General features: G+C 37.2%; 3 protein-coding genes and 1 long non-coding RNA gene across 7 annotated transcripts in view; all 4 read right to left on the bottom strand.

Annotated features, from left to right (window-relative positions):
• The window catches only part of LOC113062410 (C-type lectin domain family 4 member E-like), a 6,048-nt gene extending 3,618 nt beyond the window's left edge, over positions 1-2,430 (bottom strand). The window contains exons 1-2 of the mRNA XM_026232241.1: positions 2,264-2,430; positions 181-306 (exon numbers count right to left, since the gene is read on the bottom strand). Of these exons, the coding sequence (XP_026088026.1) occupies positions 181-306; positions 2,264-2,348 (211 nt within the window). The 5' untranslated portion in view covers positions 2,349-2,430. The remainder of the gene's footprint in view (positions 1-180; positions 307-2,263) is intronic.
• Positions 2,431-38,048: 35,618 nt separating this feature from the next.
• On the bottom strand, positions 38,049-50,610 carry LOC113062407 (carcinoembryonic antigen-related cell adhesion molecule 1-like). Of its 3 annotated transcripts, none has more exons than XM_026232238.1 (10): positions 50,486-50,610; positions 50,239-50,292; positions 49,513-49,797; positions 48,661-48,942; positions 46,681-46,950; positions 44,201-44,479; positions 43,371-43,625; positions 42,376-42,490; positions 38,905-38,963; positions 38,049-38,406 (listed from the first exon to the last, which is right to left on the bottom strand). In XM_026232238.1, the coding sequence occupies exons 1-9, from the start codon at positions 50,532-50,534 to the stop codon at positions 38,951-38,953; spliced, it is 1,602 nt and encodes a 533-aa protein (XP_026088023.1). In that variant the 5' UTR covers positions 50,535-50,610; the 3' UTR covers positions 38,049-38,406; positions 38,905-38,950. The 3 variants fall into 3 exon arrangements, with proteins under 3 accessions (XP_026088023.1, XP_026088024.1, XP_026088022.1); XM_026232239.1 differs by having other exon boundaries at positions 38,905-38,960; XM_026232237.1 differs by having other exon boundaries at positions 38,905-38,950.
• Positions 50,611-55,458: 4,848 nt separating this feature from the next.
• On the bottom strand, positions 55,459-133,159 carry LOC113062406 (glutamate receptor ionotropic, kainate 5-like). 2 transcript variants are annotated; one of them, XM_026232236.1, is made up of 21 exons: positions 132,874-133,159; positions 131,917-132,456; positions 94,368-94,541; positions 93,304-93,468; positions 90,775-90,872; positions 90,111-90,276; positions 87,899-88,077; positions 86,453-86,506; positions 83,416-83,577; positions 82,614-82,766; positions 80,453-80,557; positions 79,974-80,081; positions 78,323-78,526; positions 75,427-75,540; positions 74,395-74,504; positions 74,121-74,294; positions 70,838-71,003; positions 66,081-66,306; positions 60,115-60,243; positions 58,499-58,620; positions 55,459-57,651 (listed from the first exon to the last, which is right to left on the bottom strand). In XM_026232236.1, exons 3-21 carry the CDS (start codon positions 94,489-94,491, stop codon positions 57,040-57,042), a joined length of 3,171 nt encoding a protein of 1,056 aa, XP_026088021.1. In that variant the 5' UTR covers positions 94,492-94,541; positions 131,917-132,456; positions 132,874-133,159; the 3' UTR covers positions 55,459-57,039. The 2 variants fall into 2 exon arrangements, with proteins under 2 accessions (XP_026088021.1, XP_026088020.1); XM_026232235.1 differs by lacking the exons at positions 131,917-132,456; positions 132,874-133,159 and adding an exon at positions 104,800-104,804 and having other exon boundaries at positions 58,454-58,620.
• A 155-nt stretch (positions 133,160-133,314) lies between these two features.
• LOC113061996 (uncharacterized) lies at positions 133,315-136,304 on the bottom strand. Its single transcript, XR_003278483.1, has 3 exons — positions 135,965-136,304; positions 135,591-135,636; positions 133,315-133,437 (listed from the first exon to the last, which is right to left on the bottom strand). It is a non-coding gene; the product is annotated as an uncharacterized LOC113061996 (long non-coding RNA).
• Between the last annotated feature and the right edge of the window lie 7,875 nt (positions 136,305-144,179).

Genomic DNA, 144,179 nt, shown 5'->3' with positions numbered 1-144,179 from the left:
CTGAATATACTGAATCAAATCTAAACTGTCAACCAGAATTTTATTAAATCGAAATTTTTATTTCTGTCAACCAGAATTGAATCAAATCAAATGGAATCTGGAAATGTGTTTTAATATGCAGATCTACTTGTTAATAAACACATTCACACCAAAATCATGTAAGTGAGAAAGGAGCTGTACCCCTGTGAACATTTGTGAGCAGCAGGATCGTGAGTAAGACGAGGCAGAAGGCAGTCAGGCATGCTGTGGCCACCTTGAAAGGATCCTGGCAAAACTGCTTGCTTCGTTTATCTGGGTTCTGAAGTACTGTGAAGAAACAAATAATCAACTGGATTTACTATGTAACAACTGTATAAAAACTGCAAAAGTCTAACAATATTTTACATAATGTTAAATGAATAAAGTAGGCTATGCTCACCTAACATTTTGTGACAAGAAATATAGACTTTTCTATATGCTTTCTGGAATACATGTGGCAGGTTTCAGGGAATCATTTACTGTATTTTGTCAGGTTAACTCAGACTCTGAGAGCATTGAATCAGTATGTTTTCCTTTAATGGTGGACGGTTGTCAAGCTGGAGTTTCTAGCTTAAAACTTTTTAATATAAGCAGCTGTCCAAAAAGATAATGGAAGTTCACATTGAGGAATGCAATCATTAAAGCATCAACTCTATTCATTTAATAACTGCTTGTTTTCTTTTCTTAAAAAAAGAAAAGAAAGAAAAAAATAGCTTCTCTAATCTTTACTTTATCTGTTTTCTTTTTATTCATTATACTAAGCAAAAAAGGCCTCTAACACTAGCGTATTTCTGTTATTTTTCTATTCTATTTGTTTTCATTTTATTATATTATTTAACAAAAAAATAAATAAACTTGCTGCATGTACTGCATGAAGCTAACTGAGACATGTTATAACACTTGCATATCTTTGCTCTTTTGTTGATTTTGATTGCTTCTATTGTCCTCATTTGTAAGTCGCTTTGGATAAAAGTGTCTTCTAAATTACCACATTTAATGTAATGTAACCATTGAAAAACACATACTGAATATCAGAGAGCATGTTTCTTTTCATGTTTAGGTGGTTAAAGTCTGGAAAAAACTAACAAACAAGCTGTTGGAATTATGTGTGGCCAACAATTATATATCTGATCCAAATTAGTATGCAACCAAACATTTCAGATTTTTAGAAATTATACATTTATTTTTATTTTTTTACTGAATCAGCAATAGCTTTTTTTTTTTTCAAAGCATTTGCCAACATGTCTATAATTTATATGTATTTTTCTATATATTAGGGGTGGAACTGTTCAATTTTTTTTTTTTTTTTTAGGTAGGTCGCTTACATTGGGTTTTAAGGTACAGAAGTGATGAAATGCAAAATAGCATTGCATATTTGACTGTATAAATTAAAGGTTAATCTTTATTAAAGTTACAAAAGCTATTCAATGAAGAGCAGTGAGTGATTTCTTTGTTATTGTTGTTTGGTTAACATTAAGAAAGTGCTGTCACTTTTAAAGAATGCATTGATGCAGTGCGGCTATGTCTGCTATAGAATACTTCCCAAGAGGGCATTTTGACATAATTTTTGTGTGGATTTGACAATACTTCACAGAGAGCTTAATTTTTGCGCGCTTCGGATGAGCTTGCGCGTGCATTGGGACGATTCAAGCTCTTTGTGAAGTATTGTTTTAAAATGGACAAATTCACACAAAAACGCTTCCTCTGGGTCTTAAATGTTTGAACTTGAAAATCTTAATTGAGTTTAACTTAAACATATTTACCCGGGTGATGTCGGAATAAATGCTCATGTTCCAGCAAAGGGCATTTGCACTGAACAAGAGTCTAAGGTGTTTTTTTTTTTTTTTGTCCATGGCTGTTGTTGTAATGTATTAGAGAGCCAGATTGCGCATCCATCAACAGAAACATATATTAGCCGAACCCTGATTTTTTTTAACGCGTTATTTATACCAAACCATATTACAGATGCGTTAGAAAGTTAGTTCCCGGTGCTTGCAGAACCGTGTTTGGGGAACCATTCTATCCCTATACATTATATATATATATATATATATATATATATATATATATATATATATATATATATATATATATATATATATATATATATATATATATATATATATATATATATATATATATATATATATATATGTATATATATAGTTTACTGCAAGGATTGGAGAGAGGTAGATGGGTCTCCTGTAAACACCAGGCTAGAGAGACAGCGCATGCTGTGATTTACCTGAATATCGCACCTCTGGACTGCTGCAGTCATCGTCAGGTTCGTCGATGAGATTGGCGTGTATTTCTTCTCTGTTTGCAGACATTGCTCACGTTTGCACACTTACACATGAAAGGCACTGGGGTATATCTGTCCGATGCAGTGCTTGCTCAACAGCAGGCGTGGTTTAAAACGATGTGAATTGAACGATGTGGATTGGTTGACATTTGTAGTTCTTTGTATCGTGACTTAATCCAGATGTTTGCTCAGTCAGGGAACATGTCACAACTCACCGTTTCCCGAAAGCGCTTTGAGCTGTGCAGTTTTCATTAAACCAGCAGCTTATGACTCACCCTTGATCTTTTCTCACGGTCATTCCTTGATAGCCACTTTTTTTTTTTTTTTTACATTCTGAAAGTTCTGTTTATGTGTAGGGTAAGATGGGGGACAATGCCCCCTTTAAAGGCATAGTTCAACCAAAATACAAATTCTGTCAACATTTCTTCACCTATGTCGTTTCTCATGTCACATCTACATACTCTCTGCTGTGAAACACATGGTGGTAAACAATCGTTACCATTCGGTAAAAATGCTATGGAATGGAACCAGAAATTGTTTGATTTGCAGTAAGGTTGCCAACAGTATCGTCCAGTATAAGGCATCAAAGAAGCGTTCCGTATGAAAGCCATTTTTTTCAAGTAGCCCTATTCGCAGGCATGTGAAGTATGACCACCTTTAACCCTACGAATAAAAACTCTTAACGGAGTTTGCGCGAGAACCGTTCGAGGAAGACTTTAAGACCAAGCAGAATCTCCTGCCGGCTCTTGAGCGGGACTCGCACTTGGGGGTCATTTTTGATGAATGCAAACTGAATTGTTCATGAATCCAACATCTAGCCACGCAAGAAAACATGAGGGAAGAAGTGATCAAAAAGCAAGTCGTCTTTAGTTAATTTTGTTTGACAGACGGGGAAAACATAAGAAGAATTAGAATGAGCTTTATAACAATTACTCTTAAACAACCATTAATAATTATTAACCTTGGACCTAGATCATTATTAAAACATAAAAAAATTAATAATAATAAAAAAATTATTTATTCATACAGTAGCCTACATGTTGCAACAAAATTTTGTTTAAAAAAATGCTTTATTGACAGACGTTTCATTCAGTTTTTTTTTTTTTTTCAAATGTTATGCCATATGTGTGTATCTGTCTGTATCTTATGATGCGAATTAAAATTTTCCTTTCTCTTTGAAGTGTTAAGCTCTTGTTTCATAAATAAGATCTGTAAAGTTGCAAAGACTAAAGTATCAAATCCACAGATATATTCTTTTTAAAAAATTAAGAGTCAACCACACCCTCCTAAAATGGCTTGTTGTAACATGCTCCCACACAGGTCCGGTTTGATAATCGGGAGGGCCGGTCTGTTTTTGGGCCACGAGGACCTGACTGCCTGCACTCACAGAACCACTAGTGGTGTAGTCCTAAAGAAAAAAGTTGTTTACTGTAGTATATGCAGTGAGTGGTTCTGTCCACTAAAATTTACCACAGGAACAGACGTCACCTCAGGCCTGAAAGGTCAATCAAATGTGACTCACTGTTCCATGGACACTGACAATGACAATGACTTGAGCACGGACTATGTTCCAAATTTTGCTCCAATTGAGCATCCTCAAGATGTGAAAAGGAATGTGCAACTTCCGGAATACACAAGAGCTGGACGTATCGTCAGACAATCAGGACAGTTTAAGGATTATGTGGTTACTTAAGTATGCTAGATTAGTGTTACTATTTATTGTTCATAACAAATGTTTATTTTATACACTGGTGATATTTTCAGCATACTTTCCTTGCTTTATGTATGATTAATATTTTGTTTATAGCTTAAGAAGGGGGATGTAGTCTATGCAGTGAGTGGTTCTGTCAAGTATGCCCCCATACAATTCCTGTAGTTGGTATGATCCACTGTTGTATGCTGGTTCTGAATAGAGTGTGAACAAACTTGCTAGTAAAGAAGCTCAGCGTGATAACTCCTGTGTGTACTTGTCTTAATGCCAATTAAGGCTTAACAGAGACCACAACATTTACTATTACCCGGAGGTAAGAAGTGGATTATCCTTCATCTGAAATGTTTGTCTTTTCATCCTGAAAAGTAAGTCAAATGTTGGATCACAGTAATTAGGAACCAGTTTCCCCAAATCCTTTCACTTGATTGGGATGTTCTCTTTTATTCTGGACGGGAAGGGCAGGGACTGTAACATTGAGTGTATTTTGCAGTATTAAACACATTTATACGGATTTAATTAGGCTCCAAAAATTCTTCAAAAAAAACCCCCCACAAATGGCCTTCGCAGCTGCCATAGATGCAACTCTTGCATCAACACAACAGGGTGTTCAATGCACCACCATTTCTGTTTCAAAAACGTTTTGCACCATTTTGTTGTGGCTGAACGCAGCCCTGAGTGCCACTGTCCTGCAGAGTTTAGCTCTAACCCTAATCAAACACACCTGAACAGGCTAATCAAAGTCGTCAGGATTGAGACCTATACTTGTCAGGACTACTGAGGCTACGGACAAGTGAGGTTTTTATTTCAGGGTTGGAGCTAAACACTTCAGGACATTGGCACTCCATTACCAACACCTACCTCTGGCACATAAAGCATGCAAAGAGAGCTGACTAAAAACCTGTCACCCGTCTTAGTTGATCGCAATCTCGCAAAGTTCTGTTGTAATCAGTGAATCCCTCTGTACTGCACAATTAATCTTTTATTTACATCATTATAATAAGATGGATCTCAAGCTTGCAGAACTGAGAACTGGACAAAAACTCTGGGCTTTTAAGCGTTAAATAGATTCTAACTTTAACTGCTCTGACTGTGGTCATTGCATTCAGTAAATCAACAGATATTTATGCCATTGCTACTTTGCTGAACGCTGTAAAAAATGTAAATAGAAACCAGTTATGCTCTCCGTAGAAGAAAAACAAATGCGCACTAGATAGCTTTGACTATCATCTCCTTAAAACCAGGCCTGAACTAAGGGCAGGGCCGGACTCGGACACAATTTCAGGCTGAGCGATCTCTCACACATCCAGGCCATCCTTTACACCCACAACAAATTCTTAAAAAAAAAAAAAAAAACCAGGCTATTATTTGTATGGCCATCACAATTGTCTAAACCCTTAGGCTGGAGCCGTGCAAAATAATAAAATGTTCTTGAACTGCACTTTCACTTCCATTTTCCTTTTCTTCATTTGCCCCAATAGCGCTGTCCAACCCTTGCGTATAATATGTATGCATATGTGTTTTTTTTCTTGTACCTGTCACCTATTGACCAGTATACTGTTATGAACAGAACTGTGTCCACCTAGTTGCAGAAAACATTGTATGGTAATTTGTTTGCACAGAATGTTGTTATTTATCTTAAAATTACTTTGGTAACCACAATTTTACAAACCTATATTTAATATAAATATATTAAAAACATTTGTATTTAAAGTGAATATTTAAATTAGTACAATAATAACTTTATTGAATAATACATTACATATTTTTGTGTTGCTGTCTGCTCTCCCTCCCTACCTTAACTATAAATCCATGTGAATATCTGTCTGCTAAATGTAGCCTATTAATGTAACTTTACAGTAAATGGTGCACTTTAGCGTACAGTATTCTGACTTAATTTTGGGGATCCGTGTCATTAATTGTTGGACAGTTTGGTGTGTCTCTTATACAAACAAAGAATTCATCAATAAAATATTTTTGGGAAAGCCAGTCAAATGTGAGTAATTGACATTGACACGCACTTGGTCCATAATGGGCAGGAAAAGGTAGAATGACAGAAGTGATAATGCACCAATTACAAAGAATCTCAAATTTCATTCAACAGTATGGGACACCATTAAAGTGGAAGCCACATGACAGTAGATTATGGACTTAAGTTTCTAAGCAACAAAATAAGCAGTTATAGGGTATAGACGTACACCAAATATAGGTCCCCAAATATCCACAAAAATATAATATAATTTTTAATTCAACTGGAATTTTATCAGCAGAAGCAGGAAAGACAAAATTTGTTTCATAGGCCAAACCTAAAAAAATTTTAGTATTAGGTTTCAGTTTTGCCAACAGAATGAAAGCATATTAACAAAGAATGCATGATTTGATGCTTAAATGGCACTTATTTTGCCCTTTATAGGTCCTGCTTGTAACTTTTTTCTGCTTGGTGTAAAATGTATGCTGTTTGCATTAACACTAACAGAATGGTTTAAGAAAAAAAAAGAGCTTGCACATTTAAAGTGGCAGATGACAAAACTGCAGCACAGACTTATAAACAGAACATTACTGTGCATTGGTGCGTATGCCAATAGTTGTCATTCTTGATATGAACTGGTTTTAAGTGTTCTTAGCGGTTTTGTTTGTGTGCATGAATATTGTAGTGGTTTCATTTCATTCCATATTTTTCAGATGATATTTATCAAAATAGGATTTTCCTGTCACTGATTTAATCCTGGTTCTTTTAATCACTCAGATGTGTACATCTTTGTATAAAGCATTGGGCGTGTTACTACTGTTGACCTTTAGTTTAATTAACGGTTAGAAAATCATGTGCTGAGGTGATTGTTGTCTTGAAGGTCACATTTTTACCTGGCTCAATGAGTTAAAGAGAAATCTAGATTAAAACACCTGTATTAATTCTTGCCATTATCATGGTTGAATTTTTTCCCCAAATATATTGATTCAACGTGCACCTTAACATAACAACCGGTTTTCTTTTCACATGTTTTTGTTATGCCACACTGACTCTGATTTGACAGACATTTTAAAATAAGAAATAAATTAATGAATTTAAACTGCTTTTAAAAAATAGGAAAAATAAATAAATAAAATGGTGCCAAACTCCCAAATTACTGTCAACACTTCTTTTTTTTCAGTATATTAGGATTGTTTTTAAATTCGAAAATGAAAACGCACAGAACCATGGAAAGGCCTAAACCAGTGGTTCATTGCCAGTTCATTCTAGGGCTCTGTGATTTATAGAAATAGTTATAAAATCACGATTTGAGCGTGTGCGATTTTCTAAATTTATAGCACGATTTTCTGGCCCTGACCTCCCGCAGTATGCTTTGTGATCGAATCAGAATGCAGCGCGCCTAGCGCAAGAACAGAACAGACCAGGCATGTGTCTACTCCAGGTTTACACACTGTCTGTGCTGCGCCTTTTTTCCGAGCCCATGTTAACGGATCAGAGCGTTCACACTGCACACGGTAAAAGGCTAGAAATAAAAACGTGCAAAAACGATTAATATCTAGCACATGAACATAGAGAGAGCTGATAGTGTACATGACGCAGTTTGAGTGAGAGGAGACACGTTTTAAGTGCGCACAGTCTCTCCGCGCGAGAGCAGCATGTATCTGAGCAAACCCATCTGGTTTGGTGACAGAGCAAAGGAAATCTGCTTGGGAGCGGAGAGATTCATGCTGGCACATTATTTTAATGTGCTTTCGCATTACATTAATGCGCTCTCACTGCTGCTTCTGCACTGCTCACACATAATGTATACTCACTGCATAACAAATCTATTTTAAAACAAGGCACCACTACAATTAATGAGCTCTATGAACAATGCATGGCAAAAAGAAAAAAAGTCCCTGGACACCGGATTTTTTTTTTTTTTTGCCATAAGTCTAGAAATTTTGTTACACCTTTACTACAGGTCCTTCTCAAAAAATTAGCATATTGTGATAAAAGTTCATTATTTTCCATAATGTAATGCTAAAAATGTAACTTTCATATATTTTAGATTCATTGCACACCAACTGAAATATTTCAGGTCTTTTATTGTTTTAATACTGATGATTTTGACATAGTGTTTTTAATACAAAAAAAGTCAACCTTCAAATAATTATTTTCAGTTATGCACTCAATACTTGGTCGGGAATCCTTTTGCAGAAATGACGGTGTTATGGAGGCCCAGGATGCTTCGATAGCGGCCTTAAGCTCATCTAGAGTGTTGGGTCTTGCGTCTCTCAACTTTCTCTTCACAATATCCCACAGATTCTCTATGGGGTTCAGGTCAGGAGAGTTGGCAGGCCAATTGAGCACAGTAATACCATGGTCAGTAAACCATTTACCAGTGGTTTGGTCACTGTGAGCAGGTGCCAGGTCGTGCTGAAACACGAAATCTTCATCTCCATAAAGCTTTTCAGCAGATGGAAGCATGAAGTGCTCCAAAATCTCCTGATAACTAGCTGCATTGACCCTGCCCTTGATAAAACACAGTGGACCAACACCAGCAGCTGACATGGCACCCCAGACCATCACTGACTGTGGGTACTTGACACTGGACTTCAGGCATTTTGGCATTTCCTTCTCCCGAGTCTTCCTCCAGGCTCTGACACCTTGATTTCCAAATGACATGCAAAATTTGCTTTCATCTGAAAAAACTACTTTGGACAACTGAGCAACAGTCCAGTGGTGCTTCTCTGTAGCCCATTTCCTGCACACGCCTGTGCACGGTGGCTCTGGATGTTTCTACTCCAGACTCAGTCCACTGCTTCCGCAGGTCCCCCAAGGTCTGGAATCGGTCCTTCTCCACAATCTTCCTCAGGGTCCGGTCACCTCTTCACGTTGTGCAGCGTTTTTTGCCACACTTTTTCCTTCCCACAGACTTCCCACTGAGGTGCCTTGATACAGCACTCTGGGAACAGCCTATTCGTTCAGAAATTTCTTTCTGTGTCTTACCCTCTCGCTTGAGGGTGTCAATGATGGCCTTCTGGACAGCAGTCAGGAAGGCAGTCTTACCCATGATTGTGGTTTTGAGTAATGAACCAGGCTGGGAGTTTTTAAAAGCCTCAGGAATCTTTTCCAGGTGTTTAGTGTTAATTAGTTGATTCAGATGATTAGGTTAATAGCTCGTTTAGAGAACCTTTTCATGATATGCAAATTTTTTGAGATAGGAATTTGGGGTTTTCATGATCTGTATGCCAAAATCATCAGTATTAAAACAATAAAAGACCTGAAATATTTCAGTTGGTGTGCAATGAATCTAAAATATATTAAAGTTTAATTTTTATCATTACATTATGGAAAATAATGAACTGTTATCACAATATGCTATTTTTTTGAGAAGGACCTGTGTAGACCCATTCCACATAGGCTAATAATATTCATTAAAACTGTATGTTAACACGTAGGAGCTTGCTGCATGAATCAGTGAGTTGGCTACAGTTTACAAATCCATGGGAACAGATTGTGAAAGTGTGCACGCAGATTATGAATTTGTGGGTACAGACTTAAAAACCGAGGGTACGGTTTACAAAATCTGAGCGCACTGATTGGAAATTCGTGGGCTAGGATAGGACATTCGAACCAGAAAGACACAGCTTACATTTGACAAAGGTTTTTGTCTTTATGCTCAACTAAAGTGAAATAATGAGCATATTTCCACTTTGAGAAACTCGTCTTGCTCTCGCCTTGACTCGCCATGACCGCCGCACATAGCTACTTGCATAAAAGGGAAACAAGCCCACAGTGCGTCTTCGTGTTTACAGTGGTTGGCATCCACCAATCCTAATGTCGCTGCTGCAAACAGGTTAGGCTGCACTTCAGTCAAAATGTATTAATTTAAAAAAAAAAGTAACGGACAATGCACCATATATAGTAACCAGGAGTTAATTTATTTAAAAAGTAATGCGTTACAGTATTAGTTATTGTCAAAAGTAACTGCATTACTAATAATGCGTTACTGCCCAACACTGGACAACACTCTTAGAAAAAAAGGGTTCATTGGGGTTCTATATAGAACCATAGGGTTCTTTACTCAACTCCAAAGAACCTTTTATGCTAAAAAGGTTATATAATGACAAGAAAGAACCCTTTTGGCACAAAAGTTCTTTAGCTATTATTCATTCATATATTACATTATTCTGCAACATTTTGTATTTGTAATTAAATTATTGTTTGTAGTAACTTAATATCACATTTTAATCATGCTGATTTTTGGAGAAAACTGAAATGGCACTCTTCCTGTGATATTGATTAACTACATAAAATGATATAAATTTTCTAACCCCCATATCTTGAATTTTGTGATCATTCACACGCATTCATAAATGCATTTGAATACACCGAATAATGCAGTGAAAGAACACACTCAAAATGCACAAGTGCACTAGTATGACTTGATCATGTAACTTTACATTAGCCTAGATGTGTGCACTTTTTAGGCACGATTTGTTTAGTTTTTGAATATACTTGATCCTGTTAAAAGGCACATCTTTAAAACAAAAAAACACAAGTTCACATATCACACCTAAACACGATTTAATGATTTAATAAAATGATTCGCGAACCCGCTTTGAACTCCCGAAATGACTCAAATGATTTGCGATCCCGCTACGAACTCCCGAACTGATTCAAATGATTCGCGATCCCCAACTGACTCAAATGATTCGCGATCCCGCTACGAACTCCCGAACTGACTCAAATGATTCGCGATCCCCAAACTGACTCAAATGATTCGCGATCCCGCATCGGACTCCCGAACTGACGCAAATGATTCGCGATCCCCAAACTGACTCAAATAATTCGGGAACCCGCTTTGAACCATCCAAATTAAATGACATGGCCAGCGCTATTGGCTTAGTTCTCTAATTTCATAACATTTACTGAAATTAAGGTACGAAAAGTATGTTGTTAACAAATAAAATATCAATATTTCCATTACGAACTGCTTACCACGTTGAAACATCCACGAACATAACCAGGTGAGTAGATCACTCTCTCACTATTTGATAGCTCTAGCTTTTATCCACTCATCATCATCATCATCATCATCATCCACCAATCAGAACACAGGAGAACTCTTTGACCACAGCTGCTGTGCTTCAAAAGCTCTTGCAGCAGCTCAACACTGGTTTTCTCTGAGGTGGTCGGATCACATCAGATTGTGGTTAATCTTGCAGATCATGACTTATATCTACTCTTCCTCTCCCTGCAGTTTGGTATAATATAAAGATTCCTCCAACGAAAACCGGAAACGAACGATATTTTGACAGGAACAGAACCGGAAACAGAAACGAAATTTATTTTTTTAGTTCTGAACAGAATCTAAAATTTGAAATGGACATAAACCGGTTAATAACGTTATTTTATCGTTCCGTTTAATATTTGACATTTGCTGTCAATTTGCTGTTCCGCTGGTTGCGGGAAAATAAAGTTATTTGCAGGACGCCCGCAAAGTGGAAATATCTAGCAAAATAAAATTACTAAAAACAGATAAACCTTTATTTATAATAGACTAAAATAAAAGAAAATAGACTTTGCAGAATTGGAGGATGCTGATGAAACCATGGACAGCGACGTGTAATTCCATTCCGAAATAGCGAGAGATCCAGTGGTGGAAAAGGCGATGTCAAGAGTTTCCGAGATTAAGCAAAGTAACACGCCATGTAGGTTACTTTTCTCCCAGTGCACCATTGGAGAGGGCTTTCAGTATTTGCGGTCGCATAAGTGGGCAGAGACGGATTAATATGAAGCCCCCCCCTCCTCATCAATGAATGACATGCTATTCCTGCACAGACTACATTAGTAGTAGTAGTCTACAATCTTTTTTTTATTTCGTTTATTTTTAATTAATTTATTTTATTTTGCTAAATATTTAAAATTGGTCTATTTTGTTATTGAGGAATTTATTTTATTTTTTTCGTTTAATGTTTGAAGAAAAGAAGGCATTCTTAAGCAGTATAGGCTAATTTTCCTTTGAACATGAAATAAATGCAGATTTATTATTATTATATTATTCATTATACTATAGCCTAATAGGTATATTTTTTATTTACAATTCTTACTTTTTTACTGTATTTCTATGTTCTAAGTTCCTTGTTCGTTCCTTTCATCCATTTAATTAAACGTAAATAAAACGAAATATTTGTTTGTTTCTTTTTAAAATGTATATTCAACAGGGGAGCAATTGAAAAAATAAGAGTAGCAGGCAGAATATGTAATGGATTAAAAAAAAACGTATACTTTACCCACTGGATTTTGCAGGCGGTAGCGGGACGAAACTTGGTTGTTTGCGCGCGGGAGCAGGAGAAAATAACATATATTTTTGCGGGAGCGGGACAAGAAAATCCATCCCGCGCAGGTCTCTACAAGCGCCAGCATGCTTAGCCTTTCCTGCCCAACGAGGACCGCAGCTCTCCTTTGATTATTCCCAACTTTGAGAAGTTCAGCTCGCCAGAGTCATTGGACATCATATATACACGTTTCTCTCTCTAGAGAGAGAGAAACGTGTATATAACTTTTTTTAGAGAAAAAAAAAATTCATTCAGAAATAGACAATGCAGACACAAAATGTTTACAAACATTAGGCTATTTTTTTAATAATCATTTGTTATTCAAATACATTGTGAATAAGGAAACTTTGATTTTGTGTTGAATGAGAAACCCAACCTTGGTTTCAGTTTCGTTTTAGTCTAAATTAATTCGTTTTGGTTGGTCGTTAATATTGCTATAGCTTCTTATATTTGTAATTCTTGTTCTTTTCTAAATACTGTTAATTGGAATTTTTTTTATTGTGGAGTGAGGGGAACTAAAATAGCCTAGCTTCACAAATTTCCCAGAAGCTGAACAGTTTTCATTTGCTATTAACCTCAAAATAATTATTTAATGAAATTTGGAGTCCGACTGTCAGACTCATATACAGTGTTACTTATTATTTACTATTATGAAATATTCTTCATATTAAATAACATTTTAGCATCCAGATACATCGGGAACATGGAAACATTTGGATTCGTGCTGAATGAGAGAGGTAGGCGTCAGCTTCAGCTTACATTAATATGTTTTTGGATTGAGGTTTTTATAGGCTAAACTTTAGAGGATTTGATTTGAATAGAAACTAATAACTGTTTTAAAATGTTTATAAACATTTTGCTTTAGACTACAGGTATTTTAGCCTTCATTATTTCGGAAAGTAATAGGGCTAATAAAATGCAATGAGCCTGGACTTAGGATTTTTTTTTTTTACTCTCAAAACGCAATCTTATACAAGTTTTTTTAATTATTTTTTTATTTTTTTTTATTTATTTTTTTTACAATGCCAGCAAACATTTGTAAATATCTGTTTAAATATCTGCATATCGATTCTGCTGGGAGTGAACCAATTGTTTTTTGTTTTTTTTTCGTTTTCAAGCCCTGCCTTTTATGCTAAAAAGTTTATATAATGACAAGAAAGAACCCTTTTGGCACAAAGGTTCTTTAGGCTATTATTCATTGATATATTACATTATTCTGCAACATTTTGTATTTGTAATTAAATTATTGTTTGTAGTGACTTAATATCACATTTTAATCATTCTGATTTTTGGAAAAAAACTGAAATGGCACTCTTCCTGTGATATTGATTAACTACATAAAATGATATAAATATCTACATTTTCTAACCCCCATATCTTGAATTTTGTGATCATTCACACGCATTCATAAATGCATTTGAATACACCGAATAATGCAGTGAAAGAACATACTCAAAATGCACAAGTGCACTATGACTTGATCATGTAACTTTACATTAGCCTAGATGCATGCACTTTTTAGGCACGATTTGTTTAGATTTTGAATATACTTGATAGCCTACTATTAAAAGGCACATCTTTAAAACAAAAAACACCAGTTCACATATCACACCTAAACACTATTATCTAATTTAGAACTAGTTCTAAATTAGTTAAAAATGCCTATCCATATACAGCTATGATTCGCGAACCCCAAACTGACTCAAATGATTCGTGAACCGGCTTTGAACTCCCGAACTGACTCAAATGATTCGCTATCCCACTACGAACTCCCGAACTGACTCAAATGATTTGCGATCCCCAAACTGACTCAAATGATTCGCGAACCCTCTTTGAACTCCCGAGCTGACTCAAATGATTCGCGATCCCGCCCCGAACTCCCGAACTGACTCAAATGATTCGCGATCCCAAACTGACTCAAATGATTCGCGAACCCTCTTTGAACTCCCGAGCTGACTCAAATGATTCGCTATCCCACTACGAACTCCCGAACTGACTCAAATGATTCGCGATCCCCAAACTGACTCAAATGATTCGCGAACCCGCTTTGAACTCCCGAAATGACTCAAATGATTCGCGAACCTGCTACGAACTCCCGAACTGACTCAAATGATTCACAATCCGAAGTTCCCATCCGAATCAAATGACATGGCCAGCGCTATTGGCTTAGTTCTCTAATTTCATAACATTTACTGAAATTAAGGTACGAAAAGTATGTTTTTAACAAATAAAATATCAACATTTCCATTCCAAACTGCTTTCCACTTTCGAAACATCCACGAACATAACCAGGTGAGTAGATCACTCTCTCACTATTTGATAGCTCTAGCTTTTATGCACTCATCATCATCATCATCATCATCCAACAATCAGAACACACAAGAACTTTTTGACCACAGCTGCTGTGCTTCAAAAGCTCTTGCAGCTGCTCAACATTGGTTTTCTCTGAGGTGGTCGGATCACATCAGATTGTGGTTAATCTTGCAGATCATGACTTATATCTACTCTTCCTCTCCCTGCAGTTTGGTATAATATAAAGATTCCTCCAACGAAAACCGGAAACGAACGATATTTTGACAGGAACAGAACCGGAAACAGAAACGAAATTTATTTTTTTAGTTCTGAACAGAATCGAAAATTTGAAATGGACATAAACCGGTTAATAACGTTATTTTATCGTTCCGTTTAATATTTGAAATTTGCTGTCAACCAATCACGAATTCCAGCAGTACAGCTTACGCAAATGTGACTTTGAAGCCGGCAAGTGAAATGTCCGCTCAGCTGTGAACTCAGTCAAGTCTCAATGGCAATGCGCCGCTTTCAGGGCCGGATTAAGACCAAATTGGTCCTGATGACGCAGGGCAAAAGGGGCCTATTTTTTTCTAGGCGTTGGTGCATGTGCATTCGACACTCAAGTAGAGACCTGGGAGTACTGCGGGACCCAGCGCAACCGAGTGCGTCGCGGGACAATATTTGATTGGTGAATGCGGGATATTATTGTGTGCAGGTTGCGGGAAAATTAATTTATTTCCGGGACTCAAGAGTTTCCGAGATTAAGCAAAGTAACACGCCATGTAGGTTATTTTGCTCCCAGCGCACCATTGGAGAGGGCTTTCTGTATTTGTGGTCGCATAAGTGGGCAGAGACGGATTATTATGAAGCCCCCCCCTCCTCATCAATGAATGACATGCTATTCCTGCACAGACTACATTAGTAGTAGTAGTCTACAATATATTTTTTAATGCCGTTTATTTTTAATTATTTATTTTATTTTGCTAAATATTTAAAATTGGTCTATTTTGTTATTGAGGAATTTATTTTATTTTATTTTATTTTTTCGTTTAATGTTTGAAGAAAAGAAGGCACTCTTAAGCAGTATAGGCTAATTTTCCTTTGAACATGAAATAAATCCAGAGCATTCAGAATGACTTTCTGAAAAGTAAATGCTTCAGCTTACATTAATTTGTTTTTCGATTGAGGTTTTTATAGGCTAAACTTTAGAGGATTTGATTTGAATAGAAACTAATAACTGTTTTAAAATGTTTATAAACATTTTGCTTTAGACTACAGGTATTATAACCTTCATTTTTTTAGCCCTCACATATCACACCTAAACAAGCTTGGAAAACATAATTAGAACTAGCTACTAAATTAGTCAAATATGCCTATCCATATACAGCTATGATTCGCGAACCCCAAACTGACTCAAATGATTCGCAAACCCGCTTTGAACTCCCGAACTGACTCAAATGATTCGCGATCCCGCTACGAACTGCCGAACTGATTCAAATGATTCGCGATCCCCAAACTGACTCAAATGATTCGCGAACCCGCTTTGAACTCCCGAAATGACTCAAATGATTCGCGAACCCGCTTTGAACTCGCGAAATGACTCAAATGATTCGCGAACCCGCTACCAACTCCCGAACTGATTCAGATGATTTGCGATCCCCAACTAACTCAAATGATTCGCGAACACGCTTTGAACTCCCGAACTGACTCAAATGATTCGCGATCCCGCTACGAACTCCCGAACTGACTCAAATGATTCTCGAACCCGCTACGAACTCCCGCACTGACTCAAATGATTCACAATCCGAAGTTCCCATCCGAATCAAATGACATGGCCAGCGCTATTGGCTTAGTTCTTAGGTGGTCGGATCACATTAGATTGTGGTTAATCTTGCAGATCATGACTTAGCCTATATCTTCTCTTCCTCTCCCTGCAGTTTGGTAATATAAAGATTCCTCCTTTGAACTCCCACCTCTTCTGTGGGTTTTATTGCTCTGGGTCTGAATTTGGGCTCCTGGGGTCTCAAAAAAGAAACATTTTCAATCTCCAAGGTGAATGTTATGACAACACCAGTATTGTGCTAGTTACTAAGACATATTAACTAGCTACAGTTACTAGTTACTTAATTCAAAAAGTAACTCAAATAATTTGTTGATTACTTACACCAAAAAGTAATGCATTACTGTTAAAAGTAACTTTTTAGTTACTTTTTTAAAGAACTTTCTTTAATGTTCCCATTAATGCACTTTTATGTGTTATGGTCTATACAAACACACAGTAAAACAAAAAGTAATTTTTAAACACTATTTTTATTAAGTCAGACCAGCACAAACTTAATATTGTATATCATAAGGGTTTCTGAAATAAATAACAAAACACCTGAATAATATATTCAGAATCAAAAACTAAAGTGGCTTCTGCATCATAAAAGCTGTTCTGTTGAGCCCTTAAAATGTTCCTTTCACAGCTTAAGTATGAAAACTATAAACAATGGACAACATAACACAGAACTTTTTGAAATAAATAAATGAAAGCAATCTGAATTTTTCAGAATCAATTTCGGGAAACATACATACATACACACACACACACACACACATATACATATATGCATGTCCTGATTTTGCCAAGTCCGATATGTTCCTAGGTCAACATATTTTGTTGACCCTGGAACAACATTTTACTCCAAAAATATATTCTTAACCATATCCCTACACCTAAACCTAACCTTAACCATGAGTAATCCCTAAAATCAGAGGAAATGATAGATGAATGACACTGATGTACAAGCACCAAACACTGATTTTAAGCATAAACTTCACAAAATCTATAAACTGGTTCTTCAAATCTGATTGGTTAATCACAATGTTGTTCCAGGGTCAACAACGATGTTGTCCCAGGAACGTGTCTCACTTGGTAAAATCAGGTTAGGCTACACACACACACACACACATATATATATATATATATATATATATATATATATATATATATATATATATATATATATACACATATACATATATACATATATACATACACATATACATATATACATACACATATATGACATGGAGTAAACGATGATATTATTTTATTTTTGGGTGAGCTTCTGCTTTAATACGTTATCAACATAGATGTTTGAAACATTTTATAAGGAAGGAACCATTCCGAACCACTAAAACCAAAGTGCCATCACGCATATAGAAAATATCTACTTTCACCATTAGATGGAGGCATAATCATGCTCCAGAACAGTCAGAGCTCAGCCTTTCAATCTTATCAAGGAACGCTCCACATCAGTTAGGAACCAATTTGTAGGGCCAAGAAATGTCTGACACAAACTTAGGAGAAAACACACCCAAACAGACTAGTTTTTGGTCACTTTTTTTAATATGCAAAAAATTACATTTGATTTTTTCCCCCCAAAGGCTTTAAAATGTCAAACACGTATTTTAAATACATATATCCGAAGTACTAGCCTTCCCTAAATATAACTTATATTGTACTAAATGTAGCATTTATATTTTAGCCTTCATATACAGCTCATGTAGTAGATGTCGTCCTGGTTGTTTTGCTGAAATATGGAAGACTGAGTGTATTTCAGGATCATAAGAGGAGGTGATATCTCCAGAATTTATAAACGCTCACATTGCTTTTAGTCTTTATATCAGAGCCGTTCTGAAGGACAGATCAACGGTTTAAAGAATACAACCATTACATCATTATGACAGAGTTTCTGTGTTTGTTTTCATTACGGGAACACAAGGACGAACCAAAGTGTTCTCATATGATAGCCAGTGAAGATCCTGGCATCCAGCAGGTCTACAAAATAACTGGAAAAACGTCATAACCCCCCAAAAAAGAGGTTTAGATAAAATATAATTAAGATAATGTGTTCACAAATTCAGGATAATTCATGTTTATATATTCAAAACATACTAAATATCAATTCTAAAGGGAACATAGTCATGCATCACTATTACTTTTGCTGACACTAAAGGGTTAATTAAGCTCAACTGACATAAAAATATAGTCTTGAAATCTTGATTTTGAAAATCATGTCGTCATATTTTAATCAAGGTTTTAAAACGATCAATCAAATGTCAACTAGCATGATTATTAGTTCTTTAAAATAATTTCTTAAGGCCCATAAAATGATGACCATAACTTTGTTGTATTAATGTTTCGCACCGAAGAATGATATAGTTGGAATCACTCTCAGAATGATTTTTCCAGCTTATAAACTATAAAAACATATACAGCCATCCGAATTGAACCCTTCTGTGTCAATTTAAGAAAAGTTGCAAAGGGGTTCAAAGCTTCAATTATAATAATTATTATAACTTTTATATAATTATGCTTTCCATACTAAATAATAATCAGAATGTATTTTGGTTTAATCCCTAACATTAAGGTATGAGCAATAATAAAAGTGTATTTACCTTATCAAGCAGAGTCTATTCGCCCCTGCAGGAGGTGCTGTAATATCCTTGGTTTCATCAGGCTCTCATTCATACATGCTAAAACCAACAGACAAATGCATACTGTAGCTACCTTTACAGTATAAAGTTTATGAATTAATCTAGCTTTTGTGCCTCATAAATAATTATCATGAATGCTTACAGAAAAACAACACATTTCATCAATCTGACAACAACCAACCTCAACAGTGAAATAAGTGATTGCTAAGCGCATAACTTTAATGCAAAGCTTCAAACTATAATGGACACTATCACAATCTATTACCATATTCACTATAGAAATAAATGAAGCTGTTTCATTCTAATGGAGGCTAACATTTATTTCCTCGTGAAACATTGATTTAATCTCTCAAGGATGGCCAAACAAATCGAAAGTTGTCTGGAGTGTGGGCAGCATAACCTTTTGAAACTCGACTTATCTAAGACCATATTTACCAAAAGGGGATTTTCCTCTAGCTGTTTTCACGCACTTTTGATATATTTTTGTATGTAAAACACTGTTACTGTCAGGGTTCTGATCGCTGACCTAAAATTTAAACTGTGCCAAATCAAACTTTCAGTACTATATACAGTGTTCTGCTTCTCACCAGTAAACCACACGGTGTCTGCAGAGATGAAGGCTGTTTGCATGGCAGCAACATCAGACCAAGGCGTGTGAGAAACGGTTTTGTGGGTAGAGGTGGAGGAAGTTACAATTTTGTGCAACCGATTTATATACATATGCTACTCTTTACACATTAAGATCATAAAATACCAAAGATGCACTTTATAAAATAACAAAAAAATTTCTATAAATCAGTGTGAGGTTAAACAATTGGGGAATCATGTCTGAATCTTTTTGTGTGGTTAAATGGTATGCAAATCTGGAACCATATTTGTCAGGGCGTTATTAGTGATTTGTATTTATTTGTTTAATAACTTTGACTGATGCAAAATTGTACAGCTCTAGATTGACAAGAGTTAACTCTCTATTTCTTAACCCTATAACTGTCAACGATAGTAATCATCATAAATCATATATCATTTGAAAGCTTAGAAGCCCAAGATTCATCCTGTGAAAACAATTTAGAAATCGGACACTGCCTTACCATAGAAATGGTACTTTAAAATCCAGTGGCGGTCTCCTCCCCCTATTACAAATTGTATTACGGTCTTTTAGAATCAAAACTTTTTATAATCTTTGCAACAAACATATCATTGGAAAGGTCTGAGTCTCAGGGTTTCATATTTGGTGGTTATTTTGAGATAGAGGTAAAATTAAAAGAAACATCTAGAGAAAAATTCATTAAGCAAAATTAAAAAGTAGTTTTATTGACTCCCAGAGGCTGTGTGTGGTATGACGCTCTAAATAAAATCTCACAGGATCCACAATTTTTCTTTCAACTTCAAATTTGTAATATAACTTATTTAGACACAAGACTTTGATGTTATACCAATTTTAAAGTAAAACCTGTTATGTAAAATATTTATAATAAATAAAATATAATTAACATAGCACATTTTATTTACAGTACATTTAAACTTCTATAACTTCTTGATAAATTCCACTTTTGCCAAAATTTGCTAATTTTCTTCTAAGGTTTATATTCCAAAGTGTTCATAAATTACAGCTATTTAAGTTTGGATAGTGCACTTTAATGCCTTTTTAAAAAATGGGGGGTGACAGTTAAGGGGTTAAAGTGTTTTTCTATAATACAGTCCCACTTATAATACAACAATATAAAAATGGATCATTTAAGATGAATAAAAACAAATATATTGCATGCTATATATTATAATGATAAATTAACTTATTAGCGGAAGCTAGAGATTAAGGTTTATAAAGTTTTAAATATGGATATTGTTCGTACACAAATGCATTGATTCAATTCAGAAAGCCTTTCCCCAAATAACTGACAAATTAAATAAGTGTATACATTTTTTTCCATGCTGCATACTATATATTGGTGCTTAAATCAACTTTTATATATTTTTTCAATGTTTTTTTTGTTTATTTACATTTCTGAAATGTTTGAATGTTTGAAAAATTCATTGCAAACCTATGAGGATATAAGTCACTAGACATCTCATTTCAACATATTTCCTTTAAACAGAAGTCTAACAACTCCTCATTGACTCAGCATTGATTCAATTTCTATTTTTGTGGATGAGAAATGCATAGACATCAGTTCATGACCTGCTCTCTAACATCACCTTCTTTATTTACCACATTATTCATCTTACAATATAGGTCAAAAGGTGACTGTGGTGATGTTCAGTTTCAGCTGAAAAATGACTGGTGTCAGTTTCTTGTGACGCAAAATACACAACTGCAGTCCAGTCTGAAGTAACACAACACAAACAACACATACCAACTAAAATACAGCACAGACGAAAGAGGAGTGTGCTGTCATTAGTGTGTGAGTCACGGCTGTGCTAAGAAGCATTACACAATGGTATTGAGAACCAGTGATGGCATTTACCTTTCAAAGACTGGGTTATACCTGCTATTTACATGACTGTGCAGTCGCCATCTAGAACATATGATCAGGATTGCGCGGTTTCACAAACAGTATTTATTTCTTTAGAATCCTTCACATTACAGCGCATCCTGTCAGACTTATGACGATTTAAAACAATCTGACCACAAGATCAAGACTTTGATAATTCCACATTGATGAATAACATTCATTCCACGCACGGCCTTCCGAAGAAAAGCGTGTCCTTTCAGTACCTGTTCGCATAGTTGATGCATGACGGTTGTTTTGTGTTGCACTCTTGTGCTGTTGGCATGGTGGTCAAAAAAATAAATAAACAAACAAACAAACAAACAAAAAATATTTAATTTATTTCAATTAAATGCATGTACTATTTTTTTGTTCATTTTTTATTTAATATATTGTATTTTTAGAGGATCCTATAGTGCTAAATTATATTTATGCCTGTTAGAATTTTGCCTTATATTTATACCTGTTTTTTAGCTCCACTTTTGAGAGTTGAAATGAAAATGAAAATTCCAATCTCAAGTAACAAGTAAATAAAGTGAAACTGAATAGTTATGGAAATGTATTAAATTGCATATGAAATATATATTTTCCAAAACATGTTTTACTCTAAACTCTTAGAAATTAGTTTTCAGTGCGGTAATTTTTTACCACAAGGAGTAGAAGCATGACTATTTTTTTCCAGACAATTTAACCTTTTCTAATCTGTGTGTGTGTGTGTTTGTGTGTGTTCACATAGAAAGTGCAAACAACTTTAAACAAGCTTTGTACAATTCTGAAGTAAAACAATTCTAGAAAACAACAGCTACAAAAAATTTCAGTCAAAAATGACCAAAGAGGGTTAAACTACTGTACATATAAAAGCCAAAGTAGCTTCGACTTAAGAGCAGCACTTAAACTACTACATGTGTGGAAGGAAACAACAGGCCCACAGGGAGTCTGTGAATCATGCTGTCTTGTTTAATGAGCTAATGGGTTAAAGAGTAAAGGAGTGATCAATAATTGGGAGTATGCTTTCAGTTCTGAGAAAAAAAGCTGTGTGCTTCTCTGTCCATTGTAACAGGCACAAACACCAAAGAAGCAGAAGAACATTAAACAGATTTTGTGTGGTTTTAAGTGTATTTCCCGCAAATTGACGAAACACCGGAAACTCTAGTATGTTGAGCAATGAGCATACAAGTCATACATGATGTGCTCACTGCATTGACATGTAATTGTCACACACACACGCACACTGAAGTGCTGTCTCTGTGCTGTATATCTCATTTTGTTTATTGTTAGTGTAAAAGAGCTGCTTGCTCTCTACTGTAGCATTCCTCTGTAATTACCTACAGCGTGTCCCGTCCTGCTGCCGACTGTGTAACACACCGATCATCTTATGGAAAAGATGCTCACATTAAGCTTTTAGGCAGCATCTTCTATTACCGCTTCAGGTCAGGGATCGGCGTGAGGTTTATTAAATTGGTCTTAAAAGCAGACATTGGTCACAAACAATAACATACCTTGGATACACCAACACTCAAATACTCATAATCTTGAGATGCTTTGGGATGAATTTTGGTTCTGCAAATCAACTACGCCTAATTAAGCAGTTGAGAGTGTCTCTTTAAAAGTCACTAAGCAGTGTTGTATAAGAGCTTTCATTACTTGAGTTCACCACAGTCTCACTGTTTGAATAGTGGCTTCAGAGCGCTACAACACAACAGGCACATCATCACAAGGCTTATGGATGTTTTCATAGAGATGATTATTTGGCATGATCCATCAGACTCCCACCTAAAGCTTGATTTTTGGATGTTTCTCAGGGATGTATATTCCAGTTCAGAGTATCCACAAAAATATCAACCAAATTAAGGGCAGACGCAATGTTATTTTAATGCAAAAAGTAAAAAAAAAATAATAGTTCTAGAATTTTGCTTTTTTTAAAATATTGTTTCTTTTGCATAATTCAACAATGTTAACACAGGACAGGATGACCCCTAAAACTGAATTCCCAATAAAAGACATGCTGCATTTTCATGAAGAGTTGACCAAGATGTTTTATGGAATAAAGGATGGGTAAACCATTTCCAGTAAATCTGCTGATCTACTCAATCCAGTAATCTTTAAGATCATTACACAACGACTAGCAGAAAAATGAATCGGCTTCCTTTTGTGAAATTGACAGTAAAGAGAGCTGTTCAGTCATGACACCAATTTAGGTGAATCCGAAATGCATTGGCTTCATAACAAAGAGCATTTTTGGATTTTTTTAAATAGTAAAACTAGTCAAGCTACTGCTAGCTACAAAACTACTGCTATCAAGTTGATAAATAAGGACTACAATTTCCATATGTAAGTTTACTGTAGATGCTTAATGAATTTGACAACCATTGCAGTCCTTATATAGCATTAAATGTTTTCAAAGCACACAACTGTTTACAAAGTTCACATTTGATGACTGACTGTGTCTAATTTATGTTGTAGAACAAAATGAAGTATCAGAGTAATTTTAACCACAAACCTTGTTTTACTCATAAATCTTAAAATCACATTCCTGAGGGAATCCATAGCTTGAAAATGCTATTTCACTTCCATTCATACGGCCAAAAAATAAAAACAATAATAATAATAAGTAATATGTTTACTTGGTTTCAAATTTCATGTACAAAAATGTATTTCAGGGGTGAGAATTTCCAGTAGCCTTCATTTTGGCTTTACTCATTATTTATTCTTATTAAAATTCACTTCTGTAACAAACAACAAAGAAAGTCTTCAAATGTGGCCCTTTTTAAAAAACAAAAAACAATGTGGCCCTTTTTAAAAAACAAAATATATCTTAATAAATTAAGTACATTGTCAAAAATATTAAAATATATTGATGATATTTATATAGTGGTAGACAATTTATTTTGAAACCTATTTTAGGATATATATATATATATATATATATATATATATATATATATATACAGTAAAGACCAAAAGTTTGGACACACCTTCTCATTCAAAGAGTTTTCTTTATTTTCATGACTTTGAAAATTGTAGATTCACACTGAAGGCATCAAAACTATGAATTAACACATGTGGAATTATACATGGAATTATATACATAACAAAAAAGTGTGAAGCTGAAAATATGTCATATTGTAGGTTCTTCAAAGTAGCCACCTTTTGCTTTGATTACTGCTTTGCACACTCTTGGCATTCTCTTGATGAGCTTCAAGAGGTAGTCTCCTGAAATGGTCTTCTAACAGTCTTGAAGGAGTTCCCCGAGAGATGCTTAGCACTTGTTGACCCTTTTGCCTTCTGTCTGTGGTCCAGCTCACCCCTAAACCATCTGGATTGGGTTCAGGTCCGGTGACTGTGGAGGCCAGGTCATCTGGCGCAGCACCCCATCACTCTCCTTCTTGCTCAAATAGCCCTTGATGCCTTCAGCGTGACTCTACAATTTTCATAGTCATGAAAATAAAGAAAACTCTTTGAATGAGAAGGTGTGTCCAAACTTTTGGTCTGTACTGTGTGTGTGTATGTGTATATGTGTATATATATATATATATATATATATATATATATATATATATATATATATATATATATATATATATATATATATGTGTGTGTGTATGTATATATGTATATATATATATATATATATATATATATATATATATATATATATATATACACACACATATACATACACACACATATACATACAGTACAGAATTTAGCTCCATTTTGCCTCAACACCTGCCAGGAAGTTTCTATTGTGCCTAAAAGAGCTTGATTAGCCAGTTCCGCTGTGTTTATTTGGGTTTGAAGCTGAACTCTAGAAAGTAGGATTGGACACCCCTGGTTTATATGAACATCACAGCAACAGCGGCTCTATTAATAGAAGTGGATGAGTGTGTGGGTGGGGATATCTTTTTCAAATCATACATCCACACAAACACGGTTTCCGGTAGATTTCCAAATAGAATCACATAAGATATTTAGATATCTTTAGTAGATATTTTTTGATAACAAACTAAATATGTTTGCTGCGCAAATCAGGTGGACTTAATGAAAATGCAAATTCAATCTTCGCCAGCAGGCGATGCTTTAAAGTGCGAGAAATAGAGGTTTCCCCAGTAGGCCTAACAGCTGTAAAAGCAAAGCTATGCTCACAAACGCTGCTTTATCAGTCTTCCTTCAGAAATACAGTGATATAAAAACACCTGTGTCTCGTTTTGATATTTAAACAAATAAATGTAAGGAATTTTTATTATTACTATTAAATGTGCAGTACGTGCTCATGTTTATTCAACGAAGCCTTTTGGAAAATCGATCAGTTTTAAAATCGTGGCGAGTCTCCACAAATAAATAAATGTATGGGAAACACATCCCACATCACAACCACCTGAGCCCAACTTCAGTCTACACATCACCTTGACTTTAACTGCGTTGGTAGACGGCACCCTAGCCATACTGATATACCCAACACAGACCGGAAGTTAACTTAGGTCCAGGCGCATGCGTCCGATGAAACCGTCTATATATACTGTACGCAAGAAAATACCTATGTCTTGTGCTGCCATCAATTGATCACTCTAGTCTGGTGATCTATTAACTGAAAGTGTTGTCAAAGTGGAGTCTATGTTCCCAAAAAAACGAGTTTACCACACTCTCCTTCATGACAGGAAGTCAATACATTTTCAGACAAATATATCATACACTGAACAAACATAAGTAGTGCCTATACTCGTACAAACCGCCTGAGGTATTAAAAGCTGGAAATATGTCGTCACCACTGTTGAATGAGCAAAACTGAAACCAAGATAAGTTATTCTGACAATTCTAACACAATAGATTTATTATTTTTCCAGTTGCCACATCTAATCATTAATTAACTGTTTTTATGTGTAATTTTAAAAATTGAGTCATTTTCTGTAAATTACCATGTGTTTGGAGAGTTGTGTAGGCTACAAACTAGACGTTTACGTGTCCTTAAAGGGATAGTTCACTGTACTTGACAAGCAAAGTGAAGATTTGAAGTCTTGTTTTCTGAGAAACGTAACAAAATTAAGTGAATTTATGTGTAAAAATAGAACAAATATGTACCAATAGGGTTAAAAATAATCTTGTTTTCCTTTTGCACAGGTAATCTTGTTGACCCCATTGGCAGACACTTCTTATTTCTTATCTTACATTTCTTATTTTAAGTCTTTTTTTCTTTTTTTTTGTCACCGATTTGGTTTTGGTTCCTTGTCGCCTCTGGCTTGCCTAGTTGGATACGTTTGACTGATTGCACACACACTACTGGAAGAGAGCTGAACAGGATGATGTCATCACTGAGTCATCAATGAACTGACTTTAACTTGAAAAATGACTCTTTGTTATTGCATTATTGGCCAGCTAATTTTCCTATTTGCCACTGTAAAGCTACTTTGACACAATGTGTATTGTATAAAGTGCTATAAAAATAAAGCTGACTTGATTATTATTTTAATTGTCTTACCTCCCATTTATTCCTTAAAATGCCTTTATTAAAAAAATTAAATTTACCTTCACAAAGGTGCTTCTGTCCATGAAAGTCAGTGGGATTCAAAACAATATTGGACCCCATAGCTTTTCATTATATGGACAAAATCGCTTCAATATTTTTCTAAATATATTATTTTGTGTTCCACATAAGAAATTGCAAGAATGACATTAAGTTGATCTTTTTAATGCTTTCTTTTAATCAGAAAAATCTTACCATTCAAATCAACTGTAATATACATTATTTAGACTTAAGTGGCTAAAGGTTTACCAATCATGCATTTAATAGATGCTTAATACAACAATACATTTGGATGAAACTAATGCAGTTATGTGCTAAGAAAACTAACCCTTGGAATCCACCAAAGGTAATGATGATCTTTGGGACTTGCACGAGCAAGCTGGTGGAATGTTTTTACAGTAGAATTCACAAAACACACAACTCTGTCATGCACTACCTCCTTCTTTCTGTTTCTCACACATGCATGCGTTGGAGCCACTACAGCTGAATTACTGGTTCACATAGAATACTGCAGACAAACAGGTTTGTAACACAGTGGAAGGAAATCTCCTCCCCTAAAAGCTTGACTGAGAAAAGGCAGCGACTGATGCGACAGACACAATGAGAGCGTGTCAGAAAAGGGGAGGCAGGCATATTGTAAGAAGCCCAGGACAAGAGACAGGTGAGAAGACAAAAACCTGAAAGACTTCATTCTGAAGCCTCAGGTTGTTTACTGAACCATGAGTGACCACACATAAACTGAAACACACTGTACATTCAGGGCCAAGACCATTCGTATTGGTGGATCTGGGCCTAATGAGCAGACTACAACATAAAGGACCTGAGTGAGACCCTTTCATTGTACCCGGCTGTCACTTTGCTGACTGTATCACAGGAAGAGATTTGTGTTTTCATTTTAATGGATCAGTAAGCACCTCTAAACTCATTGGTGGACAGTGTTGTGGTGATAACTGCATTATTTAAAGTAAAAAAGAAAATCAGGAGTTATCTTGTGGTGCTCATAATATTCGGTAGCCTAGGCTACCCGGGCTGGGTAGATGCAAATTTTGATTAATAATATGTTCTGTAATAATAAATAAATAAAACAGCATGTGGAATAGCCTATTGCTAACTGTCTTTCCTGTTATTGTTATCCTGCAGTGTTAATTTAGTCGGATGACTGACGTTATTCATTGTCGGAAGTCACGACTTCTGCATTTAAAGGGGCCGGGGGCTGTGTCTGTCATGTGTGAGCCACTGCAAACGGCTTTTCATTTTTGGTAACGCGTGAGTACTCTAACGCGTTACTTTTATGAATAGGTAACACTGTATCATAACTGATTACTTTTAATTGATGGTAACGTTGTAACCTAACTAACTACTTTCCAAAGTAACTATACCCAACATTGTTGGTGGACACCCATGACTTAAGTTTACCAGGGCAAGCTAATACAGTTAGTAAAGTCAAAATCACTACTGCAAATAAAAAAGTGCTCTGAAAAAAATTTATATGCTCTAAAAATAATTTAGGTTGTAAATAAAACTAATATTATTGGAGAACATCCAATAACTAAAAAAAAGTAGAAACAATCTCTTACTCAGAAATTATTAGTAAACTTCACATTTACTTACAAATGAACCCCTTTGGGGTTGCCACGATGCCTATCTGAAACCGCTCTCTTTGGAAAAAACATGCTGCAGCTGCCACTACAGTCCATACAGTTGGGCTACATGCAAGAAAAGACCAGGTTGGTTCTCGAGCTGAGGGGGTCCACAGATGAGTGACGGAAACCGAGGTAGATCAAGCTATCGGCCGGCTACAACACCGGGAGATCATGTGCAGAGTTCAGGCAGGAAGAGCAGGGCTAGAATGGGGAGAGACGCCATGCTTTTGCTCCAAGGCCAATCGCAAGCAAAGGAAGGAGATGGTGGTAGCAGAGGTGATGAGGATGGAGGAAGATCGCTACAAAATCAAGGCTGTGTCGCAGGGTCGACAAGGAAGCTGGACAACCTGGGAGGGAATCATGAACCAGAACATCAGGAACACAGGCAAGACTTAGCTTCCTCATTCATTCAACTTACGACACGCTTCCCTGCCCTCGGAACCTCCACCAGTGGTTTGGGAATGAAGAGTCCCGAGTACTCTGCAATGCCCCCAACGCAAGTCTCCAGCACATCTTGTCAGGCTGTAAGATCACTCTCTCACAGGGATGCTACAGATGGCACCACGATCAGGTCCTGAGAAAGCTAGCCGAAGTACAAGAGGAGTGTCGACAGGGTAGCAAACAACCACCATCAGCAGAGGACCCCACCATCTTTGTGACGGAAGGAGGGATAAGGAGAAGCACCAGATTGAGAGAAACAGTAAGTCCCTTGTCCCCCAACCAGGAGTGGAACATGAGGGTTGACCTAGACAGGCAGCTCCAGTTTCCCACGGAGATAACCACCACATCTCTCCGGCCAGACATAGTGGTGTGGTCAACCAAGGCAAGATCGATACACCTCATTGAGCTTACTGTACCACTGGAGGAGGGAATCGAGGCCGCCTTCGAACGGAAGAAGGCCAGGTACTCAGAACTCGCTGCTGAGTGCCGGGAGGCTGGCTGGAAGACGACCATCTACCCAGTGGAGGTCGGATGCCGAGGTTTCCTTGGGTTGTCAACCATACGCCTCTTGAGGGAAGCAGGAGTGACTGGAGGGAGGCTAAGGAGGGCAACAAAGGATCTGGCAGAGGAGGCAGAGAAAGGTAGCTTTTGGATCTGGCTGAGGAGGAAAGATAGGTGTTGGGGGAAGAACACCTAACTCCAGACAACAGCTGCAGGGAGAACAGCGATCAGCAGCAGGGGGTGACAGGGAGACGTCCCTGTCACTGCTCTGCCACCAGGAGACGTTCCAGAATTAAAGGCGCGAAACGTTGGTGAATGGTGGTTTCTGGCTGATGACCCAGCAGCTGACCCATGGGCACTGGAGGAGGTGCGACAGGCAGCAATGCCCAGCAGGTGGTAACATCTTCCTGTGCAATTACTGAAGTTCTGGCGAACCCAGTGACTACTGTGAATAGGGCAGTTGGAGTCCAGGGAAGACTGGAGGACAGCCAGGAAAGACTGGATGGCAGCAGGGAAAGACCGCACCGGTAGTGGGTGGCTAGTTACCTAACCCACTAGTCTTTTGTGAGAGAGACACCCAAATGCTAACTACAACGAAACATAATGAGAAACAACCCATGGGCCCTCCGAGAGGTGGGATGAAAGATGGGCCCAACAGGACAGACCACACGGTGGCGACGGCAATGACCATGGATAACGAGAAAACCAGAACTTCAGTAAATGAGGAGAAGATCCTCCGAAAGTGTGCATGTGGATGGGAGAAAGTGACCACGTTTAGAGGCTTACGGATCCACCAGGGGAAAGCAAAGTGTGGACAGAAAGGCCAACAGCAACCTTGCACTGCTTCAGCAGGTGAGACAAGAAGGACCAAAAGCCAGGGAAAAAAAACACAGAGCCGAAGGACCTAACATCAGAATCAGAATCAGAATGAGCTTTATTGCCAGGTATGTTTACACATACAAGGAATTTGTTTTCGTGACAGAAGCTCCACAGTACAACAGAATGACAGCGACAGAACATAAAACACATAATAAAAGAATAAAAAATACAAATAAGTAGATAGTGAATGACAATATACAAATTGACAATTTTAGGCAGGTATATTACAAAATGCAGTTATGTATGTACATGTGTATTATGTGCAAAATTGAAGTTTATACTAAGTATGTGTGTTAGATAAATAAGTGTATGTGTATATAAATATAAAGTGTAGTGTGTTCCACAGTTATTGTCAGCTGTTAATTAGATGGATTGCCTGAGGGAAGAAACTGGTCCTGTGTCTGGTCGTTCTAGTGCTCAGTGCTCTGTAGCGTCGACCAGATGGCAACAGTTCAAAGAGGGAGTGTGCTGGATGTGAGGGGTCCAGAGTGATTTTGACAGCCCTTTTTCTCACTCTGGATAAGTACAGTTCTTGAATAGAAGGGAGGGTTGTACCGATGATTCGCTCAGCAGTCCAGACTACCCTCTGTAGTCTTCTGAGGTCCGATTTAGACAGGTTTGGCGAAATTGTCCCCAAACAGAGGACAGCCAGGAGAGAGAAGGGAAGGAGGGAAAGGGAAATCCTCCAACTTGTGCAAAGGCATCGGCAACTCCGTAAGAACTGGAGGAAGGCAACCCACGCAGAGAGAGAGGGTCTGAAAGTCCTGTGGGAGGAGGTCCGGAAAAGGCTAGCCAGACTTCGCAGAGCAGAACGCATCTGCAAGCGCAGTCAGCGGAGGCAGAAAGAGCGTGCCAATTTCTTCAAGGATCCCTTCAAGCATGCCAGACAGATGCTGGAGGAAAAGAAGAGCGGCAAGCTTGAAACCACCAGGGAGGAATTGGAACAGGATGTCAAAGAGCAGTACAGTGATCCACAAAGGAGCATCCCTTTAGGAACTCCAGGATACGTACCCCGGCCGGCAAAGCCGACAGTTGAGTTCAACATCATGCCCCTCAAGCTCAGCGAAGTCAGGCAAGTCCTGGAGAAGGCAAGGTCCTATTCCGCACCTGGGCCCAATGGGGTCCCCTACAAGCTCTATAAGAACTGTCCCAAGGTACTAGAGCTGCTATGGTATCCGATGAGAACTGCCTGGAAAAAGCAAATCATTCCATTGGAGTGGCAAAGAGCGGTAGCTGTCTTCATCCCGAAGGAAACGAACTCCAAAGACATTAGCCAATTCCGAAACAATGCTGTACTGAATGTAGAAGGGAAAATCTTCTTCTCAGTGCTAGCCAGGAGGATGACCAACTATCTGATCGAGAACGGCTATGTTGACACCAACTGCCAGAAGGCAGGAGTTCCAGGTTTCCCAGGATGTGTAAATCACTCCACTATGATCTGGGACCAGATCCAGAAGACCAAGCGGGAGAAGACAGACCTGCATGTCATCTGGCTTGACGTTGCCAATGCGTACGGATCAGTCCCGCATCAGCTGGTCAGCTATGCCATGGAATTTTTCCACATGCACACCTGTGTCAAGAACCTGGTATCTCAGTATTTTAGCAACTTGCAGATGTGTTTCTCCCTCCAGGACTTCACCACCGGGTGGCAGCGGCTCGAAGTAGGAATCGCAATGGGGTGCACTATATCTCCAATACTGTTTGTAGCAGTCTTTGAGATAATCCTCATCGGGGGAAGGCAAATGGTTGGGGGGATCAAACTCCCAACTGGTAAGAGGCTTCCTCCACTGAGGAGTTACATAGATGATGTCACCAGCCTCCTTCAGACAGCAGCATGCACATCAAGACTGCTGAAGAGGATGGACGAATTGATATCATTGGCAAGAATGAAGATCAAGCCCTCCAAGTCCCGTTGCTTGTCCCTCAGAAGAGGAGTCAGAAATGACAATACCATCTTCGTCGTTGGAGGGGAAAAATCCCACTCCTATCAGAGCAACCCATCAAAAGCCTGGGGAGGCAGTACACTGCAGACCTATCTGACAAACAGATGGGGAAAACCGTCATGAAACAGCTCTCTGACGGACTGGCAAGGATTGATCAAAGCCAACTCCCTGGGAAGTATAAGGTCTGGTGCTACCAGTTTACACTCTACAGGAGGGTAATGTGGCCCCTGAAAATGAATGAGATTCCCTCATCAACCGTAAGATGGATGGAAAAGCCAACTCATTCATCCGAAAGTGGTTGGGGTTGCCACGGTGCCTATCTGAAACCTGTCTCTTTAGAAAAAACATGCTGCAGCTGCCACTACAGTCCATACAGTTGGGCTACATGCAAGAAAAGACCAGGTTGGTTCTCGAGCTGAGGGAGTCCACAGACGAGTCAGTGAGGAACGCAAATGTCAAGGTCCCTACCGGCCGCAAGTGGAATGCCCAAACAGAGGTCGATCAAGCTATCGGCCGGCTACAACACCGGGAGATCATGGGCAGAGTTCAGGCAGGAAGAGCAGGGCTAGAATGGGGAGAGACACCATGCTTTTGGTCCAAGACCAATCGCAAGCAAAGGAAGGAGATGGTGGTAGCAGAGGTGACGAGGATGGAGGAAGATCACTACAAAATCAAGGCCGTGTTGCAGGGTCGACAAGGAAGCTGGACAACCTGGGAGGGAATCATGAACCGGAACATCAGCTGGTCAGACGTGTTGAAGATCCCACAGGCAAGACTTAGCTTCCTCATTCGTTCAACCTACGACACGCTTCCCTGCCCTAGGAACCTCCACCAGTGGTTTGGGAATGAAGAGTCTTGTACTCTGCAATGCCCCCAACGCAAGTCTCCAGCACATCTTGTCAGGCTGTAAGAACGCTCTCTCACAGGGATGCTACAGATGGCGCCACGATCAGGTCCTGAGAAAGCTAGCCGAAGTACTGGAGGAGTGTCGACAGGGTAGCAAACAACCACCATCAGCAGAGGACCCCACCATCTTTGTGTCTGAAGGTGGGGTAAGGAGAAGCACCAGATTAAGAGAAACTGTAAGGCCCTTCTCCCCCAACCAGGAGTGGAACATAAGGGTTGACCTGGACAGGCAGCTCCGGTTCCCCACGGAGATAACCACCACATCTCTCTGGCCAGACATAGTGGTGTGGTCAACCAAGGCAAGATCGATACACCTCACTGAGCTTACTGTACCACTGGAGGAGGGAATCGAGGCCGCCTTCAAACGGAAGAAGGCCAGGTACTCAAAACTCGCTGCTGAGTGCCGGGAGGCTGGCTGGAAGACGACCATCTACCCAGTGGAGGTCGAATGCCAAGGTTTCCTTGGGTTGTCAACCATACGCCTTTTGAGGGAAGCAGGAGTGACTGGAGGGAGGCTAAGGAGGGCATCAAAGGATCTGGCAGAGGAGGCAGAGAAAGGTAGCTTTTGGATCTGGCTGAGGAGGAAAGATAGATGTTGGGGGAAGAACACCTAACTCCAGACAACAGCTGCAGGGAGAACAGCGATCAGCTGCAGGGGGTGACAGGGAGACGTCTCTGTCACTGCTCCGCCACCAGGAGACGTTCCAGAATTAAAGGAGCGAAAAGTTGGTGAATGGTGGTTTCTGGTTGATGACCCTGCAGCTGACCCATGAGCACTGGAGGAGGTGCGACAGGCAGCAATGCTCAGCAGGTGGTAACATCTTCCTGTGCAATTACTGAATAGCAAAGTAACACACTGAATTAAATGTGAAATTTTGAAGTAGAGTAACTGAAATAGTATTTTCTTGCAAACCATACTCCAATAATCTTTGTATTATTTACAACTAAAAATATTACAGTGCAACCATTGATTACATCAAAATACAGGTTATCACTGTTAAATTCACCACTGTAAAAAAACAACTGTTGTTAACAAAAAAAACTTTTTAAAAATAAATATATAATACTATTTCACCCATGATGACCATACTATTACCATTAAACTGTCATTATTTGTGAAATATACCAACGTTTTGTCTACCAATTTTGTGTAGGGTTTTTTTTTTTGTCACATAAATAATTTCATAATTTTTTTTCTTTTACAACTTGGAAAAATCTTTCCGTTTTAAATCTAAATGAAACTTTTTAAAGCTATTTACTTGCTATTCAAAAGTTTTTTCTAGTGCCATGTCTATTGTTTTCTGGAATAAACTGTGGTTACCATGGTAATTTTTTCACTAGTCAGAATGAAAAAGAAACCTGTTCAAGCAACATACTGTACAAACATGTGTACAGTAACTGGATTATCTTCCTGAGGAGGTGCTAAATTGTGCTTCGTGGACAGTGGGGAAGCAGTCATGCACGCATTGTGTATGAGGGAGTGTTGGAGAAACACCAACAGCCTCAACAGAACGACAGGCGTGCCACTCGCAATTCACAACGGCTCTTGACAGTTACTAATCACACATTTGTTTCTTTTTTGACATGTACATGTATTGAATGGGTGCACACATTCAAGTCAAGCCTCTCACAGTGAAGGTATTGACTGTGAGAGGCTGTACACCTGGCAGCTCTCGGCTTTAAGGATTTTTTTGTTGTTGACTCTAGGCCAATGAAGCCACTCAACTGGTCACATATGAAAGGAGACCTGTCTAATTCAACACAGCTGCTTCACACCTACCCAAGAATAGTTATATTAATAACCATAAAGAATGGTCTTCAAAGAAAAAAAATTAAAATAAAAAATGTGCAAAGCTTCATGGCAAACACCATAAAGCTCACAAAATTAAAACTGGTTATGCACTTTTACACATTTTAAATTTACAGTCTAAATGGACCAAAAACATGCACACAGATTTTTGCCCAATCATATGCTCTCATTCATAAATCTATATATATAAAATATTCACACACACATATATTATATATATATACACTGTATATTTAAAGATGAGATATCTCCCTTTTTCCAAGAGCACAAGTAAATATGCAAATATTTGTACTCAAAAACTCTTTCAAGTTCAGTCATCATTTATTTCTTGAGACCTCTAAAATATCTTACTAAAATGGGTTTTGAAAACTAAAAAAAGCTTTCTACCAGAGGATAAAAAGTGCTAATTGTGAGGGGAGAAAAAAAAAAGTCAGCTCTCACAATGCTGACTTTTTTTTTATCTATATAAATTCAGAACTGCAAGATGTAAACAGAATTGTAAGATATGAATGCAGAATTGCTAGATATAAACTTGCATTTTTGAGAAATTCGCTCGCAATTCTGAGATTGAGATATAAACTCATAATTGCAAAATAGTCAGAATTGTGAAAAGTCGCAATTACCTTTTTTTCTTTTATTCCACGTCAAAAACAAAAAAAACTGAATTGAGATGTAAACTCAATTTGCGAGAATAAAAGGGTCACAATTATAATTTTTATTTTTGTATTTTTCCATGGTAAAGCAAGCCTCTGTAAAAAAAAATATAAAAAATTTAATTCAAGTCTTACAATGATTATTTTTCTTTTTAATCAATAAATGACAAAAAGTTGGGCAGTTCAAACATCCCTTTTTAGACACAAAATATACAACAGTTACAAAAAAGCAAAACATTTGAAAATAAATTATAGTAAAAGCAACATTGAGTATATAAAACATGACTGCATAGCACTCTGAGAGAATATAAACACCCTGTAATACAACCTGAGAATATTTCACAAATTATAGATGTTGTCTGGTGACTTTTCAAATAAATTTAATTCACTAAACAAAATCTGTGTACAACAATAATAATAAAAAAAATTAAATTTTTTATTTCAAATTTGACATTATTCAATTCAAATTTAAATTCTATCTATACTATACAAAAAACATTTCACATTCAATTCAACACCTTGTATAAGCCATTACATCTAAACCTTGACAAACGATGACTCAAGCATGTCTGTCTCCACAGTGTGTACAGTACAAACTAACTGTTCATTCAGAGTATCTGTGGCCAGACCCGTATAATTACTGGTCTCTCCATGCAAACAGCCCAGACCACAAAACACACACACACACACACACACACACACACACACACACACACACACACACACACACACACAGGCTGCTGGAGATAAAGCTGTCTGCAGGTTTGCAAGAAGTTATAAAGCTTAGCATTATTTGATATTTGTGTTTCTTAATGCTTAATGGGACTACAAATATATTAAATAAATGTGTTAGTGCGTGATTTGTACATGCATACATATGTGTGTATGTATGTATAGACGGTAGATTAGCATATAAAAATGATATTATTTACCCAGTCGTCGTTGTTTAAGTGGGCGTGAAACATTTCTATTGGGATGTTTGTTCAGTTAGCCCATGTGGCAATTTTTTTTATAAATTATATATACGTATATAGTGGCCAATATATATTTCAAATATATGCTAAATATATATTGTAAATAGTGAAGCTTAATGAAATATATTCAAATAAAAAGTCAATTGTTTAAACCATCAAAGAGGATAGTTTTTTTTTGGACAATATATAATATATATCAGAAAACATATTTGCGCATATATATATATATATATATATATATATATATATATATATATATATATATATATATATATATATATATATGCACAAATATATGTTTTCTGATATATATTATATATTGTCCAAAAAAAACTTTGCAATCTCTAAAAATGCAAGGGAGATACCAGGGATGATGGCTGCTTCGCCCCTCTATAATAACAAACCTATGAAGACACGTTCAGATTTTTTACAGATGCAGAGATCTAGAGCTAGAGAGATCTATGCAACATCAAACAGATCACTACAAGATCTTCAAGATCGCTGCTGTGATTGAAGAGAAATACTAAACAAACAAAGGAAAGAATAAGGATTGGGTATCAATTGAGAATAAGAAAAAAAAAATTCTGACCTACTGGAACACAATAATCAACTTAAAGATACATATATAACACAAATAATGTACCGTTTTAAACTTCAGATCTGTTTGTGTCAACTCATGGTGATTTTGAAAACAGGCCTGTTTTAGAACCCGAATCTGTTGGAATACTGATTACAGCAGGACGAACTGTTGTGGGGACAGAGAAGCAATTTCACTGCAAAACTGTGGTATGGGGCTGTCCACAGAAATGCATTTTTCTCTTTTTGCTTCTCAGTTCAAGCATGTTGGAGCTTGCCTTACTCTTAAACGACAATATGTATGACTCACTAAGAGACACGTGAAGAGACAAGGGGTTACAAAAAAAATGTAGAAAAACATTGCAAAGGTGTAAGAAGCTTTAGGCTCTGCATCTGGGCACGCTTTGCCACGAATGACTTTCCAACGACAACTCAGCAGTGCCTTCGGCTTTGAGTTAAGTTGGCCAAATGTCATCTTCATTGCCTTGGGACTTCAAAGCATGTTGAACAGGTCTTAAAATCTGGATGTTTCAGTGCCTTGTGGGTGCGTTTAGTTCTCGAACACGTGACGGTCTCGTCACCCTTTAGTGCTTTTGATGCTGGATTTTTTTTTAGAAGTCTTTACAACTGTCGACTTAAGGTCAGGTGAAGGATTGAGAGGGTGATGGAGACTGTTTCGTGTTTCTTGAGGAACAAAAGAAGCTGTCCACCTCATCCAAGGGAAGGAAGAGACACAGGTGAAGGTAAACAGTCTCGCTGTTGACCTTTATCGTGTCCTTAAGATTGGGGCACATTTGCACAGGGTATAACAGAAAAACAATGGACATTTAAAAAGACGTTGAGCTCCTGAAAGGGCCAAACCTGCAGGTTTAAGTCACTTGTGAGGGCTGTTTTTCCAGTTGCCTTGATGGAAGGTTTTTGCAGATAAAAAGGGCTGATAAATGGCTGAAGGGTTGGTCTTGTTTGGTACGTTCTGGGGAAGAGATAAACATATCTGGTTATCCTTGTAATAGATGTGTGCGTGCAAAAATATGTAGACAGACTAAGAATATGTTCAGCACATCCGAACACCACATATATTCCCCATTTACTATTAAAATTACAATGCCAAGAGTAAAACAGGCTTCCACTGCAGAACGCTTCCCAAAACCAACAAACAGACATGAAAACCAGTTGTCTTGCAAAAGCAGAGACAATCCTTTGTTAGTCCTTCAGATCGAACCATATCCCTCCTGTCTTTTCAAGCATATCTTTGCGAAAGTGTACAGAGTGAAGTCAGGCACTTAATCAACATGTGCTGCCAAGACCGATACTGATATGCGATAAGTCTTTAAATGCCCGGAAGCATCATGCAGGTTACAGGAAAGTCAACAGCCTGAGGTCCTAAAGCTAGCATGGAAAACAACAATAGATCAAGCTAAATAAATAATGTTAGCCTGCTGTACCGAAACAAAAGATGCTATGCACTTACCAGGTCAATTCACCGCCAGGTCTCGCTTTAATACGGAGGTGGAATACTAAAGAACACTAATAAAAAGGGAAAAATGAGGTTATTGATAGAAGGAAGTAATTACATGATGAGCAAATTTTATTATTGCATACATGGAAGAATAAATGAATGAAATAAACTATCAATATTATGAAAGAATGGGGTGTAGTCACCAAACACAAAAACAATGGCTCTGTAGAACTCCAATCCATAAGTGACTGAAGAATCTTCTACTATTAAGCCAACATTTTGATATGCCAAATAGCATTAAGATACATACACACAAACTTTGCGTACAAGTTTATTTTGAATGAGCTTTTTAACTATTGTTATTGAATCATGTCAGTTGCAGCATACAATGAAATATAACTAGACTACGATTCAAAAATTTGGTGGGGTTTTTTTATATTGTTTTTGAATAACTTTTATAAAAACAGTAATATTGTGAAATATTATTACAATTTAAAATAAGAGCTTTAACAATTTTAATACATTTTAAAATGCAATTCATTCCTGTGATGGAAAAGCTGATTTTTCAGCAGCCATTATAGTAGAAATCGAGAATTATTTCAGGATTTTTTTATTTTTGCCGTTTTATTTTTCTCCAAAAAATAACATTTATTAGAAATATAAATCTCTTGTAAAACTATACATGTTTTTAATGTCACTTATGATCAGTTAAAAGCATCTTTGCTGAATAAAAGTGAAAAAAAAAATCGTACTAACTCCACACAAATGTACATTTGTATATATTCCTGCAAAATAAATTTCTGTTCCAGTGACAATAAATAGTTGACAAATTTGTGCTATGACAAATAGGTCAAATGCTCAAGGTGTTTGTGAGACTTCATTGACATGCACGACAGATAGCAAAGCGAAATAATCGAGCAGCAAGACAGACAGCTGTGCACGGCTCACAAGGTTAAGACCGAGAGACAGAGACAGACCTGTGTGGACATGACTGACATTCCTAAATAATCTGCTTTTAATTCTCCTTCTGATTCTTTCCAGATTCACCAGAGATTTGGATTAAAGGAATTATATAGAAGATAAATGTCATTTCATCATTATTCCTATTCACCTGAATATAAAAATTTGCCAAAGAGACTAACAGTTAGTCAAAACAAAATGAATGGTAAGAATATATAAAAAAAAACAAAAAACAGAATCGATCTTCACAAATGTCTTATTTTTTATATGTTGTGAAAAACATACAAAGAAAAACTAACCTATTACCGAAAATATCTAATAAAGACAAAACATTTGCTGGTGGTCTAAGAGGAAATGAACTAAGGATGTATGTTATCTATGACAGACATCAGAAAACAAATGAAGGGAAGCTGGGCTTCGCTCCCTCCCAGGATGCATTTGTCATAGATGGAAAACTTGAGTTGTAACTTCCAGTTAATGATCAGATACATTTAGCTAGCAAAACTCTTCAGATCTTTTCACAAAATGTGCATTTCAAAAATGTAAGCTTATCTAAAAAATGCAATGCACTGTGGATGATAAATGAGGTCAGTAATGTGAGACACCTATACCTGGGCGGTTTTGCATGCAGTTTCTGTGTATGTGTTTGTATTTCTGTGAGTGTGAGTCATGCTAGTGTCTTATCAAAAAAGCATCTGTTAGACTAATCAGTTGCATTTACATATGAGATCTCTCAACGCTTAGTTTTGGCATTTCCAGTATTTCCTGTCTTTCCATTTGCAACATATCCTATTAAAGTCAATTGAGCCTTCCATGAAATGATCAGTATTAAAGCTCTTCTTGTAGCGATTAGACAAATGTCTAAACAAGACAGACTTAATGTGTACTATCATCTACCTGATAAAACCAATGTCAAACTTTTTCCAGACTAAATAAAAAAACATTGTCCTCTAGTTTCTTTGTCTTTTAGCACAAGATAGAAATGCATGCTGTCGTCTGCGTTCAGAGTCAAGTGTAGAAGGACTAAGTGTGGAATGCTTGGGAAACAGACCTCAGCACTTGGAGTATTTGGTGATAAAAAGTTTGAAGAAGGGAAGAGAATGGAGAAGAGAAGACACAGCCATTTGTTTTTAGAACACAAAGGGAATATAAATGTCCTCAGTAATGGCCCAAATAGAAATAGTAAACCCCGAAATGAAAATTCCAGTGTTAATCCAAACATTCCGAAAATGATGTAGCAGAACACAAAATATCAAACATAGAAGAAATTTAGATGTGGAATGTATATGTGTGTGAATCATACAAATCAACTACTTTTTTGGTGTTTCCTGTTTCCTGGTTTGAAACAGGTTTTTGGAGCAACATTATTTTCATTTTCACACAAGCTATTCCAATAACAGCACATACTACAGTTTAAAAGATTTGGGTCAGGTTTTTTTTTTTCTTTTGTGACACTGAAGACTGGAGTAATTATTCACAAATTCAGCTTTGTATCACAGGAATATATTCACATAGAAACCTGCTATTTTAAATTGCAACAGTATTTCACAATTTTTATTGTTTTTACTGTCATTTTTTATCTAATAAAAGCATCCTTGGTAAAAAAATAAATAAATAAAACTACTACAGGAAAGACTGAACAATAATTACTGAAAAGACGATGTAGCAATAATCTAGTGTTTCCTGAATAACTGACTTCAATTGGTTGTAAACAGTGCCTTTGGCAAATCTAAGTGACTGGAATGGAATCTGGAAGTGGCAGAACATGACTCATCCTCTCTGACAAACATATCTCGAAGACATCACGGGGAAGTCGTGGCCTAGTGGTTAGAGAATTTGACTGTAACTGCCTTAAACTGCCGTTAACTATCATTTTGCATTATTGACACACTGTTTTCCTAATGAATGTTGTTCAGTTGCTTTGACACAATGTATTTTGTTTTAAGCGCTATATAAATAAAGGTGACTTGACTTGACTCCTAACCCTAGGGTTGTGGGTTCGAATCTCGGGCCAGCTAACCACGACTTCGGTGCCCTTGAGCAAGGCATCAACCCCCAGCTGCTCCCCGGGCACCACAGTATACGTGGCTGCCCACTGCTCCGGGTGTGTGTTCATGGTGTGTATGTGTTTTAACTGCTCTGTGTGTGTGCACTTTGGATGGGTTAAATGCAGAGCACGAATTCTGAGTATGCGTCACCATACTTGGCTGAATGTCACGTCACTTTCTTTCTTTTCTCACTTTCTTACTGAAACCACCCCTGTATCCTGTGAGGTCAAAATGTTAAGTACTGAAGTCATTTGCATGTACAACCCAGAACCGTCACTGCCTAATAATTAGGTTTAAACATCTGAGGGTACAAAAAATGAGAAGAACAGGACATGGGCGACATGAAGAGTAAAGATCTACAGGCCATCTAACAGCTTTTAAAGCTTCTTATTTTATTAGAATTCAAAATCAAACCTATGTTTATATGGATTTGCTGAATGGGACGAGAGGGAAGAGAAATGAATTTTAGACGTACCCTGTTTTTTTCTTGTTCTTTATAATGCAAGCAATGATGAGCACGACCACAAGCACACCAATTACAATCCCAGCGATCGCTCCTCCAGACAGGGCCTTGTCTACCTCACCAACCTCTGCAAAACAGGAGGTGTTTAGATTATTATAGACAATTTCATTTAATTAGAAAACAGTCACATATCTAATTGCAGTTTTTATTATTTTTATAATAATGTATAAATTAAAAGAAATCAATAAAAATAATCACTTTATTATTACTATTTTGCATAACTGTACAATTTGGCACAAATTTTGGCACAAAACCAGTCTTAAGTCGCTGGGGTATATTTATAGCAATAGCCAAAAATACATTGTTTGGGTCAAAAATACAGATTTTTCTTTTATGCAAAAAATCATTAGGACATTAAATAAAGATCAGGTTCCGTTAAGATATTTTGTACATTTCCTACCATAAATATATCAAAACTTCATTTTTGATTAGTATTAGCATTGCTAAGAACTTCATTTGGAAAACGTAACGTTGCATCTCGGCCATATATTGTCATATATCCTAATAATCCATACTTTAAAGGAAAGATTATTTTATTTAGCTTTCAGATGATGCATTAATCTCAATTTCGAAAAATTTACCCTTATGAATGGTTTTGTAGTACAGGGTCATATATAATGTAAAATAGCTAATATTAATGACTTATAAGTTTTAACTTGGCCAGAAAGCAGGATGTTTGATCACTGATTTAATATACCCTTTAATAACATAATTTTTAATTTTTGATTAAGTAGCATTACTTAATGTAAAACATAAATATGAACTTATTATTTAACAAATCTGTCTTGCCAGTAAATCAGTATATGATTTATCAGTATTTGAATTACAACTCAAAATTGGCATTAATCGGCATAACGGCCTTAACCGATAATCTTAAAATGCCTAGATGTGGGTTTTAGGTTTTGTTAGCTGAGAATGGGAATGAATCCATGAACTGCCACATTTACCTGTGACTGCAAGTGTGTGAATCTTTGACGTAATCATTTTCGTGAAGGGGTTGAGTGCGTCGCAGGTGTACAGGCCACTGTTCGTGATCTTAGCCTTGTTAATTGTAATGACAGCATTGCTGGAGTTCATCGATGTACCGTTGTGTTTCCATGAGTATGTACTGGGAGGAAAAGACTCTGCAGAGCAGGTTAATTTTACAAGTTCTTCAAACTTCACATTTCTCTTCCCATCAACCTTCACGTTCTCTGGACCATCTGTGGGACATCGGAGAGATTGGCTCAGTCACATTTACATCACAGTCGGTAACAACACAAGCAGAAAGAAAACATGATAGGCTAATGTTTAGACAAGAGAACAAAAGAAAAGTGATACAGGAATCACACATGTCTCTGTCCCCCAAAGTGAAACACTTCCCAAAGTGATGGAATCTCAGCCAATCAGAATGCTTCATTTTCAGCAATGAATATAACAGGTGGGTTTATGATCAATGAGATTTCAGTGATACAATCTGAGAAAACATAATATTATACAAATTTTGTAATAATAAATATCTAAAATTAAAATAAATTATATTATTTTATATCTTAAATTTAATTTAATTTAAATAAAAAAATAAAATAAAATAATATATATAAACAATGTATTAATAAAATTAAATGCATTAATTAATTATAAAATCTAATGTATACAATACAATATGTATAAATTGAAACCTTTTAAAATCATGTCTGGTTGAGTCATGAATAGATGTACTGTATGAGCGATCACAGTGAAGAGCCGATCACATATACTGTATTACAACTGAAACTATCCTCTCTTGGATACTTACAGATGATGTCCATCTTATAGGTGCTTTCGTCTAGGTTGACTTTGTTCTTCAGCTGGCACTTGTAGTCGCCCGCATCCTCTCTAACAACTTTAACGATGGTCAGAGTTTTCTTGTCGGCTGAGAGAATGACACGGTCACCAGGAACCAGAGGTTTGTTGTCCTTCAGCCATTCCACGCTTTCGGCTTTTCCAGTGGCTGCCGAGCAGGAGATGTTGACCGCGCTGACGCCAGCGATGAGACGTGATGAGGAGCTGGAGATATTTGTACCAGACAAGGCCTCTAGCAGAACAGAACAGACGAGAAGACAAAAAAATAAGTGACGCTGTCAGATTATGGATCCTCAACGACAGACATAATGTGAGTTAGCAGGACAGAATAAAGTTTGATAAGTTATTTCGCTCACCAAAGCTGCATTTATTTGATTAAAAACAAATGTTTGCTATTTGAAAATATTCAAAAAAAAATATAAAAATATATATATAAAAAAAAAACAATCCTTGTCGGGATTTCAAAATTAACTTTGTTTGCCCATTATTACCTGAAGTTAATTAATTACTGACAAGTAAACTGACCGATAGCAGGGCTTGCGAGAAGGTGGGATCTACAGAGAATGGTTAAAGCAATAAAAATAAAATACATATCATGTACAAGGACTATAGAGAGCACATCAATTAGAGAACAAAGCCAAGCCTGGACATTTTAGGCAATTAAGACATCCGGCCACCCATAGACATATCCTATGATCTGGCTGAGTGAGATAACCTCTCAACAGCTTCATTCACCAAAGCATTTACAGTACTTTTTAACCATGGACTTTGTTCTGGCACTATCCTCTTGTTTGTTCAGACATCATTACTGTGGAATGTACCAGTCTGATTCAGACACATTGCATTCAGCGAATACCTGCAAAATTACCGTTCAGCACACATTGTCTTCCTCCTTTACCGCCTGTGTTTTTAGTTTCGGGTGAGACGCATGCAAACAGCTGCGAATTAACTCTCTCAATTCATCTATAGAAACGCTTTCGAGAAATTAATTTGTAACCCAAGAGAATTCTTCAAATAAGATCTTGTGAAATCTGATTTGCACGAACGGTCTGCATTTAAATTTTAAACAAAATCAATGAAACAAAAACACATTGCAGTTAGAAATTTAAGATGAGCCTTGCACAGACAGATCACTTCAGTATTTTGGAAGTGAAACCTTAGCCGAGCGGTACCTGCCTTAAAACGTATGTGACTTCAGACGGTTTGTACTCTGCTTTCTTTAGACTGTGGTTTTCACACATGTGGAAACACCTCAGGGGAAGACAGTTCTTTACAAAAACCACAGCGCCTGAGACCACAGGTTCAGACGCCTTGTAAAATCAATCTGCCCTCAATCACAGAAAGCAGAACATTCCTGAAACCTCCACCCACTAATGTGAGCGGATGCAGACCTCAGAGTGAAGCAGTTAAACATCTTCATCTTTTAAAAGCACTTGTAAACCAGGAAGCCATTCTTGATGATATTAAAAGTATAGTTCACCCACAAATTAAAATTCGATCAAATGTCATTCCAACCTTGTATGACGGTTTTTTTTTTCAGCGTAACATCAAAAAACTAATTCTGAAAAGCAACCAGCTGATTTTTTTTTCATGCAATTACAATTAATGAGGACCTCATTAATTCAAATGATGAAAATGCATCTTGATCTTGATTGATTAATAAATTGTAAAGGACTATTGAACATTTAAAGAAGAGCTAAGCAATGTGTCAAGATTTTTGGGAGTCTCAGCTTAAATTTCTATCTGCTCCTCATTTCGAATCTTCCCACTCGTTGTACAGTAATTGCATTGGAGAAATGCAACCATGCAACCAGCAGCAATTCAACTTTTGTGTTCCAGGGAAGAATGACACGAGTACTTAATAACTTAGAATTATGTAAACTAACCCTTCATTATTTAACAGAGATCTCAAATCTCATTTCAGTCTTGTTTCCATCATCCTTTCAAGGCAAATATACTTGTTCCTCTTCCAGAGTACTCACATTTTTTTATATTTTTTAATCCTTATCTCACTTCTTGGCAATGAAGACACCGTGGTAAAGCATGTCTATCTCTGTTCTGCCCCACTGCTAATCAAAAGATTTCAACGGGTGTCTTTACTAACTTATACTCTTAAAAACAATGGAGGTTCTATGCAGACTCTTAACAATTCCATTTTTTTTCTTTGCAGAATAAATAAAGTTATATTTTAAGTAAATATGAAAAAAAAAAGTTGATCATCATCAACTTATTGTCAACCTGATTTGAGAATTGTTTTTGTTTTTTTTTACTCTCATTGCTTCTTATTGGAACCTATTTTTTATAGTGAAATGTATGCATTTGCATTTACTCAAATAGCAGTAGTAACAGAAGCACTAGAGAAACAATGCATGGTTGATGCAACTTCCGTTTGTATACAAAGCATCTGTACATGCATTTAGACTTCTGACTTACCCATAACAGACACCACAGCAACCGGCGATGAAATGTAGCGGTTGGTCTTCGCATTGTAGGCCACACAGCTATAGTTTCCACTGTTTGTCTCATCTAGATTGGTGAGGGTAATGCTGGAGGTGGTCTTCAGAGGCATCTCCCCCCCATTAAACATCCACTTGAGCTGAGCGGGAGGGTCAGACTGGGCAGAGCACGCCAGTGTTAAGTTAGAGCCTTTCTTAAGAAACGAATCTGTTGGCGTTTGTGTCATGATGATTTTCTCTGGGCCATCTAGACAAAGGAAAAAAGAAGAAAGAAAAATGCTGATTGAAAAAAAAGAGGCACAAGTAAAGGTTCATAAAAGTACTCGCTTTAGAGATTTTTGATAATTTTAAGATTTTAGCAAATACAATTTCAGTTTTTGAAAACAAAGGCTTAACAACAATTTAAGTTTTTACTAGAAGAAAAACAAATGTTGTGTCATGTCACACCATTTCACATCCTCCATTTTATCAGGAGAGTGTAAATGTTATCTTTAAATCAGGAGGATGTATTTTGACTATCAGGATGTGGTTAGAGTTCAAATTTTGGCCATTGAATCTTTCTGCAGCTCAGAAATGTTTTTAGAAAGCGTTTATAGTCTAAGACTCCAGATTCTGCTGCACTGCATTTACTTCATGACCAAACCATGCACGTCAAAGAGATTTAATCTGGATCCGTTTAGAATCTAAATGCACACATCCATAATCAAACACTATTCTAAAACATTCATCCTCTTCCTGCGGTTCACAAGCTCATTCACAAACATATTTTATCTAAGTTCAGCCTGCATATTTTCCTCCACCTGCAACAGAACTTGTCTGAACTAGAAAGTATTTTCTGATCTCTAGTGTTGTGTGCTTTCTAGTGCACACCATCTGCAGAGACAAAGATCGTAGACAGTAAAACAAAAGACAACCTTAACTTATCTGCATCAGTAAGTGTATCAGTAAGTTTCTCTGCAAGTGTTTGTTTGTGCAGACATGTGTGAATTTGTGTGAAGACACATAATCAGCTTCATTGTACAATCAGGTTAATTATATAACATTTCCATCATTGTCTTAATACAATAGTTCAGCCCAAAAATGTAAGTTGTGGCATTATTTACACAATAACACGAAGAACTCGCCTTCGCCTTCGGAAGAGAGTGAAATGTAAGTCCTGTTTAATTGTTAATCTTCCCCTCTGCTTAATCCTACATTTATCCCATATTCACAGAGCCGATCCTCCCTATGCGCTAAATATGCAAGCTGTGTAGGGCCCCCGAAACACCAGGGGGCCCCCGTTGCTCTAAAAGATGCTTTCATTTTTGTTTCGTTTTTGAATTTGGCCAGTGGTTATGAAAACATGAATGATCATTTCTTCAACAACCAACGATCCATTCTACATAAAAATCAGTCCAATCATGTAACGTGAATGTCGTACAGTTCTGTGCGAGATTTAAAAAAACGAGGTTGAAGAGTTTCTCAAGCACTTTTCGCGAGTGCGATTCGAGACGGAGTGAAACAGACAAATGCGTTTCATCCATTCGTTCACAACCAATCATAACCCATGAAAAAAACCACCCCGCCCCGTTCTGCCAACACAGTTTTGCGTAGGGCCCCAGAAGTCCACGATATTGCATATTCGTGCTAAAAAAATGGTATGTTGTGTAACCTGGACAAAAACTAGGTACAAACAAGAGTATTTTGAGTTAAAAACAACTAAAATTGTAAACTGTTCATGACACAATGCAATAGAATGGCTTCTAAATGCTTGTAATATATTGCAGAAGTTGTATGCACCACTTACGGTGCTTATTTTTCTTTAGACCTTTTTGTGTCATTGCTTGGAAAGTATTGCATAAACATAAAAGATTACATCATATGGGATTTGAATGACAACTTTTTGGCTGGACTGTTCCTAAAGGCATTTGTGTATTTGTCTCAGACTAAGCATGTGTGGGTGTGATCAGGTACGTACAGATCACAGTGAGATTGAAGGGAGCGCTCGTCCCTGACTCCAGTGCGTTCTCTGCAATGCAGAAGATGGGTCCTCGCAGATCTGTACGGCGAACTTCAGCAATATTTAGCACATTGCCAGCTGCGTTTAGCTGTATACGTGTGCCATCCACCACCAAAGGGTCGGAACCGTTCTTCCACTTGTATGTGAAGGAGCCTTTGGCAGAGCAGGTAAGAACCACGGTGCTGTTGAACTCTACTGCTTCAGGTACATTCGATGAAATCTTAACGTCAGTTACGGGTTCTGGAGAAAAGAGAAGAAAACCATGGATTGTGTTCAATCAGAAAAATCTTTGTTCTTGCTTAGACTTTCCCAAGGAATGAAACCGTAGAGGAACCTGAGGTTAAGTGCCTTGGCATAATAGTGACAGGTCATGACTTGCTTTTTGGACAATCCAACCAACATCCTTTGGATAACCAACCCTGAGATTTGACTACATACATCAAGAGAGCTCTCTAGACTGATCTAAAATCTCTGTCAACGTTTGATCTTCACTCACTGAATGAATGTCTTTAAAATGAATCATGTTACAATCATAAGTTAAAATCAAGTCATAAAATGAGTCATCACTACCATCCACCAGGGCTGATTCAATCATATCATTCATTGTTCTCAAGGACCAAATACAAACCGTTTTTGTTGTTCTGTGAAACTCTTTTGAGAACTACTGTGGAGTTCACTTTTAGTCTTTAATTAATGCTCTTAACAAATTTGTGTGGGACTTGAACCTTCCTCATTCACCTGCTCTAACATTAACCACCGCAGAGTCTAGTTTCTCACTGTAGACTTTTGATTGCACTGGACAGTACTTACCAAGAACCACAAGATCAATCCGTCCAATCAGTTGCTTTCCTTTGAGAGTGACTGCAGTGAGAGTATATTCCCCTTCATCCTCCTTCACCAGCGGCCCGAGCTGAAGCTCACATGTCGTCTTATTGTAGATGACTCTGCCAGTGTATTTCTCATCAATGTCTTCGGTGTTTGTTGATAGAACGTTTGAGATTATTGGTGTAATTCCTTCAACTTTGTTGAAATTCCATGTTATGGTTACAAAATCCTGTGTTGAGGTGATTGTTGTCTTGAAGGTCACATATTTACCTGGTCAGTGAAGTAAAGAGAAATCTAAACACCTTTGCTAAGTTTTTAATGAATAGGTTTATTTAATTTTTTATAATTTTTAAATAATATTTTGATTTAATGAACCAATGGTGATGCAACCATCTATTGAAAGTATGCTCGAATACTATCCTTGCACCTTGAATACACACATGAGTACACAACAGGTTTTCTTGTCACATAACAACAAAATGGCTTGGTTATACCACACTGAATTTGATTTGGCAGACTTTTTTTTTTTTCAAATAATTTCCTAAAATAAATAATAGGCTATAAAAAAATAATTGTGGCAAACTTCTAAACTACAAAATTACTGAAAGCATTATTTTTTCCCCCCAGTTTTACAGACTATTTAATGATTAGCAAAATTATTTTAAAATAAATAAAAACACACCACAGACCATAAACCATAGATCGACTCACCGACAACGGCGTTCATTTTGTCGGTGACCAGCAGACTTCCCTCGGAGCAGCATCCTATAAAAGGAAGCATTTTCAGTCAGGACACGAATAAAACTACACCTTACACATCAAGTCCTGGTGTAGGCTACAGTTTAATATCTTTAAATGAAATTTAGACAGAAAAATGTTAATTTTGGAAATGTACAAATAAATGTCTAAAAGTGCTAAGTGACATTTTTCTCTTTGTTAATTAGGGTTTTTAGCTTACCGAGAGCGGCCAAAATGAGCAAAGGCAGCCAAAAGTTAGAGAAATCCATATGGAGAGATGCGAGTCCCTGGAGAGACAGACAGGAATGTGAGACGGTGTGAACTCTCTGTAAGAATTTGAGAAAGCTACCACTACACGCCCAACCAGTTGATCAGAAAATCCCGCCCAGTTCAACCTGTAGTGGGCTACTCTTCTGGTGTCATCTTTTACTGTGCTTCATTAACATTGGGAAACATTGCCCTCTAGTAGGCTACTCATTTGTCATTGGCATTTTGTTTCTGACCACAAACAAGCGCACAGCATGTGCCTATTTGCATAAAATACTGAATCAGTGAATGTAAACAAACTGTCAGTAGCCTATAAATAATAAGCATTAAATACGAAAGCACGCACAAGATCAAGAACATTGAAATATGTGCACGTAAGAAAAAGCATGTAAAAATAAATAAATCAAATGTATAGCAATATAGGCCTGCAAATATAAATACAATTAATAATATATCAATTCTATATAAAATATGTAAAATATACAAATAAATGTGAAGTATATATATATATATATATATATATATATATATATAACCTGCTTCATACCCCTTGTTAGGAATCATTGCATTAGACAACTTAAAACATTTAACTCCTACAGTATGTAATTTGGGGATGAGGATTTGTATTTCTGGTTTCTACTGACTCCTAGTGTCAAAATGAGACTCTTCATGCTTGCACATAGGAGTGGCAGAAAAAAAGCAAAGCCAAAATTCGGTCCTAAGTTAATAACTGGCAATAGTGATCTGATTGTTAAAAGCTTAAAGGAGCTCAAAAAACAGTGATTACATTTCTTTTTCTCCATCACATGCAGCATCTTACATCAACACATTTATATCTGTTTTCTATTAATCTACCACCATGGCATCATGAGATACAGTGACAGACTTGTCTTTTACCTAGTTGTCTCTTTGGACATGCACTCAGAGATATTGATAAATAGTGTTTTGGGACTTCAAATTTCTTATTTTTTGATAAGAAAATGTGATGATTCATCTGTGAATTCTATATTGCATTCGCCCACCTGCCACATGCTGCAGTTCTTCCTCATCCATCTCTCAGTCAAAGGACACGCAGCTGTGCTTGTGTGGCTCTGCAAGAACACCTTACAGACACAGATGCCTGTGAAATACACGACCGTCTAGGAAGCGTTACAGGTGTTCACACTTCTTCCAGGATCCCCTGGAGAGATGAATGACATGGAATAACACTGCTGGCAGTCGGTCTGCTCAAGAGTGAGCTGAAACTGAAAACCATCATCTGAAGATAACATATTTTTGTACCATTTTCTGATTTAAGTATACCTCATACTAATAACTGCCCTGGGGTAGTTATTAGTTGCGAACTAAGCAAATTGACTTGCAATCACATGGTTTCTTATCTAGCACAGGGCCATAAATTAAACATTTGTTACCCTTCAGGAGGGAAAAAAATCAAGTTATTACATATTGAAATGGCTGTCAGTATAGTCTAATAATGATTGTGTCTCGGGGTAAATTCTTGGCCAGCTTTATTTCTATGTGTGTGTGTGTGTGGGGGGGGTGTATATATACAGTTTCAAAAGTTCAAATAAGTTTGTAACCTCAGAATTTAAGAGTCAGCTGGTTTAAGGGCAGTGTTGGGTAGATACTTAGCCTACAAACTGTAGTTCATTACTAATTAGATTATGTGAAAAAATAATTGTAGTTAATAACAAAATCTGGATTTAGACTTATCACATATATTGTAGAATGTGATTATTGTGTACCATATTGATTAAAACAACAACAATTTATATACTTCAATCTTTGTTATCAATGTCATGAAATGCATTAAACATTACATACAGCGAGTTTTCCCAAACTGGGGTTCATGAAAAATTACAGATGAATGAAATCATAAAAAATGTCAAAACCTTGAATCCCTACATTACATGAACAAGCGGTAATCTACATGAAAACATGACATTACATGGCCAAAGTCATTCAGGTTTGAAATATGTTTGACCTAAAGTAGTAGATATGGGTGATGAGTTTAGACACTCCACCTGCGTATATGAAAGTGTTTAACTTGCATAATTATTTGTCTCATGTGTATATGTGGTAGATTAATTTAGAAAGGAAATTTTAAAAGACAAAAAAAAAAACTGGTCAGTTTCATCACTATTGTGAAGTACATCAGGGACAGCACATTTCTATGTTTGGAGAGGGGACTAGGGACAGTCCTGGCTTATTTAGTGTCCAAAACAAGATACAACATGTCTAAACGGGGAAACTCTCTTTAATGACTTAGTTTTTAAAGCAATTGTAAGATTTCAAGTAGTGCAGTGGGATAATATACCAGAGTCAAACTCCACCTTGAGCTTATTGTTCTTGTAATTAAAAAGAGACTGAAATCGCCCACAACTCACTCACTCACACTCTCTCTCTCTCTCTCTCTCTCTCTCTCTCTCTCTCTCTCTCTCTCTCTCTCTCTCTCTCTCTCTCTCTCTCTCTCTCTCTCTCTCTCTCTCTCTCTCTCTCTCTCTCTCTCTCTCTCTCTCTCTCTCTCTCTCTCTCTCTCTCTCTCTATATATATATATATATATATATATATATATATATATATTTTTTTTTTTATTATTATTTTTTTTGATTCCAAAAGAGAAGTTTTGACTTACTGTCCCATAAAAAAAAGCACAAACATTTCTGTGAAAGACGCAAACTCAATTAGACTGACCAAATTGAGACATCACATGCAAATTAATGATTTTTACCTAAAAATTGCGCATTTATTTTACTTAGGATATTGATTAAAAATCCACTTGACTGTAATGTCAGGGAGCACACAAGGGGAACAACACATTTGAGGTCAAGTATTTTAAATGCATAGTTACAGCATCTCTCTCTCTGTAACGTTCTGACCCTTTCACTAGGACTAGGTGACATTGTTTAAAAATAGATTTTCATTTTGTCCTTTTCTGTAATTTCCTTTAAACCAATCTTGCTCTTTTCACTTGAAATAACAGTCTGTGCTTCTTCCCATCTTCTCTCATTGTGCTGCCCTAACTTCACCCCAGACACCCAGAAAATCATATAAAACACTGCACTAGCCTGAGAATATCTCAATGAAGCCACTATCCGTGGGTAATGCTTCTGTCAACCACTGGAAGGCAGTTTTGTTCAAATTATTTCACTCTGTTGCAAAGATGTTTAGTCATCTTCAAGGGTGGACTTAACCATTAGGCAAAGGTTGGCGACCGCCGTGGGCCCTGAAAAGCCAAGTGCCCCCTTAAATGTTTTTCATACACGAGATACACATTAAGCTCAGACACACAAACAGTTGTGTTTATTACCACGACAAAAATATGCGTATATGCATTGAACCTGCTGCTTGTGTATCACCAATTTTGTATTATACTGTATGTTTGTTGTTTTAAATGCTGCTTACTCATTTATGAAAAGGACCCAAATTATTTTTTTGGTTGAAAAGCCTATAATCCTTAGGTGTGTAAATGCATACTTTCCTTTTCACATTTTTTTTTTGTTTCATTTAAATTTTAAAATGAAATTAAATGTATTTTATATAAATTTGATATTTTTCCACACTTTTCTCATTCTCACTAATTCATGTTTTTATATGAATTAATCTGAACGGAACCGACTGTCTTCAGAAAGGTTTTCATGGTATTTATATTTTATCTGATAACGTAGCTTTTGAGCGCAGAACTGCTTTGTTTACTGCTATATTTCTGATGTTCCAGAGGCGCCTCCTACTGGCTGAGAATGAATGTGCATTTTCAATAATCCCATCTGCAATTTTCGAAGAAAAAAAAAGGTTTAAAGGCTCAAATGTGAGGTTAATCAATTTATAATTTACTTTGTTTTTGTGAAAACCTACATTTCAACTGTAAATCAATTGCTATTTCTTCGTCTACAACATGAAAGAAAGCCATTGATAAAGGAACATGAAAACTGTCAAAACACTGGACTCAACTTTGGGGCACCATTGAGCATCACAACAACAACAAAAACACCTCAGGTTGATCCAGGTAAATATGTGCAAAAGTATAGGGCCTCATTTCTATATTTTGCCTGGGGCCCCCATATTTACTAAATCCACCCCTGGTCATCTTATCATTTCCCTTTAGCTGCCCTTATTTAATTCATAACCAAATGTCAGGTATACTTGAGAATATGAGTGGGAATGATTTAACATCATTAAATAAAAATAAAAGTCATGTTTGCATGCCAACTCTCAGGAGCAAATAAAATAATTACTTTAATATTGTACAATTAAATATTTTTGGTTTATGCTATATACAGTATTGGTTATGTGGAGTGTGCTTTTGGACCAATAAGATTTCACTATGGGCGGTGCTCCATGGCAGGACTTCTTAAGGATTGGTTGTTGGAAAGGATAAAAGGATAGAATATAATTTTACAGGAGAACGTAAAAAAAAAAAAAATTTAAATACTGTCTTAATTTCTAGATGCAGCATAGAAATTAAAATGATCAATGAAATTCATTGCATGTCATGGTTACAGGTTAGTATACAAATCCATAACTTACATTGCAAAATTGTTCCAAAGTATAACAGAATAAGATAGAGAGAGAGAGAGAGAGAGAGAGAGAGAGAGAGAGAGAGAGAGAAAACCTAAGCAGTTTATAAGCTAACAGAAATAAACAAGGGTAAAAGTCACAGTTTGAATCACTGTTTTATTCCAAACATGTGTCTATATAGTTAACGAAAGAGGGCAACAGTCCTCCTACATAACCCCACAGTTTTATTGGAATATGAATAACAATATAATCTGTATCATTTGCCTTATTTTTTTTTAAACTGTGGGTGTGATTCTTCAAGCACTGGTATAGAAATCTTTGAAAATTAATGAGAAATAAAAAAATCACCTTTAATTAAAAGGAAAAAAAAGATTTTCACATTTGTGTCTCTCTTTGACACACACACACTCATTCTCACACACAATCATAAAGCACCAAAATATGAATGATATAGTGCTGCAGATTCTACACAGGGCTGCTATGTTTACACTTTGGACATACAGTAAATGGATAACTGCGTCTCACAAGCACCCAGACAGCAACTTCCAGTGCACTTCAACAAACCATTCATGATACAGGCTCATTTTGTTCGGTCATGAAAAGCATCATTAACCGTCTTCTCACATAAACCGAAAAATGTCCCTTCAGATGCAAAAAGGCTTTTCTGTCTCATCTTATTGTTGTTGTCACTGTTTCTCCGTGTTCTTGAGAATTGCAAAATACTGAGGGGAAAGCTGGTTAAAGTCAACATGAAATCGAAACAGATCCTATTTAGTTTCTTTACACACATTCCTGGTCTTACTGTGAACAATTCCCCAGTGCATGTTAGGGAAAATGCTAAAAATTGTAACTTTCTTGTTTAGTTGACATCTTCGAGGTTAATAATAACCAACTGCCAATTTGGCATTAATATAGAGTACTGTATTAAGTACAGTAATGCAGCCTTTTTAAAATCTTGCCAATAATGAGCTCAGTAATTCAATGATGGTTAACAATAATAGAATGGAGGTTATGGCAAAAATAGCAAACAAGTGTTGATTTGGAAAGCAGTGTTACCAATGGGATTTGCTGAGACGGTCTAAAGGGTGAATCTTACTGTACACTCCATAATCCAATGACATTCAGGTCTGGAACACACACTTTTGGAGTTTTTCATCCCGTCCTACATTCCCCTGCTTGAATATCCTGTTTTGACTGGAAAGGTGTCACGTTATGGAAGTAATCTGGGTTTTTAATGCCTTTCATGTTTATTTTAACCTTTAACAGTTGGTGTTTAAAATGAGAGACAGAAACCAAGTGAGTAATCTTAGAGGTTGAAGAAGAGGAAAACCAATTCCTGACCACAAAACCTCCCCAAAAAATCTATATACTTTCTCCTCCGAGAAATTAACAATAGGGAAAAACAGGTATAGTCTTTTTTTAAACTGAAAGAATTAAATCAAAGAAAAGCTAGAAAGGAAAACAAGCAAGAGACATTCAGGCATAAAAATGAATAGTAACCCCAAAAAGAACGAAGAAATAAAATAAAATGAATTTGCGTTTCAGTTCAATGTGCACATTTTAGGTGCAGACTCCTCCGGACTCTCACAGAAGCGTAGTCCCCCATTAAAAAGCATGAAGAAGATCCACACTTCTATGCAAAACGAATAGCTGCCCTCATAGTTTTCCTCCACCTTTCCCTTCATGACATGTTGCATAGCGTACTCTCACAGGATATGCATTACATAGTCTCAACAGCATGCCAAATCTCACTGGCCTTCTGAGCACTTCCGCAAGATGTGGTGTTAAAACCAGACACTTGTACAACAAGCGGTTGGCTGAATCATCTCGCTCTCACTCAGTGTAATTTTGCATCCAAAAATGGCCTTTATTTGCAGTATCCCACAGGTCACTTTGACTGAAGGCGTGGGCAGAGTGTTTCCGTCTGTCCTCCAGCACTCATTTACATTACATTTTCGTCCCGACAAAAAGTTTCCTTACTCTTGTTCTCAGTCCTGCTGGCAGAGGAGATCAGTGGAGGGAGTTTTAGTGGGCGGCAGCGGCCTTGGAGGGGGTGTGGGTTTGGCCCTGCGTGGGCTGTCTGAGCCTCCTCCCTCGCTGTCAGTGTTTGTATTAGAGGCGGAGGTGGGCGGCGGTGGCAAACGAGGGAGAGAGGACGTGGCGGAGGCCAGTGGTGAGATGCGTGAGCAAGACGACGTAGAGCGGAGGCTCTGGATCCGTCGGCACTCCTGGCACACCCTCACGTGTGTGCAGCCGCGAGGCACCGCCGTGGAGACCAGAGCGGGTGTGCTACCGGGGACACTGGCGCCGAGAGGGTCCTCCAGCAATCGCTGGGGGCCAGGGCCCATTTCCGCAGCGCCCCCACCAAGTCCCGGCCCTGCTGCGGTGCCAGTTAACGTTCCTGTCCCGCTGTAGAGTTTGCCGTTGCTGAGACGCATCTCCCGCACGAGGCGCATTTGACGAGGAGCTCCTAAAGGGAGACGGGCCGGGTGCCGGAGGATGCCCTGGGACGAGAGGGGTCGCCGGCGGCGCAACCGTGAGTTCTTTTTACAGGAGATAACGTCTCTGAATTCAGTCATCATTTCCTGACATACCGACACCTTAGCGAGGATCAAAGAGGAACAGAGCGGAAAGAGTCAGGAAGGACATATATAAGCAGAAAAGACAAAAAGTGAAAGCAGAACATCATTTTCTGTGTGCATCACTATTCGCATCTCATACGGAACCCTTCATTGCGCCCAACAATATTTGAAGGCCCAATAACAGCTGCTCGTTATTTACTTGATAATATAATAAAATATATTAAAATGCCCATGGAATTATAAGGTTAATAATTTACATGTCTTCCAGTTCTATATTAAAATTAGCTGACATCATATTTCCTGGTATTTCAATAAAAATGAATTCTGGTTCTTCAAAGAGGGGTTGAGTTTAGTTGTTTCAGCTTATTTTAATGATTTATTTTATGTCTTATAAATCATTTTGAGTCATCTTGAGGCCCCCTTGGAAGTTTTCTGAGGCCCCATAGTGATTTGGTAGAAAGCGACTTACAATGCATTCAAGATACATATTATATCAGTAAAGTGTTTGCTGTTGCTAATGGCATGCTTTACCACTTGATCTTTCTCAACTTCAGTCTTAAAAAAATACAATTTTCTATTTAATTGAATTAACATACTAAAAATGGTTTATACTGTAATAGCATTCATACATACTCCAAACAACTTTTCCCCCTTTTCCCATCCAAAGCAACTTATATGCATTTCGGGGAATCAAACCCATGACCTTGCTGCTGCTAAAGCCATGTTCACTGTTTGACCTGCAGAAATATGACTGACTGAGAGCTATGGAAAAGTTACATCACAAACACAGATGGCGTAACTGGGTGGTGTTGTGACCTACTCGTGAGTGTCTGTGGTTTCGGACGGGGCAGGAATGAGGGCGTACCTCATCTGTCTCGGCCGAGCGGCGCGTGGACCACACAAACTCCATAATGGCTACAAAAACAGCTATTATGAGTCCACATATCAGCACAACAAATATCCCGCCGATATTCTCCATACCTAGACCTGAAGGAAAAACAAAGAAATGTGAGCAACACACAGAAACGTCCTTCCATCCATACACACACACACACACACACACACACACAATGGATCTGATTAGAGATCTGCATTCCCGCAGGATTCCAGAGGGATCCTATTAAACTATAATTCAGAGATGAAGGTGTGTGCAGGCGCTATTCCTTAGAGTTATCAGTGGAAGCATGACGCCAGGTGGTTAGAGAAGTGCAATTTTTTATTTAGCTTTAAAAATAAATAAATAAATGCCTGAAATGATATTTTTCCAATGAATTGGTTAAAATAATAAAAAAAATAATAATAATGAGGGAACGAGACCTAAAATGTGCAGGACTATGTGGAATGTCAGTAGCCACTGGGAGTATAAAAGAAAGGAGAAATGTCTTTAAAGAAGAAGAAGAAATTAATTTGTATTTGATCTTGCACAATAATCAACTTTCATTCTGTGTTGGGTCACTGTTAAAATTTTTATCTTGAAGCAACAACAGCTGAGAACAGATTGGGATAGTCAGCGTCTCTTAACCAGGATACAATTAATTAATTCACTTACAAAGCAACACTCATTTAAAAAACTGTGTGAGAAAAAATAAGTGGAAACCCAGAATAACTCTGGGTTTAGCAGTACTGAATCACAAAAAACGAAGCTCATATTATTTGACATTTTCTTGCAGACCTGTAAATAACCCTGAGAGACTGTAAATGTCACTTTCTGGTGAATCTACAAGCTTTGCGAACCACTCTAGAGAAATTACAATGACACGCATGTGTTTTCATGCCTGTGCACCAAATAGCTACCATTTCCCTCCAAACCACATGATTCTACAACAAACAGAATGCAAATGTCACCAGACCACATAAATAAACACTCACAGTATTAGCAGAACTAAATAAAAAAAATAATTTATGCATTTAGCAGACGCTTTTATCCAAAGTGACTTACAGTGCATTCAGGCTATCAATTTTTACCTATCATGTGTTCCCGGGGGAATCAAACCCCAAACCTTGCGCTTGATAAGCGCAATGCTTACCAATTGAGCTACATGAACACTGAGAAGCAACTGTTATTTGAATCAGATTGATGTAGTATATCTTATATACATCATTAATTACATCATTTATTACATCATTATAAAAATATAGAGAGTGACAGGAAATCAAATCCACACTGCCAATATTTGTGTGTTTTGAGTAAAACTTCTTTTTTTATATATATTTAAAAAAAAAATAGATGTTCATTTGAAGAGCAGGATATATTTAGGCTAGGGAAGGCTGCTGCAGGTAAACAGACACTACATGGAGAATTCCCACACTTTATGACCAATGGATTTCTATTATCCATGTTTGTTTCTAAAAATCATTTTGACATTGCACTCACAAATAGTCATTTATAACCAAATGGAAACTTCGGAAATGACCGTATCCTTGACATTTTAAGGCTTAAATTATTTCCAAGAGGAATCCAGGACCGTTTATCTCACTCACCTTTGGCTCGGTGGTCTTCTTCTTTAGGACACTTTCCACCCTCCCACCATCGACGCTTTAGGATTTCTAATCTGTTGTTCTCTTGCAGCTGCAGTATGCCTAATGTAATCTCATCTCTGAATGGTGAACCTGCAAGAGAGAGAATGAAATTGGCTAGTTTAGCTGGTCAATCAACTGGACTCCCAGGGTTAACAGCTGACAAGTGTCCAAAACCTATCTATAACCTTATGATTCGAGTTACAGAGAGGTTAGATTAGCACTGATACACAAAAAGTAAACAGTTTAGCAAATAACACATGCATAACACGTTTATAAGAAATGAGCCAAACCAGTGTTGCCCTCTTAGCATTCTGGTTTAATGTGTCAGATTACATATGCTAACTGCTAAGACATGATAAGTATGTCTTAAGTCAACTAATGTTGTGCAAATGAGTTAAATTAGCCAGTGTCAGAATCAAAATGAATGTTATGATAGGTTAATCCAAATTATTTAACTTGTTAGAATAACATCAGCCTTCATTAAACATTACTGTATCACAGCTAATCATGTCACGCTAATGACGATGTGATGTGGAAGGATGTGTTCATCAAATTAAAAGATGTTAATTCAAATTAAGCACTGCAGATATGCACTGGAATGGATCCGCTGTCACTGAATATTACTTTATTTTTCATTCAAAGGCTGGGAAAATGAAGTACCTTACAGATGCACATCTTCGGACCCTAGCATAGTACTCTAAATACATTTATTAAATGAGTCAATATCACTTACATTAAGCCCTGTGTTTAAAATTGCAATTTTCTCATGTCATGTAAACTTAGAAATATGCAAGCTTTTAAAAAACTTTTGCTTTCGTACCAACCCCTTTAGAAAAAACCTGCCTGTGGCATTGCTTCTTGCATGTTTCACACTACTTTCAAAAGTGAGCTGTCCAGTGAGTGGTGCTGAAAGCATGTTCAGTTTTATCCTAAATGTTTGCTGAAGCAACCATGCCATTTTAGCATGCTTCTGCAAGTCTTTGAGCTGTTTTACTGTGTCGTGTATCACAGGACTCGTACCCATAATCAGGTGAGCTAGCAAGCAAGTTTACATCAGAAAAACAATAAGGAGCTAATTAAGTTAGGCAAACCTACAAATCATGCAATATGGTAATATGGTAAATCATGCAAAAAAATATATTGGCTTACAAATCTATGCAATATAGTAAACGTGTTTTGAGGTCAAAACAATTTTGTGCAAGGCTATTTTTAATTGATAATCTGCCCCTGTAATAATAATTTGTGAGAAAAGAATACAAATTGTTGGTGTTTTCCGCCACTAGTGATAATTTCAGATGTAATCGGCAGTGGATTGTTATTTATAGTTACGTTTTTTTAGTTAGTAGAGGCACATTTTTCCAACAAGATTATGTCATTGCTAACCTTATTGTTTTATATCTTATATAATTAGTTGGAAATACGTATGTTTGTTAACAAGAAAAAAGCTGGAATTTAAAACAGCATGGTTTTGAAAGGTCACCAACTGGATATTGCATTGCTTGGTTGTAATTACATTCTAAGCTTGTCATCTCAGGTTATAAGGAATTTCTTTCACCTTCCAGTACTGACATTTTTTGAGAAGTTTAAATATTTGTTGTTTTATTTGAAAATGATCCCACTGAACTTCACTATTGAACCTGACTATTCATCACAAAAGCATATCCAGGACATTAAACATGAAAAGGTATTCACAAACAACTTTACTACAATAATGCTATGAACTTTTTGACTGAAATAGAATAATAATCTAAATAGAATATCTATCTATCTATCTATCTATCTATCTATCTATCTATCTATCTATCTATCTCTCTATCTATCTATCTATCCATCCATCCATTCACCCACCCACCCACCTAGATTTAATATCTAATATGAACTAAAATAAATGAATTTACCAATATATTCAAATTAATATTATACAACATTAATAAATACTTAACTTAATTTTTTTTCATAGTTTATATAGCTAATCTTTAACAAATTGATCCTAATTGTGAGGCGTTATAGAAGGAAGACGTACTGTACGGGTGTGAAATAATAATCAACTAGTCACTTTCATGTTTTACAGTCTGACCCAGTCTGAGGACACTGTGGTGACACCGTCTGCACTCCAGGTTGCTATGGAAGCAGATGGGGGGTGTCCATGGTGACCAGCTTCTTCATGAATGAGAGGATGAGAGGGTTTTATCACTTGGCAGCAGAACTTTGGACGGCGACCTGAAGAGATGAGTTCATACGGGGAGGAGGGAATGAATGTTTGAGCTCCTGGAAGACATTCTATGACCTGGAGGTAGTCTTTGAAGACGGATGCTGCTCCTGGGACTCATTTCAAATCTAGATACGGGATCATGCGATTACAAGTGTATGGTGATATTTTGGAGGAGGGTTTAGGCTAGTGGTCATGAGTTTGTTGGACTGATCTTCCTGGAAGGCAGAAGATCAAAAACAGCAAGCAGCACTTCCAGTTTGCTCACCACATCTATTCACCAAGTTTGTGAATAGATGTGGTTTGTGAGTATTCATAAGCATTCCTGCTTCATACTTATACTCTCATAATCTTCTCTGCTAAAACAAGATTATCCTCATTACTACTTCTCAACATTTTGGAGCCATCATTTCGTTTAAAGGGATCAAAAACCAAAGTTTTTTTTTTTCATGCATAATGGGAGTCAGTGAAAAAAAACGAAAATTAGAAATGTTGCCTTTGCAACCACCTGAGTTTAACTAAGTTTAATTTGAAGTACTTTAATTGCTTAAACTGAAATGAATATAAATTAAACTAAAAAGATATACAGAAATATAATATAATATAATATATTAAACATAAAATCACATAACATTTTTTAAAACTTAAAAATGAAATTTAAATAAAAACTGAAAATATAAAAAGAAAAGTTCATTCAAAATAATTCTATAAAATATATAAATAATGCTAAAATAACAGTGTTGGTTGTGCACTGCTCATGTATTTTATTGCTTTATTGCTCGCAGTGTTTTCAATTTCTGTCCAATTAGATTTTCCACCATTTTAAATCCTTCTACAGGTTTCATCAGATTTCATCAGAAAAGCCACAGAGCATGTCAGTAAAGAGCTATTAAAAGGTTTCTGATATACACTGTTCAAGTGTAACACGTCAAAGACATGAAACAATTCGTGACAAATCTTAAAGAGACATGAAACTTGATGTGTTACTGGCAAGAGCATTTGGTGACTTGTCAAATGCCAAACATGAACAGGGGCTCTCTTTAGGCAAAACTTTTGCATGCTGTCATGAGGTTAAAAAAGCATAAACAAAAAAACTATTTTACTAATGATAGATTCAATTTTTTATAATCTAGATTATAAATCTTGGACACATATTTTAAGCACTTCTCTCTTTTCTTACAAATGCCAAATGTAGCAGGTGGGGATCCAATACAGGATAAAAAGCAATACAAGTAACTGATTAACTGTACAGACAACAGTAGAAACAAAGACATTTTGCATTTAAGAAATTTGCTGATCAGATTTTAAAAGAATGCTAAAAAAAAAATAAAAAAAATAAAATCTAACAGATTAGCTTGGGGAATTGGAGCAGCAGGCCTGCTGTGTGAAATCACCACATGATGCCAATAACACTTTTTCGGCCTATTTCACGTTCACAGCTGGATGGAAGCTTCTTAAATTTTGACTTGACAAGCCCCTTTGCACTCAAGCCCTTCAACATTTCCAGTGCATACAGTGGCTCAATAGAGTCCATTTACTCACCCTGCCCAATTATTTGAGATTAAGACCCCACGTTTTCTCTTTTCCAGGCTTTTCTTTCTGTAACACCCACTAGCAAGTATTAAAGTGCTCAATGCAAAACACATACGCCATAAATTGTTCCTCTTCTCTCCCTCATATCTCTGTCTGTCAAAGAATAATTGCTGAAAATGTCAAATGTCAAAGACAAAGTCAGAATTGCTATTTATCAAGGGTGGTGGAAAGTGGCAAGCCATCTATCCAGGAGAAGAATTAGAGAGAAATGTGCAAAATCAGAGCGTGAAGAGATGCTATCATTGTCACAGCGGCTTTCTTGTCTGCGTGATGTTCTCTGAGCCATTATAATGTTTATTTCTGTCAGAACTAAAACACTATTTGACTTTTGGACTTTTTATGCAGAGGGATAATGGAGAGAGAACAAAAGATATTGTTGAATATAAGAAAAAAACTAAGAAGAAACAACAAAATAATCATCAAAGTGTCACACAGTAAATTCTGGGAATGTCAATTTATGTTTTTCTCACTCTAAATTAAACAATGGGTCTCATTCATGAAACACGAGCAGAACTAATTTTTGTGTAAATCGCGTGTAAAGTGGTTCTGGCGTAAATTTTCAGATTCATTAAAACGTTTGTATTTTCCAAATGTTAGTTGGTACGAAAGAAATCTACACCTGCTCCCAGCCATGCGTAAATAGTGTGTTTAACGTCTGAACGTTTTGCTCATTAATAGGGCTGCATTTTAATTCATGATCGGGTACATATTTATACAGCATTTTGAAAAAAATATTATATATAGTAATTACATATGGTTTTTATTTACACCTCTGGAACTGTTCGATTAACAGATGAAACTCCATTAACAGCATCTGTAATATGCTGCCAAGCTTCCTTTTTTTAGGACCTGATACACCACTATATACGCTTGAAAATAAAACGTGGCGTTTTGAATTAACTTCTGATAATAAAACTTCAATTTCTGCAGCTGAGAATTTTTTTCTTTTTCAGTCGCTTTTGAGAAGACATGTTGAAATCATTAGTTTGGTTCGATTACATTTATTCACCATATAGTAAGGAAAATTACTTTTAACCAATGGACAGGTTTTTACAGTAGCATTTTTACAGTAGTTTTAAAAGTTGCCAGCCACCGCCAGCATTTTTTATGATTTTCACTAAAATTAAATGGTCCCAAGAATATTTATGTTTATGTTTCATTCTAGCTTCAAGCTTATTTTTTTTCATTGACACTTTAATAAAGGTAAGTTTTCTAAAAAAAAAAAAAAAAAAAAAAAACATTTTTAGCAAAAAGAAAGAGAAAATCTAAATTTTATCAAATGCCACATCTGGATCATATATTATAGGATGGTCAAAGCAAAGATGCAGTATATCGACTCCATCAACACCCATCAACAACACCCAAACAAGCCATTTCACTCGGTAACATTAGGCAGTTTTCCATTCTATGCTGTTTATTGTTTATGATCGCATTGTTTTTCATATGCATATGCATACATACGAGATCGCTCACTTCTGCATCTTCCTCGCATGTTTTTGATTCAGATGCACATTCTGGACTCACTACCACACGTATAACAGCATGTTCAAGATCATGTCATTTTTAAACCGTTTAATTAAGTTTTTTCATTTTCCCTGACCAAGCAAACCCCTTTTCATTTACATTTATGCATTTTAGCAGACACTTTAATCCAAAGTAACTTACAGTGCATTCAGGCTGTGATGTTTTTTTACCAGTATGTGTGTTCCCTGGGAATTGAACCCATGACCTTTTGCGCTGCTAACGCAATGCTCTACCACTGAGCCACAGGAACTCCTTTACAAAAACACCTTTCTCCATTGAGGCCTATTCAATAGAATCATTTATTCAAAGAACCTCAGAGTTTCTTCTTCTTTCTGAGATAAAGTTCAAAATAAGAAATCAAAAGATTTAAGTCAAAAATAATTCCACCATTTATTTTCCGCTTTTACAGCTTAGGTTAATGATGACTGGCTTTCTTCAGATACTGCATTAAAGACCTCATGCTCATGCTGGACACTCAACAGTATTTCTACTTCTATAAGAAGCTTCAAATCAGGCTTCAGTTTCTCTTAAACCTTTCCATCCCACCTGAAGCCTTTCTCTCCCTTTATTTCTTTGTCACTTCCCATTCCTCTCTACTCACCCAGAGGCATGCCGATGCCGTAGCCCTTGGTGTCCAACAGGCCTCCAATCTGTGTGAGGTTGCAGTTGAGGCGTCGGTGGTACTCGTTCATGGTGCTTTCCAGAAGAAAGGCGTACCTGGAGTTTAAAACCCGTGCTATGCCCTCCTCCGTGCTCTTGACGAACACGCTGGGCTGCTTGGAGTACATGTAATTCCACATGCGCTGGTACGTCTGGTAGCGCGAGTTCTGAGTAGGTTTGTCATCAGCGATGACAAAGAGGCGAAAAATCAAAGATGAAATCATATTTGCAGTGACACAGTGAAAGGTGAATGAATAAAGAGACATTTTATTGACAGACATTGAGATTGAACTAGATTAAGGTAACAGATTGAAAGAAAGTGAACGTGTAAGGCAAAGAAAGATGAATAATGCATAATTAATGCAATAGGGGAAGTGAACTTGGCCACCAGTGTGAATATAGATGTGGCTGTGAGTCACTAGGCCAGTTGCTTACTGCCATAAACAGGACATGATGCATTAACATCAGTCCAATCACATGCACAGACTAGTCTATTAGTTTTACCTCAATTAAAGGATTTGTTTTGACTATTTGTGCATCACATGACTTTATCTGTGCTTGTTTTATATGTGGTGCATATGGAGCATTTCGGTTTGGCTTTTGAATTTTCAGCCCATATTTTATATTAATAACATGAGGTCAACACTGACCCGCAGACTAGTTAACTACTTTTCTAGGCAAATAAATACAATTAGTAGTTGAGAAAGCTGTATTGTGAACGGATTTATGAGCATGTAAATATTACTTATATTATATATTATTCATAATAAATATTATTAAATAAAATGGATATTATTATTATTATTATTATTATTATTATAAGCATTGGTATTTATTAGTAGCAACAAATTAGTAATAAAAATGTTAAAACATTTTAATATTTAAACTACCATTCAAAGGTTTGGGGACAGTAATTTTTTTTTTTTTTTTTTAATTAAGAAATGAAATCTTTTATTCAGCAAGGACCAGGGGCGGATTTAGCCACCCCACTTGGCAGCAACGAATTAAAGGTTATGGGAAAATTTACGAGTGCGAATCTTCTGTGATTCGTGATCCTGCTCCGAACTCCCGAACTGACTCAAATGATTCGCGATCCCGTTCTGAACTCCCAAACTGGCTCAAATGATTCGCGATCCCCTTAATTGACTCAAATTATTCGCGATACCGCTCCGAACTCCCGAACTGATTCAAATTATTTGCGATCGCCAAACTGACTCAAATGATTCGCGAACCCGCTTTGAACTCCCTAACTGACTCAAATGATTCTCGATCCGCCCGAACTCCCGAACTGATTCAAATGATTCGCGTTCCCGCGAACTCCCGAACTGACTCAAATGATTCGCGATCCCATAACTGACTCAAATGATTCGCGATCCCGCTCCGAACTCCCGAACTGACTCAAATGATTCGCGATCCCATAACTGACTCAAATGATTCGCGATCCCGCTCCGAACTCCCAAACTGACCCAATCTGCCTTGGGCACCAACTCCCAGAGGGGGCACCATCCCAGTTGCTCCAAAAAAAAAAAAAAAAAAAAATTCCTCCATTCACATCCGCGCTCGGGACCGCCGGCACCTCATGTTTGCGGCTGAATTTTCATAATTGATGGATGAATCCAATCCAACGAAGAGAAAGGAAAACTACACATTAAAAAAAAAAAAAAAGACAAAGTTGGCTTGACATTGGACGAGTCTCAAATTTAGGGACCTTCTCTAAAGTTACATGCGTTATTGGTTTACACTTTTCTAACATCAGTAGCATTTGAGGAGAATGACTTATAGTCATAAAAACAACTGTAATTGTTCATGTAGGTGTCAGCTATAATGCACAATGGAATTAAATGTTTGATATTTATTAAAATAATCTGTAAATCATATGTAAATTATGCTACTCTTTCACATGGGCTCATATGCAAATTTAAAGCTGAATAGCATTTGAAGAGAAAGACTTGCAGTGATAAAACAATTGTAATGTGTTCATTTAGGTGTCAGCTACAATGCACACATTATACATTTTTAATATATATTAAAATAAAGTATAAATCATTTAGGTAAAAATGAGGCCTGTTTATCATTTTCAGGCACAATCCTGTGAAAGTTTTTTTTCGTTCCCTTACGAAAATTACCCATGGATTTAACAATAACACCCCAAATCATTGTTTTTGTAGCCATGGTAACTGCAAATTAACCATGGTTTTGTTGCTTCAAATAATAATTGACAAAGTATTAATATACTGTAATATTTTTTTGTTGTTGTTGTTGCTATAAAAATAGACCTAAACCATCAATAGCCTTTAAAATGACTTAAAATGCATTATATAAAAAATAATGAGGCAATAATGATTGGTCAATAATAACACTGTTAAAATACATAATGTAGGCAAATACAAAATAAACAATTTATGTACATGTTATTACAAATGCCATGTGATTGCTGCTGTTACACTTACAGGACAATCAAATGCTTGTTTAGGCTACTGACCAAACATTAAATTTAAATATTCACTAAATCTTTCATTTTTGGACACCTTTTTGCTATAGATGACAGTGTCTTTATAATTTCTTCAACAAAAAACATGCACATCACAACCCTTACAAAAATAAACTATGGTTTTATCATAGTAAAACTACTTAATTTCCTTTTGCATGATTTCTGAATCCTTGAGACTATAAAATAAATTAGAGTCATAATAAAGTTATAGCCACAGGTAAATGTCGAGAGCTACAATTGTGGTTTGTAAATAATACAATTTATTCATTAAGTTTTTTATTTGATTAAAGTTCTTTTTTCACCCCTACAGTACGTGTTTTTTTCATCATCTTATTTGAGGAAGGGGGGCACAACAATACAATCCTGCTCATGGGCACGGCCAGCAGCGGCCCTGAACGTGTTGTTATACACGTCTCTGGGAATGTGTGCTACACACACACACACACACACACACTGAAGCATGCGTGGTGTTTTCAGCTCTTCACTATTAACACATGATGTAGGCTACACATGTGCACGTCAGCGCGCTATGAAAGGATTTCACAATTTCATTTGATAAAACTATCGTCATTCATTCGTATCGTATACACAGACTGACAGAAACGGCAATGTCTTTATGACAACCTGTCAAAATAAAATCTCGGTATAACTTGAAGACATTCAAACAGAACTATAGTACTATTGCACAGTAGAGTATGCTATACGTCAAGTAGGCCTAAAAGCTAATAATAATAGTTTATTAATAAACACACAGAAACTCTGTCTAGAACTCACCAAAATAAAAGTTTGGTCTAACTCGAAGAAATTATGTAAGAAATTGCACAGTAAAATATAGCCTACTTTAAAAAAGATATACTAAAACATTATTTTAAAGGAATATCACACAAGTTTTCATAGAAGTTTTAATTTAAGCTTGCCAAAACAATTACACCATATTTTTCAAAAACAATTTCTAAAAGTACATTTGTATTTGTGTCTATAATGTTTATTTATTTATTATTATTGTCAGCTAATAAAACCTATGCTTCAGGGACCATATTCATATAACATCTAAGGCTAAATGTAGCTCTTGACTGGTTGAGTTAGATGATGATTAACACTAAACAGTAGAAAATCAGTTGAGTCTCCCCAGCTGGAAATGTCATTGGCTGTTAAAATCTTGTGTTTCTTATAATAAACTGACATATTGCTAACACTGAATCTTTTATAATGCTCTTAATGACATGTCGATGCATACTGTATGCATTAGTGAGTGTGGTGGTGCTTATGGGGTATGGTCACTTATTCCTTATATGAACTGTTTCAAATGCAAGACATTGATTGCATGAGATTAAGTTTGTAAATGACAGCCTGTGCACTTTTGTAGTGTGCACATATATTTATCATCAAACTGTGATAACTGTGACTAAATTCAGTATATGTACGTCTGCCATATGTTGCCACCCCTCAAAAATTCCTGCCCCCTTCTCGCCACCCCATCAATATTTTTGTAGATCCGCCCCTGGCAAGGACGCATTAAATCAATCAAAAAGATCAACAAAAGATTTCTATTTCAAACAAAGGTTGTTCTGTTTAGCTTTCTATTGATAAAGTAATCTAGAAAAAGTTCTCATGGCTTCCAAAAATATTAAGTAGCACAACTGTTTTAAGCATTGATATTAATACGAAATGTCATAGATGTCCAGATCAGCATATTAGAAAGATTTCTGAAGGATCATGTGACCCTGAAGACTGGAGTAATGATGCTGAAAATTCAGCTTTGTACTATAAGAATAAATTACATCTTAAAATATATTAAATTAGAAAATAGTTATTATATATTATAATATTATTACTGTTTTTACCGTATTTTTGATTTAATAAATGCATTAGTGAGCATTTCAAAAACAAAAACAAATCTTTTTTTAAATGGTAGCATATAAATATTGTCAATATTATTAATATAAAACTGAATATTAACATTATTAAATATTCATATATGCAGGCATTGGTGCACGTGTATAATTTTGTGAATGAACGCTGTTTCAGTTCTGTCGTAATCTGATGCTTTTAGTGAATTTCAGCCGGCAGATTCTATGTGGGCCTGAATGTGAGTCACTATTCCAACTGCTGCCATTAACAGGAAGTGATGCATTGTGACATGGTAGGCCAGTGAAACAAATCACACACACATAAACATGATTTCACACAAACAAGCACATACGTACCATGAAGAAGGTCATAGTACTTCCTCCGTGAATAGTCCCATACTGGATGTTTGTCTGATCGGCCAAGTCGTCAGCAGATTCGATTGGCACCTCCATCCTCTGGACCGTCAAAAAAGCTGCAAGGTTCGCCGTGTAGGAGGAAATGATGATCAGTGTGAATGCCCACCTGTTTCATACACACAGAAACACATGGTTGTTTCCTATCAGAAACTTGAGCGTGTACATACATACTGCAAGAGACATATGTTTGCATTAGACACATCCGTGTGCAGATATGCTGACACATACAAACATCATTCAATGAAACACGAAAAACACAGCTATGTGCCCATGGAGTCTAAATTAACATTATTGAATATTCATACATGCAGGCATTGGGGCATGTGTATAAATTTGTGAATGAACAGTCTAACGATCTAAACTAGCTTGGACCAGATAGAAAACAAGCCATGCTCTTAGTCTTGTGCACAAATCATCTGTGTGATATTACAACACACACGCACACCTTTTTTTTCAAAAGGAATATTTTGGAATATTAGAGAATAAAGAAGAGAATAGTCTTTAAACTGTCACTTTTGATCACATTGATGCATCCTGCTGTATAAAGTATTGATTTCTTTAGAAAAAAAAAGAATGCATTCTTTGTGGTTATGAATGCTGATTTATGTTAAGTAGGAATTTCCAGTAGGTAGTTGGAGAGCCCTTCCCAACACAAGCATGGAGCTCTTCTTATCTTCGCGATAAATCATGGCCAGATGAAAGAAAACTCCTGAGGTCCTCAGAGAAAGAGTTTTCACGAGACTGCGGACGCATTCGGAAATTAAAGAGACTGGCTTGCAAAAAAAAACACAAACAGACAGATTAGTTACTTGTCATTTAATAAAAGCTCTTTATCAAAATTGAAAGTGCATCAATTGCAGACACACGTCCCCCAGAGCATCATGGAGTCACAGCGGAGACAGACACCAGCTCTCTCTGCTTTCTGGGTCACCCCTGTGTGGGATTAGAGTTGCATCTATTGTGTTTATTCACAACACAGATGATTAAACGTTCGGCTTCCGCTGATCGAATCATTTCAATTTCATTCTTACTCTTCCTAAACGTGGTTTTTCAACTTAAATGACCTCAACAGCAAGGCACAGGACAGAAACTGAAGAGATGGAACAGAAGACAGCTTGACTTGATAGCAAAAAGAGCTAAATGAACAGAGATACATGATGAGGTGGGAGACTAATCTAGAAATACACAATGTACAGTATTGGGCACACAAAACAAACATGCCCAAACAAACTTGAGAAAAATGAGAAAATTCACCCTCTCTTTACACAAAGCTTTTTTTTCAACAGCTTTTTTCAGATGTTAAATTGAAATAATGCATCCCCATGTGTGAAAATCTGCCCTGCAGAACATTTTCTCACCAAGGAGGTCATTTTAATGTTAGCTTTGCCCAAAATAAATTAATACAATAAAATCCTAACAACACATAAAATATAGTATGTGCGATTATTCCCAAGAAGTGCTTGACATGAAATCTTGAAAAATGTAATTTCTTCCAAAAATATGTTATTCCTGTTTAAATGTTTTATAGATAAAGAGCTGATCTTGGTGTTGATTTTGGTCATTTGTACGTGTGTATTTATGTACTTGTCCTTGCTAACGCCAGACAGCAGATTGACGAAATTCTAACCATTTAAGAATCATCTTCTAACATTAAAAGAAAACTCATTAAAGCAACGATACACATAATATAATGCTATTATAATCTTCCTTTAAAAAAATGATTGTCTTCTAAAAATCATTATACATTTTTTTTAAATAAAAAAAAAATCAATATTGTTCACAGAAATGTTCCAAAAACTGAATAATCATTTAATTTTTGTTTCACTTTTAGTTGAAGTTTTAGTAATTTACATGCTTTATATATAGTGCATAAAAATATATATGTGTACACTGTATCTATTTTTAGATTTATTGTTTTAAATACTTAATATAGTCTAAATTTAACATTTCCAATTTTCTAAATGTAAACTAAAAGGTGTTTTTTGTTGTCTATTTTTTTTTTATCTGATCTATATGATTATATTTATTTTATTTCCAATTTATTTCAGTTAGCGAAAACAGTCACTAATCGTTTTAGTTTTAAGGTTGGGATACTCCACACAGCGCTTAAAATCTGAACAGATTTTAAAACATTAGGCATCATATACTTAGCAACTTTGGGAGATAGTCACATAGGAAAAACAGGCCATAAACGACTGAGGATCGCACACTACCAGACCTTAAATTCATTCAGATCACAACAACAAACTCATACAGAAACGTGTGCCTTGTTGCTAGGAGACGCTTGACAAATCAAAACAATGTGTTCTAAAATCAGTTAAAATTTCGAACCTGTTTGATCTCCTCAGACTGAATGGAATCAAAGTCTGCAGCTAAAAAACTATAATCAATTGTATTTCAGCACCTGGGTATATGCATCCATTCAAGGTTATTAATTAATTTAGGTTCCTTTTGTTTCTCCTGTGTATTTTTATTTGCATTCATTTAATACAATAAATTACTTTAATTCCTTACTTAAAATCGGGCTCTCATTCTGTTCACAGCTGTGGCTGCTGTTATTCTGAGGTAAAAGAAATATAAACTAAATTTATATTTAGTAAAAGATTTACAAGCTGTCAAAGGCGGCGTGATCTGCGAGCAGCTGACTGAAGTTTGCTCTGAACTGTTAATTCAAACAACGTAAAAACGCTGAAGAAAGCGGTAAGAATAACAAAAAACATTGCCAATCTTCGATCAGTAGAGTAGGCTCTTTGAATTTTTGCGCTGTGACAATGTCAACATGGCGGATGTAGTACGTTCGACTTCCATTCATACTACCCACATTCACATTCATACTTTTTTAACGATCGAGTAGTATGTTCAAATTCAAATGTAGTATCTAGTAAGGAATGTGCGATTGTGATTTGAAGCTAAAAAAATAATCTGAGTCTGTAAACATCATACACCACACGGTTTTCTACTAAATCTGTCAACTCCAATCTACTAGCTATGACATTCAGCAACTAGTGTCAACTTCTCCAGACTGTAAACCCTGCGGCGTATTCCAGACTTTAGTTAAAAAGCTGTCACCCATATAAACTCTTGGATCATGTGTGCAGAACCAGCTGGTGTTGATACTGATGCACTCGGCGTGAAGGAGTGTCTTTAATACTCACACACACACACACACTTACTGCATGGTCTCTTACACCTCAATGGAAGTGTGAAACATCGCCACACTCACCAAACGCCGCTGACACAGCGTGTGGACAGAGCCCGGGGCATGATCTCTGAGCCCTGCTGCATGAAACCACCGATCGGAAACCACAGGCTGTTCCCCAGTGTGTACTGATTCTCCAGAAGGTCCCTGCGGTCCTGCAAACACGGGAAGGGGTTGTACCACTCATACGGACTCAGCCTGATGGAGGAAGCGAGAAAACAAACAAAGAAGCAGAGTACTGTGAATATAATGATATTTAAAAAAGATGTGTATGTAGTATTGAGTGATAGTGTGGTACCTGGCAGCCAGGAAGAGCACACAGCTAACAGCCAGATAGGCTAAAAGCATGAATAGCCAGACAGCTGGCGAAAAGGGATCCAAGAAGGAGAAATAACCTGGTTTCCTGCCCTGTAGAAAGCACATAAACAATTCAAATAATGCTTTCACCACTCCTACAGCCAGAGACTCCCCAAACAGCTGAAAGCTTTTCCCGATACAATAGCGGTTTCTGTTTAGTGCATGCTTTCATATGAAGAGGCAAAAGTTTGGTTTTGATACGGACAAAACATTATGCACAATTTTTCATGTATTCATTTATGCATTATGCATCAGGCAGGTGCTTTTATCCAAAGCACCTTTCAAGCACCTTCTCAGGGAACTGATGCCGATATACTCGCATCATGGCTTACTGTTTGAGCTACAGGAATGCAAGATTTTCAAGCAAGAAATGTTAAATAATAATTCAACCAAACAAAATCTTAAGAAAATTCCTCACTAAGCACCAAGCGGTAAATTCAGCAGCACGGCACGTCCCATTGGATTTAACAGGAGATTTCCACAAATGTTATTTTCAGGATATTTTCTGATTTTACTAGGGACAAAAGGACTTAAACTTGAATGGATATTTATTAAATGGAACTTAACCGTCTGAGCTATTAGCTGAATTAATTTCCATGTTGTAGCCATTTAAGAAAGTGTATTTTCTTTATATTATTTGTTTAAATATTATTGGTTTGTGGTTTATTTAGTTCAATTTACTAATTAAGAAATTGTAAGAGGAAAACTGAATGGCAGAACGCCGGAAGAAGGGAAGTGGGTCAGACATAATTTTTTGACCCCTTCATATGTTTTGTTTGTAGAATTCTTTTCCTTGGAACAAATTACGTTTGATATATTTTGTATCTTAATTTGAATGCGTTTTTTGTTGGTCGTTTACTTACTTTACTTTACCGCTACCATGCTTCCACGGCCAAAACTAAGGCCGAAACATCCAAAATATAAAAAAATATATAGTATAGTCACAATTCAGTTTATTACAAATGTGTCTTACTATGTGGACGCGGTACAGGATACTGATGCCCAGGTTCATGAAAGGTTTGGAGAAGTCGATGACCTTCTCCCGCTCCGATGTGATGGTAAATCCAGCCACTGCCAGATCTGCTTTCTGTAACAATCAGAGAAAGAGAGAAACGGCATAACTAGTTTGATATAACGCACTCAGTTATTTTGCTGTCCGATACAACAGCAGTTTCTGATTATACTGACACCCGTTTGGATCACGCAAAAGCATTCAAACCAATACTAATGTGTTGCAGAAATTACATTTGCAAAGAATTTCAGCAGAAGAGACAAAAGCCTGTTCTGTATTTGATTTATTTAATACCAAAATTAAGTGTCCTATTAATAGATTAGCTTATACAAAAAGCTTCGAAGAAATGGCTGAAGTCTTGCTGTGTAAATTCAGGCATACATGCACGTCCTCTATAATTTGAAACCAATTATATTGAGCGACTTTCAGTTCATGAAACTTTTTAAAGACTAAATGCAGATTAAAAAGTATTATAGAAATGACCTGAAATAAACCTGATGGATTTCCTGTACACCCACAGTACACTTCAGGGCTCATACCACACTGAGTTTTACTGAATTTACTCTGTTTTACTGACAGATACTAACTACCAAGCATCTCTGTTGTGGTGATAATTTAGTGATGCTGCTAAGCGCTCATTAGTATACCGCTGTGCCAGTTGTTAAATGCTTGACTGCAAAAAGCCCTGTGATTTGGTTTCATGTTGTTTGTGCTCCACGTGTGTTCCCACGCTAAACATTGACCTTGGTTTCAAGGAGCACTCGAGAAGAAAAGCATTCGACATTATCAGAGCTTCACTGATGAAAACAAGGAGTGGCAGAGAAAAGAAAAAGGACATTTAGCACAAGGAGAAAGAGCAAAGAGACAGATGAAGAATTGAAAAGGGGAAAGTCAAGGCTGGACAGCTGGATGGATGAATAGACAGATAATAAAAGGATGTAAGTGCACTGGAAGAAACCTGGGTTGATGAAAGAATTCGATATGAGAGTCCTTGGGTAAGAGGAGAGAGATTTATTTATTACGAGGAAAGAGAGAGATAAAAAAACGGGTAAAGAGTACAATAGAGTCCTATGAAAATGGAAAGAGAGGGGGAGAACTAAAGCGCTGGACATTGAGAGAAGAAACAGATACAGAAGGGGCGATGAGGAGTGGTTAAGAACAGAGAGATGGTAAAGACAGGCTTCCAGCGAGGACACAGGGAATATTGTGCCCCTGAGAGATGAAGGAACGAGGGATACGCATGAAAAATGAAGGGGGAAAGAATAAAAAGCACTAGAGTGAACGTTCCTGAGGAAGGAAAAGAACAATAATGAATTAAAAAAAAAAAACACTGTGGTGTAATTTCACCCATTTTCTTTCCTTCCTCGAGGATTAGAGGGGCAACAGTGTTAAAGTGACTAAATTAAAGCAGTGAGGCTACTAACTAAACTGCATTTTTCAGTAGTGTGACAGTAGATGAAAAAAAAAACTTAATGTAAGTTACTGCTTTTATCAGAAGCTAATACCTACCTTTGTAAATCTGAACTATTGGAAATGATGAGTAGCTTGTAGTTTCAATATTCAATATAATAGATCAATATTAGTTTATTCCGCTTAAAAAAAAAACAAGTATACCTTACATATCTCTCAATTTCTGCCTAATTGATTACTGAGACAGCGCTTTGTAAACCATCAAACACTGGTGTCAAGCAAAAGATGAAGTGTGCATCCATGGAGAAAGATGTTAGGTTTACACACAGTACATCAACATGTGCCGACTACACACTGACGCTAACAGCTGTAATGGTATAGTGCCATAGAATAATTAGACACAGAAGGAACTGATTAGTATGTGTGTGTGTTGGTGTATTTCTAAAGGGCTTTGCCGAGACCTGCCCACACTGGGGTTAATAGAATGACATTACTGCCGCCATTATTTTTAGCATTAGTGTGAATAGCGCTAATATCACTAATCGTTACTCTAATGGAAACATCAGCTGGCAAAGGTCCAGTGTGGAAATCCAGCTAGCTGTATCCAAATATATAAATATAGAAAATACATTTTCATAAAAAGCATATTTGTGTTTTAGTTTAGGAATTCTGATTTTAAAATCAGGTATATGACATTTTACTGATATATAAATTCATTCTTATATATATTAAATATAATAATGTATAAGATTGTTAAATACGTTTTGATGAATGAACACTAAACAAATAGATTATGCAAGCTGTATTAAAAGCTAAAAAAAATGCTGTTGGCAACTCTGAATAATTTTTATTCTGTTTATTAATATTAATGTATTTGATGAATTACTAAACATTGGTGCATTTGATCATATTGCTGTTGCTGCAGCTTTATTACAGCAATTAATGCATGTGTGTTTTTAATGGACATCAAAGCCCCAAAATAAATAGTTTTAGTGTTGGATTTTTTACCTAATCGATTCTCAGGAATATAAAATGATTAAATTAACATTAAATACTATATATTATACATATAATATTAACTATAAATAGTTGAAGGTTATTTCAGACATTGTGATGAATTAACAATTAACTAAACAAATCGTTTTTAACTCTTAAATTCCGATTGTAGAAGCTGTGTTGAAAAAAAATGCTGTTGTTTGGTGACTATAAATAATAGTTTATTCATATTATCAGTATCAATCATCCATTTAATTACTTATTGAACAGTGGAGCATTTTATTATATTCCAGCTGCTGCATTTTTATTAAAGCAATAAGCCACAAGGCGTCCATTTTCAATGTAAATAAAAGCAAATAAAGCCCAAGATTTTTATTTAGGGTTGGTGTGGCTGGAAAGCGTCTCCCTTTCCACAGAGCTTAATTACAGACGTGCGAGCAGGCATGCATACCCTGTTGATGAGTTCCCCCACCATGCCGGTCCATGACCCATTAGGTTCTGGAGCTCCATACAGCCCATCATCCACCAGCTTGATCCGGAAGGAAAACTTCAGCATGGCTGCCATCTCCCGCAGCATATCCACACAGAATCCCTCGTACCGATCGTTACCCTGAAAGTCCTGGTAGTTCGCCTTGCGCTTCACGTATGGATCTTCCTATAAAACAGGAAGAAGGTAACATTTAATGCTCTAATATTCCACTCTCAATTTCAATACAGTGAACCGCCATAAACTCAATGAAAGTCAATAGCCATGCCGTTTTTATGTGGCATTTTGATTGGTGTTAAGCCATGAAATGGCAGTAATGAAACCTGGCCTTGACATGTGAAAGAAAGTTCCTTTTTGGCTGCAGCTTCCTGGTTTTAATGTATTATATATTCTATATAGCAAACCTGTTTTCTTCATTTTGCAAGCACATGATGCAAATAAGACGGTTAATAATGCCTTGGGATGACTTGGTATTCCATGTGAATTGCTTAAATGTGTTTGCTGCCTGGAAGCAACATTGTATGATAGTGGAATGAATAATGACGCATTGAATGTGGATGTGGATGCTATTAACGAAGCTTCTAACAACATCATATGTTGTTTTTAATTTACATTCCACTTTACTTTCATAATTTGACATATTTCAGAGTGAAATAATACATTAAATGAGTAGAAAATGCAATGCGGTTCTCTGTGCTATTCATCTGGAATTGATAGACTGCTGAGATGTAGGCGTTATATACCAGAATGGCATGAGACTGAAAGCTGGTATAGAAATTATTGCTAAAAACAATGTTTATTAACATCACCTTGGTTAATATCATCCAATAGCCCGAGCTAGAAAAATTTGCACTGATGAATTTTCCACAATAAGACTAAGAAAGAGCATTAAGAAAGGAAATAAAATCAATTTTGATTTGATGTTGATTTTAACACGTCTTTAATAATGCATCCGATGAAACAATTGCATGAATTAATCTAGTCTTAATGGGATATTTCAGTAAAAATTTAAAATTGTCATCATTCACTCACTTCCAAATCTGTATGAACTTCTTTTTCTTTTGAACACAAAAGAAGGCAATTTGATAAATGTTGGTAACCAAATTGTTGATGGTGTGGAAGTCAGTTTGGTTACAAAAATTCTTCTTGTGTTGAACTGAAGAAAAATCTCAGGGAAGTTTGAAACAACATGAGGGTGAGTAAATTATGGCATCATTTTATTCATTATTTCAATATTTATTTATTTTAGATTTCGATCCCTTTAATTGATGTTTTAAGATTTTCAAGTTGGAATCTAGTAAGCTCTTACAATCATAAACCCAAGAAACAACATTATTACACTATATATGCTCTGTGTAGACAAGCAAGGCTTTTTAATTCTCTCATATCCTCCCTGCTTTAAATAATGCATTGCTTTTACAAACATCTGTAGAGTCCATAATAACATTTAAGACACCTTAATGCACAATAGGGTTTAGAGAGGTGTTCTAAAAAGGTTTCGCCTGATCACGGAAAAGCTTGTACCAGCTGAGTGCCAAATCTGGAAAACCCCTATAATTCACAATTATCTTTGGTCTGAAATGCTCCTGCCAAACTCACAAGGCCCAGTTCTTACCAGTATTGTGGTGACGATTAGCGTCTTGTTAGCTAAAGTCTCAGACGCGTTGATGTCTAAAGACGTGGAGTTCATAGCCAACGTGTTATTGGAGTACCAGACACCGATCTGCAAATGTGAAGGGAAAAAAAAGGTTTTATTTTAATAAAGACTAAGGACAGTTAGGACTACTTTCTTGAACAAATCTGTGCTGAAAGAGCTAAATCATATCAAATCATTTGCAACATTTAAAAACATATTTGATCTCGGGGAAACCGGTAGGAATAAACAAATAAGACGAAGGGATGAAGGAGAGATAAAAGAGCATGAAGCGAGGGATCGATACTATGATCAATAAGAGAGGAGTGAAGTGGAGATTACTCCAGCTACCACCCATTCATTAGACCTCACAACCTCTCCCGTGATTCTGGATAAAATCCCGAGTTAGTGTCCATGAGAATGAGCTTGTGTGTGTGTGTGTGTGTGTGTGTGTGTGTTACCTCTTTGTGACCCCCCTTGAATTTCTCAAGAATACGCAGTGTGTAATTGGTCCTCTGGCCTTTGCTGTTAAACTCCACGCGGCCTGTTAAGCCATCATACTCTATCTAAAATGAAAAAGAGAGAAAAAGGGGAACCAAGGGTAACAATCAAGAACTGACCCACAATATTAAGATAGAAATTATGGCGGAGGCGGAGAAAAAGAGAGAGACAGCCAGAGGACGAGTGAGAGGAAAACTCTGAGATGATTAAGAAAGTTAAGGTGAAGTGTCACTTCTGCTCCACCGGCATCACCAAATGCAATCGCGACAATAATAACTGTTTTCATTATTATTGGCAAGGGAGGGAAACACTTGGAGTTATGGAGACAGACCGAGAATGGAGGATGAGAGGAGGTGTGGAGATGGTGCCAAATGGAGTGCTGAGATGATGAAGTGATGGACAAACTGTAAAACAGATGGAGTGACACAATGAATGAAAGAGTGCACTTGTGACTAGACAACACAAACACCATCAAGGATCTCACAGTGTATAATAGCTGCATTAAAATAATGAAATCCAAGCAGACCTTCAGACAGGTTGTAATAAACAATGCACATCTGGTGTATGGGGCACGGTTAATGATTGCTCTGAAACTAATGTCAGTTGTACAATTACTGTGGCTGGGTTTAATCATCACAGAGGACATTAAAGTCATACTGCATTGGTCATCATCAGGGCTGTTGATGGACAGCGCAACGAGGAACATTGTCCTGGGCTCCGTGACAAGGGCGGCCCATTAAGACCCATTAAAAAACACATTTGTTTTAAAAAACAACATTAATTTGTTGTATAAATAAATATATATTTTGTGGTTGTAGTAGAATAGCCTATGGAGCCTGTGAATTCAATTCAGCAATTTTCTAATTTAATTTTGAATTTTAATATAAACATTTTATTAGAGTTTTGGTCACACAATTTAACGATTATATATATACATATATTTTATGTTGGTTCATTATTTCTGTTGTTATTGCTGTTGACTGCATAGTTTCACAGAAATTGTTCTAAATTTTTCTTGATGTTAAATGATGCTCAGCGACACTTAAAGGGATAGTTCACCCAAAAATGCAAATTTGATGTTTATACTACCATGGCATTCAAGATGTAGGTGACTTCGTTTCTTCAGTAGAACACAAACTGAGATTTTTAACTGAAACCTTTGCAGTCTTATCAGTCTTATAATGTAAGTAGATGGGAATCGCACACTAAAACATACAATAAAACAAAAAAAACATACACAAAAAAAACCAAATTAAACCCCGCGGCTCGTGACGATACACTGATGTGTAAAGACACAAAACGATTGGTCTGTGCAAGAAACTGAACAGTATTTTTATAGTTTTTTACCCCTCATTCACTGCAATGTCCGAACTGTTTGAATTCTCCTGAGCACGTTCTCAAGTGTTCTCAACTGTGTGAATGAGGGGTAAAAAAACGATATAAATACGGTTCAATTTCTTGCACAGACCAATTCTTTTGTGTCTTTACACATCAATGTTTCGTCAAAAGCCGCATGGTTTCATTTGGTTTGTTTTTTTTTTGCTTTATTGTAATGTTTTAGCCGTGATTCCCATCTACTTACTTTATAAGACCGATAGACTGCAACAGTTTCAGTTAAAAAACTCAGTTTGTGTTCTACCGAAGAGGCAAAGTCACCTACTGTACATCTTGGATGCCCTGGGGGCAAGCAAATGAACATAAAATTTTCATTTTTGGGTGAACTATCCCTTTAATGCACAGTAATTGAAAAATTGATTGAAAAGCATCCGTCATAAACTCTCTGAATCTTGTTTATCGATGCCAAGAGTCTGCTGCAAAGATAATTTTTTTTTCATAACATGCACTGATGAACTGTGTGCAACGAAACAGGAAACAAATGTTGAAAAAGTAAATAAATTCAATTTAAATTTCATGTCGGCTTTAAAAGCCAATAAGCAGCCGGCAAGTGGAATCACATCATCATAAAAACCAGATTAAAACAAGGACACTGATGATTAGGCTTCTGCAGCTCATCAGAGACGACACAAGCATTAAAGTGACATACAGTAACAACAGCCGTAAAGACTAAACACTAAAATCATCAAACACAGCAGCCAGAAAATGACTGCCAATGACACGTACCATGCGCAGGTAGTTCATGAGACTTGTGCCGTGCTGCCAGATGAGTGAAGACGTGCAACTCAGAGGCTTCACTCCGATCTCCTGACTGCGGTTCAGTTCTCGCACTGCTCCGACCACCACATGCACTGCATCGAACATCAGCGCAGATGACAACTGTAGGTGGACAGAGAGCATGAGAGAAGCAAGATACACCGAGGCGAAGATAGAAAGAAAGAAGGAGAAAAAGAGAATAAAGGAATGCAGAATTGAGAAAGACAGTAAATGAGATCATTAGGGGGAGAAGGAGACTTCACGTCTGTTACGGCCCTACAGCAACTGTCTTTCTAACAGAGGTTCCTAAATTGCGTTGTGTGGCTCACATCCTATTTGGACACATTTGAAAAAAAACGTCTGGCAGAAATAACATCTCATTATTCTATAGATTTAGAAGTTACTACGGTTTACAGTTCACAGTGTTTGCCCTTCTAAGCAAATCTCAGCAAAATCTGCTTTAAATAATGCAACGGAATGTCAATCAAATTACTGAAATTATGGAGGCTCTTGAAAATTGAAAAGTATTTTTAGATGCAAATGCAACTAAACACAATGAGCGTTACTCATATACATCTCCCGACAGATGAAGGTTTAATTGCTTGATTTAAAAAATGTAACAAATTCATAACCTCTCACAGTTAAACTAACACAACAGCTTGTTTGTAAAGGACTCGTGTCCAAAGGCTGAATTGTCCCTGAATAATATATTTGTGAGTTGCAGTGTTTCTCATGTATTATTTTGTGTAAAAGTACATCATTGTAAGCTCACCGCTGGACCAGGGTAGGGGCTGAGCTCACATCCTTCCCTCCACGACAGGTTTAGACTCCTGATGAACTCTAGGTAGAAAGGATGACTGCTGTTCAACATGGAGAAGCCGACGATATTTGACTGATCACCGACCACATCATCCAACCTCAACAGAGGGAAATCCTGAGAGAGAGAGAGAGAATAACGCCTTTATTTAATACTAAACATTCCCGTTACAAACCTCACATCAATTTACTTTCTACAACAAAAAGTACAGCATCTTTTTCAGTACAGCAAAACCTCCTAGTTTTTCCATATGTGAATACAAAATAAATTTGTGTTTTAATCTTGCCTTTATAAACCCCTCAAATGACAATTGAAATAATTTTTTTTACTGTCATAAACAATTCTATGTTTCCTAATGTACACTGCCATTTTTGCTTGACATAAAATAGAGTTTGACAAAGATTAAATCCTTTTTTTTTTGTTGTTGTTGCAATATTAAAAATCAAAAATCAAAAACCAAAATAAATAAATAAATACTGTGGGCACAATGCTGTGGTTTTGTCATTAAGAAAAAAATTAAATGAACTCTTTAATTAACTTCTACAAAAGCGCAAATTCTTGGTATTGAGTTAAATGAACACTATTAAGATCGCTAACACTAAAACAAATTACACACATCTGTGCTGGTGAGCATGCGCAGTCCTTTCCTCATTAACAATAACAGGCGCGGAGTTCATTTACTTACAGCGCTACCTAGTCAGTGTTTAACAGCTGTTAAAGTATAAAATACTCCGGGTTCTCTCACAATATTTACTAGAAACCATCACTTTGTTCAAACTGTTTTTTTTTTTGTTTTTTTTTTATAAAATCTCGCTGTGTATATTATTTGAAAGTATTATTAAGATAGTAAAAGTGCTGTAAAAGTTTGCCTGTTGGAGAGAATATAGTTCAGATTTCATTTATTGATGTTTTATAGGCTACTGTTGATAAATATAAGAATCACTGAATATGAATAACTTGTGGTTTTAGACTATCAACACTGCAACACAGTAAAGCTAAGTCGTGAGAACTCTTAAAAGTAAATGCAAATATATGTTTGACTAATTTGCAATGCCATCACTGCATTTTTCCAGAGATTTGTCTTATAATCATGTAGTGTGACTTCAACCCTCTGAGTTTGCAAACTTAAACATTAACTTTAAATTAATAATTTTTCAACCACTTTAATTACTAATAAACTTTAATTACCCATTTCAAAACTAATGAACGGATTTGAAATCTCTGGGTAGAAATGACAGAAATGGATGCAAGTGACATTCAACATAATAAAACAGTTTTTACATTGCATTCTACAGTATAAATCTATATTACACATGTTAAGTGATTTCATTAATGTGTGCTCAACTCAAATGCAATATTTACATATCATGAATCTGAAAAGGTCTTTTTTTTTTTTTTTTTCTTTAATAGCTACATTTGCCTGGCCAGTTAGATGTTTTACAAAAATACCGCTGCTCCCTACGGGATTGGGAAAAACCTCATCCATAAATAAACAGTAATTTACTGAAGGCAATATTCAACCCAGCTAGAACTCCACTCAACGTAAGTGGTGCCCACTGGGAACATTCAAGGAAAACATTACAAATTTGGCTCAAATTATTTTAGAAAAGGCATTATTTTAACTGTCCTTGAGTATCAAGCCTTTCATCTTGTCCATCAAATCATTCAGCTCTTGTGTTCTGTTATTTACCGGCAAGTGGATAATCTCATGGGGTACAGTAGGCAGTGAGTTTGTCAGCGGTAATGTCGACAAATACTTTTTCTATAGTCATGTAGGAAAGCTATTGGTAAATCCATCACTTGGTGCCTGAGCATAGCAGTTTTTAGATTATTTATCACAAACCGCTGCCATCTATATGGCAGCTGAAGGAGGATCCAACTCCACCTACAGCTTCCCTATAAGTCTACATACTTTATATTGATCCCCAAGAAGATTCCCAACACTTGAAGACCTTCTAGAGTTCAGATGCATTTCAAGCGAAGCCGTATGTCCTTATTCTGTCATTGACCCCGTCAGCAGTAGGCCTTTTGGTTCCTCCTGAGGATGCTTGTCGCCGAGTTTATGAACGGAGCTATGACAGATAACATTACTGCCTTTGAAAGGCTCGATAATGGGAAGTATCTTTCATCTTCCATCTGCTCTCAATTAGATTGCTGACAATGTGAATCTGACAAGAAGATGACCTTATTCAAGACACAGACTTAATTTTAGAGACTGCTGCTGAAAGCCATCATTCAACAGCCACCAAAGAATCTAGGATACATTTGCAGTATTGCCTGGAGGTTGTCTGCATGTGTCCCTGTTCCCAGGAAAGAGCTCGCCAAAGTCTTATTAATAAAAGACTAAGCTTGAATTCGAATTGAGTTCAAACGAGCGGTTTTAAGAAAAAGACAGAATTTCATTTCATCACACTTTTATAAAAAATGTATATAGACATGTTTTATGTCATAATGATACTTAAAGATGGTGCATTACTAAATGAAACATTCACAATAAAATGCAATCCAGCTCATCTTCTTTCATACTCCTATTCATGTATCTTAAGAGTTTTTTTCGTTGACACACTTTCAGCTAAATTGCTGCCTTACTGCAGACTGAACTCTGGCTTCCTCCCAAATCCAGGAAGAAAAATAAATAAAATCGTCATAAAACATGAAAGTTAAACATCTGTAATCTCTAAATGTTTTAAATATGAAATATTTGCCATTTACTAATACAATATGCTTGGACAGTCTCAAATCTTATGTTCCATGAACTAATGCCTGTCAAGGTCAAATGCTTTAGCCTACTTCACTTTAACTTGTAACAGTCGTATGCGATTTTAAAACAAAGATATAATCCAGCTCATCCACGATGATGATGACAAATGTCATGCATGTGATGAGCTGGTCAGTGGCCAGGCCTGCAGTCGCTGTTACTGGATTAAAGTGGGTTAAGGGGAGAAAGGGTAGCGTGTCATTGGTCGAAGTGAAAAAAAAAAAGGTTGTTTACCATTGTGGTGAGGATGTACTTGTAGAAGGCTGACATCATGCCTAATTCTGAGGCCTAGAGAGGGAGAAACGGCAAGAGATATATACAGTAGTATATCAGGAATCTAATCATAAGTCAAACTATTGTACACTGGCACAGTTGAGTCATGTAAGATCCGTTTTTCAGTTGTGTTTAATATAAAAAGTATTAAAAAAAAGATCAGGTATTTAAAATCACATTTAAATTAAATTGAAGTATTTAGAAAAATGTAAATCAATGATAAAGGTAAAAAAAAAAAATACACAAGTACATATGATATATATAGAATTTGTTTTTTCCACAACTCATCAAATTTTATTTAAAAACATTGAAAGAAAATAAAATATTATATATACACTGACTGTAAATATCCAAGATTTTCTTTCACTGAAACTCATCAAATTGTATTAAAGGGACAATAAGTAACTTTTTAGGTATTTTATTATCTAAAATCAATATTTTTATTCATAAATATGCCCTCAATGGTGTACAAATACCTATGCCAATGTTTAAACTAATCCTTGTAAATGAAGAATTTATTATCTTTATATACATGGGACGGGTAGGTCGACGGAGGCTTCCATGTAGTTCCGCCATCTTGCAAAACTATAATAGCAGAGAGGGACAAAAAGTACTAAGCCAACGGGTTTCCACAGCGCGTTTTCGGTCAGAGCCAGAAACGCAGGTGCAGAGCAGTGAGAGGCGCTTGAAACTGCACCGGCAAGTTTAAAAGTCTGGATTGCATTCTTATTATGGACCATACATATGCCGCGCCACAGGAGAAGAAAACATCGTCGCCAAAACAGTCAAAAATAGAACGTAAAAGGAAACGTGACCGTAGATTACAGAAAACAAGAGTTAATGTCGGGAAGCTTTTTCTAGGTGGAAAGAGCTAATGCTGGATAAAGATTTCAAAAGAGACGCTGAAGTGGCCAGTTTTCTTCTCGACAGGTAAGTCAGTGTTACAGTCTATATTATAATATTTTTTTTATATCTAACAATGCATATAATTCAGAAAATATAACGAATAAATTAGACATAACTACTAATTACAATATTTCATGTTTTCCACAGTCAGTAATTCATACTGTAACATTCGTTTGTTTATGGTCATGTTGCAGTTTGTTTGAAATAACACACCTGTTCACCTGAAGGAAAACTCGACGAAGTGCTATTAGAAGACATCCCGTCAAAGCTTTTTGGTACATATCGCCTACCGTAGATGCAACGCGCATTTGAAAAAGCGAGGCGCTGGAGAGCAAAATTAGTTTGAATGCAAAATACAATTTCACCACTAGATGGGAGTAATTCCTACTTAGTGTCCCTTTAAATAAAACTGGAAGAAAAAATTAATTAATTCAGAAAAAAATAAAATAATAATTTTGTTTTTGGCCTCTGATTTTTGGACCACTTTATGAGCACACATACCTTCTTTAATATTAGTATCGACACTGATGCATTGGCATCGATGATAATAGTCGCAACTTTGTCATCGCGGATTTCTTTCAGCAGCGGGGTGGGGTCCAAATTTTCATCAAGCATTCTGACTGAGAGTGTGTCCCGGGATATAAGGAAGTGACGCACAAGCTCCTCCAATCGCAGCAGGCCTGAGATGTAGCATAAAATCACAAATCATTATACGACTCCTTTGTGCAAGCATTTTAAAAACATTGTCTGTGCAAAAAAATTATAAAACTCTTATAAATATTATTAGAATTCTTTTACAAAGACTGCATACCAGAATAAGCATTCAGCATAAATGTGTCATGTTGTGATCAAAATAAATGACATTTAACTATTTGAAACTTTTTAACCACTTTTATAATCTGTCAACTGCAGTAAACCTTACCTTTCTTTCCACCCTGCTCCTCCGTATTTAAGTCAGTGACTATCGAATTAAGTGACTTTGAGAGCCAATAAAGGTAATTCCGTATGTACATAAATTTGTGCTCTAAGCCACCGCAAAATCCATATGGTGACTCCATTGATTTTGGACTGCAGTCAACAAGATGCATGGCTAACGATAACAGCAGGGTAAAGTGATGAAAGAAAAAAATGAAATAAAACAAACTCAGCGAGGTGGTATCCATGCTGTCCCGTACATCCACATCGGTAAGGAACTAATGTGTAGATGAGCACATCCACGCATGCTAATGCACGCAGAGAACTCAAACACATCTACTCCGCACAAACAGCCACCTGCATCTTAAACACACAAATGCTCACTCACACTTTAACATGAGCAGAGACTGTGATAATTATATGGAAAAGGATGGGATAAGTGCAGATATAACAGTGGCACCATTACCCAGACCACACCAATCAAACGAGAGCTGCTCGCATCAGCAAGTCACGAGAGATCAACTCGTAGTCAGCAGCTCGCATATGTTTCACTCTAGTGCGCGGACTACTTCTCATTAAGCGGAGTCAACAAAGTGCAACAAACACAATGTATCTTCTTCTTTGTCTGCATGTTGACACAATCCTCAACATGATGTCCCTCAGATCAGGGAATAGCACTGAATAGCGCTTTTCTTCTGAAACACGTACCTTTGCAGTATTTTCACTTACGGTCATCTGACATCACCTGAAAGCCAGATGTGCGTTTTAATTAAGAAACAAAGTACTCAAGTGTTTCCAATCCCTTCAACCGTGACTATATTAACAGTTAACCCCTTAACGGTCACTCACGTTTTTGAACATTGTCTTTGTAGTGCACGATCCAAACGTACATTTTTTATAATTCATGAATGAAAATATTTTGGAACATTGATGTACGATTTACATGGTAATGAATGTCTGATTTTAACCTGTTAAGTGTCACTCACGTTTTTGAAGATAGACTTGAATGTGCATGATACAAACCTAAATTTTTATAATTCATGACTGAAAACATTTTGTAACATGATTTTGATGTGCCATTTACATGGTAATGCAATGTCTGATTTTAAAATGGGTTTTAAAGGATGAATTTGGCGATTTTAAGTTTTCAGTCGATATATAATCTCTGATGATTTCTAAAATGTGATGGAGAAAAAGGCGACAAAAATCTTTTTTTGAGGGTGCACTCTTGTCATAAATTAATCTATTACTTTTCCTACATAATTTTTTACAAAAAATATTGGTAAAATATATATTTGGGAGTCTTAGACCTTTCCAACGATATATAGTTTGTAAAGATTACATTAGATTTAATTGTAATATAGTAAAGTAAATGTAGGCGTCCCACAGAGGGTACGGGTGACAGTTAACAGGTTTTAAACATGGGTCCAAATGGTAAAATCCCAAACTACTGGTTTCATGTTGACCTTTATTCTACTTTATTCAGTTTTTTTTTAGATGAATAGAAAATGTTGCAAATCATTCGTTTTTATCATCACAATGCAGAAAAATTTATCCACATGTGTAAAGCTAATAAAAGGTTTAATCTTATAAAAATGTGTAATTTGCTGAAGCAGTGGCACCGATGTTAATAACGTCATATAATAGGCACAGAGCCTAGGGATAATGCACTTATGTTAAAGATGAAATGAATTGCAGTGTGAATCGGCTGCTGTGAAATGAATTATAAAGGGTGCTGCGAACAGTGTGATCTACAACAGCAGAATGAAAGAACGGCCAGTTCATTGTCATGACTTACACTCTGCTTTGGCACAAATCAAGCTGGCCGTGGGATAACAGAAGGAGCGCAGGATGGCAACAATGGCCAAGCTTAAGTCCTCGTTGCTAGGATACAGCGTCACTGAGGCAAAGCGCAGATACGGCAAGCGTGGAGTCTCCTCAGGACCGATCTTGATGTGCGGGATCTGAGAGGAACAGACAATAGAAGAACAGATTCTGGGATTGACCAACATGGGGTTTTCAATGGCTGATGCCAATATCTAAAGCAGCGGTTTTCAATCTTGGTTGCATTGTTTTATTTAGTCATTTCCAGGTTTAAATTACAGTATGTTGACAATTCGGTATTAAAAGTGCATGTGTTTAAAGACTATACAATTTAAGAACAATAAATTAGGTGCGCACGAAAAGACAGGAATTAAATGCACATTCATTTTACACAATATCAAATTGTTTTTTGCATGAGTGGGCACCAAAACAACCAGATATCAGCCAATTAATCATCCTGGCTGATATATCATTCTATCTCTAACCATGAGGAAGGAGACGAGAGAGAAAATATGGGAAATTAGGTCAGACGGGGAGATGCTTTTCAAGCAAAGGCACGCAGGAAATAATGGCCTGTGGCTGAGGAGCAGTGTCAATTTATCATTTCAAGAAATGCTCTTGCTTCCTTTCATTCTCACCTCTTTTTCCCCACATATATGACTGACGGTGGATCCGGAAGCGGGACTAGAGGCAGGACCGATGACGGAGACCACTCCCTTTGGCAGGATCTGACACACTGAGAGATGTAGCATTAGAAAGAGACAGATAAATAGAGGAACCACGAGAGAGAGAGAGAGCGAGACAGTGACTGAATGAGAAAGGGACAGGGTAGAGAGAGACAGACATTGCAGTGGACAGAGAAAAAGCCAACATCCTGGACACCATCCAGTTCTGTGTCCTGTTTCTAGATGCGATATCAAATTAGGAGTCAATGCAAAGCTCTTTTTGATTAATTACATCAATAAGCACAACACAGATTTATGCTCTGCCTATAGGAGATTGCTTCTCTAATTCTACACAAGAATGAGGGAGAGAGAGAGATAGCACATGGAGTATATTTAGATGAAAAGATTTTTTTCTCCCGCTTGCTTTTGAACTGTGTTGCATTGAAATGTTCAGGGCACTGTGCATGTGTGACATGGGTATGCAATTCATTTTGAATCAAATGAAAATCTTTTATACTGTTACATTCACATGCTGTGAGAGTGTGTTATCAGTCCATTTCAGTCCAATGGTTAAAGCAAACCTGAATTAAAAATTGACTACTTTTGTCTTTCTTTACCCGTGTTCTTGGTTTTATTGTGCAGACTTCAGCAGTACATGTTATTCTAAAGAAAAAAAAAGGTTTTCATCAAAATGTAATAACTTTCTCAAATGAAAATAATGTTAATCAACAGACAAAAAAGAAAAAAATGTAAGCATTGTTTTAAATACTGTAACAGGTAATCCAGGATTTAACCTTGCCAATAGTTAATTTAAATGTGATCACAATAACAGTATAATGTCATATAATAGCTATTAATGAATAATATTATAATTATGAACGGATGAAACGTCTTTGAAACATCTCGATTCGCGCTCACAGAAAGAGCTTGAGAAACTGTGTCTCTTCCATGGCTCAGTACGCTTTTAACTCTTTTGTTTCGAGTAAGACACTGTATGACATTCACGTTACATGATTTGAATGGTTTATACGTAGAAAGGGCGACATAATCGGTTTTCATAACCGCTGGCCAAATTAAAAAATTTAATTAAAAGTAAATACATTTTTGAGAGCAAGGGGGCCCCCTGGTGTTTTGGGGCCCTATGCAGCTTGTGTACTTTGCGTATAAAGAGGATCGGCTCTGCTTTAAACCTTGACTTTTCATTCAAAAAGCATCATCTAAAATGCCCAGTTTTAATAATTCAAATTCCATTGAAAATATATTTTATATATTTTATATATATATTTTATATATATATATATATATATATATATATATATATATATATATAAACATTGTTTTACATTTTCATTAACAATAATGGAGAAATCTGTAATATAATATAATTAGGGCTGTCAAATGATTAAAATTTTCAATCAAATTAATCAGAATTTTCAGTGGATTAATCATGATTAATCACTATTTGCAATTACACCTGAATCCTAACCATTTCTTTTCTGAAATGCATACCAAAAGATAAATAACAGGACACAGATACATAATTTTCAATCAATATGTGGTTCTTTTTTTCCTGAATTTCAAAAGTTTAACATTTACTTAGATCAAATTTACCTGAGCACTATATCAAACCATGCCATTTAACTACAGATAGTGTAAGAGTTTTAGGTGAACCAGTGGTTAAATATAGCCACATATCTATGAAATTATGCATAGAGAAACTCGAAAGAATGTACTCAGAAACACAAACATGCGCCCTCTGCATTCTGGGCACTCTTGTTTTTGGGAGGTGTTCATTTGCTCTGCCACAATACTTTAGGATCGATATTTTCACGTTCTGAAGGCTTCAAGTGCCAGTAAAACCAAGTAAAAATGCATATGCTTTTCCAAACAGCTGTAATTTTCGCTGCATTGCATGTAGGCGTTCTGCGCATGCGCAGTGTGAAACACAGAACGCTTTAACAGGAAGAAGCTCCAGCGTATCAACTACCAAAGTCGTCTCTGTTTATCGAGCTTGGCATGAATGTATTTGAGAGTAACTGGGGTAAAACCTTAAGCTTCTTCTGTGTTTTCTGTTTTTTACTATCTTGAGAATTCAGAGATCGACGAGACTTTCCTGACCTGAATAATTTGTCACACTGCGCATGCGTGAAATGCGTTAAAAAATTTGACGTAATTAACGACAAACAACTAATTAACGCGCTATTTTTGACAGCCCTAAATATAATATAATATAATATAATATAATAGCAAATAAAAATAGATTCAATAATAATACAAAAAGAAATCATGCCAATTTGACCTTCAGCCTTGACTTTCCTTTCAAAAAGCATCCTCACATTTGCCAATCAAATTGCAATTAAATCTTGTCCCACCCTACAATTTGTTCCTGCTGGATTTTCATTCAAGTTTCATTCAAAACACTTCACATTACAGAAGGGAAATTTGTGAATGCAGTTTGATGTGAGTACCAGTGTGTGTGTGTAGTCGGTTTGTTGGACTCACTTGTGTCTGTGGTCTCGTATTGAGAGTCTCTCTGCAGCTCAAAGATGTCGACCTCCACGCGAGCTCGTGCCGGACCCTCCATCAAACTGTTGATGTTCTCTCGGGCCAGAGCCAATGCCAACCGCTCTCCACGTCCACACGCTGACTGATCGTCTAAAATAGCAGCTGAAGAGGAAAAAAGAAAAAGCTCTGTGTTTTGACTCTGCTCTGGAACTTAATCGATTTTTCTGATGCTGTTGACTGAAGTTGTGTTTGTTATTGCAAAAAGATGGAGCCATCATAACTGAACAGAAACAAGTTTGCAACGACTGTCCCATGTTGTGATGTTAACTGATTAGATTGTGCTATTGAGCGCGTTTCGTTTGGAGGCTTGCCAGAGGTTAATTGATGCTTTATTGTTGGCAATAATCAAGATGAACAGGCAGATGCTTGCAGCAATCAGTCAAATGCTGTGAAGCAACAGCCGAGGACAATACACTTTGAAAAAGTCTCCTGCTTGAAACCGATAATATTGTCTAATTTTGCCTGAACTCTGCTCTAAACGGATTCAAAGTGGATTAATCGTATTTTTGAAAAGAAAATTGAAGTAAAACTATCCTAACATACTTATCTGTGATCATCTCCTCACGCTCTCTGTTCTGCATAACAGGTGTTTAGTTGAAAAAGATTAAGCCCAGTACTTCAGAAGATGGGTTTAAAAATTAAATCAAGAACAAGCTTCAAAGACACTTTAAATGTGGGCTTCACGTTGATTCTTGCTGCCTTCATTACAGAAACCAAAAACAAAAAAACATTTGGGTTATTAAGAGATTAATGCAACTGAATAAAATAAAAAGTGTTTTATTTTTTTATTAAAACTTGAACTAGGTTGGTGCCACAGTTGCATAGGTAAAGCCAATTCCCAACACTTTTTCTGCTTCAGAAATGAAAGATACCTCAAATTATGCTGCTTTTTGAGGAGGTTTTCTTTTTGACTTGCAATACCTAGAAACACCCTAGAAAGTGAATGATGATGCAAAGACGCACTTTTGTGCATTTTCTAACAGGAAGTGGTGGACTCTCACCCATCCTGACAGCTGCGAGAGCGGGCGCCTGGCTGTGAGAGGACGGGGCCATGGTCAGCAGAAGCAACAGCAGGAGGAGGAAGAGGAGGTGAATCGACAGCAGCAGCGCTGGCAGAGCCGGCATCTTCCACTGCTCCTCATGGAGAACGGTCGTCTGGCTGCCTGCACCGCCACCTGGAGGACAGGTACCAAACTACACATGAGAATGACATCATCATCAAATGACCTACATAATTAATGAAAGAAACTAGGGATGCACGATATTAAAATTCTCTCTGTTATCAACAAGCAGATAATGATTTTCATGCTATGGCCAGTAGCCAATGAATGTCTGATATGCCTAAATATAGATGATTTTGGCTACATAAAAATTTACTACAAATACAAAAAAATATAACATTGTAATGTTAAATGCTACCAGTGAATATGGACATCAAAACATTACTGTACAAAATGAAAAAAAGGGAGATTTTTTTTAAAGATTGCATTAAATTGTTTTATTTATGCTTTTCAACAAGAGAGACAAAAAAAGGGGAAAAGACAGTGTCAGAATTTGTTTCGATATGTTAAAGTTACTGTACACTCTAAAAAACGCTGGGTTGTTTTTTCAACCCAACTGCTGGGTTGAGGCCGTTGGATAGGACTTTGGGATGTTTTAACCCAAGTTTGGGTTGAAAATAAGGTTTAAAAAAAAAAATGTTTAACCCAGCGGGTCTGGGTTGAGGACGCGGACGTGAAGGAGAGCACGCACGTCACGTCAAGATCGTACGTCTCCAGTGCGAGCAGCCGCCATTTTCTCAGCGTGATAGAAGCGAGAAGCGAGTGAAAGACTATGGTAAGTAAATATTCAAAATGTAAAGTTATCTTTTATTGTTTACCCGGTTGTATGAAAGGCGGAAGGTTTTATGAAAGGCGGAAACAAAGGAGCTTAACGTTATATATATATATATATTTTAAAAAAAAACGGACGCGGTTTTCGCCTCAGACACGGAGGTCTTAACTGCCTCATGTAACGGTACTGAACGGAGGATGTACTTTTAATATAACGTCTGTGAATGTATTTTGTCATATTTACATAAGATTTAACATTATCTGTACTTTTTGAGGCGTTAACAGACGGTTATGGTCACGGTTACGCTCATGTGAATTTGTCGCGGTTAAACTGAATGTATGTTTGTCTCCTAAAGGAAACGGCATTGTATAGTAAAGACTAGCATAATTATTTTGAGGCTGTTGAAGTGGTAACTGTTAAAAGTATGTTTTACATGTAATATTTCAGACTTGTCAAGCTTGTATCTTCATTGTCCTCGCGCTGAGAGTTAAAGACACAGAAGCTGTTTGTGTGAGGAATCACAGACCTGTGTGAGGATGAGGAGGAGGTGTTCTTCTGAAGAGAGGGACAGACGGTTTAAGGAGAGTAAACTTCAGAATAACATCAAGTTATCTTTATTTTTACTAAGACTAAAATAATGTTGTTGTTTTTTTAGATGTTGCAATCCAGAGACAAGATAACTTCATTCTTTTGAGACTGATGTAAGTTATTACTTTTTTTTTTTTTTTTAGAAAATTAATGTTTATGTTGTGTCCTGCCTGTTAACTTCACATTTTGATGCAAAAACAGTGTGATTTTATATATATATATATATATATGTCTGTCTGTATGTGTGTGTATATATATGTATGTATATATATGTATGTATATGTTTATATTTTATTGAAACCATTGATGTCCCTCTTTGCAGAACTCAAACTAACTGGAGTTAAGGACACACAAGTCTGCTTGTGTGAGGAGGTGGTTTTCTCAGCTTCTTCTGAAGAGAGGGAAAGATCGTTTAAGGCAAGTAAACTTCATAATTTCATGTTATCAGTTGTTGTTGTGTTTTACTAAGAGTAAAATAATGTTTGTTTTTTGTTTTTGTAGATGTTAAAAGCAAGAGACATGGGAGAGCGTCATTCCTTTGAGATTTTATGTAAGTTATTTTTAGAAAATAAATTTTTCTGTTGTCTTCTGCCGGTTTACTTCACATTTTGATGCAACAACAGTGTGATTACTTGCTCATTTCATTAAGACCATTGATGTCTGTGTTTTTTATTGCAGAAATCAAACCCAAGTTTGGAGTTGTCTTGTCTGATTTGGAGAGTCATCATTCTTGGTCTTCGCTCTTAGAGGTAAAGTTCACACAAAAAATCATTTACTTGCCCTCAAGTCATTCCAAACCTATAAGACTTTTGTCTGTCTTTACAACATAAATTAATATATTTTTAGTTTTCTCATAATATTTGTTAATCCATTTATAGTTTAGATAATCAGTATTTTCAAGCTTCATAAATATAGAGTTATTGTAGAAGTAAATTCTGATATTTATATATGAATACATCTTAAATTATATGATAGCAAACATGTATGTTCAAAATAAAATACTGGTCTCCCAGACCAGCAATGGAGGACACAAAAAGAGAATATTAAATATATTCATACGTTTTCCAAAAAATTAGCAGATTTTGTATGAGTCTGGAAAAACATGGGGAGAGTAAATTATGAACATTTTAATTATTTGGTGAACTAACGGTTTGAAGAGCAGCCCTCCACGTACATGAATATTGTGAGGTATGTGAATGTCATGTCTGTTTTAATGTTTCAGTAAAGAAGCTTTCTGAAAGCAATATTTATTCAAACAATATCGCATGTCCTCACACTAGTGCTGCCATTATAGCCTCCTGGAGCGCTGTGGTGGACTGAGACATTAAACAACCGCACAAAGTGTTGAAACTTTAAAACCGATTATTTACCTATCCTTACGGATGTGAATACACCTCTACCTGAAAATGGATAGTTTAATTAAATGTTTAATTTTTTCAAATGTGTTTCTCTTAGGCCACTGATGAAGAGCAGGTGGTGACTGGGATGAATCCTGGTCAGAGAGGAGAATCTTCTTTCCCCTAAACTGATGCAGCGGTGGTTTTAAAGAAGGACGCTGCCCTGGATTATGTAGAAGATGTCACATGCTGTGCTGATGGGGCTTCTTCATGACTACATCAGTTATGCTAAAGAGATCATGAAAATTGACCGTGATGCATGATCTGTATTAATGGACTATGAAACAAACTGTAAGTGTATAATTTGTTAAAAAAAAAAAAAGTTAAATGCTTTTTCTGTGTTGTTTAGTAGAAGAGTTTACACTCTGTCATTCATACACCTGCTCACATTCTTTCACACACACACACACACACACACACACACACACGCGTCTGTTAAATGTTATAATATCAAAGTTAATGTTGTGATTTATTTGTGTACTGTCATGCCAGAATAGTTGGTAAAGAACCTAACTAATTGTAAATTTATTGTATGTGTTTTCGTATATTTTTATACAATATATATAATTGAACAAAGTCCAATTTGATCTTAAGTTATATTCATCAAATGTTCAATGCTTTGTTTATGAACTCTGTAGCTGTTAATGCCATCCTTTTCTGCATTTCTTCTAACATGTTACTTTTTGACTTTTCTCTTGTTTTTAATAAATTATTTTCCTTTTGATAATTATTATTTGTGTGTAAAAGTGATATTTAAAATGAACAACATTTGTAGGTTTAATGCATAGCTCAATTTGGGTTAATTTTAACGTAGAAATGCATTGTTTCCCCACATGGCTGCACTCTGCGAGTTTATGTTCTGCCAGCAGGAGGCGCTAAGAGCGGGAGAGGTCAGGCCCCAATGAAGTTGACCGGAAGTTGAAGTCGGGCGAGGGCTGCCATCTTTTAGCAGAACTTCACTTGCGTTAACATCCCATCGACTCCCATTCATTTTGGCATCACTTTGACAGCGAATAACTTTACATCTGAGGTGTTTAAAGACTCTGTTTGTCCATTATTTATTTCTAAAGATACACGACAATGTATAAAGGGCTCCATTACCTTCTATGTTACATTATGGCCCCGTATAAACAGTTTTTGTAAAAAATAGGCTAACGATTGCGTCATAACCACTCGTCTCTCTGTCGCATTACCGTACAGACAGGAGGAGAAGCTCGCAGGCAATTAACTTAATATGGCGTACTGGCGTTACATTTTAAAATACTATACAAAATAATTAATCAGAATACTTACTCCTGCTCACTCACGCCAAAGAACTCCCCGCTCAAGCTCGCCGTCTCTGCAAGATTAACGATGGCAGTTTGCGCACAGCCACTTAGAAGATTTACATCTGTCAGACAGGTTGCTGACGTCGTCAAGCTTCGTTTGAGTCTGCGCGTCAGAAACGGAAGTGCTAAAAAACCCTAAAAATGGGCTTCACTTGTCTCAATTGAGTTCCAATGGGGTCGCTGTGTCCATTTCTTTTACTGTCTATGGGAGAGGTAGGTTTCTCCGGTAACGGCTGCAGAGCGGTGCTGAGCTCACAAATGCTGCCTTATCAAGCACATGCGAAATGATATCGAACATTTTCTAAATACAGTAGTTTTCCTTCTGAAATACAGTGATAAAAAACACCCGCTCTGGTTTTTGAAACCCTGCAATATAGTCATTTTAAACCATAAAAAATGGCAACCCAGCAGGCTGGGTTAAATATGATAACCCAACTGGTTGGGTTAAAATAACCCAGCGCTGGGTTGTCAAAATAACCCAAACTGGGTTGTTTTCAACCCAGCAGTTTTTAGAGTGTATAGGTCAAAAAAAAAAAACACAACATAACGATAAAATAACCAAAAACATCCTAGATAACTATATATTACTAGAAGTTAAATTAAATATGCAACTTTTTAATACATCATTCATTGCAATCATTGCAACATAGTGAGGAAATGTGAAAACAATGCTGCAAGATGGCACACCGAATAATATTAATCTCACGTACATGTATATAATACACAACTTTCAGTAAACTTTATAGTATTATTCCATTCCAGACGTAGTCCCTGATTTTGTTGAACTTGGCTGTTGTCCACAGCACTCTGTCCATGACTTGCATCACCCACCCGCGATTAAAGGCTTCCTCATTCACCATTTTGGTTCACAAGCAGCAAAAACATTCCACTTTTAAACATATCACATCTATTTTTTCAATGCCTTTCACTAACACACATACATGCATAGCTATATATTCCCATTCACACATCGATGCCCAGTGCTATAATATGATGTATAGGATGCTGTGGATGTAATAAAATATTCAGGACCATTGCAAAAGAGTACATTGCTGTCTATTAGCACTTGTAAACATATTTGCAGCAGTTGCAGTGACTAGCTGAGGTTGTTAACTGGAAACCAAAAAACACGTTTTTAAAACTATGATGGATGATTCAGAATGGTCATTTTGAAAAATAAAATATTAAGGTATCTGGTCTATTGTGTTTGTCTACTTAACATTGATTCGCATAGTAATTCTGGGATGGTATACAGACGAATAACATGAGCATACAATGGGTGGATTTGCAAAGCTTTTCAGTCAAGGAGGAAAATGTAGATGTACGTTTTCAAAAGAAACACTAATATGTACACTTCAGGTACTAATATGTACCTTTAAGGCACCAATATGGACTATTTATGTACAAAGGTGTGCCTTTTTAAAGGTTCCGCCCCAGTGACAATTTTGTAACTTTTTTTCTGAGAGTGTATGTCATGAGTAAAATACCATGTGAGTGATATTTCACATACGCTGCTCAGAGATAGAGCAATCTCAGAAGAGGTGCATGAAGGGAAAAATGAGCACGCACACAAATGGAACAGTAAACGAATTACTGGGGAAATCAAAAATGTACAAAATTAGACCATGACAGATATTTTACAACCCAGTCCATCAAAGTGACGTATAATGATTGTTTGTGGCACAACCTCGGCACAGGCCACACGCTGCGATATAAAACAATTCCCCACAAGAAAACTCACGACAGAATACAGAGAAGCCGAGAGAATTGAATGCAGCCAGAAGAAACAGAATCAGAAATGGCTTTGGGAGACAAAGAGGAGGGCGAGAAAGATTGAAAGCTTGACGAATGCAGCATAATGGAGCCAAAAAGACTCCGGTCTGCTGTGTGTGTGTGCATGCATAGGCTGCACAAAACAGAGACACAAGTCAACCTAAAGATCAAGAGGCTCATCTCTAAAGCCGCCGTCAATCCTGGGCTGCCTGTGTTTGAGTTCGTCAACAGCTTGATTTGTGTTGGCCTTCCCCGGCTCCTTGAAGTAAATGTTTATCTTCCCTGCCAATAAGGCCCTTTGAATGCATTCAAATTGAAGCCCGAATGGAACCAAAATGAAGTGAGCGAACCAAAAAGGGAGGAGAGGACAGAAGAAAGACAGCCGGGATGAGATAAAGCAGAAATAGCGTGGAGAGAAAGATGAAAGTAAACCGAGAGGGGGAGAGTGTAGTATTAACACACACACAAGTAAACACCACATGAGGTGACAGCCTGCTGAATGGGCAGAAATTCAAGCTAGGCTGTTTCAGTTATTTAACTGTTAGCTTTCCTGTATGCCTGCATTGAATTTAACAGTCAGTGTAATTGCCTGCAGGCTCGACTAATCAATGGAGCTATGCTCTCACTCTTTATAACAATACAGAATGTGTTTAACATCCAAAGACTGATGCGTGAACATTCACACCTTGTTAACGTTTACAAATCTCAACAGTGACCACCATCTTCTTGGTCCAGTGGCCTGTGTTTTTGTTGTACAAAATATCAGCACGGCTATTAAAGCAAGCAATCTAACTGAAAAAAAAATGTTTTCAATAAAAATTACACACAAAAAAAACATATTGACGTTTCTGCACTTTTATGCACGTCTTTGTCATTTTCTATCTCTTTCATGTTACCACAACTGGAGCCCAATTTTAGCAGGTGTGCCATCAATGCTGGTGTTTGGCAGAGATGAGGAACTAAAACTTTGATCCACATCGTCTCAGTTAATTATGTCAACATAACATACAGTATGATGTGATCCCAAAACAATCAGGACAAAGCCATTACATGCACGCTTTTAAATCAGAACATATACATTTATTAAGTCGCCAGTGGCAAAGTCAGCAAAAACCTCACTCACAAATGCATTCTTTTGGGCGCAAATGCGACCATTTTAAACTTAGTCTGGAGCCCTCTGTACATATGACTAGAAACAAGTCCTGTTCTTAGATGGGTGGATGACAAATGCTAAGCATCAGGCCAGTGATAAAGCATAAGCAACTCCATACATCTACTATTCTTGAGCTTAAAGAAAGTTGTTTTAGTGCCGCCGAATATCTAGATGCTGTGTTGAAAACTAAAGGCTCTGCCCTTGCTTGGCTTTTGATCAAAGGCAAACCTAAAACCCTGCTTTTGGGAGTCTAAGAACCCAGATGCTCAAACCAAATAACACTACAAAAATGTTCAGGTGATCAAGATGACAGGTTTTCGACTAGACTGTGGAAAATATTCCATGCAGTCACTGCTCCCGTGTTGTCAAATCCAATATCCTAATTCTCACATTACACCTCAAATACTGTCCTGCGGTTTCATTCGGATTTACTTTGGAACAGCCACTCCAAGCCAGCTGGCTGTGATCCTTCTCCACAGGCTGTTAGAAGAACAACAAAAATGTTAAAACAGTGTTCCTAATATGCCTGTCACACTGACTGTAATACATATCTGTGTTCGGGACATTAACATGGCTTATCCTGTGAGGTTGAGGCAAATAAAAAGGTTTGTTTGCCTCAGAGGCAGCGGTGGTATACTATAATGAAGGGATAATCCTCTCATTTAGCCACAGACAGGGGATATCTTCCGCTCTCTTTTTGTGATGGGTGAGGTGTGTGTATATAACGGTGCATAACGCAGAAGCAGAATAAACATTTAAACACTAGCAAGATGAAGGGGAACAGCTTGGGATGATTGGACGTGACAGAAATAGACAGAAACACACAGCGTCATCTGGACAGAGGAGTTGGTTGCTTGTTGAGTGAAAGAGATTATATAAAAATATAAGACTGGAGCTTTCGAGCTTCAAAAATGCAAACCATTAAAGCAGTCCAGACATTAAATTGAGGAGTATCTTAACAAGAAGAGACATGAAGATTAAAATAGGATGATAAGAGGAATAAGTCGGAAAAGAATACTGTTGTCATTGACCTCAAGAGATGGATTTCCAAGCTGCTCATGTTTCAGCAGAGGTGTGCGTCTTATTTCGCCAGTGCCTCAGGCTTGAGCTCGTGACCATCATCTCGGGTTGTGAAAGGAGCCATCATCTGTCCCAACACAGAATGACAGTGACTTCACCCCTTCTTCTTCACTCTCGACCACTGTTTCTCTCCAGACTTTTTCCTTGTCACCTTCACAAATTGTCAGCCCACGGCTACACATGCGATGCACACCCCCTCAAACATGCTAAAAATGGTTTTAGCATGCTAAAACTGCTAGCATGCTAAAAATAAACACCCATGCAGCTAACTAACTGTCCTCTGTTACAGAGGCTCTAATATAAACTGGCTATTTTTATCAATCTTTTATTCATTTATCTATTTTAAAGAAAAACTCTGGGCTTTCAGCTTCAATACTCCATCCAAACTGTGCACCACAGCTCTGCATTTCAATAGTAACAGCAAAAATCATTAAATTAGCATGCGCAAGCAAACTTGGATTTTCAAATGAATTCATTATGGATTATTATATGACCTAAAGAATTGAGGAGGCAGCGGAGATGAAGCACAGAGTGCATTTAAGTGTAAAACAAACACTGGTAACTAAACAGTTAAATATAAAACACTGACAATGCAATATTTTAAAAGTAAATGGTTTACATACAAAACAAAATGTTTACACTGGGTAAACACTATGTGCTTATCTAAACAGTGCCAGATATTACCTTAAGCATAATGCAAGGGGTCCTTCAGACAGAACTAGTGGAGTATAAAGTACCTGAACGTCATACTCAAGTAAAAATACAGATATCCTACAATAATGTACAGTATTTGAAAAATAATGTTTTTGAACATGAAAGCAACATATACTGTTACTCCAAATAAACAAAATAATGATCTTTAAAAAAAGCATCATACTGTATGACCCCTTTAAAACTAAAAAAATAAAAGAAGCCAGTGACAGCAAGTGAATCTTAATAAGTGAGTCATTGAGCTTCAACCGATCTCAATCAAATAAAAAATCTAATTCATTCGATAAGTAAATACCGTCCATTGCTCAGAGACGCAAAACAGTGCTGTGATCTTTGTTCGGAACTATTTTCGTTAGCAAAAACAAGCAATATTATCTCTGAAAAGCCACTTATGGCTTTACTGAACTTTAACATGATTATTAAATGTGTTCATGCATCTGCTGAAAACTAGTCCTACATGAAATTATATAAATATAAAAAGCGTAATCATTTTTGCGGTCTACAATTTAGAATGCCTGGAATATTGAGTTTTAATAGACTAATAAATTAATGTGCATGCACTCCGTGTATGATTTGGTGATGTAGCCTACTTGATAACATCAGACTGCACATCATTAAAACAACACCTTCCATATTATCGCAGACGATGCTGTGTATCGCCCACCCCAGCCTCGAATTGAGTGGGAATGAAAATCATCCGCGGTTGAAAAAAAATTGCCTCTTAAAAACGCAGAGCTCCTGTAAGATTCACTGCAAAAGACATGAGTGCACCAGTTATACACATCCGTCTAGTGTATGTTTACAAAGGAAAAAGAATGGGAAAGTATGGAATAGAAAGCCTCTTTAAAACAAGTCGGTTAAATTGGCGGCCATATTTCCAGTCATGTAAGTACAGTATCTGCTAGATTAAAACCTATGCAACTGTTTGTCAATATGTTTCATAAATCAAGAAAAAGTTGGGACAACAGAATTATTATAAATGTTCCTTTTTTAACTCAAATCACAGAGGTCCAAATAATACACGTGCATTCAACTCCAAGAGCAGAATAATTTAGAAATTTGACCTATTGATATACAGTAGGTGGCCAGCCTATCTGGGGCTTACCGCGCGCGTACCGCCGTGGCAGTGCCGCAGTGGTAACTGTAATTCAGTCGCGTGTTAAAATCATTCGCGAAACTACCGCTAGATGGCGCAAAGGGACGGATTGCGAAATGAATGTAATTGTAAAATGAGATAAAAGAAGGAAGTAAAACAACAATAACATTATGATATAACATTGTAACATTTAAAAAAATAAAATAAATTTGTCTGATGAGACTTTCCCTGCAATATACAGTCTCTAATACTACTGAAACCACATAATGCAGTAAATACTATTTGAGTTTCAATCAGTAAACAACAACAATGTAGTCTAAAATGGACTGATGTTCTCTGAAAACACTTTATGTTCCCCTCTAAAACTTCAGTAGCCTCCTGATTGAATCACAAAATCACAGCAAGGAAGAATAGGGTGAGCCGGAGGGCAAGAGGAACATTTCAAAACAAGAGTATTCAAGGATTTGCGAAGACAGAATGAAGCACTTGATGCCGAGAGATGCTGTGTTCAACATGGTTGTTGTCATACCATTTTATGAGCTGTTTAACATTAAACATTTACATTCAGAGGCAATTAGTTGTTCTGTGAACGACAAACACACGGGTGCCAAGGACATCCTTTTCTTTTAATTAACTTTCCCACAGAAGAATAATGGGATGTTTCAACCCCGCTATCATAAATGATGACATGATTAGACAATATAGCTTGTCTCTGATAGTGCTGAAAGCATTTATGGATAGCATTAAAGCATATCCCACTTTAATGCCATCCTGTTTCAAGTTTTTTAAATGAGCGGCCTGCCTCATTTGAGCGAAGTCAGGAGGAGGCTGATGGGACTAAAGAAAGAAATGCATTCATCTTCCCACCTAGCAATAATGTCCTCCCTTTTCTTCCTGTGAGGATTCAGTTTGCCAAAACAGTCAGATGTTGCTCCTAAATGCCAGCTGCGCATTTAATCATTGTTGCTGCAATTATGACACACAAATGTAATTATGACACTTCAAATGTCCTTTAAAGTCAAGCTTCGGAGTCATCTGTAAAACCCAAAACAGATAAAGATCGCTTCTCTTTATCTTCCCAGGAAATTTTTACAACTGGAGTCGACTTTCCACTGCTTGCAGTTAATGTTGCTGAAGCTGTAGTTAGGCAAGTACATGTACATGGTCATTATCAGAGTGATACAGCACATTAATCAAGATAAAAAAAAAACAGATGAAATGTAATTACATTCATGCATTAGGCAGGCACTTTTATTCAAATCGACTTGCACTGCACACCAAGCATGCATTTTATCAGTTTCTTTGAGAATTAAACCCATGGCTTTGGCGTCACAAGCGACATGCTCTTCTGTTTGAGCTACTGTATAGGAACTCAAACACACTGCACAGGCAAACCTGCTGACAAGATGACAACAGAATACATTCAATTGAACATTAGAAAAGAAACTGAAAGAGTGGATAAGACTCATCTAGTAATACATCGGCCAGGTCTATTTTTAGGCCAATATTTGGGCATTTGGAGATCATTGCCATTGGCCCAATATCAGAAATGAAGCTTCCCCCTTGTGTCAGCAACACATCTTCACTCCACCAAAAGATGGATCCTTGATGGTTCTTTACATATACAGTAGTATCACCTGCACCAGACAATCAGTATTGTCATTTTGCAGGTACACACTTTTATCACTTATCACTTTAGACTGTAAATTGCCTGCTGTGTAGACAATGTGTAAGAATAAACTCACGTGTGTTGGTGGGAAATCAGCCAGTTTGGCGCAGTGGGATGTGTTGTAAACATCCCCTTCATATCAACACTTTAGATACTATCAACACTTACAGCCATACATCCCTAAGCATGGCCGATCTCGTCTGATGACTCAACTTCCTGAAGTCGATAGAAGCAGATGGTAATGATAGCGTGCTACAGATGCACTAGCTCTTAGCAGTCACACTGCCAAGACTGCAGGTGTAGGATTCGAGATTATGACACCAATGGTAGATGAGCGGCATGATTGTGGATTACACATGTATCAGCGGGTCCCAGGTAACAAAGCCGGATTCCAAACATAAAGCCAGATTACAAAACACAAATCTGAAATGGCAACATTAAGCCAGATTACTAGCTTTGGGAGAAATAAATCAAGAGGTGCTTTCATTGCAAGCTCTGTTAAATCGAAATATAAATGTTATCATTTTTGATAGGGGTGGAAAGCAATGTATTTTGTGATCTGTTCATAATTTGAACACTTCTACTACCTTCATCCTGGTACTATCCTTGTGGTTGAGTAATAACATCTGTCGGTGGAAGTGAAGGGCATGCTTGAAAGCCTCCATTGATGGACCAGTGACGCTGATGTGTTATTGTTACTTTCAGGACTGTTCTCTGACATGACAAAGAAATAAAATTCTGTTCATTCTCATATTCACTCTTACTCACACGGTTAGATAATACTCCCCGGACCTTTTAGTGAGAACTCCATAGAGCTCAGGTCTCTCTGCTGTGAAACCTCTAGAACAGATGGCAATGTTTCTTCAGAGGCACTACCAAGGACTTTTCCCCTTCTAAATATTGGTAGCTGTTCAGAGGTTTAAGCAGTACAATCTTATTATAATACTCTTTTATCACTACTAGCTTGTCATTTCCTATCATCTTTTTCTTTGTTTTTGTCTGCTCTCATCAAAATCACTGGAATTTTATATTGTTTCTCTGCAGGGCCGGATCTAGCCTGTTAAGATTGTTCAGGGTGTGATGTCCTCGTTTCCTGTCATCGTTTGGAGAAACTTTTCTTCAGATTTATTCAAAACAGATATATTTATAAAATTAATTAAAAAAAATTTAATCAGTAAGTATATATGAAATGTATCAAAAGTGACAGTAAAAAGTGACTTATTTGATAAGACATGTTTCTTGAGCAGCGAATCATTTCTGAAGATCATGTGACCCTGGAGACTGGAGGAATGATGCTGAAAATTCAGAGAATTTTAATCAAACCAAGATAAAAAAAAAAAAAAAAAAATTCTTACCAACTTTTGATAGTTAATATATACCGTATTTTTCGGACTATAAGTCGCACCTGAGTATAAGTCGCATCAGTCCAAAAATACATCATGATGAGGAAAAAAAACATATAAGTCGAGGGCGTAGAGCGCCCTCTCGCGGCGGTAATGTTTTCTCTTGGTTCATTTCTCTCGGTTCATGTCAAATTAATTTTGATAAATAAGTCACACCTGACTATAAGTTGCAGGACCAGCCAAACTATGAAAAAAGGTGACTTATAGTGTGGAAAATATGGTATATATATTCCCCATCTGGACGTATGGATGGATGGATGGATGGATGGATCACGGATGAAAAAGGAGGAAATGTCCTTCTGTAAATCTCTGTCAGCCACTCAGAAATGAGCAGAATAATCATTTAAATTATGCTTAAGAACGTCAACGCTGGAAGCATGTGAGGAAAAATTTGTGCTAGCAAAGCCCACCCAAGCACTTTGCTAAATCTGGCCCTGTCATTTATACAGACATCTGTAGAGAATCTTCTGGACCAAAGAAGCTGCTGCTAGACTCATTAACATCAGCCTCTCCATCCTCTCACCTGTACCGTCCCCCAGTTGTTTTCTTCTTTTCTCTCTCTCTCTGTCTCTTAGTATGGTGTTAAAGGTGTGAAAAGGGTGCTCTGAGGGAGATGCAATGACAGGAAGAGGTCACACAGGCCAGGCGAGACACTGTCGGATCTGTTTCCAGGCGTTTCTTTGAGAGCAGGTGGCGCTGAGGCTCGATGCTGACTGCTTGTCTGTGTGGCATACGTCTCTCTCACCTCCCTGAACGCACTAGTTTAAAATCTAAACAAATGTCTCTGGTTAGTATTTATATTTGCTTGTTGTGATTGAGTCTTCAGCATCTGTTTTAAAAAACTGAACAATTTCAAGTGCATATCGACGTTTGGTGTTCTAAATAAATAATGCATTGAAGATTGGAGCATTTTGTGCATCTACTCTGTGATTTTCTGAGCACTGCGCCAATAAGCACTAAACTGCCAGGCAATCAGTGGAGTTCTTTTGGAAATCGTCTGCGCTGTATCGAGCGCTGTCCTGCACAGCTATTTTCACTTGTCACTTTGACAGTGGTGCTGACGAGCTTCATATACGCCTGGAGTCAAACCCTTCTCCCTATCACCCCGTACTCATCTAAATGCTTCTGGTCTTCAGAAAATCGCTTTGTGTGTGTACTCCAGAGGCGAAGCTGCATAATCGACTATGCCTTTATTAGTCTGTGCTGTGATGAAGGCCTTATAGCTAATTGCAAATTATAAAACAGTCTGATTGGATGAGCCCAATTTTGAGTCGTATAGCTGATCAACTGAACAAATCGGTTTCAAAAACTGAACTTTGATTGGCAACTGTCTGCAGATAATGAAATCCTGAAGCGGAAGATTTTTTTGATTGTTGTGATTATCATTTAATAATACATTAATTTATTCTATGAACATCTGTGTCTTTCAACATATTGCCATATGCCATCATAACAGCACAGTTAATGGCTGTTGCATCATACCTGAAAGACTTAACAACGGTGTAAAAACATTGCATTTTGTGTTTTGTTTGAATGGCTCTGTTCCAAGACATGCACTAAGCTACCTTATTACCAACATGGGGAGCTGCCTTCTAAGTGAAATTAAATCATTTGAGCAGTAACTCATCATACAGTAAAACACATGGACAACTCAATGCACTGTCAATTTCAAAAGAACTAGTTTGTTGCTAAATTAATAAAATAAAATCTAACTAATCAATTATGAGCATTTTAGAATTGTAATATAATTGTATTACAGTTTCCAGTGTTTGGAATAACGCCGTTTAAAAGAACGGTGTTAGGTAACAACGTTATTTTTTCAGTAACGGGGTAGTCTAACAAATTACTTTTCCCGTCGTTACAACGGCGTTAACATTACTGGACGTTAAATGGCAAGTCAGGAGCAATCCTATAAAAAGTTGGCATTTTCAAGGTAGAGATATAAGCAAATTAATTGTGGTCAAAGGGAAGAACGTGCATGTAATGTGTACATTATGTCAAGGAGTGAAGACTTTGTGGACATACGTTGTAAGAAACTCTAATTTAATGAAGCATCACACAACACACACGCATCTATATATCTATAAAGCTAGTGGCCAAAAACACTTTTCTTACAAAGATAATACTTGAAGTGCAGGATAAAACTCTTGTTGTCTGTTGACGTGCAATAAATATCGAAAGTTATGTACGAACACCTGTCTGTTCTACTCGTATCAACTGACTTGTTAAAACTGCTCAAAAAATACAAATTCTTTGTCATATAGCAATTTTTTTTTTTTTTACACCACCGCAAATAGTTACTTTCCCTGGTAACGGGTTACTTTTATTATAGAGCAATTCAGTTACTTACTTTTTGGAACAAGTAGTGAGTAACTATAACTAATTACTTTTTTAAAGTAACGTTCCCAACAGTGACAGTTACTTAGTGAGTATTCAATCCATTATATGATCAAAGTAATCATTTATACATATATATATAAATATATATATATATATATATAGAGAGAGAGAGAGAGAGAGAGAGAAAGAGAGAGAGAGAGAGAGAGAGAGAGAGAGAGAGAGAGAGAGAGAGAGAGAGAGAGAGAGAAAGAGACACTGCAACAAGCAAAGTGGAAAAAATAAATCCAAAATTTGCATATTTGTATAAAAATAATTACAAATATTATTATAATTAATTCAATTTTAAAACATAACTATAATTAATTCAACACCAAAAACACTTGATTACAAAAGGAAAAAAAAGAAAGATGGATTAGTCAAATATAGAAGCGTTTTGGCACAAGTTAAGAGCAATTGCACAGTATGGTGCCCAAAAATGCTGCATAAAAATGAAACAGCAGCTCATTAGATTTGGAGTAAATAACTGATCGTTTCATGCTAACTCACAGTCATCCTGTCTCCAATAGTAACGTGAATGTTGCCGCACCTGATGGACCCTAGTCTTCCTAATTGCCTGTTACATTTGACCATTAGAAGAAGGAGACTGTCGACAGTTTGAGCACCACCTGCACGTGTCTTCAGCAGAGAGGTTAAAGAGGGTTAATATACTGATCAATGCGTGTGTCCCTGAGGCTTTTACTCGAAAGGTCAGTCACTAGCACTAAAGATGTGGCATAAAACATCTCTTCTAGCATCTCTTCTATTTTTTATATTATTTTATCTCAACTGCACTTATGGCATAAAGATTTTGAAGGTGATATTTCACCATCCAAAGCAAAACCCCTATTATAAATGCGTAGCAATTGAAAAATACTGTACATATCAAAATGCTGCAGTGGCAGCACAAACCTGTGAAGCTTGCGATAAATTTCAATAAAGCATTTTCTTCCGCTATGCTCAGTCTCCACAGAAAGATGAGGTCAGTTTTCAGACATTTACAGTACCAGATGGGCTTTTGATATAGCCACTTATTTGATAAGACATGTTTCTTGAGCAGCGAATCATTTCTGAAGATCATGTGACCCTGAAGACTGGAGGAATGATGCTGAAAATTCAGAGAATTTTAATCAAACCAAGATAAAAAAAAAAAAAAAAATTCTTACCAACTTTTGATAGTTAATATATACCGTATTTTTCGGACTATAAGTCGCACCTGAGTATAAGTCGCATCAGTCCAAAAATACATCATGATGAGGAAAAAAACATATAAGTCGAGGGCGTAGAGTGCCCTCTCGCGGCGGTAATGTTTTCTCTTGGTTCATTTCTCTCGGCTCATGTCAAATTAATTTTGATAAATAAGTCACACCTGACTATAAGTCGCAGGACCAGCCAAACTATGAAAAAAGGTGACTTATAGTGTGGAAAATATGGTATATATATTCCCCCTCTGGACGTATGGATGGATGGATGGATGGATCACGGATGAAAAAGGAGGAAATGTCCTTCTGTAAATCTCTGTCAGCCACTCAGAAATGAGCAGAATAATCATTTAAATTATGCTTAAAAACGTCAACGCTGGAAGCATGTGAGGAAAAATTTGTGCTAGCAAAGCCCACCCCAGCACTTTGCTAAATCTGGCCCCTGTCATTTATACAGACATCTGTAGAGAATCTTCTGGACCAAAGAAGCTGCTGCTAGACTCATTAACATCAGCCTCTCCATCCTCTCACCTGTACCGTCCCCCAGTTGTTTTCTTCTTTTCTCTCTCTCTCTGTCTCTTAGTATGGTGTTAAAGGTGTGAAAAGGGTGCTCTGAGGGAGATGCAATGACAGGAAGAGGTCACACAGGCCAGGCGAGACACTGTCGGATCTGTTTCCAGGCGTTTCTTTGAGAGCAGGTGGCGCTGAGGCTCGATGCTGACTGCTTGTCTGTGTGGCATACGTCTCTCTCACCTCCCTGAACGCACTAGTTTAAAATCTAAACAAATGCCTCTGGTTAGTATTTATATTTGCTTGTTGTGATTGAGTCTTCAGCATCTGTTTTAAAAAACTGAACAATTTCAAGTGCATATCGACGTTTGGTGTTCTAAATAAATAATGCATTGAAGATTGGAGCATTTTGTGCATCTACTCTGTGATTTTCTGTGTATAACCGTCTGCTCCAATTCATTGCAGTCAACATGAAATCTAAACTGACCTTATTGACTGTCTTAATACATATCAATGTGTTGCAAATAAATTGTGTTGTGAATGCAGCAGCATGTTGACTTTAAAGACTCCTTTCTGGTAATAAATAATTTATGATAATTTGCACCTCCTGGCTGACATAAGCGACCCAAAGATGTTTTATGTCTTAAAATAGGGTTACTAAATGGAGTCCTTTAAGGGAAAAGGGTTCTGCATGTTATTCATTCTACCCATGAAGCACAACATTTGATCTGACTAATTAGCTAATGCCTTAAGCCAGGGAGACAAATGACTCATACAGCGCACTGCTTAGAAGTGAAACAGACGTATGGCCAGCCTGGTTCAGCCTTTACAATAGACATACATCAGATTTAGCACTTAAGGAAGTCTTTAATGTGACAGTGAATCTCTTCCAAAGCTTATTTAAAAGTGCTGTCAATCAATACAAAGAAATTAACTTATTGCGATTTTTTTTTCTGAAATTAACAGCAATTAATCCAGCTTAACGTTTTTAACTATACTTTTATATTGATATAATTTCACATTCTTAAAAAGAGGTGTGTTCAGGTGCATTGTTGGTGCATTGTTATTTTGAGGAACTGAAAATAGACCAACTCAAACCTGGTCTAAAGTCTGGTGCGATCATTTTTCTTTATTATTTAAAGAGAGTGTTAATAATATGTGCCTATAGGTGAGTACATAACACACACACTTTTCTTATTACACACAAAGGTATGTGCAGCAGCACACAAACATAATCAAGCTGATATTTTCGAGCACAACTCCCATTTAAAGGAGATGGGAGATGAGACTCTTTTTTACTGAAATATGGCCATTTGTGTCTCAATTTTTAAGGCTGTATGCTAGCGCCACAAAGCTCTTTGTTGACTACACCGTTATAATAAGTAAGATCATTACTTGGAGCGAGTACATCAGAACTACGCTGTTTTATTACTTCTGAGCAAGTGCATATTACAAGAGATAGTGATAGAAAGAGACTGTGTTATTTTCCCCTCTCACCCTGTGTAAGAAGGGAACTTTTCTCTCTTTATGGCTCCTCAATGTGATTTGTAAGTGAGCCACAACCATCTTTTCCTTTCCAAAATCACCAGATATCCTTGAAGAAAAGCAAAGAGGGAGGATGGAAAGCTACACCCACGGCTTTACAGCTATGTTCCTTGAAAACAGAAGAGAGATTGATTCCTGGTGAATGATAACGTGGAGATGTGGCCTGTAGTTGACTACCGAGCTGACTGCAGAGTGCAGGATGGAAACCGTGTCTTGAATTTGGAGATTTTAGCAGTGAAGGTACTGTGTAACAAAGAGCCACTGTACGAGACTGTAGAACATAGCAAGTGAATACAGACAAGAGTGGCCTTCAACATCCTCAGTACAGTGATGTTTATCTTCAGGGGTTAATCATGGCTGATCAGGGGTCAGGCTTTTGCTGTAAGATTATGCAAGCGGATGCATTCAGAGCTCTCGCAGGGAGAAGTCTCATGGGCGAGTGATTGAGCATCCATTATTAGACTTACTGCCATGATGTGATTAGTTTTGCTGTCTGTCAGTCAGACGTATAATGCACACTCTGTCAGATCGCTTCAATCGGTTTAAACACTGACATTGGTTCAATAAAAGGCCACTGTAGTCCTTTAAATCAATTCTAAATCCCACGTCAGGACAGAATTAAAAGGATGTTTCTCAAACCCTTCTTTCGTCTGTCACTTTACAGTCAAACTGTTGGAAAAAGTACACATGGACATTTTAAACACACTTTTTAACAGAATAGACAGTTTATGTGCGCTAACATGACATATAATTGCTATTAGCCACAGACTGACTGTCTGTGTCTGTTGGAAGAAAATTCAGGAAGGATGCATTAAACTGATCAAAAATGACGTTACACAAGATTTCTAAAAAATTATGCAACAAGTGTTTTTAAAACTGATAACAATTAGAAATTTTTCTCTGAGCATCAGATCAGATTTCTGAAAGATCATGTGACACTAAAGACGGAAGTAATGATTATTCTCCAGAAAGTTAAAGTTAAGTTTACTGGGTAATTAATGTAACATGTAACTGTAATTCATATAAAGGGCTTAAACAGAAATTGACTTCCATCGTTACTAAAGTCTTTCTGTTTCTGTGGTAATCACGTTTATGCCTCAAATACTGAACTTAAAACTAATCCACTTGTTCAAGACAACCACCAAAAACTGAGACTGAAATAAAAATCTCTGAATGGACAACTAAATCTGTCTTAGTACAGAAAAGACCAGTTCCTGGAAAAGCTTAATGTCAAACCCGTACAGCTGAAATTTTTTCGATCAAGCACAGATCTGCGCCCAAAAACACAGGTGTGACACACTTTCCCAGGATCCACCATTTTGTGGTGTTTCTCTCAAATTCTGCTCCTAAAAAGTATTCGGTCTCATAGGATGTACTTAAAAATCAACGTCATTGCATTAGACAACCAAAAGGCCGTTGTACGCTTCTTTGTCTCATTATCTTCCTCTCATGTGAGGTGCGGTGTCTACTGTTCTGGCAGGATCGGTGTTACGCATCTCTGATCAAACAGGGAGGGGGTCCTTGGGAGACGTCCCCAGGGACGGTCGTTCCCGGGATGTGGGAAACACGTGCATGTGTGCAGACGGAGGTTTGTGGGAAGTGCTGAATCACAGACACACAGACGGCTCATTAAGATCCTGCGTTGAACACATACACTCATGCATACGCACACAGAAAAACATGGCTGCAAAAATGTACTCCCATGCGACACCTTTTGTCAAATCAGCCATAAAGTAGGACACTTCTGTAGTACAGACCTGCATTGGCTGAAGACCAACCCCTCTCTCTAGCTCTCTTTAATACACTTACACAGGACGAGCAGCCAGAGAGCAGAGCTTTAAAAAGCAGATGGATCGATAAATAAGGACACCCAAACATGGATCTTACGGATCCACATCGCAACACCTCTGCTAATCCAAGTGTTGCAGCAAAGCCTTGTTCTCCATGAAAATATGGCTGTGTTTCAAAACCTAGTGTGCTGCCTCCCTAGACAGCATTTTGGGTATCTTTGAACGTCTTAAAAATGCTGTCTAGGTTTCTAGTTCACTTCAGCCGATGGGTCCTATAATACATCTGGTGCAATGCAACGCAAGGCGCAGTGCAAGTGTGTTTGCTAGTTTAATTAGCAAATGCATTTGCGCTCATTTGTGTGCCCATGGGCGTGCTGGTCTAAAAAAGAGGTGGGTTCAGGCACACTGCTATTTTAAGGAGCTGAAAATAGACTGCACCATAGACCAACTCAAACCTGGTCTAAAGTCTGGTGCAATGTTTTTTCTTTGTTATTTAAAAAGTGTACACACTGCTTATTAAACACAGGGATGCACAGCAGCACACAAACATGCCAAATATTAAAAATTAAAGGATTACAATGCATAAGAATTTTTTGTAGGCAAATTAAATATATATATATATATATATATATATATATGATGTCTACATGTCATAATGGATAGTCATCGCATGTATCAGAATTAGGCTATCTATTTGCTCGCACACTAACAGCTCCGTTTCATCTCGGAGACACGTTCTGTCTTTGCGCTTGCCAAATTTCGCCATGTAAATAGCAAATCTGTCATGGCACGAGCGCAACTGCCTCTTAAAGGGAATGGAAGACAAGACTCTGATTGGTTTATTGCAGAGAGAATAGGGACAACCACATATACAGGGAGAAACACATTTGGCCCTGTTGCGGCATGAGTAGAAGTTGTATTTTGATATAGTGATGAATAGAATAAATGCATAATAACTTTGGACTACAGCCCGGCTGCTGTAGTATAATTACACACTTTAGATGACTCTGTTCTCTTCCATCTGAATTCAGATATCCAGACTCATTTACTCATCGTCATACTACTCCAAACCTGTACACTACCTTTTCTGAAGAAGAAGAAATGAAGACTTCAATGTAGCAAGGATACATTCAAGATCAAAAGTGACAGTTACGAGTTTATTTAAAAAATATATGAATAACACTTGTTTCTTGAGCAGCAAAACAGCATATTAGAATGATTTATAAAGGATCGTTAAAGTTATTGCTTGAGTAATCGCTGCTGAAAAAAATTCTGAATTCTTTACAGGAATAAATTATATTTTGAAAGGAAACGGTTGCTGTTACTTTAAGAATTTTTAAAATGTATTAACATATTTAAAGTTGTAATAACATTTCTTAATATTACTGTGAATACTGTTTTGTTTTTACTTGATTTAAAAAACCATAAACTTTTGAATGATACTGAATGGCTTTTCTTCCATCCATGAAACATAACATGTTTGGCACAAGTGCCCTCAAGCTGAAGAAAAAAGAAAATAAAAAAAAAGGTTGAAATGTATCAAAGTACCCTGAACATTTCTGAAAATATTTTCTCCTGTTGTAGATCTCATTTTCAGGTTCACATTCATACTGGCGTGTTGTGATAGGTGACGTCAAACCTTACACAACTGAATTAAATTTGAGGGATAAAGCACATTTTCTATTAAATAGAAAAAATAGAATAACATTTTGATCTGTTCCACACAGAAAGTTGTGTTATGGCTTTATAAGACTTGGAATATAGCACAGATTCATAGAGTATGATCTACTTTATTATGAAAGAACAGTAGATTCTTCTTAAACTCTCCCAAAAAGTATGGGCTACATGAGAGTGAGAAAAAGAAGACAATTGTGATTCTAGTTTGAACCATTTCTGTAGCATTATTAATTATAACAACCATTCCTTTTATAGTGTGTGTGTTTTCACCATCCTCATCGGTGAGGGATGTAGATGATGGTCATTTATAGCACTGGTCTGTAGGGTTAGGCACAATGTTCAACAGGCTCACTTACAAACACACAATCACACACAGGAGGAGAGAGGTCAAAATGTATCAAAGTACTCTGGGTACATTCACACACACACACACTAAAAAACACATTTGCCACAATCCAGCTGCATCCTTCCCTTACTCACACACACACACACACACACACACACACAGCTGCCAAGCCCTGACACCAATCTCATCTCTGAAGCTTCTGGTCTGCTGTTGCCACGACAGCAGTCAGAGAGAGAGAGAGAGAGAGAGAGAGAGAGAGAGAATACCATAAAATCTAATACCATATTCTATTTTATTTCTAACTTATACATTCACATACACTAATTCAATTTGCACTACATGGTTAACACTTTTTAAATATTTTATTATTACTATTATTCTTTTTCTTTCTGTTAAAACATGTGCACTATTTGTAAGCAGTCCAGCTGCAACTGCTTTGGCAAAACAAAATGTACAGTTTTTGTCATGCCAATAAAGCACAACTAAATTGAAATTAAAAAATTGAGAGAGAGATAGAGAGAGATAGAGAGAGAAAGATAAAAGTGGGAACAAAATGCAAGTAAATAAGGGAACAAGTGGATTCAGAATTATGAGAATATTGCAGCATAAGAGAAAAAGTAAATGAATACGTGCTTTTAAAGAACTAAACAACTGAGTGATCAATGGAAAATAATAGTGCTGTCAAATGATTAATTGCGATTAATCAAATCCAAAATAAATATGTGTAAATATATACATGCATATGTGTATATTTACATATATATATACATAAAAATATACACGGCACACACACACACACACGTTACGTTATTAATGTAAAAAATAATAATATAAAAGAAATACAAAGAGACTGAATAGGTATATAAATATTGAAACAAGTCAATGCCAGCTAACAGTGTGATTTTGTATAGTCTCAAATGTGTTTATATGTGAGGTTATGTTGTTAAAAATACCCTCAGTCTTGCTTAGCATCTCTCTTTTTAAGGGCATCAATCGGTGGTCAGTGTTTCAATGCGTGACATTTTGTATAGAGGATCGATCGTACATGACGCTCTTTTTTCCTCTCCTTGCCACTGGGGGTCAAATATTGGCTATGTTTTCCTTTGACCGCAGCAAGAGAGAAGCTGCTTGTTACTACACACATTGATAAAAAGGAAACCACGCGGTTTAGCACAACTGATGTTTGTACTTTCTTTCTCAGTTCTTTCAAGCTGAAGGTATAGGCCCTCTCCCTGTGCGCATGTGTCAGTTCTGGTCCAATCCCGCTGTTACGAGCAACATCTACATCATACAAGCACAACAAACAAGCATCTGCAATGACACAGCTAAGCAAACAGTTCTCTGGAATCCAAATAATTACTGCAATTCAGACCTGATGTTCTGTGCATCCACCGTTAGAAGAAAAAGCCTATGGGAACGCATAAAGGAGTGACATAAAGGAGTGTCATGTATGTGACCTGCTGAGCTGATACACTCCCAAAAACCTAAGTACATATTTATTCTCATTTACAAGTTTGCCCCATCTGTCCCCCAGCATTGCTCCATTTGGCTACTTTCTCATTGATTTCTTTATTTCACATCCGTTTTTGTGGCTTCTTTTTAATTTTATTTCTGTCCCCAAAGGCTTCAGACAGCACTAATCCTTCTCTTCTTTATCTAATTTCTTCTTTCTCTCGCTCTTGCAGTGTTGATCATTAAGATAACAGATTTAGCTTGTCTCTCACTTATAATAGATATCTCCAGGACAACAAGCTGCATGCCAGCTCTGTCAAAAACGGACACGTTTTAGACCCATGTGCACACACACACACACACACACACACACACACACACACACACACACACACACAGTTGATTCCAGTCTGCCAAAGATCTGCTCACAGACGTTTAGTCTGTCAGTTTATTGTGTGGAGCAAACCCCAAGCTGTTGCTGCTGGTAAAGACTGGGACGATGTCCACAAAAATGTTTTTGATGTAAAATAAAAAAATAAAAATAAAAATCATCATATTCGTCACACTTCCTTAAACTGGCCAGATAAGGTTATTCGGCTTTAGAAATACATGACTCTTTTAACATTGGTGCAAGCATCACTAACTACTGCTCATGCTTAGATTTAAGAATTGTAAAAACAATCAGCTAAAACACTTTGGAAAACCAACAGAACATTCTAACAACTAACTAAAAACACCCTAGCAACTACTCAGGACATCCTAATAACCACATAGAACACCCTAGCAACCACCCTGAACAGCCCATCAACTAAAACTAAACTAAAAACTAAATCTCAAAACTGCTTTGACGTGCAAATCCTCAGATCAGATCTAAGGCTTTAGAGTATTCATAATTTTTGCCTTGTCTTGAAATTGGGTCTCAGTGTGGCTTGTCATGCCACAACCAATTAATCTGGAGGAACTGCCAAGAGGAATCTAGCTCACAAAGTAAAGAGGCAAAAGGAGGTAAAACTCTGTGGACAACCGGTCACATTCTGCATCTTCACTCTCAGGGTTTTTATCTTGACAGCATTCTGTACCTTGCTTCAAAACCTGTTCATTTTTTTTCTTTTTCTTTTAGTGGTCTGCAGGCCACAGCGGATTGTATTGTAAATTGGATATAGTACACAGCATGTAAAGAAATAATTCAAAAATAGTGTTTGACAGACCTTAGTGTTCGGATAATAAATTCTTGCCATTGTAGACAGCGTCTCACAATTCTCTCCACTTGGTTCTTGCAACTAGTTTAGTCCCCCCCACCCACCCACCCCATGGATTTCAAAACACTTTTAGTTGAATAACTTACACCAGTTAAAAATGTATATGATATATAATGGTTACCGCACAGTACAAGTTTACATTATTTCATGTAAAATCATTAAATGCCATTGTTCTACTAGAAAAAAATATTTATATAATTTTAAAAATCAAGCATTCAGATCACTTTGACATAAAAATGTGTCACAATATGTAGCTAAATGCATTGAATTGGCACTTCATTTTCTCTTTAATAAATCTGCATGGTCTAAATGCATGTGAGAGGAGATCAATGACTGACATTTGACACCCCCTGAGTGTTTAAAGTTGACTTATGAGCTGATCGCCTTCTACAAAACCTCAAGTCATGCTTAATTATGATTGAAAAGCTTCTTTTTTCGCCCTAGATGAAAAATGTTGCCTCAAACATGATGCATTATTTAAGTCTACCTCTTTTGCACTAAAATTAATGTATGCATGGTACATGCATAACAGATGTGACAAGCAACATGAGCACATACAGTATGTGATGGATAAGGCCTTCAGTATTCCTGCTCATACACTTAAAACCCATTTCAGCTGGTGTTAGAAGAGGTTAGTGAGCTTTTGCACTCTTTTCATGTGATCAAAGTCTGGAATAAGACTCTTGATATAGGATCACAAGACTGGGGCTTTTCTAGCTTCCCTTTTGATGGCAATAAATGAAGGGTAACCAGTGGCTAGATCCCAAGCTTTACCCCTCATATTGATCCAATCAACCACAATGACAGTTCAACACCATGCTTTCAGATCTTTACTGAAGAAAAAAACACTTTTAACAGAGATTCTTTACTTCAGAGAAACTAAACCCAAGACACTTGATCCCTAGGATTCGAGGTAAGGACAGAGTTTTATTATACGAGATATTAGTGACGGCGGGGGTGCAATGAACCACTCAACTCATCAGAGTTGGTAAAGACCACTAAAAGCTCCTCTACTGAACAGAATCGATGCAGAATGGCCGCTACACATGCTCATTGATCTGATCATCACATGGATGAGTTGAGTTCATGTGAAGCAAATGAGATGATCTCCTAAAGATCTGATCTCCATCGACTCAAGTCTGATGATGTAGCTCTCATCAGCCTAACTTGCAGAAAATTATTCATTGATTAAAAGCCATTTAACATTCCTATGCTTGATTTCTCAAAAACAACAGGAAAGTCACATGCAACACACTGTGTATCTGGACACATTTTAAGTGAAAAACACTCTATTATGGAAATTTGATTGTGCATACATCAGTGCAAGCATAATGTTGAACACATATTGCATGTCTGATTGAGGTTATTACTGTAAATCTTGTCTTCTGTGTTGCATTTAATGCATGACCACTAATAAAACTAGCAAAATTAATGAAATAAAATGATCAGAAACTGCCCTAAACTATTGATGCATACTGAAGGGAAATAATTGATCACCACGACGGCATTTATTAAACAAAAAACACAGTACAACCATAATATTGTTACATACTATTCCAATTCAACTGTTTTCTATTGTAATATACTTGACACTGTTATTTATTCTTGAGATGGAAAAGCTAGATGTTTAGCAGTCATTACTCCAGTTATGAGTGTCGCACAATCCTGCAGAAATCACACTGCTTAAAACATTTGTCTTTACCGTCACTTTTGATTAATTCCATGCATCTTTGCTAAATAAGCAAGGAATAATTGAAAACAGGCTGTTGGATTATTAGAAAAATAATGCAAACCTGAGGTGTAATAAAATAGTTTTATCTTGGGCTGCTAATATTCATGCACGGCAAAACAGTAGGAGTTTGTGTAGAAACTTGGAAAGCAGTGCCTCTCTCAGTGTCCACTGAAAATTAACTGGAAACAGTGTAAAATGACCTTAAATGACTGGCTTTGACAGCAGAATAGAAATTGGAACAGCCTTCTCATTGATTTTTTTTTTTTTCATACTGAAAACACTACAGCAATTTTTAGTGCCAAATCTTGTTTTAGCCCCAAAACACTGATGTACACAACCTTCACAAGTGCTTCAACCCCCTGCTTGTGTCCCTGGTTCGAGCTGCTTAAATGCCAAAGGCAAACTTTGCTCATGTTTATTTATGAGACCCCAAGATGGAGCACTTCAAAGAACAGTCCAGCCATATAAAAAAATAAAAACAAGATGTCCTCCCTGTGCCCATTACGTACAAACAAGTCTGAAACCCGCTGAGCCAACTGGCCATGTGTCTTCGCACAGTTTCTGCCACCCCACACCAGTAAATAGGCTTTGAAACTGTGGTAAACTGTTGAAGACCCCAGCGCATGAGGAAAATGCCATACCACACTAGTCGACTAAGGCATCTAAAATGTATTTTGGTGTAGCCTAAACCAACCACTGGAGGTACCTTTGAAGTACCTTTGTTTTACAATTGCATTAATGCATTATACTTAGAAACCACACTATGCCTGCCAAATCATCACAGATGCTCTGACCAGAGGCTCAGTCATGTAATAGTTTGTAATTTTGCTTCAAACTACTTTTAGCCCAAATGAATGGTATAAGAGAAAAATAAATGCAAATTTCTTTCCAATTTAATTTGTAAACCTCATAATGTAATGTAATCTATTGTCTTCGTGTAGGGAGTCACACTATCAAGGCTACACTGATAATGATATGACTTATACAGATAGCGGGTACACTTTTAATGAATCCCAAAGGTAAGAAGTAAACAGAGTTGAAGGGAATATAAAACTAATACTGAGCAAGTATGAAATTTCAGTGGCTTGTGAGAGTTAGACATTGTCATCAACCAAATCAATTACTTTAGCAAATGAGCGAACTGTGTAGCACATTAATGTAAGGGGCTTGTTTATGCATACTCAACTGTTTACTTTGTCTTCATTGACCTTTCCAATCATATTACTGACACAGCAGTGTAAATGTATTAAATTGTTTATGCATATTAACCAGATTGCTGTCTTGAGCAACCAAAGTTTGATCCTTGTTTTCCCCAGGTCTCGACTGTCAGTGACCTGGTAATTGAATCTGATCTGAAAATGACTAAATTGGTTAATTTAGTTCCTTTACAAATGCTACCGACAACACTGTTCTCTATTAAGCCTAAAAGCATTAAAAATACTAGCTCTCGAGAGACTGGAATTATAATGATTCTGATTCTAATTGATTGCTTAACAGCTTTAACAGAACCGTTAATGATTCCTTCATGTGGGGAAACAAACAAAAGACAACTCTGAGTTATCTGTTGCCAAATGAAGTAGTCATTTTAGATCTTAAGAATCTTCAGAATCAAATCAAATTCCTAGAATTGTGTGAGTAAACGGTTTGTCATTTATTTTTATGTAATTTGCTGACCAACATCATTGGTTCAGGAAACAGAATACACTAGTAGCTACACTGAACTGTCCGAGTATTTTAGAACAGGGTTTTCTCTGCATTGGTGTAAAAATACCTTCAAAAACCAAATGTCATGAAAACAATCTGGTTCAGTGCCTTTCAATACTCGTTTCTTCTTGTAAATAGATTTTCTAGTAATTCTTTGTTTAAAACATATTGAAATAGAAAACACTTATTTCACAAAGTAATAATATTTCACAGTTTTACTGTATTTTTAGCTTTAGTGAACATATGAGACTTCTTTCAAAAACGTTAAAATCTTACTTACACACTTTTGAACAGAAGTGAATGCATTCGTAGTCAGCAGAATTATAGAAGAAAAGTGTTGTACAATCACAACAGTGACTTAAACAGCTAGAAAAACACTGTTGAACAAGAGATCATATTCAAAGAGATGTCACAGTGTACCGTTTCTGCAGTGCAGACAGACCTCTTAAAGAGCACAATTACATAAAAGACCTGTCAGTTGTACTCTGACATTTAGATTTCATGTAAGAGTAGGAAAAGAGAGAAAAAAAAACTGTCTATATGTAATCATACTTCACATACTATCTTTATAAAGTACCATTGTTGTTGTTGTACAGTAGATCAATTTTACAGAGGAAGCACTTCAAGTCCCCTGCTGAAAGCTGCTGTTTTTAACCTGACCTGAGAACGGTCTTCCTGGTCTTCAATCATGCCTTCCTCAAATCTGAAGCAAAGCTAAATCTGGGCCCAGGACTGTGCTTCTACGTATTCTCCAGCTCATAGCTCAAGCTGACAGCAGATCGATGCGTTTTGATTGGGTGCCATCATGGCTTCGCCAGGCCCCGGCTTAAAGACGTCTGCGGCCACTGGGAAATTCGCTTGGTACTGAGCATCCTTGGAATAACCTCCCCAGATTAGAGCCGTGTGCCGCGGGCTGTCAGAGCACGCTCTGCTTTATGAGTCTAAAGCTGGAGATGAGAAAATATGAAATAAAAGATTAACTAGCAATCCCGGTTATATTTTTCAAATTGTACAAATACTCGAGCAAACCTGAGGTGGATGAGACGAAGGAAGAGATTGGGATCCAAGGACTACCATCCAGGAGGACTCAGGTCTGAGTCCCAAATTACTGGGGTGTCACTGGGGAGAAGCCAATCTCTCTAAATCTGTGCGTCTGTGCTGGATAACAGCAGGCACTTTCAATATATCTGAGTGCAAAAGGCCTTCTAAAAGACGCCGCCTATACAGTAGATATGGGTTTATAATGAGGGGACACTTAAATTATGTAATGAATGCAGAAGGTTAATTAAAATAAAGCAAGCCTTATTTCACAGAAACATAATATGAAAAAAGAAAAGATATGAAATCACACATTATTTACTTTGACCGGCAATATTGTGTGCGTCTTCCAGCGAAGGCATTTATTTACACCAGAAAATCGCTGATGGATGTGAAATGACCCATCATGGTGTTTTCTAATGAGCTTCTTTACTCTGTGGTGCAGCGATGATATTGTGCACCGAACATGCTTAGGCAGGTGGAATTGCATATTTATAGCACGCTAATAATCTAACAGTCTAATAAAAGGATGAGATTCCCTGCAGGCTTTAACAGCAAATTGTTTCCAGTTGGTAGGTTATAGGCCAATTGTTTAGATTGTATGCTAAAGTTCATTTCACAGACATCAAGCATGTTTGCACAGCCAAATGCCAGACATTAATGCAGAAGCACATTTACTGTACCTAAAGGACACTGGATATGTAGTGGATATATAAAATAAATATTAAAGTTGAATTAAGCAGTCCAAGCAAGAATGTTTTGCTCAGCTATGTATATCCTGTGTTTTTTTTTTTGTATTTTTTTTTTAGCTTTGAAAGCAATGGTGCTTTAATTAGCATGATGACTTTGTGTTTTTTTTGCTGCGCATATTAAAACTTTCTCGAAAAGTCGATGCACTTTCAAACAGATGAGGGTTTTTGAGCTCCCTGCATGTTTTTAAAAAAAAATCCAAAAATAGTCAAACGTTTCAAACTGCCTCTAGAGACCTCTGCATGTTTTTCCATTTGCTTGCAGTCCTTATTTAAATGTGTTCGGCTTCAAACCAGCCTAGTTACACATGGGCTCGCCTATCAATTAGCCACATTAGTTGTAAAGGCAACCTAAAGCTAATCAGTTATTAAAAATATGACGTTTTGCAGATTCCTAATGTAGATCTTCCAACAATTTGTGATTTTTGCATTATAAAATATCAGATTGTTAGCTTGAAATAGGCCATAACGGCTGTTTAATAAGTTATTCAATATAATAAAATTTCTATGAAAGCATATTGTCGTATGCTTTATGCCCTTTCCCTCTTGTTTTGCTCAGCCTCATCGTACCCTCTTCCAGCAGAAGCAAAGATTAGTCTCTTTGAGCTCAAAATTAAGCCTCTGGGTAGGTGGGGATGGCCTCCCTGCTCGTGTATACATTAGACATCACATATTGATTTTTTTTTTTTTATGCCCATCCCAAACGGCCTTTACGTTTCTCCCCCCAATCTGCTTTCACATGGAGATTAATTGTGCTCTCAGGCCGGTTTAGATGAACCTGTGATTGGCTGTGCTTAGCCTTGGGATCTACTGGTGTAATTAAAGGTGAATAAGATGGCCCTTAGTGCCTGTCCTGTAGAAAAACACATGTACATTCACCGGACCAAAAACTGAAAGGAACAAGATTCATGCTAGCTCTGAGCTATTTGAAGAAAAGTGAAGACTCGGTCATGGTAGAGATTTATGCAATGACCTAAATATAGATACAAAGACCAAGACCTGACAAGGTCAGGAGAAAAACAGTAACTAGAAGTACAGTACCTTTCAATAGCAATCAATAGCAGTATTTAATCTGTCAGTTGTAAGCAACTGAGACTAGACCTATTGACTTTAGACAACTGGTAACTCAACCTGTGGACAAACTAGACGGAAGATATAAAGGATGTGTACTAATGAAGGGATGTACAGAGGTCAGCTCACGTTAAAGGGGGGGGGGTGAAATGCTATTTCATGCATACTGAGTTTTTTTACACTGTTAAAGAGTTGGATTCCCATGCTAAACATGGACAAAGTTTCAAAAATTAAGTTGTACGTTTGAAGGAGTATTTCTGTTCCCAAAATACTCCTTCCGGTTTGTCACAAGTTTCGGAAAGTTTTTTTCGAGTATGGCTCTGTGTGACGTTAGATGGAGCGGAATTTCCTTATATGGGTCCTGAGGCACTTCTGCCGGAAGAGCGCGCGCTCCCATATAGCAGAGCAGAGAGAGGCTGTGCACAGACAATCACTGATCAGAGTGAGAGCGTCGAGAAAAGTCACAAAAGGAGTGTGTTTTTGGTTGCCAGGGCAAGACAACCCTGCACAGATTACCAAAGAAAAAACAGCATTAAGGGACCAGTGGATGGAGTTTATTTTTATAGAGCATCAACGGAGTTGTGCAAGTGTTTTTGTTTGTTCCCTGCATTTCTAAAATGCTTGTTTTACAAACAAAGCCCAGTTTGACGATGGATTTGCGTATTGTTTATTTCTTAAGGATGATGCAATCCCAACGAAAAAGGGTCACGATTGTGTGTTGGAACCACAGGCGGTGAGTAAAACTGCTTAAAATATCTCTGCCTCCTTGTTAGTGCGTCCGCCTCCCATCGGAGACCCGGTCTCAAGCCCCGCTCGGAGCAAGTCGTTGCTGCTGCTGCTCTCATTCAGTTTCAGCCTTCACAGCTGTCACAGCTTCCAAACGCTCTCAACGCAACTGGCGCTAGTTATTCTTTAGCTCCGCCCACACGTCACGCCTCCAGGCGCTCGTGTTTTTCCGGGAAAAATCGGTACAGACTATCTTTCTCTTATGAATATAATAAAACTAAAGACTTTTTGGAGTTATGAAGGATGTAGTACTACTCTATAGGTACTCAAGATTAACATGATATTGAGTGAAAACGAGCATTTCACCCCCCCTTTAAGATGCATCCAAAGCCTTTAGTATGTGAGAGTCTTCTTGACAACGAGCAACTCAGTTGATTAATGTTCTTCATGCTTATTTCAAATGCTACATTTACAAATGCTACAAAAGGAAGAGTGCAGTATATCATGACACAAGCAAGTCAATGCCATGAAAATCAATATTATTTACAGTAAACTACATAGAAGTTGCAGAATTCTTCCTGTACTCTCTTTAATAAAGTAGAATAACTCTTTTGGTGTTTGTGGTGATTAGCACTAAAGCAGATTTCATTGTTAAACAGTATGTAGCTCCAGCAGAGCAGGATTCATTATTAATAATGTACTTTGATATCTTACAAAACACTTTTGAACACCTACAGTCAGGATGTGGTTTTAGATCTATATTTCAGTTTTTATACACACAAAACCTAATCGACTCATTTGAAGAGGTTACATTGGGTCCCATTCATGAAACATTCGTAAATATATGAGTAAATATCTGAGTGATTTGCACGTAAAGAGAACTTCCCGAAAACTCTTCTCCTGATTCACAAAAACTTCGTAAACGTCAGATGTGATAGTGAAATGTGTGTTAATGAATTCCAATCAGTCGTAAATGGGACGCGCATGCACGCTCAATTACCACAAATCCCGCCTATTAAATCCGACTGACAACTATATATGAGCATCATATTATGACACCAAACAAAGGATTTCAACATGTCTTCTCAAAAGCGACTGAAAAAGAAACATTTCTCCGCTGCAGAAATTGAAGTTTTATTATCAGAAGTTCATTCAAAACGCCAAGTTTTATTTTCAAGCGTACTAGTGGCATATCAGGTCCTAAAAAAGGAAGTTTGGCAGCATATTACAGATCCTATTACTGGCTCTCATAATAAAAGTTAAAAGAAAAACAGTATGTAATTAATATATATAATATTTTTTTCAAAATGCTGTGTAAATATGAACCCGATTAAGGTGAATTAAAATGCAGCTGTATTAATGAGCAAAACGTTCAGACGTTAAACACGTGGCTGGGAGCAGGTGTAGATTTATTTCGTACCAACTAACATTTGGAAAATACGAACGTTTTATGAATTCGAAAATTTACGCCAAAACCACTTTAAACGCGATTTACACAAAAATTCGTTCTGCTCGTGTTTCATGAATGAGACCCATTGAGTATTGTAAGTAATTATCATTTTAAATTATTTCCCCCCCAAAAAACCGCACGTTGAAACAGATGAATTGAGCTATGAATTTCAACATTTATCTACAAGCAAGTGAAAAGCTACTGAAGCATTTTTGTTTAGATTCCACTCAAACCACAGTTCATAGCTGCTGATATATATTTTTTAAAGTATAGAAATGTTCATAACTGAGTTCTACTTGGACTGAAAACTGCTCCAAACTCGTATGACTTTCTTTATTTTGTGAAAAACAATAGGAAATGCCAGGCGGCTCTTCTCCATATACAATGAATACATGCAGTGATTATGGACTGCCACTGGAAATCTTCCCATGGTCATAACTCTCAAAATTCATTTGCCAGTCCACAAATTCATACCTGGCGCATCATGATCAGCCAGACAAGAACCAATGCCATCTGGTGTCAAACTTAAAGTGGCGTACTTGACCACACATGGACACACATGCGATTTGAGAGCTGCAGCAGATAACAACTTAGTCTGTATTGCATGGCTTCAGAAGAACATGCAGCGTGAGTCATGTGGACTATACTTTCATGGTGTCTTCATGGTACATTTTTGTTCCTTTTTGTAGTTTGACAGCTCGTGGTTACTGTACGCTTTCATTGTATGTTAAAGTGCAGCTCTTTTGTGCTTGGCGTTTTGAGTGACATGAAAAAGAATTTCCATATTTTGATGAACTCTCAACGCTGATGGAAAAGTGTGGAAAAACTATAATACTGACTGAAGTTTTCCTGTCACATTATAATCGCCACTGAAACAAAACCAGGAGGTGCAGGCAAAGCCTATTAAAGCAGGGCTTGAGTATTTGAACAGCATTGTTTTATACGGTGTCTGTGTGCTCTTCCTCTCATTCATACACATGACTGCACTGATGGATGAGCTCTCAAGCACTGGTCCTCCAGCTTTCTCCATCCCATCTCTCTGTGACCACAGCAAGAATGTGTGTATTTCTGACCCCAGTATTCTACATGGACTGGAAGAAAAGCAAGACGGAGAAAGAGACCTGAAGAATAAAGGAATGGTGGCTGCAAAGGCAAAATGAGAATATGAAAGATGGGGAGAGGACAGGTGACAGAAGAAAAAAAAAGTGGCTCACTCAATTGAACACTGTTGACTAAGAATTGCTTTTCCAACAAAACCAGAATATCTGCCCAAAATCCCCACAAAGCTACAGATGACAGATTTATTCACAAAATGTGTATATATTGTAGCTGTGCGCCACAGGCATGAGTAAAAATTATAATAATAATAATAAATTCCCAAGTCTACAAAAACAGCAACTGAAATAAAATAACAATAATAAAACTAATACCTGAACCATTGAACCATTTCTTTTCTATTCAAGATTCATGACTCAGAAGTGACTTGAAATGTCACTGAAATCTAGAAGTATAAAGCCATTTAAAAACATGATTTCCAGGCCTGAAAAAAAAAAAAAAACGTCATGGAAAGTCAAAAGAATAAATAATAATCATATTAAATATTTTAATAGATATTTTAATAAATTATAGATTCTGTAAAAAATACAGAAGATTTATAACACATTTCTATAGTAAACCATTATCTTCGACTAATATTTCTACTAATATTCTAGTGGCTTTAAGCTGCTGCTTAATCTGTATAAAATTATTAGGACACTTTATTTTAAGATCCAATTCTCACTATTAACAAACCATTAACTACAACTCTTGCCTCAATAAACTCCTAATCAGAATATATGCTTTAGAAATACTAATAAACATACTAATAATTCTAATTACTAATAAGCATACTAATAAGCAACTAGTTAATAGAGAGAATTGGTCCCTTTACTAAAGTGTTAACAAATATTGAAATTAATTTTAAAAGTAATCACAAATGATTGTAAATGTCATGGGAATTCATTTGTCAAACGTGTGGAAACCCTGATATGCATCATCTAGTTATTTATCAAGACAACAAAAAAAAGTTAAACCAGTCACCACCATGCTAGTGGACAGCTAAACCTATAGTAATGTATAGATAATAGATCACTTTTTGTTCTATGGCTTCCCTTTTCTGTCAATCATATACCAATATACATTGCTGCTACAGTTCTTTAGATATAACTGAACAATAATTCTAGTGAAAAATAGAAAAGTTATTGTAGACAGAACAACACAGATTCAAAATCTGTCTGAGCAGATGTTATGATACATATTGTGACCTTTATTATGCGTTGTGCACGTATACTGCAATATCTAGATCTTCTTTTGCATGAAGAGTACTCTGCATGAGTTCTTTAGAATGAAAGAGCAAAATATGAACATGCAATTTGCAAGCAATATAACCTGGACCTGCTATGATCAAGAGTGCAACAGATGTTGACCGGTGATGCAGCAGCTGACCTGTGCAGTGCCAGGACTACAGATAGAAAACACATGGTCTTTTGGGAAAGGGCCCACTCTGACTGTGAGATTACCAACCTTTCCACACTTTCAACAGGAGGCAGCAAACCAACAGGTGTCATTCCACAGGAAGCACATACTGTAAGAATAAAGCCATTTACAAAGCTTGCCCATCACACGCATAAAAAAATAAACTACACTTCCTGTAGGAGCTTAACCTCCTTTTTAAATGATTAAGAACAATGTAAGTGGTGAATCACATCTCGAGCCCTGGTCTAAAACAGATTCTTCGAAAGGAACACCTCCACATCAGCACTATTTTTTCAATTCAATTCAATTGACATTTTTAGATGTACATCCCCCTTGAACTGTGGCCCACCACACAAAACACCCAGTTTTTCCGTATCGGTGCCCTGTCAGCATCATTTTTCATCTTCCCAAAGCTTATTACCAGCCAGGCAACAAGTCATGGTCAGCCCACTGTAAACCACGAAACCTTCTAGTCATTCTCAAGCCCAGCTAACAGCACAAAGAGGAAGCTCAAACCTAATGTGTTTCACAAGCACTTTTTGTATCCCGCTCCATGCGATTAACCGTAAATAAAAGTGTATTTTTTTCCCCTCTGTCTCCCCCGAGCAGAATATCAATATAGCTTTTCAATTATTGGCCGGCCCCAAGTGAGGTCCAGACACTGATTGAGCAAGTGATGGGAAAAAGGCCGAGAGAAGAGAGACCACAGCTGTTCAATCTGGGAGCAAAGCAGGAAAAAACAATCATTTCTCACTGCAATAGCATTGTCAGTCACATTCATTATGAATAGCTTTCGTCACAGCATACTCCATGAACCTCTCCATTGTACATAAACTTCACGCCGAACGCACATGCATTAGTGCAGAGAATAAATATGCCGCTCTATTGAGCTTGTTTTATGAAAAGCATTACACAAAACGATTGTATCTTCCACCGAGTGCATCTACATCAATTTGCATTCATTAGAGCACAACCTCTGGGAACTAATCATGGTCTGGTGTCACCTTATAGCCTAGAAGGTACATGCACACAAGAACGTTACGCTTGTGACACCTGCTACATACGTGCCTCTACAAACACGCTGTATCTGCAGCAGAACATATATTTGTCCACTACGTAAAACAAGCGATGCACTATTTGCAAGAGTAGCCCAGCAAAGAAGCCTGTGCCATTAACCTTGACTCATTTTTACATTCGCGTAGCGTACACATCCAAGTTAAACACCCACCCAGACGTACACACATAAACAGACGATAGATAAGCACAGCTACACGGGGGATTGAACACCATATGGAGCCAAAGTCAAACACACACACACACACACACACACGACTGCACACACTCACACAGACAGCCGGAGAGAGTGCGATCTACTCACAGAATGAAGCAGACGACACCGGGAGCTAATATCAAAGGATTGGCATGGATACAAGCTGGCTGCGTCCCGTCGGGAATGCTGACAGATTCCGGGGAAAAAGAGGAAGGAATATCCGAGGACACCTCTGAAACTGGATGGGAAAGGGGGGTGGTGGAGGAGAGGGGAGGGTTAGGCTTCAGAAGATTTCCGTCTCTTGTTCTCTCCTTGAGGAATCTTTTCCCAAACGCTATCAGGTTCCTGATTTTGACTCGAGATACAACTGCATTTTGTCTGGGGTAAACAGGAGTACAGGAGAAAAATCAGTCGGGAAGGCAAATAAAAAAAATTCCAGCAGAGATGAAATAACTCAATTCTCTCCTTTGCTCTCCCAGAGGCGTGGAGGAGGGAGGGGGGGTAAAAACAGAGATGGAGTGACAAGATAAATACCTAAAACTGCAAAAATGAGAAGCTCGAGGGGAAATAAAGCTTCTCTCTTCTTTTCCCCACCCTATCTCAGTCACTGCAATGTATAACGATCTCCCTTACACGCTTGAGGGTCATCTGGAAGAAAAAAAAAGAACCAAAAATAATCTAATTTTCAAGATGAAAAGATAAAAATGGAAAAAGAAGCTTAACTTAACAAAAGGTAGGAGTTAGAGACGATCTGTGGCATCTGGTCCCCTCCCTCCCTTTCTTATCTTTCAGTTTACCTGATTCTGAAGAGTAAAACTAAGACATGCAATACTTTTTATTTTATTTTTTGCCCCAGATAGCAGAAGAACAGCCTTGTCAATCCAATGCATACTATCAGATCTCTCTTTATGTTTTTCTTTCTAGACCTACACCGTAAACTGTTGAGTGTCAGTCTAAAAGTTGAGATCTAATTGAGGTATAACACATGACATTCCCAAAATCAGTTCAATTGTCATATTTCCCTTCTCAGAACTGGACAGAACAAGAAGTGGGGAAAAAACACACCAAACGGTAAAGATTGCTAGAAGATCGCCACCAGAACTGGGCTGAAATCTGATTCTGAGTGGTGGGGTGCTTGAACGTGTCCCCCAGAAAAACCACTTGAACCTCTAGTTCTTCATTTTCAGCTGCCTGCCAGGCAGGAAGTTCAATTATCTCCCGTTGAATGGTATCGCTTAGGATCCACTCGGTGCGAAATAAAATCAAAGGATCTTTGTGTGATTGGATAGCACTTATTCCTTTGGCCCCTCAGGGTTCCGTTCCAACTTAAAACACTGGATGGTTTTGGAGTAGTAAATGTCAAATGATTTCAATATATATATATATAAAAAATAAAAAAATCCCAATCAAGGATTTGTTCTTTCTTTTTGGTCCTATGTCCCCAGCTGGCTTTTTAACACAAGATATCCTCAAGTCTCTGCGCTCCTGTCACCATTCTTTGCTGGGAGGAAAGTAGGTGCATTCTGAGAGCGTCTGGGGATGTATGGAAGAAGAACTTGCTGTCAGCAGGCAGGAGCAGTAAGCCACGTCAAGGGTGGAGAAATGGGCCTTTACGAAGCAGGAAACAGCCTGGAGCCGGAGGAACAGACAATTAGGAACATATGATTAAAGTAGGAAAAGACACAGTGATGTAGAGTGGCTCGAAATTTCTCCATTACATGCTCATTTTATGAGTGCAGTGGCATCATCCACACCTCTTACTCTATGATGTCCTTGCATTGGCATTCTCCCTCCTTATACCTTTCCCAAGTCCCTTCCTTCAAGCATTCCCACCTTTTTTTGTCTCCTTCTCTCCTTAAACTACTATTTCAGCACAATGTTATCCAACATATACGAGCTTCAAGCTCAATTTTCACTTTATGAAGAAAGTAAGTACAGCTGACTGTGCTTCAGATCAAGTGAGAAGCCAATGCAAATCCTTTAAACAGAGAACAATCGCTGTGACTATATTTTCACCGAGTTGAAGTGGTGTTACGAGTGACCGTATGTAAAATGTTCCATGGTAAATATTAGTGAAACACTGGCTCCTTGCGTGCTTGAATGTTACGTAAACCCTGTTAGCCGTAGCTGGACTAAAGAGAGAGGGGAAGGCGGTCAAGTGGCTGCCATGTTTCTAAATCTGTCAATCTACCCATCTACTGTGCTTTTAAATATGAACACTCACAAGCTTATGCTGTTTACATCACTGAATGAGAATCGAGTGCTTAACACTGTAAACACATTAATCCATTAAAATACATTATGCTTTGGCTCTCAAGTTCAATTTGATTTGTTTTGACTCACAGAGAGAAATATAATTAGGTATTTACAGGCCATGCTTTTGGCTTGCTTGGCAAACAAAGTATTACTTTAACAAATATGTAGATGGATTTTAATCTGGATTTTGGGATCAGTTGCCCTGGTTTCTGTGTGGCAGCTGTGCTAATGCGTTTTACATAAAAAAACAATTGAAATGTGGCTCTCTAGAGAAAACATTCACAGTGCATTTGTCCTTGAAAAACGTGGCATGTCACAGGTAAATCACTGCACTTTTTCTAGTGATCATGCATGGAGCCAAACCAATCTGTTTTTGCCTACTGAAAGCCTTATTACACCATGTTATGTTTAATCAAGAGGACTGAGCCCTAGCAGACATCAAACTCCGTACCTTTCAGCAAACATATTAACAAAGACTTCAGCAAAGGGCGCCGAGATCACATTCTGCACTTTTCTCGGTGTGATCTAAAGCTTCCCTGAGCGAGTCAGAGCATTGTGCCAAGAAACCAAGCGAAGGTGAGAGGTTGAAAACGAGATTCGTTTTTCTCTCGCACTTGGCACAGGGAAACATAATTCGGTCTGCTTTGTCATCCTCTATCCTGCCCCGCTCTGTCTGAGCTTGTGGAACAACTCTGAAGATTTCCCTGATAAAGCCGACGCTTTACATCATCTCATTTACACTGAGGAAGAGACAACAACAGTATTTCGCTCTGCGATATCACACAAATCTATTCCACGGTACTTTATGGATCACATCAAGCAGTTGATAAAGCGGTTTTTCCATTTGGTCTCCATTTAATCTTATTGCTGTCTAGGAGAAACAAGTGAGATATTAAAGAGATCTCATTGGGATTTTTTTTTTTTTTGCGCTACAACTACAAGTTTGGGCACCATATAAATGTAATTAGCATTTAATATATGTGGTTGTATGCTTCCCCTTCTTCCCAGTTGCTAAAGTTAAATAACCTTCACACACACACACACACTCAGAGGCAATGGTAGCATAGCCAGCCAAAGCATAGCATCGTGGGTAAGCTGTCACAATCACCATCAGTCTACACCCTCGCTGCCTTACCCATGAAATACAAGCAGAGTTTACCAGCAGATGCATATACAGCCTTGACGATATGAGAGTACTGCGTGTGTGTTTGCGAAGCATGTGTGAAGGATGTGTTTGACCCGAGCGCATTGGTTTTGGCTGAGCGCTCCTGTGACACAGACAGTTGAGAGACGGGCAGATGGGGGATGATGGGGGACTGTGACAGATGAGAGAATGAATGAAAGACAGAGAGAAAGAAAGAGTATGAAGAGACGAGGAAAGGGGATAAAATAGCTGCAGGATAACAAAAAAAGGGAATTCAGGGGGAAAAAAGGGGGTGAGGAAAATAAGTGCGGTCAACTCATAGTGCATCATGCATGGAACGACGGATGAAGAAGAGCAAACAAGAAAAGCAAGGTACACTCACCCGTGGCTCTTTTTTTCTTCACTTGCGACACTGCAAGTCTGCTGTGCTGGTTGAGAGAGAGAGAGAGAGAGAGAGAGAGAGAGAGAGAGACAGATAAACCTCAACAGAATGCCAAAAGGTCTGATATAATGAAAAAAATGAAAAAGAAAAAGAAAACGAAGAAACATCAGACCGATATATCAGATGAGCTCAAGTGTCTGAGCGTCTGGCATCATAAATGCAAAATGACTTGCTAATCGGAGTCCTGGAGAATTACACATGCAGCTATAAATCAACATGTCAGCATCCATGCACTCACACACACACACACACACACACACACACACACATGCACGCGTGCACGCAGCGGCATGAGCAGGCTCCACAGGCGCTACCTCAGAGGATGCTAGGCTCTCCCCTCCTCCTCTTTTTTTCCCCCGTTTTCGCTCTCCCTCTCAGTCTCTTCTGCGGTTTCTGTTTATTCACCACAGATCATTTCCCAAGAGAATGCAATGGTGGGTTCTCTTCATTTTCTGCGTCCTTGCCATCCTCCCGTTTCACACCCCCCCAGTTCCAGTCCGGCAAAACTGAGCTTGCTGTAATTTTGGCAGCTGGGCTAATGTGTAAACTGCATTCGTGCCCTCTCGTTCTGTCTCACTGTGTCTCAGTGCCTCTTCAGCACTGCCTCCAATCCAATCAGAAGCACCTCTCTCTCTCTCTCTCTCTCTCTCTCTCTCATACCTCTCACTCCCACAAATACTGTAAAATAAACATCAAAATGTACATTCATCACAGTCACACTGGTCTCCTGAGCTTTGTCCACCATCAAAACACATACACCCAATGACAAGGAGGATTTCCACACTGTACTTTACAATTCTTGGCAGAAATGATAGATTAAGACATTTAGAAATTACTACACAAGTGTCCTGACTATGTTAAATCTTTACAGAAAGAAGAATAAACTACTGACACTATGATCTAACAGTGTAATTGTCCTTTGTTCCAGGCAAACAATGTCTTAAATAAGTCGTTTCATGTGTCTCAAATGACTCACTTTTGATCAACTTAATCCTTGCATGATTAAAAAATAAATAAATAATATATATCATTGCAAAAATAAACCTTTTCAAGATAATGCAAGATATTATTATCAGGTACAGTACATAATCTCGAGCACTATGTTGAGTTTATTTTGACATTTATCCCTTAATTACATAATGTATTTTCAGCCTTAAGCCGAGGAATTTATTCACACAACAAACCAGACGTGATGTCATGCTGTAGGGCTTCTGTTTATAGTAAACGATAAATCACAGATAAGAATAATAATAATGCAATATGCAGTACCATCTTCTCCACTTTCTTGCACGCAGTATAAACGGAAGTCAATGGAGTGCAAAGTCTAGTTTGACTGTGACTTTACCCTGAAAATCATGTCTGTCCCGTACAGTAACTGGAAGACATCAAGAATGTTTACAACAGCTTTTCATGGATGTATGCACATATAACATGCGCATACATAAATTCTAAAGCAATAAGCCATGAGATGCTGCGTTATAGTGAATTTACCACTGCTGAGGTGTATGTCAGTCACAACGTGAAGTGATTGGTAAGTGCATTCACACTCACACTCTCCTCCAGCTCAGAGTGATGCCCTGTGGGGAACTGGTTATTGTGAGTCCCTTGTCGGTCTCACTTTCCCATGGATGTTTCTCATGCAATCAAACATACTCTCGGTGACATTCAGAAATGCACCACAAACGGAAGCAAAACAGTGCTTTGATTGGATGATGTACAGTACCTGATTTATTATCATTAGCATGAGCTATCTATTCTGTTCTGGTAGAGTCAGCTCTCGCTGTGGGAATGCTGGGACATTGGTCCGCACGGGTGACAGCAGGGAATGAGATCTCACAGGAACTTATTGATGTATGTAATGCATGGCCATGTTTTCACCTGAGATTAAGGCAGCAGAACGGAGAGGGGGAACATGGAGCACAGGAAGTGCTGAAAAATGAAAATGCCAAAATGGCCATTGAGATGAAAGGTTAACTGCCTTCACAAACTATTATCGACCCCAGAATATTACATTAGAAAGGTGTGAGTTGCCCTTTTGGTGATTTGTACTACCTGTATCAAGTAAGCAAGTGTTATATAAACCAGCAGCAGATTTACCATTTATCTGAGAAAATGACACAGAACGTGGAACACAACAACCTTAAACAATTTGGGATTGGCACACAAGTGAGATTACTGTATTTGTTATTAAAATAACACAGCTATGTCATAATTTGCTGTTTTTAAGTCTTTTATTTGTATGATAGGGACCAAAATTGTCTTAAAATACAATTAAGCCTTTAGAAATGCTATTAGGAAACAGAGTTAGCTTGAACGGTTACATATACATAAACTTAGCCCATGCATGTGTTAAAGTCGAGTAGCAAATATGGCAAAGTCAACTATTTCCCCTCTATAGCTCTCACAAAAGCTATAGAGAAGAACTAGTTTTATTACTTTACAAAGTCTAGGGTAACATGGAGATTTCCAAATCACTAAAAGTTCCTAGAGACACAGCTGGCAGCCTTAAAATGTGTTGTACCAGAAAACCTTTGAGGGTGTTGAATAAAAAGCACAATATCCTAAAATATTCAAAAAATTGCAAAGCCTTTCAAAATTACCAGATCAAAAGAGGACAAATCATTTCAATGCAGAGTATAAGAAGAACACTAGACAAGTGCAGCCTTCATGTTGGGGCATCTCGCCAAATGCCACTCTTGACCATGAAGAACATAAGGCCATCTTGAACATGTTTAAATTCATTTGGATAGACTTGTGGAGTTCTGGAGGAATGTTTTATGGAGTGATGTAACCAAATTGAAACTATTTGGACCCATGGATCAGAGGTATGTCTGGTCCAAAAAAGGTGAGGTTTATGAGCAGAAGAACATCATCTCCATGGCCAAACATGGAGGTGGACCAGTCCAGTTATGGGGTGTTTCGCTGTTGCAGCAAGTGGAAATCTTGAATGTATAAAGGCCATCATGGATTCTTTGAAGTATCAGGCCATTTTTGGCAAAGATTGTGAAGACTTCATTGCAGAAACTGAAGCTAGATGATCAATGGAAATTTCCTGCAGGACAGCCATCCCCAAGTATACATCCAAAACTACTGAAGTTTAGTTCAGGGATCAGTCATTGAATGTTCTGTTCAGATTTAAAATCTCACTGAAAATATTTGGTGGCATTTATGAAAAACAAAAATTAGTTGTTTTCATAAAATGTTTTTCTCTGCAGCAAAATGTCTTGCAGGTCAAATTAATAATGAATGCTTTTGAATGCAACTACAGTATATATGCATACGCACACACAAACACACACATTTTGTTTGAAAGACTATAGTTTAAAACTTAGAGAGGATTTAAAAATTCATGGACACACATATCTATATGTATATGTATATGTATATGTGTGTGTGTGTGTGTGTGTAATATTTCTGTATTTTCTTTATCAAATAAACACACCACTGATGAGCATGACAACATAATTCTCAATTATTCCAAACTCTTATAAATGCACATATTATAATTACTGTATGTATTATCACATACCATTTTATTATTATTATTATTATTATTATTATTATTATTATTATTATTATTATATACACATTATTTAATTTTTAGTGATATCTGAAATAAAATAAGGTGTGTTCTAGATATGCATGTTTAGTGAAGGCTAAACAGGCCAAATTTCTCATCCAAAAAAAATTAAATAAAAGCATTTTCAGCCACATTTTTCTTTCTGAAAATAGCCAATATATTGTAAATTCGTTGTTTGCTTCCCCCACAGAAATAAATTAGAAACTATGTTAACAGTGAACACCCCTAGTCAATGACACAAAGTTGTCTGACCCCTGCCTTACATTTGTGTTAGCACCATTCATGCCACTTTAATTTGCAATGTAACTGAATTAAGTTCAAATGAATTAGGATTTATGATTCTCCCATCAAATGCAATATACATAAACTCGTTCAAACGACTGAAAAACAAGACTATAATTCAAAACTTAGTGAGGATTTAAAAATTCATGGACACGCACGACTGCCTGTTGCACAAACACTTCAGTCTCTTTAGTGCAGATCAGCGAGATGCAGGTATCACACTGCATTAAGTCATTTATAGGGTCACATGTGCTGACAGTAGGCTTTGCATAAATATCAAATAGGCTAATGTATATCTAGGGGCTTGATAGTTATATAACGAAAAGAAAAGATGAAACAAGGAGATCAATCAAAGTCCTATAAGCACCTTACAAATGACAGGCCAAGAACAGAGATGTGAATGTGATGCCCTCAAACCAGCCTTTGACTGCTGCTGTCATTTTCATTCATTTTAACATCACAACAAAATCAACAATCTTAATAAATGTGGAGAGTTAGATCGCCCATCATCAGCTGCGTTTGTTAACACAAAAGCAAGATCAGCTGCAAATCATCATCAGAGCAGCAATAGTAAATCAAAAGTTATTTAGCAAAGACTTACACAAAGGGCCCTGATTTAGGTTTGTGTTAATAAAAACACGAATGCAGCGGAACTTAAATATCCACAATAATCTAGTAACGTCTACTGATGATTGTTTTTAAGGTGTGCAACATAGCACATCTTGCCAGTTTTTATTTGACTAGTTACAAAACACAGCAAAACACACAGCACAGCAAGTCTTCAGACAAAAACAAAGCAGCTGATCATTGACATTTCCAGCTCTCAACTTAACTACCACACAATATAGAAATCATCCCTTAAAGTCTGACAGATTCATCAAGTTATATGTAGCTTGCAGTACAGATTTTGCTGGGACTCAATTAAAGTAATCATGTTTTACATATCAAAGTCATTTTTCTACATGGCAGCTAAAAAGAATAGCTAAAAATGTATTTCATATATGCTTGTTAATTAAAAATAGTGATGGTGACCATGATAATAAACTTTTGCTTCAGTGATAGTACTACCACTGCTGTCTTATTAAATACTCACTATTACACATGCAAAAACTTTTTGTTTCACTACTCACAGAATGGTTTTATTTTTTTCAAAAGCTGTCACTGGGGAGGTACCTTTTTAAAAGGTATTACCTTTTTAACCTCTAAACGGTGTATATTAGTACCTTTTGAAGTTATTACTTTTTAAATATATATAATTAGTAGTTAGCTTTAATTAACATCTTATTACTGCTTGACTAGAGAAGAGCTAGAGGAGAAAAGTGGCAGGGCTCACACTCTCTCCCCAATGCCAAAAAAAAAACAAAAAACACAAGTGATCCAGGTGAAATGAAACGTAATCAAGCGTACCACTATCTGGCCCTATATATCTCAGCTGGACTGAAAGAGAAGACGATGGAGAGAGAGAGAGAGAGACTCATTCTGTTCTCCCACAGTTGACTGTGTGGTCCCTCTGTTCATAGAAAGAGAGAGAGACAGATTGACATTCTGTCCCACAACACGACCTCATCCATGGAATAGTGATTAGCCAATCAGCATTCGGGTCACATGAGCTTGACTATCAATGCGTGAGTGAGACAGAGCGAGAGATAGTGAGCCATGTAGAGAGAGAGAGAGAGAGAGAGAGACACAAAGTGGGGAAGGGTGGGCTGCAGGTTCGATAGAGAGAGGAGGAGGAGGAGAGGCAAAGTGAAGCACGGGCAAAGTGATGTCAAATGCGGAGATGAACCATTAAGCATGACTGATGAAGATGTATGGTGCGCGCATACACACACACACACACACACAGTCCAATCCACAGGACACCTGTGAGGCTTCATACATGCAAATTCATGCACGCTCACCGCGTTGACTCGTCCTGACTCACAGAAGGAGAAGACGACAGGTCCACACACATTCCCTCTTCCATCCACTTCCACTCGCTGGCAGTCACTGCAGGGAGAGTCACCTTCACAAGGCCACAACATACTGATAGAGGACTGTGTGTGCGCTGGAAAGAGCTGGAACAGAGGGCAAAGGTAAAGAGAAGAAATTATATGAAGAGATTACTGAGGTCTTGTTCTCAGGAGGAACAGTCTGAGAAGCAGTCAATGTCTCTATTTGCTTTCCATTGCTCTCTAGTGTGAGAAGAAACGATTGAGATATTAAATAGATTCAGTTTTATTTCCTATAGGAGGCCAGAGACTAAAAGAGGGACAAAATGAGATAATGGAAATAAAAAAGGCAATATGATGTGAGAAAAAAAATGACGTACTGGAGAGCGAGATGAAAGACAACACGGAGAAAATGAGAAAGAGAAAGGGAAGATAGAGGAGAGAGAATGAGGAATTAGTTGAAAGACAATGGAGCGAGAGAATATTGTAAAAGTGATATTACAAAAGATGAATAAAAGGAGAAATGCATGAACAAAAAACAGATGAAACAGGTTTGAGATGAAAGAGAAAAGATGAGAAACAATTAAAGAGAAATTAAAAAAGAGACAAAAAAAGAGTAAGCAGATAGAAAGAGTATAGATGAAAGAAAGTAGAATGAGGCAAAAGAGAAACGAGATGACCTGAAAAAGAGGGATGCGATCAAAAGAAAAGAGACTGCATGTAAAATAATAGATGAAACAAAGTGGGATGAGATGGAATGAAACCGACAAAAGAGGAAATAGATGAGATGATAAAGATAAATGAGATGAAAGAGACAATAGAGCAAAGAGATGGCATGAAAAAGAGGAGAAGAAAAATAGAAAGAAGAAAAAAAGAACAGAAAAAAGATGGGAAGAAAAAGATTCTGAAAGAGGTAAGATGAAAGAGAAACAAAAGGAAAAAACTGAAAGTGTAGGAGGGATGTGATAAAGAAGAAACAACAGAGAAAAGAGACTGCATGAAGAAATGACAGAAAACGAGGGATGAGATGAAAAGAACAGAGAAAAAGATGATGAAAGAGGGATGAGATGAAAAAGGAAGAAAGAGAGGGGGAATCATCTCTCACAGAGGGAGTGTGCAGTGGGGATCCATCATTTGCTGTATATGTGCTCCATGCAGTGATCAATGTGATGATAGGAATCTGTGAGAGGAAAAATGATCAGAGCAGAGCGGGAGCTCACAGCAGCTTCCCCAAACACACGCCACTGAAGCAGCACTGCAGTCCGGCACTGCAATTAATGAAGCGTGCAGCACTGTTGTTCAAAACCGCCGCGGTACAAAAGTTCAGTGCGGATCTGGCACGATGCGATGGCGTGAGTGTGCAGTCTTCCCAATGACTTTTGAAAGGATGAACTGAAACAAGAGCAGATCAATGTGAGCTTCGCCAAAACATGTGGTCATCTTCGAGGTGAGCATAATCACCATCTGGACAGCCATCTGCAATTATGTAATGTCTTTCACTTCAAAAGCACGCAGTGATTTGTGGGACGGTGGGCGTCCAGCGCATCATTTAATGACATAACACTCTGGACATATGGAATATGTTTTGTGGTCATGGACCATGTTATTGCGCTCTGATACCACCACTATACTGTGGTATGTGCACAATACTTTATTCTGTAATTAATTGAATAATTTATTATTAGTAGTAATAAGGTTATTATAACAAATAACACGTTTTTTTTTCCACACCGCCGCTTTTACAGCACAACCCTACTCCATGCAAGAAGCCACACTCAAATGTAGATTACTGCACACAATTTCTACTGTTCAATTGCAGCAAATATAAAACATGGGTTATACAAAGCACACAACGTTGCACCATTATAAACCCTCACACAAATCTAGCTTGTCTTACAAGTTAATGCTGTCAGAAACTCTCCAGTCAATGTAAAATCCATCCGTTCAACAGTGTGCCAGTCTCACACAGTGTGAAATTGAGCTTTCAACACAAATAATAAGCCTTTAAAGGGTGTGCATCAACATAACTTAAATAGTATTCCTTCTCAGCATTATGTGAATAAGACATCAGCAATCAAAACGCTCAATGCGGGGCTTGGCAGCACAAAGGGCAAAATATAAGATGGAAGCTATTAAGGAGAAGTGCATTTCGAGAGCTTTTAGGACTCTTTAAGAGTGTGTCTGTTAGCCTTGTGCCCCAGGCAGAGACTTGATTAGCTTTGCCATTGGTTTGTTTCTCACTTCTCTTTCTTGCTTCTTGGTATTTGTCTACGCCGGTGATCACACTTTAAATGCCGCAAGACTTTTCACTGCCACTGATGAAGTACCGTTAACTTTCCATGGCATATGAAGGCTCATTTTGTGCATAGCCCCTTTTTGCTTCTAGGTGACATAGCTGAAATGACACAGTGCCCACCAGAAGCAACACCGCACAAAGAAAGCAGCAATAACAGAGGCAAAGAATTGGCTTGGAAATAATTGCACTCCTGTCATTCAAGACACCCACGCTCTACACGTCTACATAGAAGGTCACTACATTTAACCTGACACTTGAACTGTAGACACCTGGGCCCTCCAGGTCTGTATGAGGTTAAGTGCCCTGTCTCTCGTTTACCATCAACTTCTCCACACCACTGTCAAAAATTTACCTTTTTATTTAGGAATTAAAAGGTAAAAAACAAGGTGTTCCAAACCTGTGAGACTTTCTCAGAGGAACATGTTTAATATAACATGTAT

This window comes from Carassius auratus, chromosome 44 (assembly GCF_003368295.1).
Source record: "Carassius auratus strain Wakin chromosome 44, ASM336829v1, whole genome shotgun sequence".
NCBI classification, from domain to species: Eukaryota; Metazoa; Chordata; class Actinopteri; order Cypriniformes; family Cyprinidae; genus Carassius; species Carassius auratus.
Note: the sequence above shows the minus strand (reverse complement) of the source record. Positions and strands in the feature narration are given on the sequence as shown.

Excerpts from the sequence above, each read along its gene's own strand:
- LOC113062407 (XM_026232237.1), bottom strand. The coding sequence starts at position 50,534 with ATGGATTTCTCTAACTTTTGGCTGCCTTTGCTCATTTTGGCCGCTCTC. Across the intron at positions 49,798-50,238 it reads CAAAATGAACGCCGTTGTCG|GTAAATATGTGACCTTCAAG; the intron begins GTGAGTCGATCT and ends TTCACTGACCAG. Across the intron at positions 44,480-46,680 it reads TGCTGTGGTGTCTGTTATGG|AGGCCTTGTCTGGTACAAAT; the intron begins GTAAGTCAGAAG and ends CTGTTCTGCTAG.
- LOC113062406 (XM_026232235.1), bottom strand. The coding sequence starts at position 94,491 with ATGCCGGCTCTGCCAGCGCTGCTGCTGTCGATTCACCTCCTCTTCCTC. Across the intron at positions 90,277-90,774 it reads ATATATGTGGGGAAAAAGAG|ATCCCGCACATCAAGATCGG; the intron begins GTGAGAATGAAA and ends TGTTCCTCTCAG. Across the intron at positions 71,004-74,120 it reads CGCTGTGTCAGCGGCGTTTG|GTGGGCATTCACACTGATCA; the intron begins GTGAGTGTGGCG and ends TGTATGAAACAG.